The 139,375-nt window shown below is 42.5% G+C and overlaps 2 protein-coding genes across 3 annotated transcripts; one reads left to right on the forward strand and one right to left on the reverse strand.

Annotated features, from left to right (window-relative positions):
• Nucleotides 1–8,084: 8,084 nt before the first annotated feature.
• On the reverse strand, nt 8,085–29,457 carry TRA2B (transformer 2 beta homolog). 2 transcript variants are annotated; one of them, XM_054481105.2, is made up of 9 exons: nt 29,148–29,457; nt 17,873–18,006; nt 16,727–16,889; nt 15,064–15,252; nt 13,266–13,381; nt 12,359–12,442; nt 10,716–10,775; nt 9,646–9,719; nt 8,085–9,068 (listed from the first exon to the last, which is right to left on the reverse strand). In XM_054481105.2, exons 1-9 carry the CDS (start codon nt 29,181–29,183, stop codon nt 9,058–9,060), a joined length of 867 nt encoding a protein of 288 aa, XP_054337080.1. In that variant the 5' UTR covers nt 29,184–29,457; the 3' UTR covers nt 8,085–9,057. The 2 variants fall into 2 exon arrangements, with proteins under 2 accessions (XP_054337080.1, XP_054337081.1); XM_054481106.2 differs by lacking the exon at nt 29,148–29,457 and adding an exon at nt 22,872–23,052.
• A 19,359-nt stretch (nt 29,458–48,816) lies between these two features.
• Nucleotides 48,817–70,253, forward strand: LOC129033854 (nmrA-like family domain-containing protein 1). The gene is made up of 5 exons (XM_054482957.2): nt 48,817–49,190; nt 57,168–57,406; nt 60,340–60,589; nt 64,559–64,749; nt 69,044–70,253. Exons 1-5 carry the CDS (start codon nt 49,151–49,153, stop codon nt 69,221–69,223), a joined length of 900 nt encoding a protein of 299 aa, XP_054338932.1. The 5' UTR covers nt 48,817–49,150; the 3' UTR covers nt 69,224–70,253.
• The last annotated feature ends 69,122 nt before the right edge of the window (nt 70,254–139,375 follow it).

A 139,375-nucleotide genomic window follows, 5' to 3' on the forward strand; every position in this document is an offset into this window, starting at 1 on the left:
TGTTGCCAGGATGGAGTGCAGTGATGTGATCTCAGCTCACTGCAAACTCCACTTGCTGGGTTCAAGTTATTCTCCTGCCTCAGCCTCCTGAGTAGCTGGGACTACAGGTGTATACCACCACGCCCGGCTAATTTTTGTATTTTTAGTAGAGACGGGGTTTCACCATGTTGGCCAGGGTGGTCTTGAACTCCTAATCTCAAGTGATCCGCCCACCTCGGCTTCCCAAAGTGCTGGGATTACAGGCATGAGCCACCACGCCCAGCCTATTTCTTTCTTTTAAAAGACAGAGTTTCCTTATATTGCCCAGGCTGGTCTCGAACTACTGGGCTCAAGGGATCCTCCTGCCTCAGCCTTCCAAAGTGCTAGGATTACAGGTGTCAGCCACCACTCCTGGCCCCACTCTCTTAATAGTGTTTTTAGGTGACTGGAAGTGCTTAACAGCTTTATTAAGATGAAATCCGTCTCCTTAAAGTGCAAAATTCCATCGCTTTTAGTATATTTACAAAGTTAAGTGACTATCACTACAATCAGTTTTAGAATATTTTTCCTCAGGCCCAAAGTGACTGCCATACCTATTAGCAGTCACTTCCCTTTCCTCCTGCAAACTGCCATCCCTAGGAAACTACTAATCTACTTTCTCTGCATAGAACTCTCTGTTCTGCATATTTCATATATATTAAATCATGTAACATATGGTCTTTTGTGACTGGTTTCTTTCACTTAAAATGTTTTGAAGGTTCATTCATGTCAGCATGTATCATTACTTTATTCCTTTTTATTGCCAAATAATATTCCATTGTATGGATATATCACATTTTATTTATTTATTTATTTATTTTTTGAGACAGAGTCTCGCTCTGTCGCCCAGGCTGGAGTGCAGTGGCAAGATCTCAGCTCACTGCAAGCTCTGCCTCCCGGGTTCACGCCATTCTCCTGCCTCAGCCTCCCAAGTAGCTGGGACTACAGGAGCCTGCCACCACGCCCGGCTAATTTTTTGTATTTTTAGTAGAGACGGTGTTAGCCAAGATAGTCTCGATCTCCTGGCCTCGTGATCTGCCTGTCTCATCCTCCTAAAGTGCTACGATTACAGGCGTGAGCCACCGCGCCCGGCCCGGATATATCACATTTTATTAATCAATTCATCAGCTGAAGGAACATTTGGGGTGTTTCTGTTTTTTGGCTATCACTAATAATGCTGCTATGAACATCCACGTACAAACTTTTTGTGTGAACCTATGTTTACAATTTTTTGGGTATAAACCCAGGAGTAGAATTGCTGAGTTGTATGGTAATTCTATGTTTAACTTTTTTTTTTTTTTTTTTTTTGAGACAGACTCTTGCTCTGTCTCCCAGGCTGGGGTGCAGTGGCATGATCTAGCTCACTGCAAACCCCGCCTCCCGGGTTCAAGTGATTCTCCTGCCTCAGCTTCCCGAGTAGCTGGGACTACAGGCACACACCACCACGCCCTGCTAGGTTTCTTTTTTGTACTTTAGTAGAGATGGGGTTTCGCCATGTTGGCCAGGCTGGTCTCGAACTCCTGGCCTCAAGTGATCTGCCTGCCTCTGCCTTCCAAAGTACTGGGATTAGAGGCTTGGGCTGTCACCAGTAACTTCTATAAAGCTCAACAAAGGTAAAGTCAAGGGCAAATCTTCTCCCTCAAACCAACTTCTTTCTTCTCATTTTTAACAGGGCCACTGCCAGCGTCCAGGAGCCCAGGCTCGCAGTCAACAACTCTTCCTTTCTCATTAACTCTCATAGTCTTTCACAAATTTCTATTTGTCCTTTTTCCCAAATGCCTCTTGCATTTTTTTTTGAAATGTAACAATTTATTGATCAATATAAGTGAAATAAAATTTAGAATTTATTTCCAACTTTGCTATATTGCATAGTAACGAGACTCCATCTCAATAATTATGAATTTCCATATCTAAATCCAAAGATTCTTAGATTTGTAAGAATTTGGAAGTTATTTTCTATCCTCCCATTTTATAGAAAAGCAAACCAATGCCTGGAAAATTAGGCATATTTTAAATGGTCTTACATTAATTAATTGTAAAGAGAGGAATATAATGATCTCTTCTGTCTTCTAGACAAGTTTTTTTTTTTTTTAAGTTCTAGGGTACATGTGCACAACGTGCAGGTTTGTTACATATGTATATAGGTGCCATGTTGGTGTACCACACCCATTAACTCATTTACATTAGGTATATCTCCTAATGCTACCCCTCCACCCTCCCCCCACCCCATGACAGGCCCCCATGTATGATGTTCCCCTTCCTGTGTCCAGGTGTTCTCATTGTTCAATTCCCACCTATGAGTGAGAACATGTGATGTTTGGTTTTTTGTCCTTGCGATAGTTTGCTGAGAATGATGGTTTCCAGCTTCATGCATCTCCCTACAGAGAACATGAACTCATCCTTTCTTATGGCTGCATAGTATTCCATGGTGTATATGTGCCACATTTTCTTAATCCAGTCTATCATCATTGATGGACATTTGGGTTGGTTCCAAGTCTTTGCTATTGTGAATAGTGCCGCAATAAACATACATGTACATGTGTCTTTATAGCAGCATGATTTATAATCCTTTGGGTATATACCCAGTAATGGGATGGCTGGGTCAAATGGTATTTCTAGTTGTAGATCCTTGAGGAATCACCACACTCTTCCACAATGGTTGAACTAGTTTACAGTCCCACCAACAGTGTAAAAGTGTTTCTATTTCTCCACATCCTCTCCAGCACCTTTGTTTCCTGACTTTTTAAAGATCGCCATTCTAACTGGTGTGAGATGGTATCTCATTGTGGTTTTGATTTTCATTTCTCTGATGGCCAGTGCATTTCTTACTTTTCTCTCACTCCCTCTGCCTTCATCCTAGCCCAGAGCCTGCCCCTGGGCTGGGCTCCCTGTAGACTCTTCCTGCCTCTATCATTCTACTCCATTCATCTATTCCTTCATTCATCAGAAGAGCATCTGTGGAGCACTTGGTGCCAGACACTGCACTATACACTAGATGCACCCGTAACACAGACATGGTCCAGCTGGGGAGGCAGGTAATTGACAGGCAACTACAGTCTTGGGGTGAGTGTGATAATGGAGGAAACCCTTAGCTGGGACCGTAATCCAGATGGGGAGACGTGTTAGGGGAGGCCTACACACTCCTACTGGTTTCATTGTCCTAAACACTTTTATCCTGTTTCAACTAAAATTGGCCTTCTCTTACTTTTGTTCCTTTGGGTTCAAACTTTGTAACCTGAGATTCTAAGGCCTTTCTTGTCAACCCAGGCCCACTCCTAGGACTCTCTAGCATTAGAGGTAGTAGTAACAATGATAGTAATGATAGCACATCTTCATTAAGCTTATTTATCTTAAATAACAGGCCCTCTTCTAAGTACTTTTCTTCATGTTAACTAACTCTTCACAACATTCTCTATGAAGGAGGTACAGGTACTATGATTAGCACCACTGACAGAAGGGGAAACCGAGGCATGAGTGCTAAAAGGCAGAATCTGGGTTCAAATCCAGGTGGTATGGCTCCCAGGCTGGCATGTGACGATGACACCATTGCGTGTCAGTGTAACCTGGCCGTGTGGACCTCAGACTCTCAATCATACACCCTAAGTTCTCCCCAAAGACCTTTTTTTCCCTGGTCCCCTCTCCCCTGAGAATGCCCTTCTCTTTCTTATCAAACACTATAGAAGGCTTTATTTTCACTTTCTTGATGTTATCGTTTGCAGCACAAAGCTTTTTAAATCTTAATTAAGTATAATTTAGCAATAATTTTTATGATTAGTGTTTTCTGGTTATTATTTAACCTAATTCCCTTTTCCAATTGTTTAAGTTCCCATCTTTGTTCTTGAAGATTTTAAAACCTAGTGATCCTTGATTATCTGTTCATATTTAAGAAACAGATTGTGGCTGGGCACAGTGGCTCACGCCTGTAATCCCAGCACTTTGGGAGGCCGAGACAGGTGGATCGCGAGGTCAGATCAAGACCATCCTGGCTAACACGGTGAAAACCCGTCTCTACTAAAAATACAAAAAATTAGCCAGGCGTGGTGGTGGGCACCTGTAGTCCCAGCTTCTCGGGAGGCTGAGGCAGGATAATCGCTGGAACCCGGGAGACAGGTCGCAGTGAGCTGAGATCATGTCACTGCACTCCAGCCAGGGTAACAGAGCAAGATTCCGTCTCCAAAAAAAAAAAAAAAATAGCTGGACCTGTAGTTCCCTACTTTGGAGACCGAAATGGGAGGATCACTTGAGCCCACAAGTTTAAGCCTACAGTTTAGCTGTGATCACACCACCGTACTCCAGCCTGGGGGACAGAGTGAGACCCTGTCTCAAAACAAAATAAAAACAGTATGTATAGTTGCTATCAACTATATAGAAATGGTTTTCTCCAGTGAACTCTGGTACAGAAGCCAAGTCACATGGTACAATACAAGTATGGATATAAGGTCCCATAAAGGAATGACAAGAAACCAAATCCACAGAACGGTATTTTCAGTGAGAACAAATTAGTGTCCCCCTTCACAAGGAAACTTAACATTGCAGTTATTTCCATCAAAGTATATTCCACATTGGAGCTCAGTTGTGGTAATGTTTAAACTTGAGTGGGTATTCATGTTGAGGATATGTTCATTGCCTTTGCTTTGTTACCAATCTGACTATCCTGCTGCTCCAACCCTTTAACCACGAAGATGATTAGATATTGATCTGTCCAGAAGATACCTGTAAATTCATGCCTATTTCTCCAGACGAAGACAATGAGCAAGTTTTTTTTTCTCGAGGTCTTACAGTCCTTGTTCTCATGTAATCCTCTGTACCCAGCTGAGCACATCTTTTGACTGGGAGCCGCCTAAACAGCCCATTGAGTCAGAAGCCTTCCCAATAACATAGGTAACACAAAACTTGTATATATATTATGTGTATCTGTCCTTATTTACTACATCAAAGTGGCTCACAAGCTTCATCTCCATCATCTTCATGTTGAGTAGGCTGAGGGGGTGGGGGTGCTTGTCTTGCTGCCTCAGGGGTGGCAGAGGCAGAAAATTCCTGTAAGGAGACCCACACAGTTCAAACCCATGATGTTGGTCAACTGGTATTTCTGGTAAGTTTGGGTATTTCTCTTCCTGCAATAGTTCAATAGTTACAGGTGTCTTTGGCAAAAAGACTTTATTGCGTTATTTCTGTGAACCTAGTATCTAGTTAACTATAGCTTGAAATTCCTGCCAGATCCCTTCACACACAAATTTTATCTTGCTCCTTTGTTAACCCTGCCAACTTCACCTTCTAAGGGTTGACAGTGATTACCTGGTCCTGGCCGGGCGTGGGTGACTCACGCCTGTAGCCTCAGCACTTTGGGTGGCCGAGGTGGGTGAATCACCCAACGTCAGGAGTGCGAGACCAGCCTGACCAACGGTCAAACCCCATCTCTACTAAAAGTACAAAAATTAGCCAGGTGTGGTGGTGCGTGTCTGTAATCTCAGCTACTTGGGAGGCTGAGGCAGGAGAACTGCTTGAACCTGGGAAGTGGAGGATGCAGTGAGCTGAGATTGCGCCACTGTACTCCAACTTGGGCAACAAGAGTGAAACTATGTCTCAAACACAAACACACACACACACACAACCTGGGAAGTGGAGGATGCAGTGAGCTGAGATCGCACCATTGTACTCCAACCAGGGCAACAAGAGTGAAACTATGTCACGCACGCACCAACGAAACCCTCCACACACCAAAAAACAGTGATTAACTGGTCTCTACTAACGTGGGATCCCATTTCAATTCATCTCCTCTTGCCAGGCCAGTAAAGCTCCTGAAATAGTTTTAACTTCATCAACTGATTACTCATGGGGAGAAGGGATTATTTTGGGTCTTGTCTTGCTAGTAAGGGGCAGAGTGAGTGGAATAGAACCAATCCAGTATTCTTGTCACTTTTGAGTTTTTACATTATATATTATATATAAAAGATTACATATAATAATCCTTTACACTATATATAATAATCCTTTACATTACTGCAGTAGCATTCTGGCTTTTTGATGACATTTGGCATAAGCTAGCATTAAGTCCAATCCTACAAGAGCCAATCAAATAAAATCCACTGAGATGGCATTCTGAAGGAACATTGGAGGCGTGTCCACTGCTAATAAATCCAGCCTAATCCATCCTCAAAATTTCCATAGAATTTACAGAAATTTTGATAATGCAAACCAAATCTTTTTATTTCTTCTGGGTGAAACTTCTAATGCTCAATTTCTCCTCTTGGGCCTTGCAGAATTGGAATCCTAGTCAATGGGGTAAGAGGGCTAAGAACTATTAGTTTTATCTTAAGGCATATATTCCTTATGTAGGGGCAACAATGTAAACATTGCAGAGCTTGAGCATTCTCTTAACATGTAGATTTCCATAAGGAAATGTGCAACCTAGATCCCTCTCAAGCGCACTTCACAATAGGATTCCTGCTATGTAAATCTGCTGTTGCTGATCTAACAGGAGGCGGAGCTCAGGCAATCTATGGCCAGGATGTCGGAAACCCCCGCTCCCAGGTCTACAAATCTTTTGACACAGCCTTATTTTCACTTGCTGGGACCCTGTTGATTTCGAGAAGTTTCGCAAAAGCCTAGTATAAAACTATTTAATTTAGCAGTCTTCCAAATGAACTTTACATTTGGTTTTAGTAGTCTCAGCCCTACGGCTATAAGCAAGGGATTGTTTGTACTGGCATATAAAAGCCTCCAAGTGTCCCTTTGCCTTGAGGCAGTAAATTTAAGACTCAAATTTATCCTCTTCCATGGTTTTTGTCTGATTCTGCTGCCTCCCTTTCATGAAACTGGTGACTAGCATTACAGCACATCAAAAGATTACCACTTTGTCTCACTACTTCTCAGTCTGTCACAACTTGGTAAAATTCCAAATTTTCCTCAAGGTCTTTTGCCTGTTAACACTCTTTGTAGTCATGTCAAATAGCTAAAATTCTTTCAAATCTAAAAGCCAGAAAAATAACTCAAACTAGCCTAAAAAAGGAAACTTTCAATCAGCAGGATAAAGGATGGCTACACAACGAAAGGGCTAAAACTCAGGCTTTAGGATAGAAACCGAGGGTTATGTTCGAGATTATCAGGAGCGTGAACTCACAGGCCATCAGTTAACTGATGGGGAGAGGTTTGGTTAGGGAGAAAATGGTGGAGAATGTAGTTACTTCAGGAAAGGATGCCTTCAAAAAGTATATACTACCATGATAAAACCAGGTTTCTCAGCCTTTAATTTATCCATCTATAACACAACCCCCTCTGGGACCACATCCTAAAACTCAACTTTATATATAAATACTACAAATTATTGTTTCAAAACCCATTGAGAATAATTTGACATAACCCACCAGGCATATACTAAGTTGTTTCCACATGCTTATCAAAAACAAACCTAAGGGTAGTTCTCTAAGCATATTAATTTACCAAAAATTGGCAGACACTGAAAACACCCTGGACAGTAAGTTTTACAAATTAAGACCTGCCAACACTGCCTATGCTCCATTACTGGTATTTTCCATCACCCAGCTACCCAGATTTGAGACATCATGATTAAGAGAACTGTGGACTAAGATCACCTAGGTTCAGATCGTGGCATTGCCACTTAAACAGCTATTTGAACTAAGGTAATTTACTCTACATCATTTCATTGCTGAAGATTGGATGTGAAGTGCTTCCCAAGGTACCTGAAACATACTAATACCTAGATGTGATACAGGTTAGCAAGGCAACAAAATAACCCACCTGTAGCAACATCCCTACAATTGGTCATGAAAATTACTTAAATGCAAAATAATACTAAGAACATGTATTACAAGTACCTGCAGTCTAGTTATGTACTGTAACTCCATCTCCAAATGGAGATCACTCTAATACCTAGTTATGCACTCTGAATTTTCCAGGAATACAGAAATTCATCCCCCCCTCACCCCACCCCAAAATAGCAGATACCCCTCAGCCCAAGGAACACACTGCCCTAACGATTAAACTACAGAAGAACTCTTAAATTATAATAGAACAAGAACACTTCTTTGTGAACAGCTGCACCAACATTTTTCTTTTCATTTGCGTTTATTTAAACACAGTTCTCAAAACATTTGAGTGAAATTGGGCCTCCTTTGGTAAGCAAAGGACCTGAAAATAATATTTAAAAAATGAACAGGCAAAGTCTTCAGTTCATCCATGACACAGGTATAGTGTTCCCTTATCATGTACTTTGAAGCACCCAGTTTTTTCATATAGTCTAAAAGCTAGAAGAACAAGAGTATATTTGTGGTGGAATGTATTGTCACTTGCTGATAACTAGTTGAAATACCATTATCCCCTTGTAACAGCTTTAAGAAACAGCCTTTTAAGGAATACACTGTGTAACTCTTCGTATTTCCTGCTATACATATCACAGATTACATAAAAGCCGACAAATCCACATTGATATAAGCATTAAGCATTGGCTGTATTTTAAGATTTTTAGTTCTAATACTAGCAGTACAGAGTTACAGAGCATAATTTTAAACACTTAGTTGCAGGTATATAAGTATGGTATGTTTCATGGACTGGAGGAAAACGGGCATTTGTCTTTAAATTTACTACCGACAATCTGAATAGTTCTGCTAAGCATTGATATGTTAGAAAGAAAAGTAAAAATCAAACTGTTTATTGTTGCTTTTTGCCATTTGGTAGCATTTTACACAGGCTTCGATCTTCAGAATACCCTGGATTCAGTAGAAAAACCTTTTAAATGAAGTTTTGTAGAATAGAAACTTCTCAGCAGTCAAAATTTAGACTGTAAAAAAATACATGCAAAACATACTTTTCTGAAAACACTTAACTTTGAACAAAGCACCAAACTACACAAATGCAGAATGAAAACAGCATTTCAACTCCACCAAAAGTAGTCATCATAAAAGGTGTAAAAGTCACCTAACTTCACTAGGCACTGTTCACTTTTTAAACAAGAGACAATAAAAAATATTGTCCACAAACAATATCCCAGCTCTAGGGCAGGTTTCAGAAAGTCTTCATGCTTTAATAGCGACCTGGGAAGAAAAGAATGAACATGCTTTAATATTAAGTGAACTAATTATCAAGTATACCTTAATGCTGAGAATTTCAGAATATTCTGCCATTAAGAAATTCCTATGTACCAGACCCCCACCACCCCCAAATAGAGAAAGACTTCCATGTAAGTATTACACCAGAAATGAGATAGCAATGTTAAATAACAGAAATTGCTGGGAAGTATATTAACTCAACCTGAGAACTAAAGGGCTAAGTAATCCATGTTTCTGCGCTGTCCAAGATTTTTTAAGGACTCTTGAAAAGCTACTAAATGGTGGAAATATATTATTTACTATTTCAATTAGAAACAACAGGAGTCTCTGAGCCTACTCTGGCTCAGGGGGCTGTCCAATTTTTCCTTCTTAAAAAATAATAGGATTGATTCTAAGGGTTGTTTTCCACAAACTTTCTTGAACCAAAAAACATTCAGGGTGTGTGGGGAATCATAGGTATAAGATAAAACTACCTGAAACCAATCCATTATCTGCAAAAGGGAATACATTGTCATCAAAGCAACCATACAATATAAACAATCATATTAAGATAAAAACTTACGAGGTGAGTATGATCGAGATCTGGAACGTGATCTGTATCCTCCACGACTATAGTAAGGAGAAGGTGACCGCCTTCTATAAACAAATGTCAACATTGTCTAAGTCTCAATAAATCACAATTAGACCAAACATATAAATTTATGACTATATACACTGCCCTTTCATCAGTTCCCAAAAAAAGGAAAGCTGCATGAACCTCCAAGGTCTGTTTAAATTTTGAGAATGAAGCACATTATCAGGCCCAAGTGTCAAATAAGCACTCTTAATAAGTTTCAGGTCAAATAATCCTTGCTATATTTTAATCTGCTTACCTTTTAAGTTTTGTGAAGTATGTTAAGAGAGTTTTATAAAAGAAAATTCCTGGCTGGGTGCGGTGGCTCAATGCCTATAATCCCAGCACTTTGGGAGGCCAAGGCAGGATGATCACTTGAGGCCAGGAGTTTGACCAGCCTGACCAACATGGTGAAAACCTGTCTCTACTAAAAAAAAAAAATTAGCTCTGTGCGGTGGTGCATGCTTGTAATCCCAGCTACTCGGGAGGCAGAGACTGCAGTGAGCTCAAATTGCTCCACTGTACTCCAGCCTAGGCAACAGAGCAACACTCTGTCTCCAAAATTAAAAATGAGAAAATTCCCATACCATTAAATAATTCCAACAGCACCCTCTTGAACACCCAAAACTAATTTCACAAGTGCTTCAGGATTTAGCTTTGTGTAAAAAAGGCTGGCTTGAAATGTTCTTGTGGTATTTGAGATGCTTACAAAAAGCAAGGAAAATGTAATACAAGAACATAATGACAAAAAAATGAGTTCTTATCAGTGACTAACTTTAACATCACTGTACCTCATCACGGTATAAAATGGTACCACTAAATAACCTATTGTAAACCCAATTAATTTTTATAAATATACAAAGATTTTACACATTTAGTTTCCGTTAGAATATTTTCATGAGCTTCAAACAGTCTGATTTTGGGTATTCCACTTATAATTTACCAAAACATTAGTAGACAAACATCTTTATGTGAAGCTTTATACTGTTGTACAGATGCTAAGTCCTCTCCTGGCATACCTATAAATCTGATCCCTGTCTTGAGCAGCTCTCCATCCTCCTCCTCCTCCACCTCCTCCTCTGTGAAGACAGAAAGGCAACATGTATTCAGTTTATAAGTTTTAAAAAATTATGTCATTCATTTAGTAAAATAAAAACTTTCATAGAGCATGAATGAGATGTTTCCTGCAGGTCAAGTGATTTGCCACCCTTTTCAGAACTGGCATAGGGTTCTCTCTGGTGGCTGAAATGAGTAGTATTAGAACACAGAACATTCCTAAGTAAATGCTCTTAAAAAAAAAAATCAAACTAACAGCTTAATCTTCTCAGCCCCAACAAATTTGTGCCTTTAGTACCATTCAACAGTGATGCTTTAAATAAAAAAAGGGTTTTCACAGGTGATAAAATACTGAACAATACACTTACAGACTCACTTTCAGACAATGACTGACAACTGTTAACTTCTTAAACATTACCAAATAAATAATGTGCAAAAAAGACATCAAAATACCTCAATACCATTATCAATGACAACTGTGGTCAATACTTACTTACATTATTTGACTTGTCAAATTACACATTTTGACAAGGGAGGACCAAAATGTCACAATTTTACTTCATTTTTCTTTGGAAGTATTCTCAAAGATATCTTTATTTTTAAACTATGATTGACATTTCCCTACCCAAACCCCGAAATACCAAATTTTTGGCAATAATAAAAAGCCACATACCCTTGTTATACTAAATTAGCGCCTTTAAAATTATTCCCCGGACTCTTTCAAGGCATCAGTTTTACCTGCCCTTAGTGTACGATGCATGCATTAAGAGATTCCAAGAAACTGCCTGAGAAGTGTTGGCTTTCCAAAATGGTTTATGAAATTTGCTTTTAAAAGGCTAAGACAGAGGCTGTAATTTTTTCTTCTAAGGTGGGGTCTTGCTCTGGGGGGGAGGAGACTCAGGTGGGAGCATACTTGGCTCACTGTAGCTTCAACCCTCCCAGCTTCCTGCCTCATTTTTTGTAGAGGTCTCCCTATGCTGCTCAGGCTGGTCTCAAATTCCTGGGCTGAAGCAATCCCCCGGCCTCAGCCTATAATTTTGCTTTCATTATCTATTCATTTTTTTATTTTTTGAGAGTCTCGCTCTGTTGCCCAGAGTGGAGTGCAGTGGTGCAATCTAAATTCACTGCAACCTCTGCCTGCCGGGTTCAAGCGATTCACCTGCCTCAGCCTTCCGAGTAGCTGGGACTACAGGCATGCACCACCACGCCTGGCTAAATTTTTATTTCTGGTAGAGATGGGGTTCACCATGTTGGCCAGGCTGGACCTCAGGTGATCTGCCTGCCTTGGCCTCCTAAAGTGTTGGGATTACCGGCGTGAGCCACTGTGCCCAGCCTCATTCAATGTTTAAAAATAAAACACATTTTATTAATATTCCAAGTTATCATTTAAATCCCATTTATATTCTAGAATATTTTAACAGAAATCCAATTACACATTAAATTGATTAAGACACAACAGTAAAATCTGATTTAAGCTTCTACTCTGCATTTCTCAAAAGTAAAAGTACTAAAGCAAAGCTTTTAACAAAGGCTAAAACTTAAGCATAGTGCTGCTCTGTACACTGTACTGAGATTCAGACGTTTACCTTTCTACCTCATAACTTACCTGTATGATCTGCTATAGTAGTCCCGATCATCATAGCCCCGATCATATCCTCTGTCATAGTAATCCCGACGGCGAGAACTGCCACTATGAAGAAAAAAATATCAGGTGACCTCCCTTATCTTTCTGAACATGAGTTTTTATATCTACTAGTAGGTCTTTTCTGACACATTAACTAGAAAATGAAAATTATTCCTGTTAAAATTCTCACCTATAGAGCAAACACTGCCCTTTCCCTTGTTTCAATATATATAAACCTATTTTTAAAAATCTTTGGTTAAGGAGGCTCACAGATCCTGTCAGAGGTCAATCAATTTGCATATCCCACATATTTCTAAGAGGAAACAAAAATAGTATCACTTTGCTCTATTTAAGAAAATTTAGGCCAGGTGCAGTGACTCACGCCTGTAATCCCAGCACTTTGGGAGGCCGAGGCAGGCAGATCATGAGGTCAGGAGATCGAGAACATCCTGGCTAACGTGGTGAAAACCCTAAAAAATGCAAAAAATTAGCCGGGCGTGGCGACACGCACCTGTAGGCCCAGCTACTCGGGAGGCTGAGGCAGGAGAACTGCTCGAACCCGGGAGGCGAAGGTTGCAGTGAACTGAGATTGCACCACTGCACTCCAGCCTGGGCGACAGAGCGAGACTCCATCTCAAAATGAAACAAAAACAAAACCAAACAACAACAACAAACAAAAAAGAATTTAGAAATGCACGTGACTAAGATTTAGTTTTACCTGTAATGGTTGAACTTCTACAATGAGAAAAATGCCCTAATGAGGAGCATTTAATCAATCAACAGTCAAGTTTATGGCAGAAACCTAAGTGCTGAAGACTTTCCACAAATACAAGTGTTTCTTTGACAAGTGAACAATCGCCAATTATATTTATTTTGAAAATAAACTTACTAAGTAGGTCTCCCCATGTAAATTCCTGGTGTTGGCGTATGTGGTCTTTTTGTTATAGAGAAATCAACTCTGATCCTACGCCCATCAAGCTCCATTCCATTGGCACGTTCTTTAGCCTTCAAAAGATAAATAAATTGTTATATACATCCTGAACAAAGCCACTAATTATCCTGTGGCTAGGAGTAAGGTCCCACTGGACATTTCAGTTAGGTGCATTAAGTTATCTTAATGTTAGCCAGAACATAAGGTCTACAACTTAGAAATGTGTTGTTCCCTCCATCCACTAAATGTTCATTTGTAAAAGCTACTCATAAAAACTTGAAACAATTATTTTACCTAACTATAATCCTGACAGTATTTCTAGCTCCAAAGCAGCACACAATTTGCAAACTATAGCCTGTAGGTCAAATCTGGCCAGCTGGCTGTCTCTGTATAACCCATAAGCTAAGAATTTAAATAACTAGGGGGAAAAATCGTATTTCATGACAAGTGAAGAAACACACAAAATCCAAATTCCAATGCCCCAAAATAATCTTTTATTGGAATAGGGCCCCAACTCATTCATCTGGCTGCTGTTGGGTTAAAACAACACAGTTAAATAGTTGTGACTGAGATCCTATGACTGAAACCTGAACATATTATTTAACCCTTGGAAGTTTTCTTAGCCCTTCTCTGGAAGCCAAAAGCTAAGACTGAAGCAAAGCCTTAAGTACATATTGTTCCTTCTCCCAGAGTACATATTAACAGCATACATTTAAAAAATAAAAATACCCCATTTCAAACACATTAAAGTTCATAATTTGAGGAAACATCCTTTCACCTAAATAGAATTTAAGGTTCTAATTCCAATACTATGCTATCTTCTAGTTCAGATGTTCAAGCTAGTGTTTACGCCCAGGCAGTTTCTGGCATTAAAGATTAAGATAAAATTTATGCTATTTTCCGAGAGCTATGATCCTACTGCAAAAATTTAATTGGGAAATGGGCGACCGCGCACGGTGGCTCACACCTGTAATCTCCCAGCACTTTGGGAGGCCGAGGGGGGCGGATCACCTCAGGTTGGGAGTTCGAGACCATCCTGACTCAACATGGAGAAACCCCGTCTCTACTAAAAATACAAAATTAGCTGAGTGTGGTGGCCTGTAATGTAATCCCAGCTGCTCAGGAGGCTGAGGCAGGAGAATTGCTTGAACCCAGGAGGCGGAGGTTGTGGTGAGCCGGAGATCTCGCCATTGCACTCCAGCCCGGGCAACAAGAGTGAAACTCCAACTGTCATTAAGTGTTTCTCAGTTCTTCCTCTTCTCTATACTTGGAGATGACTTTAGCTACCATCCTTAATGTACCTAAAATCTGAATTTCTTAAATGGGGTCTAGCCCCACATATCAAATCTTGACTCTTTCTATATTCTGCCTCAAGACAAATCAAAATCCAAATATGACATCATTCACTAGCCAAAAAAGGAACAATGTTTTCCTTCTGCATCACAGCTTTGCTTTTGGTTATTTTTGACTCTAGAATGTGAACCCAATGTAAACACTGACTACATATCCTGGCGGAACTGGGGTATAGTTGACCCCAACAGGTGGCAACTAATAAAGCAGGTGGTAGGACCAACTTCCCCAAGTTATACAAAATTTTCTGTTATTCTGCATGTATCTTGAGTCTCCACAAGAGGTTGGAGAAAAAGTTCAAAGTATTACTGATTGTCCTTGTCCTTATCCTAGCAATTGGTCACTGGTACTTGGCGTTAACAATAGAACTGATGGTTTATAAAGGAACAGGTTGACTTTTACTTACTTCCTTGGCATCATCGACATTTTCAAAATATACAAAGGCAAATCCTCTTGAACGCCTAGACTGCTGGTCATATACAATAGACACATCGGCAATGGGACCATATTTAGAGAACACTTCCCTTAGATCTCTTTCTGTGGTGTACAAGCTCAGCCCAAATACTCCAAGACAACAGTTAGGATCAGGATTTGCCTAGGGAAAAAAAAAAGTTTTAAGCTTTGGAAAAGTTGTCATAAAATCAAAGGTGTTTAAAAAGGGAGCTGTATACTAGCCAAAATGTCACTAACAAGAAAAGTACATAATAATTAGACCAAACACCACTTAGAAATTACAAAATTACAGCAAGTACTACAAATATTTTTGGGAATGCGTAGGAAAGAATGCAAAAGAAAAAATTTCAACCTTAGAATTAAGTAGGGAAACAAGCACTCATGCTGGCGAAAAGCAACCTGGCATCTTTCCTTCTATGAATTTATTCTCAGAAAAATTCACATATTCATAACATGACATACAAGGATAACTGGAACCACACTGTGTCTATCAGCTAGAAAAAATTGTAATGTTGACACACCTTCCATTCAATAGAATGCTCTGAATTGCCAAAAAGATGAACATGTATGGTTTGATTTTTTTAGAAACACAATACACAAGTGTATGTACATAAACAAAGCCTGAGTGGATGCGTACCAAACCATTTTACAGGTCATAAACAGCTTGCAATCATAAGAAACAAGAGTTGGCCATGTGCAGTGACTCATGCTTGTAATCCAAACACTTTGGGAGGCCAAGGCTGGTGGACTGCTTGAAGCTCAGGAGAGTTTTGAGACTAGCCTGGGCAACACAGTGAGACCCCATGTCTCTACAAAAATGTAAGAAATAACTGGGTGTGGTGGGGCATGCCTCTAGTACTAGTTAATCAGGAGGCTTAGGTGGGTGGATCACTTAAGCCTGGAAAGTAGAAGGTGCAGTAAGCTGAGATTGCACCACTGCACTCCAGACTGGGTGACAGAGTGAGGCCCTGTCTCAAAAAAAGATGACAAGAGGAAAGAATAAAGAGTGAACCATATGTTGCTAACATTCCAGATGCTGTGACGAATTTACCTAAAGATTCCATTTATTTCATAAACTAACAATTTACTAAGGAAAAATTCTACTCTACTTTAACAACATTAAGTCCCCCCCGCACCCTCCTCCTAAACCACTTGGATTATACAATGAAATCACAATAAATATCATCTCATTTGAAGCCTTTCATGAAATGTAAAAAATGCCTTAACAACACCCAAAAGAAATCAGCTTCAAATTAAATGGGAAAGTCAGGAGAGCATCTAACTAGGTTTATGCAGCCTGGAAAGAGTTAACATTAGCACAGAACTGTATTTTGAACTAATGTACTAATACTATAGTACAGTATAGTAATGCACAGTCGGAAGTTTTTGATGGGCTAAGGAGTCACACCATTGTGTCAGTATTCTGCTTAAATGACAGGTAGCCCAAATGCAGACCCCGTCATGGAAGATTAACTTAAAAGACTCTCTCAAAACACTAAAAAAGCCTCTGAAGATTTCACTCACGCACCCACTGCTAAAGCTCTATTGTCAAAATCAGCTCTAACTTTAAGTAAATTTAGGCAGTTCACTGCTTCAAAACCAGTTTTTCATCTTACCCGATTCCCAACATGACGCCTGCGAGTAGACATGGGAGAATGGCTGTGGCTGTGCCGTCTACGATAATCTCGACTGTAAGACCTGCTACGTGATCGTCTATGGGAGCGGGAGCGAGACCGTGACCGGGTATAATGCCTTCGGGAGCTTCTTCTGGATCTAGACCTGCAAGACAAAGACCTCCTAAGGTTACGACTGAAAACAAATATTGTCTTAAGTTTATTACTCTGTTCTAAAGTTAAACTCCAAAAGAGGGAACAATCCAGGAATATGCTAACATGGTTACCAATTTAATAGGATCAATACTTTTCTTCTCTAATTATTTAGTCATTTCAACTTTGCTAGGAAGCGTTCTAAAAACCACAAGCTCTCCTCCAGTATTTCTTCCAATTAAAGACATATTACTTATCTTTTACAAATCAAGGCATGCAGCATTTTACTAGCTTGGCTAGTGCCCATCTTTCCCCCTCAGAAGACCATTCTCTACTTTTCTGTCTCCCATTATGCCCACCATTAATTTAATACAGTAACAAAATCACAAGGAGTATTCCCCAGCAGTTAAAAAAACAAAAAAATTGAGTGGCTCTTGACTAACTAGAGTGACTCTAAACTGTCATCGAAACCAGGACACATTTAAGAAAAGGGGTGCTGTTAATTATGCCTGACCACAGGCATAAATGGTATCGCCCCAGGCAAACCAGGATGTATATATAGCCTACTCTTGACCAACATTAAAAAAAAAAAAAAAAAAAAGCGCACCATGTATATACTTATCAAGAATTCTAATTACTGAAAGCCAATGTTCTGCAGTATATTTGCCATACTAGTAAGCAATTTACTTACATTCAGTAAATCCTCACAACAACCCTGAAAAACTGGTACTGTATTACTAATTTGCCTTTTATAAAGAAGCTAAAGCTGAAAGGTTATATAATCTGCCCAAACCAGCAAAAATAGAGAACCCTGACTCCAAAAGCCCAGGCTCTTAACCACTTTTAGTCTTGCCTCCCAGAACTTAAGTTCACTTCTAGTACCAATATTTAATAGGCCAACAAATAATCTAACCCTCTCTACCTTCCTGGTTTACAAAACACGCACCAATTTCAGAGCTAAGAGTAACGAGGAAATCTCAAGACAGTCTTTCTTACCTAGATTCAGATCGGGACCTGGACTTTGATCTGGAACGCCTGGAATCTTCCTTGGAGCGAGACCTTGCAGGGGTATGCCTTGCAGATTTCCCCGATCCGTGAGCACTTCCACTTCTGGAAGCAGAACGGGATTCCTACACGTAGATGTTAAAAGTTTAATTTGCACACTTTCTGGGCAACTTTAAAAACAAATAAGCTGCTGTGAGATAAATGGTGAGGGACAGCAATCCCCTTCCAAGATAAGAAAATATAGGTAAGGGCAGGAACTGAGTATACCTGGTGTTAATAGTTTCATTGCTCCAAATGACATAAGTCAATTAACTTGTCCTTTCTTCCACCTTTTTGGAGCAGGGATAAGAGTTATTTGACCCCACTTCCTTCAGAAAGGGGTGCCAAAGTCAAGCAGTTAAGGGAACTGTCCAAGGACTGTGTTTCAGAATGTTACTCCATAAAGACTAGGGTGAGACGGAACCTTATTAACTATGACACCTATACTTTATACCTATTTCAATCAAGTTGCAATTAATAAAACAAAATCCTATAAAATTTATATAATTTACTTTAAAAAAATGCTTGATTTTTAAAAAGACCTTGACCTTTCAAGTTATTACTATAATTCAGTGATGAGAGAGATAAAGATGATGATCTCAGTTTCAAATCCTAGAGAAAAGCAGAAACCTAGCGGAAAGCAAAGGCTAGCCTGAAGGACACTAAACCCTGTAAAACCCTATTGCATCTAACCATGGTGGGAGGCCCCCTAAAAAACTGAAAGCAACCAGATGGAGCTACAACAGAACAGCGAACTACACACAAATAAGAGTAGAGAGGGTGTCAGAGATCCTCCACAGCTTCTCCAGCTAAATGGAGATGAGCCAGGACAAACTTATGGGAAACCAGGAATTAACCTAACTTACCTAGTTACTTAAGTACACATTAAAACCAGGGTAGCTAAATCAGGAGCTCCTAACCTAGGGCCCAGGAAGCAGAAGAGTACAGAAACTACATACAAAAGCCAAAGTTTAGGTAAATATTGTGTACTCATAGCTTTTCCAACCAAAACTGGGATTGGCTGGCAGGTTAGGGGGGGGATTTGTAATGAAAAATTGCAAAGGAATGGTAACCAGGATAACTAGGTCACCAATGAGCTAAAGACACCTGGTCAATCAACAAAAGGGTATACTAAGTAATGAAACCAAGGAAAAGTTCTGCCAAGGCACCAAAACAGTAGATGAGGAAGGACAGAACCTACTCCTAGTCAGTCTGATAGCTAGGTAAAATTATCAAGGCAACCTTTATTTTAGGTTATCAAACTTAGACAAAGTAAAGCCTGGTGAGCCTTTCTACTCCAGAGGGCAGAAATGGTAAGACTCAAAAGGAAGCAGTATTACAGTAAGTCACTATATGACATGAATCAAAGGTGAAGCTTTCAGATAAAATTTAATCACAGGAGATTTCCTTGTGTGATACATCTTCAGAGTATTCTGGACATTCTTGAAAAGATAGTAGAGGATTATTCTAAATTACAGCTCAAAACACTTTAGAAGATAGTTTTGTGGTTTACAACATAGTAGAGAAAATTTGGATGATCCTTTGATGCTCAAGGAAAACATTTATAATGTAACACAGAAGAGACAAATTAAGGTTTGAGGGTTAACACAGAAGGAAAGGCTAACTCATCCAGTAAAATGAGTTCAGGTCTCTAGGCCCCAGACGACTCTAGAAACGTTCAAATGACTTCAAAGCCATTATAAAACATGGTGGGGTGACATGAAATGTGACAGCCTTTCCCCTCTACCTCCCTCCATGAGTGACTGTAAAGAGATTAAAAGAAAAAATATGATACCCTTCTTTATTAATGAGGACAGCTGCCTTTAACATTAAGAAATGGTTAAAGGATGTAGTGATGCTCTGGGGATTCCAATTAACAACAATCCCTTGGAATTCCCTATCAAGTATTCTGAATGGACACCTCCCTTCTCTCCATGGACAAAGGAGGAAGTCTCAAAAATGAGGGTGTAGTTTTGCTATTTTTACCACAGGCAAAAATTAATATAGGTGAGAATATAGAAATGGGGAATCCAAAAGTTGCTAAAAGCCTGTTACTCCAACACTAGAAAGATTACCTCAATGGAAATGAAAATTTTCTTAGGAAGTGAAAGCAGAATATGGGTGTTTCACAGTAACAGTTAAGACTACCAATAAAGTAACTGTAGTTAACAGAAATCAGTTGGCCCAGGAATCTGAGTATAAAGGAAGAATGGGTCAAGTCAAGATCCTCTTTAAGCTCCTGGCTTTAACAGAAAACCCTTTATTCTAAGCTAAGATGCTTCGGCAGCCTGTCCACTGAGGGAAGAGACAGTACCCCTAACCTAGAAAATAAGACTTAATGAAGTTTTCTCCTTAAAATCTAGTGGATCAGAGATACAATATTTCTGAAATCACAGGAGTTTTCACTCAGCCTCCAAAACTAACGGACTATGCAGATATATTTTGTAAGCAATCATTTCTTGGGCCAGGAATAAGGGAAATACCAGAATGCAAAGGCTTCCTTTTCTATACTGACACTTGTTTGGGTAACACCTAAACGTCTCCACCTTTATCAGGAATATTTTCTTAAAGCTAAAGCTTTCTGAAGTTATTTTGGCCATTTAACTGGCTGGGAAATACATATGAAAGGGAATAAAACTTGCCTACAAGAAATAAGACCTAAAATTAGCACCCAAATCGAAAGCATAATTAACTTTAAGTCTTAATGCAGACAGACAAAGCTATAAAACCAGTTGGGGAAGTCCCTAAATCTATGGATTCTTCAAATTCCACTCTCAGGGCTGACATGGTCAACACATTAAAACCACACCAACAGAGAGAACTGGACACCACTGCCTCAAAAAAACGGACCATGAAACGAAAATCAGCATGAATAAAGACAAAATTTCCCTGAAAAAATGCTCAGGGAATCAATCAAGCTCTCAGAGACTGGATCTCAGCCACATCCTAATACAAAACCTGCAGGGAATACATCAAGTAAAAATACAACATACTTAGCCTTCCAACAAAATAATCCACATCTCCCTATTCTGAGAACAGCAACCACCTTACAAAAACGTATTTGAAAGAAGGACTAACCATCCAATCCCTGTATTATTTTAAAAACTGAATGTAGTTTGTTAGATTTAAAACAGTGGCTCATAAACACTCTGCATCTCTTAAAACACTGTGTTTATCATACTAGTTAAGTCTGACTTACTTGACTTAGTCAACTTCAGAAGTTACATGCTTCCTACTCATTTTTTTCCCCTGGCAAAGGTATCTTCTTCCTGAAACATTCGCATCCCCTTCCTTGTTTTGACTCCCCCTAGCATTAATCAGACGTCTGATTAAGGCAGTCTTTCACACACTGCCTGTTCTCAGGAACAGAAGCCAGCCTCCTCATCTTCCCTACGGCCCGAGGAAGACACACATTAGGACCCACAGATGCTTTGGTCAAGGGGGAAAACAAAAACAAATGGACACAATGGTCCACTAGCAATGTTTTCTCACCTTAAGTCTGTCCAGCTTGGGTCATAACCAGATTCCAAATTGCTTTCTTTCCTTTAGTGGGCTGGGGGTTAAGAGGTCTTTTCCTCTTTTGCACCCCAAGGACCTGTCAGGTTTCTTGATAAAAGAATCCATGGGCTTGGAATTAAAACTTAATATTCATTCACACATTTACCTCAGTTTCCTGCCTGCTCTTTGAGTAATTTGGAACATAAAATAACATTTGTTATCATTAGTTTATCTATGGCAAAACATTTGACAAAAGAATGCAAAACTTCTTAAGAGAAAATTTTCTTCTGCTTGCAAGATATAGAAATAAACAGTCCTGAAAGCATCAGAAAATGGATTCTCCAAGGATGCCATTTAAGTCACTTTCTCCAAGAGCATGAAGACCTGACAACTCTCAGAGAAAGTTTATTTCAGGAAGAAATGTGTGAGATGATACCCTTGGCATTCTCAATTTGGTAGAAAACTGTTGGCTGGCTACTACTGGGTATTATTTTTGATATGTGTACTTGTCTCATTCAACTGAAAGTAACATTACACCAATCATTTGGCCCTTCTACTCAGCTAAAACAAAACACACAGAAAAGAAGGGACAGCTTTTGGGTTGAATTTCTCAATAAGTGGTAGGGATGGGTAACCAGAATAAAGCTAATTTGTAACCTGTACCTCTAACATTACAATAGCTAAATGATGATAGCAGAAAAGGAGAAACAGGAATGAAAGCATCTGCCACTACTGCAATTTGTATTAGCTATCCTGTTCACTTGTGTGACCCACCTCTTCTAAGGGGAAGCTACAGTATTTTATCAGTAATCCTAGTCAATCAGCTGAAATAGGCATTAAACAGAAACAGAATTTGAAAAACCATCCCTGTGTATTTAGCAAATATGCATCTTAAATTTAGGGCCCAAATGCTCACAGATTTCCACTAGTGCCATATGGAAAAAACTAACACACTAAATGCCAAAGGGAACTATTTTATTCAATGCTTTGTTTGGATTTTGGGGGTTTGGTTCCATATCCATCCTGGTGACATCCTTTTGAAAATCGTTTAACAGAAAATATTCTACTATACATTGCTCAGTACTGAAAGGGGTCAGTGCAATCTAAGAGTCCAGGGAGGTGGCAAAGACCACCAGTTCCAACCCTGGAGGTATTCGCTCATGCCCCAGGACCAGCAACATTAGATAGGTAAAGTTTATCTAGAGAGAACAACATGAAGCCCACTGTTACCCATGCTGGAGAGCTCATTGCTGCCTGGTGCTTGACTACTAAATATTATTTTTTAAAAATTGCATTTCAATCATTTGACTAAGCAGTTAAATCAGAATTACCTAATTTAAACGTTTCCCCTGGAAGGCACTTCTTTACCCTGTATATATTTTCCTCTATTAAACAAATAATGCATGCATGTTTAGCAAAATATACAGGGACACATAAACAGACTAGTAATTACTTAGCGTAGTGCTTTCTGATTCCAGATTACTTCTTATCTTAACTTCATTTTTATTTCTTTTCTTCATTCTTCCGTTTCAAATTCTGACTTCTTTCATCTTCCCCACTTCACACAAATTGCTCAATATTCTACAAGTGGGACTTCTGGTCTGATAATTAGCATGCATTCTTTCTTTTATTTTTTCAAATTTCAGCTTCACTTATTCCTGAGCTTCAAATACTCATTTATAAAACTTGTCAAATGACGACTTCCGCATTTTCCTTCTTCAACATTAACCTTAATAGAAAAAGAACAGGATGAAGAATATTTTAAAACTCCAGGATAAAATCCAGTGCCAAAACTGAAACTAGAAAAAAAAAAATCCCTTTGTTGATTTGGATTAAAAAAAAAAAAACGAAACTAGAATATGCAGCTCAAAAAACTGAAAACTACATAGTTTTCTGCTGTTTCTAAAATATATGGTTATCAATCTCATTTCTCTACTTCAAATAGATTTATCATGCTTAAGTTGAATGTGAAGTGCGCCACTGAACATTTACTGTTCACTTAACATTTTAAGAACTATTAGTTACATTTCACACTTCTTATTATATTCAATAGAAAATAGATTAAGTGTCAAAAGCACACCTCTAGTCAAAAAGTGACACATTAATACATAAGTGCATGAAAGGAAAGCACGGACAATTCATTTGTACAATGACAAACGCTCAGGGTTGAAGAGGTTTACAGTATTGTGACTTGTCTAAATAGGATAAAGAAACGTATTTAACGTCACACATTTTTGTACTGTATTTAAAGAGCTCTGTAGAAAGACAGTGTCAGGGAACCTGACAATTTGGAAATTAAGTGTAACCCACCCCCTGAAAAAGCTGCTTTAGTGAGATTTTATAGTATGAATCATAAAAAGACAATCAAGTCAACCACCTACAATATGCCAGTAGCTATGAAGGAAAGCAGAACAAACTTGAATCCAACACTGGTATTTTCAAAGAGTTTTGTTGTACATTTTCCCCCTCAATGAAGAAAATATTAAGTCTTCTGGATGTCCAAAGGAGAAATACTACTTTAAAAGGTGGCACTATTTAAATTATAGCTCACCTCCTCAAATAATTAAAAAAATTGAATTTAGTTGATCTGTAAATGTCTGTTGAACATACTAAACAAAATACTGCCTCCATAAAACATGCTAGTTTTTCTTGTTATCCTACATTTCACCTTGATGATCTTTCATTTTATTGTCAATTATTTCCTCTCCTGGTTTTTCCTCCTGAAAAAAATTTAAGGCTTTGTTTAAAAAAAATTCCAAGTCTTTATACCTATCTGGGCATAAAGACAACCATCGTTAACCTGGCAAGTGCTGTGATGTCTTTCCTAACAAAAGGATAATTTCCAGTCTAGTTTTAAAGTCAATTATTGTTTATTTAATCCAAAAATTTTTAAATATGTTTTTATTTAAGGGAGTTACAGTAATTGGTTTTCTTTAAATATCCATCACTAAAATGCAATGGGAAATGTTTTCTGGCAGCACAAATGTAATCATGGAATCAGAATGCCCAAGCAGGTTTCCTTAGGGCCTCCTAAAACTTCGATACAGACAGGGCACTTAGATGCAGAAGATACAAGAATAGAGGCCATACCTCTAGCTATCACAACTGTTTCCAATGTGGATACCTTCCTGCTGTTATTTCATTACCCCTTCCTAACCTGGTTCCTTCTCTTATAGCCTAAGAACAAAACCATTACTAAATTATTATAAATATTAGATTTATTTCAACTCATCTAAGTTCAAGTTGCTACTTTATAAAACCAGAAGACCAACTCTTGGGCTAATGTTATGTACATTTAGTTAAGAGACCCTAGTTAGAAATAAACAGAAACTTGTCCTACCAACACAATTTTTGTTAAAATGTTTCTAGGGGATACAACTGGAATCCATTTAACATTAAACATGCACAAACTCATTAAGTTGACTGACAAGGCAATATTTTAAAAATTGGGAGGGATACGGGCAAAGAAAAACTCATTAATCCTGTTATGGAAAGGTCAATGCTCATATCAATATAATAAGGACTGTATTTTTTTCTGGCAGCCAAACTGTCTACCAGAAGGGTGAATGGATAGATAAATCCTCAAAAACTGGAGAATAGTGTCTGGAAAAAATCATCATCTGAAATTAGTTGTAGGCCCGTGCTTATAAAAACTCTTGCAAATATAGCACAGACTGTTAAATTTACATTCATAAAACATTCAGTACTCCCCAACAAAAGCAAATGTTAAGTATCTTTTGACTTTCCAGAAGACTACCTTTTAACCTAATTTCTAACCACAAAAATTAAAGAGAAAAAGGGGCCCCTTATCCAAACTGTCAGGTAACAATCTATGTTGATAACATCAATCTCAATGTAACCTCCAAAACCCAATTCAAAGCAAAGATTTTGGGGGAATTTCAAGACTGTAATTTGCTACAGTGAAGAACTTGTTTTGGTTTGCAGTTTAAAAACAATACTAAGTGATTTCAATATCTAATTCTACATATCCCACACCCCCAATACTAACCTGGGTCAAAACACTTAAAATTCCTAAACATCAGTCACCATGCCTTGTTAAGAAAACAGTCGCATATGTAAAAACACTGATCAACATAAAATGCCAAGGCTCAAGAAATATACACAGCTGTAGCTCTGCCCTTGTCCTGGGCAAAATAACTATGAAAGCATTAATATTTACCACCTACGTTCGGGTTTTATTGTAGAGAAAGAAGGAAAAAAGGCTGTGTAAGGCAAATCCCATTAACACTTTCCCCACCACCTGAATTCCTCTTCAACCTTTTGGCAAAATCAGCAGTACTTACCTTATAAAATCACTTGTAATGTCAGCTTGAAAATGTCACGTTCCAGATAATATCCACAATATTAAAGCATTCTTGTTTAAAACCAAGAAAAAAAAATATTTCAACCTGGTTTCAAGAGACTGATAAACCTAACCAGACTCACAATACAAAACAATTTCCTCCTATTTGACAATTCAATCCTTTTTTAAAGGAATTTGGTGAGATGGCTACAACTAGAAAGAAGTAGATTCAGAGATGTTTCAGTTTTGAAAATCAGAATTTAGAGTTTAGGAGCTAAAACCAAGGAATATAAAGACATCCCAAGATTAAGCAGAAGATGAGAAAAACTGCAGAATTTGAAAGGCAGTTTGATGGGTTGGTGTCCAGATGCTGCTATTCATCTCTAATGATAAAATCTCTAATGATAAAGATTACATGCCTATGTTGCAAACACATCGGTTCTACAAAAATAATAGCCAGTATTCTATCAGAGTATCTGCTGTGTCAAAACATTTTCTTTAACATCTGGTCCATACATCAGTGTCTCCTTAGTTTCTGGATTCCTTTAGTAAAGACTGACTTGTAGAAACTCATTACAATGTTGAGAGGGTCAGAACATTACACCGCGTGCAAGACCAACATACAAATCTCACACACCCTATACGCTGTGACCATTATTGGGCTCTGAAGATTACCCTGCACTTCTAAACTTATCAGCTTTTTATTCAAGTTCTTGTAATTGTGACTTAAAGGCCAGGAGTGCCTCTTTTTGCAAAGAAATGGTGCTAGTCAACCCCTTTACAAAATGCAAGCAATTTGGGGGGAAGAGGCTTGAATCTGGAGATGAAAATGAGATCTTACTTTTGAAAGTGGTTTGGCCAGATCAGGTTAAGTCTGCTAATCAGACCCCTATAGACAGATTTTAGTGTTAATCTATTATTACCTTTGAGATGGGGGAAAAATAAATCCCACAGAACAACAAAGGATAAGGGACACGTCAGTTCTTTAAATGTCATTATATTCACCCAAATGTATTCTATTGAGTGATCAAAGTGAGAATAATTTATCCCCTACACCCAACCTTAAAGGGGAGGGACACAACAACAAACTCCTACAGTCACTGGAAAAGGTGGGGCACAGAGGGGTGGGTTTGTCTGGATTAGAGACAGATAAATAAGGGAGAATTCCACTGATTTGAAGAGATTAATGATTTACATTAAGACCCAGTCCAGAAGCCTCGAGTCGAGTAACACTCATTTTTCTGGCTCCAGAGAAGCATCATTTACACCACAGGCATGTCTAAGATCAAACTGTTCCATTGAGCTTTATGGTTTCCCAAGCTTGCTTTGGAAGCCTAGACACGTGTTTGATTCAGGTGTATTCCAACCCTTAAAGGTTCCAATTGGAACACAAACACGCAAACACCAAACACAACAATATGGAAGTATTTCACAACATAAAAGTTTAGAGATCTCCGCCAGAAAGCGAAGACTCTTATGTAAGAAAAAAAAAAATCTCAATTTTTAACATATTAAGTTAACCTCCCTCTACAAGTCAAAGATTGCGAAAAACACAGTGTACTTTTACTAGTAAAAAGATAACAACCAATCAGAAAATTTCAAATTTCTCTTGAGCCGAGTCTCAAACTGGAACCTAATTTCAATTATTTCCCTTCTCACGTAAAATATACTAATGAACTCTTTGGGCAATTTTCCATTCTCAAGCATTCTTCACGTGTATTCAACCGAGAGCTCCTCTAGTCAGAAGCCAGTCATTTAGTATTTTTGAAGAGTACAAAGGTACCCAATAATTGAATTTTTCTGTTTAGTAACAAAAGACTTTAAAATCGCTTTGCAGTCCAAACACCAATGACTAGTTTTAACAGATTCAACTGCCAATGATCAGAAGTCACGACTTTTTAACAACTTTTGAGCTCAATCCCAACTTTCTTACCCAAGAAAGCAAGAACTTAAAAAAAGAAAAAAATCTAAAACACTCGTGACATTGGAGTCAATCAGCTTCGGGAAAAATCAAAAACTAAAAACTCTATGCTCATCAGAATATGTAAACGCAAGGCTTGATTAGTTCAAACCAAATTAAGCAGTTTGGGCTCCAAAATTACGCAGGAAACTCACGCTTCATCACTGAAAGTTTCTTCCTAAAATACTCTAACGAATCATCTAAAATCTTAATCGAAAGTTTGCTAACACATTTAATAGTCTTATTTACCTGATAAATCATATTCAGATCTTAAGGTAGCTTTACCAACAAGGAGAAACTTAGGTAACAAATTCTTTAAAAAAAAAAAACAAAACACAAATTATTCCCATAACAGCCTCAAAAATCAATTTCTATGGTGCTTTTCTATTACCCTTCTAACAGATTCCTCTTAATTCTAGCAAGCCTCGTATGTTCGCATCGTTCAATGCTTTCCGAATCTAATACCCAGAGCCCCACAGACCAGCTACGTATGCTGTTTAAACCCTAGAACTGTCTAGTTCCCGCAATTCAATCAACCCTCACTGAACACCTTTAAGAGGTGGAAACTTAAGGGAAAGAAAACTGTAGCCAACACACGCTGTGGTTCTAAGTATTAGAACGCCTCAAAACAAAGGAAATAACGGCGCCGTAAATGGTTGCCCGCCAATTTCTCCTTCACAATCCCTTGGAAATGCGATGTCCACAAAATCATCTTAGCGACTTTGTGGTCTGTCCTAATAGAATACTGATACAGATTTTTGCCTGGGAAGCCCTTTCAGCATCAGAGAAAAGCGCTTCATTTAGGCCAAACACAAAGCCCTCACGCAATCCCCTCCACCTAACGGGCCCAGAACTTAGTCGGCCTCGGATTAGTTTCCATCTTAAGAGGCCCCAAGGACATCCCAGACTCCGTCCTTTCCGTGGAGGCAAAGACAGTCCTTCGTTAACCTAAACACCGGCCCAAAGACTCAAAAGAACGTCGTCTGTCCCCTTGCACCCCACCACGCGGCCTTACGAAGCGCGGCCCGCGGCGGGTCGGGCCCGCGTTGCCGCGCGGCTTCTCCGCCATTTTGTGCCTCTGGCAGCGCGCCCAGCCCGCCAGCCCAAGATGGCTGCTGCGGACCTTCGCAGGAGAGCAACGCCGAAATAAGATATCGCTCCCCTCCCCCAACACCGCGGGGACGCAGCGGCCATTTTCATCTTCCCCCGCTTATAACGGGAAAAACCGCCGTCTCGGGCAGAAGCCACATAAACCCGCCGGTGGCCTCCCTCCTTCACGACCAAAAGCACTAAGGCACTACCCACAAGGGCTTTTTTTGGTTAAATGCTGTCTCCCTTGCCTGCCCTCCCGGCTTCAGACTTCGGAGCCTAAAACGCCCCTGCCTCCTGGCACGAGGCCGATGGGCCTAGAAAAAGATGCAAGGAGCTAGGACCACACAGCCGCCCCCTACAGCAGCTCTACGTACCCGCTCGCCGTAGTTCTGCTCGCCGCTGTCGCTCATGACTCCTGGCTGCTGTCGCCGGTCGATGTGCTTCAATCGAAGCTGCCAACCTCTTGCACCTTCCTTAAGGAGGCTCCGCCGCAGCGCCGCACGACGCGCCGGTCGCCCAGCCGCTCAGAGCCGAACCGCTCCGCACCGCCTCCGCACGGGCTCTAACTCTACCGGATGTGACGCGGCACTCCTTAGCCAGGCTCCTCCCCTCCCAGAAACGCGCGCTTTCTTGGCCTCGCCCCTCCTCACTCTGCCTTTCCTCTCCAGCCGCAGCGCGTCCCGCACAGGAAGTGACGTGACCCCGCCCCTCGCAGGGCCCCACCCCCGTTCACGAGCCTCTATGAGGCGGGAAAGCTAGCGTGTCGTTTGGCCGCTGTGGTGGGCGCCACGGAGCCACAGTGATGTCACCAGCCACTTCTGAATCCCTTCTAGAACTTTCCAGGGAAACTGCCGAGAGTGCGGGGAGGGAGGAGATGCTGTTTCCCCCAATCTCAATTCCTTTCTCCGCCTTATTTCTCGTTTTGTGTCTTTCCTTTGTTAGAGAAGTGAATGTTCGCACAGTGGGTTCTTACTTCATTTTGCCTTACTTGTAGATATTTCCTTCCTGAATACGTCTTCATTTAAGAAAGGTCAGATCGGCCAGGCGCGGTGGCTCACGCCTGTAATCCCAGCACTTTGAGAGGCCGAGGCGGGCGGATCACATGGTCAGGAGTTCGAGACCAGCCTGGCCAACATGGTGAAACCCCGTCTCTACTAAAAATACAAAAAAAGTAGCCGGGAGTGGTGATGCATGCCTGTAATCCCAGCCACTCGGGAGGCTGAGGCAGGAGAATCTTTTGAACCCGGGAGGCGGAGGTTGCAGTGAGCCGAGATCGCGCCGCTGCACTCCAGCCTGGGCGACAGAGCGAGACTCTGTTTAAAAATAAATAAATAAAAAAGGTCGGATCTTCATACACAGGAATCAGACACAATCTATTCTGAAGTTACAAAATAATGTGCTAGAACCGTTAAACACAATTAGAAAAAATGATTGTAAGTGCCAGAGGCATGTATAACTACAGGGGTGTCACAAGGAGGGAAGATTAATTCTGCCATTTGTAAGAGAATATAGTTGGATTATAGTGAGAAGAGCTCAAGCCCAAGTCGGATACTTTCTTTCTTTTTTTTTTTTTTTGAGACGGAATCTCGCTTTGTCGCTCAGACTGGAGTGTAACAGCGCGATCTTGGCTCACTGCAACGTCTGCCTCCCGGGTTCAAGTGATTCTCCTGCCTCAGCCTCCGGAGCGGCTGGAATTACAGGCACCCGCCACCACGCCAGGCTAATTTTTTGTGTTTTTTATAGAGACGGAGTTTCGCCATATTGGCAAGGCTGGTCTCCTGGGCTCAAGCGATCCTCCCACCTCGGCCTCCCAAAGTGTTGGGATTACAGGCGTGAGCCACTGCCCCCAACCCCCAAGTCGGATACTTAATTCCTCTACACTTCAGTCTCCCCATCCATTGACAAGGTGGTACCTGGCTGATGAGGCACTTTGATACTGGTAAAGGGCCATTTGATTTTTTTTTTTTTTGAGACAGGGTCTCTCTGGCTCTATCGCCCAGGCTGGAGTGTGGTGGCTCATTGCAACCTCCGCCTCCCAGTCTCAAGTGATCCTCCTGCCTCAGCCCCATATCCCCAACTCCTGATTTTTTTTTTAACAGCTTTATTGAGATACAACTCACCTACTATGCAATTCCCTTATTTAAAGTGTACAATTCAAATGGCTTTTATTCACAGAATTGTGCAACCATCACCACAATTTTAGAACAGTCTCATCACATTAAGAAAAGAAACACTCATTAATAGTCTTTTTGCATCCCTCCTCCTCTCCACTCCTCACAACCCTCCCAGTCCTAGGCAATCACAAATCTTTCTTTCTCAATAGATTAACCTATTCAGGACATTTTATATAAATGGAATCATATAATATGTATCTTTTGTAACTGGCTTCCTTAGCGTACGTTTTCACGGTTCATCCATGTTGTAGAATGTACTACTATTTCATTCTTTTTCATTGTCAAGTTACATTCAATTGTATGGATATATCACATTTTATTTATCCATTCATCATTTAATAGACATTTGGATAGTTTCCGTTTTTTAACTTATGAATAATCCTGCTGTGAACATTCATGTACAAATTTTTGTACTAGCACATGTTTTTATTTCTCTTAGGTATACACCTAGGAATGGAATTGCTGGATTGTATAGTAACCCTACGGTTAATTTGGGGGGAAACTGCCAAACGGTTTTCCACAGTGGCTGCATTCATTTTACATTTCACACTGCCACCAGCAGTGTATGTGGCTTCCGATTTCTCCACATCCTCACCAATACTTGTTATACTGTATTAAAAAAAAAATTGACCAGGCGCGGTGGCTTATGCCTGTAATCCCAGCACTTTGGGAGGCCGAGGTGGGCAGATCACCTGAGGTCAGGAGTTTGAGACCAGCCTCAACATGGCGAAACCCCGTCTCTACTAAAAATACAAAGTTAGCCGGGCGTGGTGGTGCATGCCTGTAATCCCAGCTATTCAGGAGGCTGAAGCAGGAGAATTGCTTGAACCTGGGAGGCGGAGGTTGCGGCGAGCCGAGATCGCGCCATTGTACTCCAGCCTGGGCAACAAGAGCGAAACTCTGTCTCAAAAAAAAAAAACAAAAACAAAAACAAAAAAGGCCGGGCGCGGTGGCTCACGCCTATAATCCCAGCACTTTGGGAGGCCAAGGCGGGCGGATCCCGAGGTCAGGAGATCGAGACCATCCTGCCTAACACTGTGAAACCCCGTCTCTACTAAAAATACACAAAATTAGCCGGGCGTGGTGGCGGGCGCCTGTAGTCCCAGCTACTCAGGAGGCTGAGGCAGGAGAATGGCGTGAACCCGGGAGGCGGAGCTTGCAGTGAGCCAAGATGGCCCCACCGCACTCCAGCCTGGGCGACAGAGCGAGACTCCGTCTCAAAAGAAAAAAAAAAAAAAAATTATAACCACTCCAGTGGGTGTAAAGTGGTATCTCGATGTGGTTTTGGTTTGCATTTCCCTAGCGATAATGATAATGCTTTCATGTGTTTATTGCTGATTTGTAGATCTTTGGAGAAACGAATATTCTGATACTTTGCCCATTTTTAATTGGGTTATTTATCGTTTTATTATTGAGTTATAAGAGCTTGCCATTTGGCTCTTGGTTGGTAAAATAGTCATCCAGAACAGAATCAATATTTGAGGTACCTCAGACCCAAAGATTTGGTGATGACTCAAGTGTTAAGTGACTAAATAACTTTTGAATGAGCTGTGCCCTTTTCCTGAGAACACCTGTACTCCCAACACACACCTAAACCTGGACTCCTACTCAGATCTCTGGCCTTATCTTACTTTTTGGCTTAGATTAGATTAGATCTCTTGTTTATACATTCTTATGGCACCCCTTGACATTCACATTACTCACAACTATAATTAAAGAATAATAATAATATAATTATTTTATTTTCATTATTATTTCTTTGTGGGTTTTTTTTTTTTTTTTTTTTTGAGACGGAGCCTCACTCTGGCGCCCAGGCTGGAGTGCAGTGGTGCGATCTTGGCTCACTGCAAACTCTGCCTCCTGGGTTCAAGCAATTCTCCTGCCTCAGCCTCTGGAGTAGCTGGGGCTACAGGTGCCCACCACACACCCGGCTAATTTTTGTATTTTTAGTAGAGACAGGGTTTCACTGTGTTAGCCAGGATGGTCTCGATCTCCTGACCTCAGGATCCGCCCGCCTTGGCCTCCCAAAGTTCTGGGATTACAGGCGTTAGCCACTGCGCTTAGCCCTATTTGCATTATTATTTCTGTGAATATAGCTTTTATGTCTGTCTTCCACACTAGATAGTAAGTTCCTTAAGGGCAGGGCCAGTGCCTGTTTTGACCACTGCCTTATATGTAGTGCCTGGCACACGGTAAGCCTTTAGTAGTACTTGTTGAGTGATTAAAAGAAAGCAACATATGAATTTAGAATTGATTGGGTAGGCATCAGGGTGCCTTTAGAGGTCCATGAGCAGGAGACTAACTTGCTAAAAGTAGGCGAGATTGTCCTGGCAAAGATAGGGAGGTCAGGCTGCAGGTCTTGTGTCATTCATGTCTGTGTCTCCAGCATCTAGCACAGGGCCATGCTGTTGAATGAGTGGCCATGTGGGATATGGATCCAGTACTGTAAATATGAGGCAGTGAGGATTAGATTCCCAAGGCAGCAAGAATGAGGACTAAGCAGGGAGTAGGGAGACTATGAAAGGGTGGGCTTGACTGGCCAATGTGATAGGAATATGGGGAAAGGGATAGTCAGAAATGATTGTAAAAATTTTGAGCCCTAGGCTGAATGAGGTGGCTCACATCTATAACCCCGGCACTTTGGGAGGCTGAGGCAGGTGGATCACTTGAGGTCAGAAATTCGAGACCAGCCTGGCCAACATGGTGAAACCCCGTCTCTACTAAAAATACAAAAATTAGCCGGGCGTGGTGGCAGCCACCTGTAATCCCAGCTACTCAGAAGGCTGAGGCAGGAAAATCGCTTGAACCTGGGCAGTGGAGGTTTCAGTGAGCCGAGATTGCACCACTGCCCTCCAGCCTGGGTGACAGAGTGAGACTCCATCTCAAAAAACAAAAACAACAATGACAAAAATGTCTAGTCCTGGTAGGGGAGATATATACAGAGAAAATAATGTACCCAATTGGGAATGCTGTCTAACAGGCTTACTCCTGTAGCTTAGAGCCAAGCCAGAGGCTGCACTCAAATTTGTTTGTTGTTGTCTCCTTCCAGAGTCATAGACTCTCTCCTCCAGCATTTCTTGTTTAATTTTCAACTTCTGCCCTGGGATTCACTAGTGCATTCTGTCTTTAGTGGGTTTTTTGTTGTTGTTGTTGTTTTGTTTTGCCTTCTCTCATTTAGTCATTCAACATACTGGATAACAGGCAAGGAGCAGATCACAGATGGCCATGTATGCCTAGCTAAGGAGTTCAGATTTTATTTAATGGGCAGTAGAGAAGTATTGAGGGGTGCTGAAAAGGTCAATTGTACTTTCAATTTTAAGTTTGAGAAAAGTAGTGGCAGTGTGGTGCATGGGTTTGAGGAGTGATATGAGCAGGCAAGACTGGAGACCGGGAGCAGGTGAGGAGCCAGGCTTCTGTTCTGAGCTGTGCCCGGTGTACCTAGCTAGGGTCAGTAAGAGCTGAGAGCCGGGCATTGTGCTTTGTACACTGGAAGGAAGGGCCTCCTTTTTCACATTCACATGTCATCCTTTGGGCCAGTGGCAGCCAGGCCGGGAGCCCAGTTCCTAGACTCTTTCAACAGTCCAGACAAGGAATAAAAAGAGCAAGCAAGTGAGTGAACCTGACCTAAGGCAGTGGCCAGTGAGGTTAGAGAGGATGGAGATGACTTGCTGTGCTAGTTGCTCCCAATTCATACTTTTTGCCTGCTCTGTGAAAACAGATCTGGAACCTTTCAATATTTTTCTTTGCCAGATGGCACAGAAGCTTTGTCAGAATTGGACAGGCATTACAGGAGGAAAGGTTTTACTTCCTGATTCCTGTGTGTGTGCCACAGGCTCCTGCAGCACATGAGGCTTCCCCAGGGACCAGCTCCTGCAGAGCATAGCTCTCTCCAACACTGAGCTTCTGTAGTACGCTGACAGTGTCTCTAGTTTCCTGGCTCCTGCAGTGCCTGGCAGCCAGCAGCACCTAGTAGCCAGCAGCTGCCTCTAGAGCACCCGTTCCCACCCCTGGCCAGGTTTCTTAACATTTGCAGCTTCTTCAGTGTCTGGCTCCTGCAGTGTGTAGCTCCCAGCAGCAACCAGCAGAGGGCAGCCTCTCCTGGAGCCACATCAGGTAGTTTTGTAGGTGAGATGCCCTCCATAAACAACTGTCCCTGGCACCTTAAAGGTTTCTGGAAAATCCCAGGGGTAGGTTTTCATGAAGTTCTGCCAGTGTGGCATCACGGCAACTTTTCTGTGTTCCAGAGATCCATGGCTGTGCCCTCTCCAAAGTCTGAATCTGAGCTCTTGAGGGAAAAGGAGGTTCTTCCTGGGCACTCTGTCTCAGACCTAGAGCTAGGGCTCCTCCTTATATCTGCTATTCCCATATTATTAACAGTTCTCTTTACTTCTTACTAGTTAATCCGTCATTACCCCTATCCTCACTCACCTCAGTACCCCTATTACTAACTTATAGTTAGTAATTACATATATGTAACTTCCCCTATTCAAATTACTGTGTATTTGATCTCTCCTGATTGGAGATGTCAGAATTCAGAATGGACAGACTGATTCATAATTTTTGCCAGGAGTGGTCTCTCAAAATACTACTGAGATGTGGAGGTGAAGGAGAAAGGGAAGCTAGAGTAACTGCTCATCATTTTATCCCTCTTGACCTCATTTTTCTTCCTAGCTAATGGTATCAGTGGTACCATCTCCAAATGGAGACATCAAGTGAGTACTGGTTATAGCAGTCTGGGGCTTAGGGGATAGCTGGGTGGGATATACAGAAATGAAATTACTAGTATAGAGATAGTCAAGGAAACCTTACTCTGAGTAAGTGAGATCTTCAAGGGAGCGGTGTAGGAGTGCTCTCAGAGAACTAATGGCACTGCATCTCTGTATAAAAAGTGGCTGAACGCCCACTCACTACTTGGAGTATGAATGTGGAAGTCAAAAACTTTGAGAGTTAATTAAGGCAGGTCTTCATGAACCAGCTTAGGACTGAGTGGAAATTAAGAACAGCATTGAGTTACTATGCTGACTATGGCTACATATTGTAGATAATTGAGTTGAAACAACCAATCACTTTCAATGTTCTGAACCCTAAAAAAGGTGGATCACCTAAGGTCAGGAGTTCGAGACCAGTCTGGCTAACATTGTGAAACCCTGTCTTTACTAAAAAATACAAAAATTAGCTGGACATGGTGGTGGATGCCTGTAATCCCAGCTACTCGGGAGGCCGAGGCATGACAATCGCTTGAACCTGGGAGGCAGAGGTTGCAGTGAGCAGAGATTGCACCATTACACTCCAGCCTGGGCGACAAGAGCGAAACTCTGTCTCAAAAAAAAAAAAAAAAAAAGAGAGAGAGAGAGAAGAATTAAATAAAAGACTTTCTCTAGATACTTAAGAGAAATCTGGGAAAGAGAGGAAGAGAATAAAAATTAGAATACCCAAATAACAAAATTTAGAGCTCAAACATTAAACATATGAAGAAACTGTTTTGTCTCAGAATTATTATTATGTTACTAATATAGGGTGGGGATAAAAATTCAAACAATAAGAAATGTGCAAAGTGAAAAATGCAAACCCTATTTTCTATCCTCTCTTTCTCAGTCTCGCTCCTCAGAGGTCACCCTAGTTAAAAAATGTAGTGCGTAACCTTCTAGACCTTAGATAGATAAATTTTAAAATTTTCTTTTTTTTTATTATTTATTTGTTCATTTATTTTGAGACGGAGTCTCGCTGTCTCCCAGGCTGGAGTGCAGTGGCAAGATCTCAGCTCACTGCAAGCTCCGCCTCCCAGGTTCACGCCATTCTCCTGCCTCAGCCTCCCAAGTAGCTGGGACTACAGATGCCTGCCACCACACCCGGCTAATTTTTTGTATTTTTAGTAGAGATGGGGTTTCACTGTGCTAGCCAGGATGGTCTCGACCTCCTGACCTCGTGATCTGCCCGCCCTGGCCTCCCAAAGTGTTGGGATTACAGGCATGAGCCACGGAGCCCGGCCTTAAAATTTTCTTTTCATAAACAAATGGAATCATGCTATACATATTTTTTATTTTTATTTATTATTTTTTTGAGACAGGGTCTCACTCTGTTGCTCAGGCTATTGTCTCGAACTCCTGACTTCAGGTGACCCACCCGCCTCAGCCGCCCAAAGTGCTGGGATTGCAGGCATGAGGCACCATGCCCCGCTCATATTTTTAAATTTTAACATGGTATTCTGTAACTTGCTTTTTTCACTTAGCAATCTAAAATATGCTAAATATTGTTCCATGTCAGTACACATAGATTTATCTCATATTTTAAAACAGTTGTATGGTATTCCGTTGCAAATATGTGCCATAACCTATTATACTATTCCCTATTTATGGAGACCTGGAGGGTGAGAAGCCAGCCATTTAAAGAGCAGAGAAAACTGTGTTCCTGGGAAGGGATTAGCAAGGTCACAAAGGCACTGGGGTGAGGATGTTTGTCAGATTCCAGGAACAGAGAGACCCAACCATGGGATCCCAGTGGGTCCATCTGAGGACCAGAGAGAGACTGTGGTGCAGAGAGCAGGGCTTGGACTTCCTGGGGTTGTTTCCTGCCTCCACAGTAGCTCTCTGAGAGACCCTGGGCAAGTGTAACATCTGTGCCTCTGTGGCTTCATCTGTAAAATAGGAATGATAATAATACCTACTTCCTAGGCTTGTTGTCAGGATCCAAAGAATTACTACACATAAAGCCCTTAGAACAATGTCTAACCCATAATAAGTCAGCAGTGATTATGCAGGTCATGGAAAGGATGTCAGATGTTATTTAAGTGCAGTGGGGGCTGGGCATGGTGGTTCACGCCTGTAATTCCAGCACTTTGGGAGGCCAAGGCAGGTGGATGGATCACTTGAGGTCAGGAGTTCGAGACCAGCCTGGCCAACATGGTGAAACCCCGTCTCTACTAAAAAAATACAAAAATTAGCCAGGCGTGGTGGCAGGCACCTGTAACCCCAGCTACTCGGAAAGCTGAGGCAGGAGAATCTCTTGAATCCGGGAGGCAGAGGTTGCAGTTAGCCAAGATCGTGCTACTGCACTCCAGCCTGGGCAATAGAGTGAGACTTTGCCTCAAAAATAAATAAATAATTAAATAATTAAATAAATGCAATGGGAAGCTATCGAAATGTTTTGATCAGGGGAATGTCTTGACTCAGTTTTTTATTTTTATAAGATTACATTCCCCATTGGATGGAGAATGGGTTGGAAGGAGGTAAAAGCTAGGAGACCAGTTAGGAAGCTATTGCATTTGTCCAGGTAAGAGACCATTGCAACACAGTAATAGCACAGGAGATAGAGAAAAAGGGGCAGTGGTAGATCTATTTTGGGGCCAGAATTGAGTGGACTTGTAATAGGGTAAGGGGATGGAGATGTCAAGAACTCAAGAGGGTCTATGGTGCCCCAGACTGAGATGGGGAAACTTGAGGAAGAAGGAGTTTGGGCAGGGCTAAAGGGACAAGAGTTTGATTTTGAATTAAGTTTGAGATGCTTTGAAACATCAAAGTGGAAGTTGTCAAGTAGGCAGTTGAATATACAAATATGAAACTGGATATTCTTTAAAACCTTATTATACATTTGGAAGTTATAAATCATATTTGCTTTCATCCATGAATTTTTATTTAACATGGACTAATTAAGTGACTAATTATACACTGAGCACTGAATTTTTTTGTTGGCAATGGAATGTTGTAATTGGCTTTTTTGTCCTGATTATGAAAGTGATGTTATATCTTGCATGTATAATACTGGCTGCATAATATTCTACCATATGGCTGTACATAATTTATTTAATTATTTTCTTTGTTTTTTTCTAGTTTTTCAACATTTTAAATAACAAAATTGAGTATTTTTGTATATAAATTTATATCCGAGTTTTAAACTTTTTTGCTTAAGATAGATTCCTAAAAGAAGAATACTTAGAGAAAATACTTTGTCAACAAGTATGATCTTTTTTAGGGCTTTTGAAACATATTGTCAACTTACTTTCCAGAAAAGTTGCATGAATTTACACTCCTGGTAGCAATGACTGTTCACTACACCATTGCCATCATAACTAAAAAGTTTTTTAATAGGTGAAAAATGGCATTTTGTAGTTTTAATTTGCATTTCTTTTACAAGTGCCATGGATTATCCCTGCTAATCTCTTACTGCTTTTACCATGAAATGATGGCTGTGGTTCTCCCTGCCTGCTGTGCTCTCTCCATCCACACTATCTCCTTCACCTGGTTAATTCCTACCCATTCTTCATCTTTCATCTCCAGTGACACCCCTCAGTATTGACTGCCCTCCTCTTGCCTCCAATAATATGTCTGATTTTTTTGATAGATGTTCTCATAGACTTGTGATCTTCTCCTGAGCCACTTATTTCTACTTGAAATTATATATTTACTAATGGAATTGTTCAATTAATGCTTATTCCCCCAAAACTCTAAGCTTCAGGAAGGCAGGAATCTTTTGCTCATCGTTGAATTTCCATTCAATAAATGGTTGTGGAATGAATGAATGCATGAAAAAAATGAATAGGAAGTAGGAAGGGAAAGGTACTATGATTGACTAACCTGGGTCATGTGTCTACCCGTCTTCCTTGGAGGCAGGTCTATTACTGGAATAAACAGTGACACAAATATAGTTAGTAAGAAATCATTGTGAGCTGAGCAGCTATTCCGATTTGTGTCAGCCACAAGAAGTTTAAAATTTTTCTGTACTCAGACCTACAAATATTCTTTGTTAAAATGTTCTTACATTTAGGCTTAGAATGTCTTTTCTCACTGAGATGACATGTATCCTTACATTTTCCTCTAGGTTTTAAAAGGTGATTTCTTTTAAACATTTGACAGCAGTTGGGAAGTTCTCACTTGAAAACACTGGAGAAACCACAGAAAACAAGGTTCAGTGCAGGAACGAATTTTCTGAACTGAACAGAAGAGAAAGAGGATGACAAATTTGATATGAGAGATTGTCTTTTACTGATTTTCTATGGGCAGATGGAATGTCTTAATGTTAATATTGTCCTCGCCAGAACTTTTTTGCTTAAGATAGATTCCTTAAGCAATTTTTTTGCTTAAGATAGAATATTTATGGGGCCAACACCATCAAAAGAAAACCCAAAGAGTGGACTGAGTTTTAAAAAAAATGTAACACAGGCTGGGCACAGTGGTTCATGCCTGTAATCCCAGCACTTTGAGCAATCAGGGATGGAGGATCACTTGAGCCCAGGAGTTCAAGACCAGCCTGGACAACAGTGGGAAACCCCATCTCTGCAATGACAAAAAAAAAAAAAAGGCCAGGTGCAGTGGCTCATGTTTGTAATCCCAGCACTTTGGGAGGGCAAGGGGGGCGGATTACCTGAGGTCAGGAGTTCGAGCCCAGCCTGACCAACATCATAGTGAAACCCCATCTCGACTAAAAATACAAAAATTAGCCGGGTGTGGTGGCCCACGCCTGTAATCCCAGCTACTTAGGAGACTGAGGCAGGAGAATTGCTTGAGCCGAGGAGACAGAGGTTGCAGTGAGCTGAGATCGTGCCACTGCACTCCAGCCTGGCTGACACAGCGAGACTCTGTCTCAAAAAAAAAAAAAAAAAAAGTGACACAAATATTCACAGACAACAGCAGTATGACAAGGTGAAAGGCCACATGACCAGTTATAAAAGAGTTTTCAATGCTGAACTAGTTAAAACCCTGCCTCCCATCCCCAGTCAGCCCCAACCCTTCCTGATTAGTCTACGGAGTCCTCAGGCAGATGCTTGCTTTCTCCTTTTGGCACTTCTCTACCACTGCCTGCCACGACCCTGGGAAGTGGGGGCTCTAATTCAGACTGCGTGGCTTACTTCTAAGTGTCTTAACGGAGACTCTGCTGATATTGTTCTTCTATTTGATACCTGTCAGGCCTCTGAGCCCAAGCCAAGCCATCGCATCCCCTGTGACTTGCACATATATGCCCAGATGGCCTGAAGTAACTGAAGAATCACAAAAGAAGTGAATGTGCCCTGCCCCGCCTTAACTGATGACATTCCACCACAAAAGAAGTGAAAATGGCCGGTCCTTGCCTTAAGTGATGACATTACCTTGTGAAAGTCCTTTTCCTGGCTCATCCTGGCTCAAAAAGCTCCCCCACTGAGCACATTGTGACCCCCACTCCTGCCCGCCGGAGAACAAACCCCCCTTTGACTGTAATTTTCCTTTACCTGCCCAAATCTTATAAAACGGCCCCACCCCATCTCCCTTTGCTGACTCTCTTTTCGGACTCAGCCCGCCTGCACCCAGGTGAAATGAACAGCCATGTTGCCCACACAAAGCCTGTTTGGTGGTCTCTTCACATGGACGCACATGAAAATACCCTCTCTATTAAGGCTTTCTTTTTTTAGGTACTTTTGTTGTAGCACCTCTCTATTAAGTCTTAAACTGGCTACCCGTGTACTAGGAAATTTTGTTTGGTATAAGATATAGATCGTATTATTTTTCTCCATATAGATATCATCAGTTTTCCCAACATTGGATATGAAATAACTTGTCCTTGACTCCTCTGTGGTGCTACTTTTATTGTATATTTCCATATATGCACATGTCTATTTCTAAGCTATCTACTCTGTTCCATTTGTCTGCTTGACTGTGCCTGCAACAATACTGCTTAAAACATTTTATTACTAAGGCTTTATGGGCATGTCATTAAAACTGGTAAGACGAGACTCCCTTTGCAATTATCTTTTTGATGCGTCAGCTTGGTTAGTTGTGCAATGAAAATGAATCTAGGTGTTGCCAGGAAGGTATTTTGTAGATGTGATTAAAATCCATTACTCTGTTAACTTTAAGTGAGGGAATTTATCCTAGATAAACTGGGTGTGCATAATTCAATGAGTTTAAAGGTCTAAAGAGCAGAGGTGGGGCTTCCCTAAGGAAGAAAAAATTAGTCCTGTGGACTGCAGAGTCCTGTCCCTGAGAATCCCAGCCTGCCTGTCCTGATACCCTGCTGTGTGGATTTCAGACTTGTTGGGGGAAACCCACACAAATTCTGTGAGCCAATTTCTTGGAATAATTCTCTTAATAATAATATCTCCAATATAGGGAGGGTTCTGTTTTTCTGTCTTAACCCCGATACACTTTCTTTATAATATATTTTTTTAAAGATTGACTTAGTTATTTATGAAACTTTATTCTTTTAAATAAATTGTAGAGATGTTTATTGAGTTCCTCAAAAAACGTAAAATTTTGATTTTCTTTCTTTTTCTTTTTTTATTGATATATAATAGTTGTACATATTTTTGGGATCATATGATATTTTGATAATTGCATACAATATGTAATGATCAAATTAGGGCAATTGGGATAGCCATCACCTCAAGCATTTATCTTTCCTTTGTGCTGGGAACATTTCACATCTCTTCTAGCTGTTTTGAAATATACAATAAATTATTATTAACTATAATTTTCCTACTGTACTGTATCGAATACTAGAACTTACTCCTTTTATCTAACTATCTTTTTTTATCCCTTAACCAACTTGTCTTCAGCCCCCTCATCTCTTCCTCACCTCTGATAACCACTACTCTCTACCTTCATGAGAATGAGAATAACTTTTTTTTTTTAAACGTGGTCTCACTCTTTCACCTAGACTGGAGTATAGTGGCGTGATCTCAGCTCACTCCAACCTCCGCCTCCCAGGCATGTCTTTCTGTGCCTGCTTATTTCACTTAATATAAGGAACTGGATCTCCAGTTCCATTCATGTTGCTGCAAATGACATGATTTTATTATTTTTTATGGTTGACTAGTATTCCGTTGTGTATATACACTACATTAAAAAAAATCTATTCATCCACTGATGGATGCATAGGTTGTGGCCCTCTTGGATTGTCTTTATTTAGAATTGTGATTTTTTTTTTTGAGACAAGGTCTTGCACTGTTGCCCAGGCTGAGTGCAGTGCATGATCACGGCTCACTGCAACCTCAGCCTCCCAGGCACAAGCATTCCTCCCACCTAGCCTCCCAAGTAGCTGGTGATATGGGCAGGAGACAAGGAAATACTGGGTAGAAAAGGGCGGCTCCCTGGCAAAGGCCCTAACCTCAAGCCTGGATACCTGCAGCCCTAAATGAGAACAGGCATTTCTGTTTTTGTGTCCCAAAATTTGCCTTTTAGCCTGCCAGGTCCCCTATCCTGCCCCAATAGAAACTCCAAACCTCAGGCTCCAGAGGAGACCAGCAGACCAGCAGACCAGCAACAGCAGAACAACAAGGCAGAGAAAAGGAGAAGAGGAGGGACATCTGGATGCCCAGGGGAGTTTGGCCAGGGGCCATTGGAGAAGAAGCCAGCTGCTGGAAGAGGCCAGCTGCTGGGAGGATCACTTTCCCACTCCATCCCCCCTTTCAGCTCCCCACTCATCTTGCTGACAGCCACCTCCACCACTCAATTAAACCTTGCACTCAGCTGGACGCAGTGACACATGCCAGTAATCCCAGGACTTTGGGAGGCCGAGGTGGGCAGATCACCTGAGATCAGGAGTTTGAGACCAGCTTGGCCAATATGGTGAAACCCCGTCTCTACTAAAAATACAAAAATTAGCCAGGCTTGGTGGCAGGCACCTGTAATCTCAGCTACTTGGGAGGCTGAGGCAGGAGAATCACTTGAACCCAGGTGGCGGAGGTTGCGGTGGGCCGAGATCACGCCACTGCACTCCAGCCTGGGTGACAGAGTGAGATCCCACCTTAAACACACAAACAAACAAAACCTTGCACTCATCCTTGGAGCCTGTGTGTGATTCGATTTTTCTGGAGCACGGGGCAAGAGCTCGGGATATGGAACTTTTTACTGAAGTTGAAGATACATATAGAAAATTACATACATCTTAACTGTAAAGCTGGTTAAATTTTTACAAAATGAATGCACTCATGAAGTCAATACCCAGATTAAGAAATAGAACATTACTAGTCCTTCTGAAGTTCCCATTAAGCGTCTTTCAGTAAGTTTCCATCAAAGTATCCATTATTCTGATGTCTACACTGTGGATTAGTTTTTCCTGTGGTTGAGTTTTATAGCAATTGAATCATGTGCTAGACACTCCTTTACTTTTTTTTGCTCAACATTATATTTGTGAGATTCTTCCAGGTTGTTGCGTGTTGCTAAAGTTAATTTATTCTTTTTGCTGTATGGTATGTCATTGTTTGACTATGCCACACTTTACCCTTCTACTCCTTAGAATTGGACGTTTGGGTTGCTTCCAACTTTTGGCTACCATATGTAGTGTGGTTATGTCCTCGCAGACTTTTGATTTTTTTTTTTTCAGTCAGCCTTTAAGATGTGCAGCTCATCATATCATGCTGTAATCAAGGTGTGACAACAATCATGTCATGTCATGTCATGCCACCCTTTGGCTCTACCACCAATGTATTGCATAAAACCATTCGATTACTCTTAGGTAATATGTATGTGTGTACATGTGCATGTGTGTGTGTGTGTGCATGTACAGATTTTTTTTCCTTTACATTCTTGAATCACATTATATATGAAGTCCTCTATACTGCTGATGTAGCAGCTTCATTGTCCAGGGTAAATACCTGCGGTTTGTTGTCTTGCACCAAGAAGATTAAAGACATGGACACCGCAAGGAGTGAGTTTAGGAGCAGAGGTTTAATAGGCATAAGAAAGAGAAAGGAGAGCAGTTTCCTCTCTCTTACCAGACAGAGGGGCGTCTGAAAGGGAAAAGCTGGCCTGCGGTGGACCACAGCAGATTTTACAGGTAGGCTTGAGGAGGCAATGTTTGATTTATGTAGGGCCCACGGATTGGTTTGACCAGGTGTGACATTTACATAGCTTGTGGGGAAGGGTGGTCATCCCACCCTAATCTTATTATGCAAATGAGCTTTCCACTTGGCCAGTGCCATCTTGTCTGCTCCTTGCTGTATGCATGGCTGGCAAAGAGAAGGGAAGATGGATCCGCCATTTTGATCATGCCTAGTCCCAGGTAGCCTTTTCCTATTGGCACGACTGGCGACATTCACCCTTGCAAGTTTCCAGCTTGCTTGTCTATGTCTGCAGCTTGATTTTACGGACTGCTCTTTGTTAGAGAAGAAAATGATGTTGGGGTTGCTTTTCATTAAAGGGAAAACACTACTAAGGACTTCCTTACCCTCACTATCTGCCTAAATAATTTCTTTTTAACTCGTATGTCATGGATTCTGTGTGACTTTGCATTGTGAGCATTTCTCACATTATAAAAATTCCTGCAAAATGTAATTTTTAATGGAGATCTCTATCATTCTGTCTTATGGCTCTACCACACTTTATTTAACTAATCCCCTAATGGTTGATATTTAGCTTATCTGCAGTTCTTGTCAATACAAATAATGCTGTGGATAAACTACCTTGGATGTAAATCTTTGTCTCTTTTGTGCCTCTGCTTTGAATGGGACTGAAAATTCCCTGTATGGTTAGTGTAGGACTGTGTGTAGTTTAGGGTAGCAGAGGCACTATATATCTTTCTTGTGACATATCTCGCTTTATTCCATTAGTATCTTCATCTTGGAAATGAGAGCATACAGTTTCCCACTTACCTGGGCCCTCTGGATGTAGCTTGTCCAGGCCAGCCACTGCATCTTTGCCCTCAAGAAATGAACACTTGCGTACAACCAACTCTTTTAATCTTTACAACTCCAGAATTTACCTCTCAGTTTCATTGTGGTTTACAATTGTGGAGGAGGGAAGTTAGAATTGCTTCCTCTTGGGAGAATAATCAGGCAGGAGCAGGAGATGGAAATGAAAGAGTAGAGGGACAGGTAAAGGGCAGAGGGGCTGCAGATCCATGATTTGCCCCTGTTTTGGGTCTGTATTCATTTCTGTTTGGCAACAAGGCCGAGGTATCATTTAGGTAACCGCTATTTTCAGCTTCCATCCATATGCTACTATAGTCCATTCATATGCCATTCTATTTCAACTGCTATTTTCTTTTTTTTTTTTTTTTTTTTTGAGACAGAGTCTCGCTCTGTCACCCAGGCTGGAGTGCAGTGGCCGCGATCTGGGCTCACTGCAAGCTCCACTTCCCGGGTTCACGTCATTCTCCTGCCTCAGCCTCCTGAGTAGCTGGGACTACAGGTGCCCGGCCACCACGCCCGGCTAATTTCTTTTTGTATTTTTGGTAGAGACAGGGTTTCACCATGTTACCCAGGATGGTCTCAATCTCCTGACCTTGTGATGCGCCCGCCTCGGCCTCCCAAAGTGCTGGGATTACAGGCGTGAGCCACCGTGCCCAGCCTCAACTGCTGTTTTCAGTTCCATTCATATGCTATTATGAATGTATCATTGGTGGAGTTAGGTTCCTGAGAAAGCTGAAGGGCATGGAGGCAGAATTCAAAAACATGTTCATATCTTTCCTATTAAAATAATTACAGGGCCAGGCCTGGTGGCTCACATTTGTAATCCCAGCACTTTAGGAGGCTGAGGCAGGAGGATCACTTGAGCTCAGAAGTTCGAGACCAGCCTGGGCAACATGGCAAAACCCTGTCTCTACAAAAAATACAAAAATTAGCTGGGCATGGTGGTGCATGCCTGTAGTCCTAGCTATTCGGGGGTTGAGGTGGGAGAATCACTTGAACCCAGGGGGCAGGGTTGCAGTGAGCTGAGATCACGCCACTGCACTCCAGCCCAGGCAACAGAGCAAGACTCTGTCTCAAAAAAAAAAAAAAAAATTCCACTTCATCTTGTAACGACAGTTCACTTGTCCTTGCTTCATGGCAGGCTCTTCAAAGGAGGCATCTGCACTTGTATTCTTCACTTCCTCACCTCCCAAGCTGTAGTTTCAATTCCAACCAGTCCAACTCTGAAGTCATTCCCCGTGACCCCTGCTCCTGCTCACCATTCCCCATCCAGTTGGCAGAGTCATTTTTTTAGCCCTTCGTCTTCCTTACTTTCCCTTTCTTCACATCCAATCAATCATGGAGACCTTCTCAGTTTACCTCTTAAATTTCTTTCACTTTACTCCCATTGTCACCACCTGTAATAGTTTGCTGTGGCTGCCATAACAAAGTACCGCCAAGTGAGTGGCCTAAATAACAGAAACGTCCCATTGTCTCTTCTTGGCTGGAAGTCAAGGTGTTGGCGGGGTTGGTTCCTTCTGGGGGCTATGAAGGAAGGCGCTGCTCCAGCCCTCTCTCCTTGGCTGGTAGACAGCCAGCTTCATGATCATAGGTGTTCTCCCTGTATCTTCACGTTGCCTTTCCCCTGTACCTATCTGTGTCTCAATTTCCCCTTTTACCAAGGATACCAGTCATATTGGATTGGGACCCACCCTAATTATCTCATTTTACCTTGATTAGCTTTGTAAAGATCCTATCTTCAGGCTGGGCGCGGTGGCTCACGCCTGTAATCCCAGCACTTTGGGAGGCCGAGGCGGGCGGATAACTTGAGGTCATAAGTTCAAGACCAGCCTGGCCAACATGGTGAAACCCTGTCTCTATCAAAAATACAAAAATTATCCAGGTGTGGTGGCGCGCATCTGTATGCCCAGCTGCTTGGGAGGCTGAAGCAGGAGAATCACTTGAACCTGGGAGGCAGAGGTTGCAGTGAGCCAAAATCGCGCCACTGCACTCCAGCCTGGGCAACAGAGCAAGACTCTGTCTCAAAAAAAAAAAAAAAAAAAGAACCCTATCTCCAAATGAGGTCACATTCTGAGGTACTGGGGATGAGGACTTCAACATGGATTTCGTTGGTGGAGGGAGGACACAATACAACTGACACTGCCTCTGTTCAAGCCTTTAGTATTTCTCACCTATGTCATTTCTTCAGGATAAGCTTAGGACTGTCCCTGCTTCCAGCATTGTCCTATTTCAACCCAGCCACTACTCTGCTGCCAGAAGATCTCATAATACTGCTGTGGCTGTTGGGATAAGCCAAGCTCCTCACCATGCCCTTTATGTTCTGGGCCTTTGCTCTCCTTCCGTCTTATTTCCTGCTGCTCTCATAGCATTGCTGCAGCCATCATGACCCTGTGGGATCGTTGCCCTGCCTTTGGGCTTGGCTGTGTGAAGTTTTTCCTGCCTGAGATGGTTTCTCTCCCTACACTCCCTGATTAAATGACTCATGTTGGGTCTTCAGGCCAACTGCAGCATTATCTCCTCTGAGAAAACCTTCCCTAATTCTGGGTTTTGTGCTTCTCCTCCATGACTTAGGTCCCTTGAGTTTCCTTTGCCATTCCCCTGTACTGCAGTTTTATTTATTTGTGAGCTTAGCCCCCTTACAAGATCCACATCCCCAGGACATCTAGTTCAATGCCTTGTATACTAAAGGCACCCAATACACATTTGCTGAACAAATAAATACGTGAGTGAATCGGTCTTCATTTAGAAAATTGCAGTGTCAGGCCGGGTGCAGTGGTTCATGCCTGTAATCCCAGCACTTTGGGAGGCCAAGGTAGGTGGATCACCTGAGGTCAGGAGTTTGAGACCAGCCTGAACAATATGGTGAAACCCCACTTCTACTAAAAATACAGAATTAGCTGGGTGTGATGGTGCATGCCTGTAATTCCAGCTACTTGGGAGGCTGAGGCAGGAGAATTGCTTGAACCTGGGAGGCAGAGGTTGCAGTGAGCTGAGATTGCGCCATTGCACTCCAGTCTGGGCAACAAGAGTGAAACTCTGTTAAAAAGAAAGAAAGAAAGAAAGAAAACAGCAGTGTTGGCTGAGTGCGGTGGTTCATGCCTGTAATCCCAGCATTTTGGGAGGCCAAGGTGGGCAGACCACCTAAGGTCAGGAGTTCGAGACCAGCCTGGCCAACATGGTGAAACCCCCTGTCTCTACTAAAAATAAAAAAAAAATAAAAAATAAAAAATTAGCCAGGCATGGTGGCACACGCCTGTAATCCCAGCCACTTGGAAGGCTGAGGCAGGAGAATCCTTTGAACCCGGGGGTGGAGATTGCAGTAAGCTGCGACTGTGACATTGCACTCAAGCCTGGGCAACAAGAACAAAACTCCATCTCAAAAAAAAAAAAAAAGAAAAGGAAAGAAAAAGAAAAAAAGAAAATTGAAAATTGCAGTGTCACAGTGAGTAAGCAGACTAGCGATAACAGGAACAAGGAGGGGCACACTAAAAGGCGTGGTAATTGGAGTGGGTTTATAATTCTCACCAGAGAAGAAACACAGCATTTCGGCTGGTGTTGCTGCTCCAGGGAAAGTTCTACTCCACCGACTCTCTCTTTTCCTGGTAACATGGCCAGCAAGAAAGTAATTACAGTGTTTGGAGCAACAGGTAAAAAGTCTTTAATTTTTAGGGCATGCTGACTTTGCTCACTCTCCTGTCTTCCTGTTTCTGACTTTAGAGCCTGCAAGTGTGGGCTGAACAAAGAGCTCTTTGGAAGAAATTTTTAAAAGTATCCTATTGCTTTAGTTCTTGATGTGGTAAAGGGGTGGCATGATTTGATTTGTAACTTGATCTCAGCAGGACAAGGACACTGACGTAATCTCCCTTTCCCAGTCATGGGGCTAACTGGTTGGTATAAGTCTCATTTCAACATAAGCTATACTCTGAAGTCTTCTCTCCACTCACTTCCTAATAAGCAAAAGGTACAAGTGTGAGAGGCCTGGGGGTTTGTAGTGAATATCCAATGCCTGACCAATCTTCCAGGGAGTCTGCAAGGATGGAGTGTGTGGGGAGTTTGCATTCCTGGCTCCCTTACAGTTTGTTCTTCAACAGTCAGAGCCATCTTTGTACAATATAAATCAAATCAGGTTATTCTCCTTCAATCTATTCTCATTTCAGCCTCCCAAGGATCCATTTGAAACTGTCAGATCTTGTCAGGCCTCTGCTCAAAACCCTGTAAAAGATCCCAGCCCCATGGTACTCCCAGTAAAGTGCGAAGTCCTGCTAATGCCCTGCAACAGGGCCTTGGAAATGGCGTGTCAGAACTCTCTTCCTGTCACCCTCCTCTCACTCCGCTTCATTACCCTGGCTTTCTTGCTGTTCCTCCAAAACAATCCCACAATACAAAGGCTCTTGCCTTTGTATTGGCTGCTGCTTCAACCTAGAATGATCTCCCTCTGTTACTGATATGGTTTGGCTGTGTCCCCATCCAAATCTCATCTTGAATTGTAGTTCCCATAATCCCCACATGTCATACGAGTGACCGGGTGGAGATAATGAGCCACCGCACTCAGCTCCCCCTCCCTTTAAGGGAGGGGGAGCATGCATACGGGTAGGTGCAGGAACTGGGGCAAGTGCTTTTGGGCTCCGGCCCTATGGCAGCATCTAGGGGTGGGTGTCTATAACCTTCAAAGCCCAAGTGTGCATGTGTTACAGTGCACTCTTTTAGCCTTGCCATCCGCAGATGGCTTAAGGGTTAACCAGCTCAGTGAACCCTCTGCCTTTTTTGCAAAAGAAGGGGGCTAGTGTGACAGCTTTCTGTATCCCCAGCTCTCATCCAGCATCCCAGAAGAATCGGGTCACACATGGACTTGACGGATGAATGCAGGGGTTTTATTGGGTGATGGAAGTGGCTCTCAGTGGGATGGATGGGAAGCTAGACAGGGGATGGAGTAGAAATATTATCTTCCCCTAGAGTTTGGCTGTCCAGTGGCTGATTCTAAGAACATCCCCAGCCAAACTCCTCGTGACATTCCTTCTTTTCTCTCCTCTGCCACGCCATTCTGCTGTCTGTTTGTCTCCTTGTCTCCTAGTCTGCTTCCGGAGCCTGGGGTTTGGGGCTTATATGGGTACAGGATAGGGGGTGTGGCAGGCCAAAAGGCAACTTTTGGGGTGCAAAAACAGGAATGCCTATTTCTCACTTAGGGCAGCAGGTATCCAGGCTTAAGGGTGGGGCGTTTGCCGGGAACCACCCTCTTCTACCCAGTATTTCCCTGTCTCCTGTTCGTGTCAATAGTGAGTTCGTTCTCATGAGATCTGGTGGTTTTGCAAGCGGCTTCCCCCTTCACTGGGCACTCATTCTCTCTGCTGCCACCCTGTGAAGTGGTGTCTCCCGCCATGATTGTAAGTTTCTGAGACCTCCCTAGCCATGTGAAACTGTGAAGTCAGTTAAACCTCTTTTCTTTATAAATTACCCAGTGTTGGGTATTTCTTCACAGCAGCGTGAGAAAGGACTAACACAGTTACCCACTGCTTTCTCCCTCATGCCATTCAGGTCTCTGCTTAGATGTTACCTTTTCCATTGGGACTTTCCAGACCTCTATATTTGAAATTGCAACTCTGCTCCCACGCTGCCCATGTCTGGCTCCCTTCCTTACTTGAATTCTTCTGTTTTTGCCTGTCTTTCCACACTAGAATATAAGCTCTATGAGAACAGGAATTTGTCTGGAGGAAGTCAAGGGCTAAAGCAGGAAGCAGAGTGAAATAAATTCTCAAAAATCAACAGTCAAGTATGATATTAAAAGGAGAAGAAGAGGCAATGGAGTGGGGGATGACTCTATTAAGCATTAGGGTGATGGTAAAGATGTTGGCTTTTCCTGAAAGAGAAAAGTGATCGAAGGGTTTGGTTTTTTCAGTGTGTTTGTGTTTAGCTACAGAGTCTCACTGTATTGCCTGGGCTGGAGTGTAGTGACTCTCACAGGAGCCATCATAGTACACAGCCTCAAACTCCTGGGCTCAAGTGATCTTCCCGCCTCAGCTTCCCAAGTAGCTGGGACTGCAGGATTGCAACAGCATACCAGACACTGAAGGATTTTGAGAAGAGGAGTGACATGACTTTGGTGTTAAAAGGATCATTTTAGCTTATGCTTTGTGAAGGGACTATAGGGGGTAAGGGCTGAAGCAGGGAGACCTGTTAGGAGGCGGTTGTCATAAAATAGGTGAGATGATAGTAGCTTAGACCAGGGTGCTAGCAATGAGATTGTGGAGAGTCGTCAGATTCTGCGGAGGTTTTAAAAATAGAGATGGCAGGATTTGTTGGTGGACCAGATATCAGGGGTAAGAAGGGAAGAGTTGAAAATGACTCTGAAGTTTTACGGCTTGAGTAACTGGAAGAATAAAGTTGAGATTCACTGAAATATGGGAGACAATGGGGAGGAGGAGGTCAGGAGCTCCTTAAACTTGAATTGGTCTCATTAAACTTGAATTGCCAACTAGGCATCCAGAGACTGGGTAAGCAGTTGGATAAGATTTTTGGGAATGGCCAGTCACTCTATTAATTCTGTCTTCTAAATTTTTCTCAGATTTTTTCCATTCTCCCTCTTAGAAGCTTTTTCCACACTTCATTTGCCTTCTCTCCATGTTCTACCTTTAAACAGAATCATCTTTCGAATCTGATTAATTTTTCAAACCTTGTAGCCAGCTAATACCACCTTGTATCACATTCCCGTTCTCCTTCATTACTGCCCAAGATGTAAGCCCCTCTGGTTTTTAGTCTCAACCCTCTATTTCTCCACGCATCCTTTACCTGACCCCACATCTCAGACTCCCTTGCCTCCAAAACCTTCTCACGGTACCCTTCTGTTCCAGCATCAACATCTTGCTAAATGCCCCCTCAACCTCTTTGAATAAATGGTCACACTTGACTTTTCCCTCTCAATCCTCCCTGTTCATCATCACTATATCCAGTTAACCACCAAAATCCTGTTGATATCATCTTGTCAAGGAAAACTGTGAAAGACGTTGAAATGGGAAAAAAAGGTTGCTGGGTGTCCTTGCCCAGGGCACCGTTCTCACTTTTGTGAGCCTTTCCTTGTTTTTAAGATATTTATAACTCTATAAATTGTAGCAAATAGATAATAACGCAATCGATTCTTATCCATAGAAATGCAAATGAAAGCCAGGTGTGGTGGCTCATGCCTGTAATCCCAGCACTTTGGGAGGCCGAGGTGGGCTGATCACGAGGTCAGGAGTTTGAGGCCAGCCTGGCCAATATGATAAGACCCCATCTCTACTGAAAATACAAAAATTAACCAGATGTGGTGGTGGGCACCTGTAGTCCCAGCTACTCGGGAGGCTGAGGCAGGAGAATCACTTGAACCCAGGAGGCAGCAGTTGCGGTGAGCTGAGATCATGCCACTGCACTCCAGCCTGGGCAACAGAGCAAGACTCTGTCTCAAAAAAAAAAAAAAAAAAAAAAGAAATACAAATGAATTGTGTCTGGTGGACCACAATTGATTATCGCCTGGTGGATATTGACTGGTTTTGTCCCTAATTGTACATTCATTTTAGCATTTTAGCATTCTTGATTGCCTACATATATGTGTGTTCTTTGAATTTTTCTTATAACATGATACTGGTTCCCTCATTAATTAATGAGTTAAATAAAATTTTGACACATTCATTTTATGTGTGTATAAATTACCATTTTACTCTTTAAAAATGTATCCTTTAATATTCTGAGTATCTCTTAAATTTGCATTATTCCCTCCACCTGAATAACCCCTTCTAGCACAGGTCATTATCAACCTTTACCTAGATTATTTTAAAGCCCACTAATTGTACCCTTGTCTGTGGTCTCTCTATCCTATTCCACACTCTCCATTAACCAGAGCACTTTCCCAGCATGTAATTCTGAACATACTGCTCAATTTCATAAAATCTCCTGCTCCCAGAACAAAGTGCAGCCCTCTAGGCCTATTTTGCTTCTCCAGCCTCATATGTGACATTGACCTGCCGTTCTCAGTCAGATTCATTTCAGTTCTCTGAATTCACTGCCTTCTCTCTCACCTCTGGAATAAAGCACTTGCAATCTGCTTTGCATGCAACACACTCCACATGCCTCTCTTCTCCCAATTCTTGCCTGTTCTTTAGGGCTCATCTCTGTTACCACTTCCTACAGGAAGCCTCCCTCTAGTCTGGGTTAGATACTCCGCTTATGTCCTCCTCTGGAGCCTGTATTCCCTTAGCCCTTTACCTCCCCCACAATGGCACATATCACGCTGTATTATAATTGCTTTTTTTTTTTTTTTTTTTAAGATGGAGTCTTTCTTGCTCTGTCCCTCAGGCTGGAGTGCACTGGCACAATCTCCACTCATTGCAAGGTCTGCCTTCTGGGTTCAGGCCATTCTCCTGCGTCAGCCTCCCGAGTAGCTGGGACTAAAGGTGCCTGCCACCACGCCCGGCTAATTTTTTGTATATTTTAGTAGAGATGGGGTTTCACTGTGTTAGCCAGGATGGTTTATAATTGCTCTTTAATGATCTCCTCTGCTAGTCTGTAAGCTCTGTGCAGGCTGGTGCCATATTCAGGTTTGAATCCTGAAATCCTTACTTAAGCAGCTGTATAATCTGGGGTAAATCCTTGACTCTTTAGGCCATAATCCAATATATTAATAATGTCTTTCATAAATTATATCTTATATCCAACATGTTCAAAACTGCTATTGTTTACCACTACATCCCCAGGGCATAGCACAGCATGTAAAAGTCATTCAAAAACATGGTCCCAGGACAATAATAGAAACTTCCCTATAAAAATCCTTTTTAAGGACCATGACCCACCCTACCTACTGCAGCAGCCCCCAATCCCCTGCAAAAAGCACAAATTATACTCAAATAGAAGGTACTTCAGTTCGTTTAGGTTTTTATTTTATAAAGTCAGAGTAAAATATTCAACCCACTTCCTTTTTAATTGTGAATGGTTCCATATAATGGCCATCCTAGGAGGGATGAAAAAGGGTTTTGTTTTACTTTCTCTAATTTGTAAAGAAAAAAAGATTTATTTGATTAATGATTCTTGTGGCTGGGAAGTTCAAGATTGTGCATCTGCATCTGATGAGGGTCTCGAGCTGCTTCCACTCATGGTAGAAGGTAACGAGGAGCTGGCATGTGCAGAGATCACGTGGAGAGAGAGGAAGCAAGAGGGAGGGTGGAGGTGCCAGGCTCATTTTAACAACCAGCTCTCACAGGAACTAATAGATGAGAACTCACCTCTGAAGGAGGGCATTAATCTATTCATGAGGGATCTGCTCCCATGACCCAAACACCTCCAATTAGGCTCCAATATTGGGAATCACATTTCAACATGAGGTTTGGAGGGGACAAATATCCAAACCACCACCCAGTGTTCTGCAATTTCACAGTGATGTGCATAAAGTGGGAGTTCATTTATCATTGTATTGGGCACTCAGTGACCTCTCAATCTGGAAGCTCAGTTGTAATATCCTTGGACTCTGAGAAATTACTATTTTCTTAGATAATTTCAATACCTCCATCTATTTCTCATTCTGTAATTCCCCTGGCTTGATCTTCTAATCATTTTTCTCTCTCTTATTTTACTTGCTTTTTTTCCCCCCTTCTAATTCTGGGAGATTTCTCCAACTTTTTCTACTGACATTTTATTTCTGCTATAATAAATTTTTGAGAGCAGCTGCTTATCTTTTGAATGCTTGCTCTCTTTCTCCTGTCTCTTCTCCTCTTTTTGGGCCGATATAGTGTTTGGAATGCAAAACCTTTTTCTAATCTCAGAGGATATTAATTTGGAGTCTTGCTCTGTCACCCAAGCTGGAGCGCAGTGGTGAGATCTTGGCTCACTGCAACTTCTGCCTCCTGAGTTCAAATGCTTCTCCTGCTTCAGCCTCCCAAGTAGCTGGGATTATAGGCACCTGCCACCACACCTGGCTAATTTTTGTATTTTTAGTAGAGAAGGGATTTTATCATGTTGGCAAGACTGGTCTTGAACTCTGACCTCAAGTGATCTGCCTGCCTCCACCTCCCAAAGTGCTGGGATTACAGGATTGAGCCACCGTGCCCGGCCCCAGAGGATATTAATTCTTTTTAATTTTTTTCTTCAGTTCTCTGGACTGTTTCTGTTTCCATCAGTTTGTTTATTTTGGTTTTGCCTTTCATGTCGGAGGCTTACCTCAAACATCTGGTGAACTTTGGCTGTGTGTTCATATTTACTAGTAGACAATTTACTATGAAATTTACTATGAAACTCTGTGTGCAAAGACAGAGCTCACTGAATAACCCCTGACCCTCCTATAGGGTTATCAATGGTGTATTAGTTGGAGTCCCAGAAGAAACAGGTGCCACACTCCTTCAGAGAAGCTGAGAAAAATTTAATAATGGTGGACAAGGAAGAGAGCAATAAGGAATAAGTAAGCAACAAGAGGAAGAAGAAAAAGGCAAGAGAGATGACCAGAGCTTGGGGACAGTAGTGATGTTAAGGGGGTCATCTCTCTTGCCCTTGGGTCTCTGGCTGATGTCTCTCATTGTCCAGACCCAACCTGAGGGCACGAGAGCCCACTGATGGAATCCATAAGGATCAGCTGTTGAGTACACTAAGTAGAAGAGAGAAAGTGAATATGGAGCTGGAAGCACAAAAAAGTATCCAGGACAGGTATCTAGCCAATTTGATGGAGCAACCCAAATGTTAGTAACCCAGCATAGCACCTGGCCTGTATCACAGGATATTCCATAAATATTTGCAGGGTGAATAAATTAGGCAAGCAATGATCATATCGTAATTGGCCTTGAATGTGGTAAAAAATTTTTACAAGTTTTTAAATTTCTAAAAAAATATAGACCAGGGCCAGGTGCAGTGGCTCATGCCTGTAATCCCAGCACTTTGGGATGCCGAGGCAGGTGGATCACCTGAGGTCAGGAGTTCGAGACCAGCCTGACCAACATGGTGAAACTCTGTATCTACTAAAAATACAAAATTAGCTGGGCGCACGCCTGTAATCCCAGCTACTCGCAGACTGAGGTGGAGAATCGCTTGAACCCAGGAGGCAGAGGTTGTAGTGAGCTGAGATTGCACCATTGCACTCCAGCCTAGGCCACAAGAGCAAAACTCCATCTCAAATACATACACGCACACACACACACACACACACACACACACAAACACACGCACTATATATAAATATATATAATATATAGATAAATATATAAAAAAGTAAATATAAATATATATGTATATATATACATAGAGAGCGCAGGAACCTCTTTTGAAGAATTGTCTTAATAACCCCAATATAAGCTCTATAACCAGGTAAAAGTAGAATAATCGCCCTTATCGAATCTGGAGAACCTGTGGGCATCCCTCATTTTGACACCGTGCTCACTTGCCCTTCTTGTTGCCTCAAGCCTCTCCCACTCCTCTCTCCCCATGTCCTCTGCAAAAATGCCTCTGAAGAGGCCACAAAGAACTTAGTTTGAAAGCCATGGGGATATGTGAAGGGCCGTGTAGCACCCCCTGCAGTAGGTACTGCAGCAGCTCTACTCTGACTCATGAGATTTCTGACCTTCTTTCAGTGAACATTCTTCCTGATGCTTCCTGTGTTTCTTCTTCTCTTGACCCTGCAGGAGCTCAAGGTGGCTCTGTGGCCAGGGCAATTTTGGAGAGCAAAAAATTTGCAGTGAGAGCAGTGACCAGGGATGTGACTCGACCAAATGCCCTGGAGCTCCAGCGCCTTGGAGCTGAGGTGGTAAAAGGCGACCTGAATGATAAAGTATCAGTGGACAGTGCCTTAAAAGGTGCCTATGGGGCCTTCTTGGTGACCAACTTCTGGGATGCTCTCAACAAAGATAAGGAAGTGTGTCAGGTAGAAACCAAATTGTTTCTTTTTTCCTCTTGAGCCCTTTCCTCTTACCCTCCCTAACAGCTTCTTTCCTTCCTAGAAGGGGACAGGCCTTCAATCTGGGCAAATGTATGTCTTACATCCCTTTTGGCACTTATAAAAAATATGTACTTTAAGTACTAATTAAAGGTATCTTTGTAAAATTAATGTTATGTAGCATCTGTCTAGGTCTCAAGACCTTGAGTATTCGAGAGTGAGTGTTTAATGAAGCTAGTCATTGGATTCTCCACTTCTCACCTTTTGTTTGTACATGGCATGGGGGGGTGGTAGCAAGCGTACCCCCAAATTTGAGGCTAGTTTGAGAGTGAAATGGAGAGAATAAAGATGTAATTTACACTTCATTTATACTTCAGATAGATAATTTGGGGATGGGTACATAGAAAAAGAAATAAAAGAGCAAATAAACCCACAATGAATTAAATTCAGGAAAAATGAAAGTTTGTAGAAAAAGTAAATGTAGGCTGGGTGCAGTGGCTCATGCCTGTAATCCCAGCACTTTTGGAGGCCGAGGCAGGTGGATCACCTGAGGTCGGGAGTTCGAGACCAGCCTGAACAATATGGTGAAACCCCGTCTCTACTAAAAATACAAAATTGGCCGGGCGTGGTGGTGCATGCCTGTAATCCCAGCTACTTGGGAGGCTGAGGCAGGAGAATTGGTTGAACCTGGGAGGTGGAGGTTGCAGTGAGCCACGATCGTACCATTGCACTCCAGCCTGGGCAACAAGAGTGAAACTCCGTCTCAAAAAAATAAAATAAAATAAAATAAAATAAAATAAAAAAGAAAAAGAAAAAGAAAAAGTAAATGTAACCGTTGAATATCACATGACTCAGCTTCAGCTCTGTGTAAGCACTGAATATTGATCTAGCCAAAAACAATGATTGGGAGAATGAAAAAAGGGAATTGTGTATATGTGTGGTGGTGGTGGTAGACAATGTGAGTGAGTAAGAGAGAGAGAGCGAGTGAGTGAGAGACAATCATTAAATCCTCATCTTTCATAGTAGGAATTTAGTAGATGATATTTCAAATTGAAAAAATTAAGAATTAGTGGTATAAACGTTTACAAAAATAAATAGCTAAATGAAATTAAAGTTACTTCTGGAGAACAGTAATCAGCATAGGGGCACAGGGAACTTATTTTATTTTATTTGTTTTATTTTTTTTTTAGAGACAGGGTCTCACTATGTTGCCCATGCTGGTCCTGATCCCCTAGGCTCAAGTAATCCTCCCACCTCAGCCTCTTGGGAATTTCTTTTTCTTTTTTTTCTTTCTTTCTTTTTTTTTTTTTTTTTTTTGAGACGGAGTCTCGCTCTGTCGCCTAGGCTGGAGTGCAGTGGCGCGATCTCGGCTCACTGCAAGCTCCGCTTCCCCGGCTCACGCCATTCTCCTGCCTCAGCTTCCGGAGTAGCTGGGACTACAGGCACCCTCCACCATGCTCGGAGAATTTTTTGTATTTTTAGTGGAGACGGGGTTTCACCGTGTTAGCCAGGATGGTCTCGATCTCCTGACCTCGTGATCCGCCCGCCTCGGCCTTCCAAAGTGCTGGGATTACAGGCGTGAGCCACCGCGCCCAGCCGGGAATTTCTTTTTCATTATGAGATCCACTCCCTCCCAACCCATGACAGCACTATTTGAAAATTTAAACTATGTATATGTATACATTTGAGAAAAAATGAAGATTAGATTTCAAAAAATATAATGGATGGTATTAGGCACTTGAAGAAATGGCACAATTCAAAAAATTGAGAGCAGGATCAAACTGTTCCAGGAATGTCTCTTGAATTAATTATACCGTTCACAGCCTCTGTTTTAGTGATAAACTCTGGAAGGGCTTATTTTAGGAGACTTGAATTCTACTTCTGATATTTACTTACTAGGAAATGTAGGGATACAAGTCACCTCTCTGCTTCACTTCCTGCCTCTGCTAACCCAGGTTAATTATGTCTTCTGTGCCTGCTGCATGAGGTTTTTAAAGGAAAAGTAAGAAACAGCAAAAAGAAAGGAAAAAAGAAGAGAGAGATGAAAGTGGTTTGGAAAATTTGGATCTAAAAACACACAAAAAAGAGAATATATATACTTGTGTGTCTGTGTGTGTGTATATATGCCTCCATTATGCCCTCAATATCCAAATGGTGTATAGATATATTCCATTACTAGACACAATTATAGAAAATAAATAAATGCGATTGCAGTTGATCACAAAGACACCGAGAGCCCAGAGAAAAAGGCCATCTCTTCCTGGCCAGTTCCCACCAGGTTGCTTCTTGGCTTCAAACAGGTACCTGGGGTTCCTTTCTCCTCTGCCCCCTCCCTGATTTCTTATTCTAGTACTCCCCCACCTCCGGTGTTCTGCCGACAGCCCCTTTGGGAGCAGGCTGAGGAGTTGGGGGTTTTGGAGTGGAGCCTCTGCTCACCAACGCTGCTGTGGTGGCTTCTCATAAGGTAAATTGAATATATTTTGAGGCTGGTAAAGCTTCCTCTCCATAGGGATGAGGGTAATAAGAAAAGGAGAGGGTGGGCCCGGCGCCGTGGCTCAGGCCTGTAATCCTAACACTTTTGGAGTCCGAGGTAGGCAGATGACTTGAGATCAGGAGTTTCAGACGAGGCTGGCCGTATGGTGAAACCCCATCTCTACTAAAAAATACAAAAAACTAGCTGGGCGTGGTGGTGCGCACTTGTAACCCCAGCTACTCGGGAGGCTGAGCCAGGAGAATCACTTGAATCCGGGAGGCAGAAGTTGCAGTGAGCGGAAATCACCAGACTCTGTCTAAAAAAAAAAAGCGGTGGGGAGAGGGGGGAGGGGGGAGGTGGGGAGGTGGAAGAGATCCTGCTCTTAATATCTGTCCAAATGCAAATACAAATACAGCGGCCTATATGAGGATTTACTTTTGACTCTCAGGGGAAGCTGGTGGCAGACTCCGCCAAGCACCTAGGTCTGAAGCACGTGGTGTACAGCGGCCTGGAGAACGTCAAGCGGCTGACGGATGGCAAGCTGGAGGTGCCGCACTTTGACAGCAAGGGCGAGGTGGAGGAGTACTTCTGGTCCATTGGCATCCCCATGACCAGTGTCCGCGTGGCGGCCTACTTTGAAAACTTTCTCGCGGCGTGGCAGCCCGTGAAAGCCTCTGATGGAGATTACTACACCCTGGGTAAAACGCAGTGAAAGCTCACTAGGCACCTGGTTGCCCTCCTCTCCACTCACTTTCCTCCCTCTCGCCCTTCTTGCCCCTCTGCAGTGGACACCTATCATTTGAGTGTCTTCTATGTGTTTAGCCCTGTGTGAAGTGCTGAGAGGGATGCCAAATTGTCCTCAGCTCCTCTAGGGCACTACACTAAGTTGCTCTTCCAGGGCAGAGAACTAGATCTGGGATCAGAAGCACGAAAGGTTACATTTCCAATCTTAACATACTGACCTTCCTTAATGTAAGTACTGGAGTTAGCTATGTGACCTCCGGCCTCAGTTTCCTCAGGTTATTTTTATTTTATTTTTTGAGATGGAGGCTTGCTCTGTCGCCCAGGCTGTAGTGCAGCAGTGCGATGTTGGCCCACTGCAACCTCCACAGCCTGGGTTCAAGTGATTCTTGTGCCTCAGCTTCCCGAGTGGCTGGGATTACACGCACCCACCACCACGCCCGGCTAATTTTTGCATTTTTTAATAGATATGGGGTTTCACCATGTTGGCCAGGCTAGTCTCAAACTCCTGAACTCAAGGGATCCAGCCAACTCAGCCTCCCAAAATGCTGGGATTACAGGTGTGAGCCACCACGCCTGGCAGATTCCTCAAGGTTTAACGGGAAAATTGGACAAGATGACTTTTTTTTTTTGAGTCTGAGTCTCTGTTGCCCAGGCTGGAATGCAGTGGGTCTTTTGCCCATACTGGGTTTCATTGCTCACTGTGCAGCCTCGAACTTTTGGGCTCAAGCATCCTCCTACCTCAGCCTCTTGAGTAGCTAGGACTATAGGTCTATACCATCACATCTGGCCAATTATTATTTTATTTTATTTTTGAAGAAATGGGGTCTCTGTTTGTTGCCCAGGCTGGTCTTGAACTCCTGGGCTCAAGTGATTCTCCTGCCTCTGCTTCCCAAAGTGCTGTGATTACAGGTGTAAGCCACCATGCCCAGCCTCAGGATGACTTCTAAGAGCCTTTCTAGCTCATCCATCTGAACTTCTGTGGCAACAATGGAGGAAAAGTGTTCTTCTGATCTGGGTGCCATGGTCAGAATTAGAGCTGAGAGGGACTGTGGCCTGCCTGGGAGACAGGTTCCCAGGCCCTACCTGCAGAGAGTCCAATTCCATAGGTCTGGGTTGAAGCCTGGGAGAATGTAGTTTTAACAAGGACTCCAGGTAATTCCAACACTGCTGGTCCACTGGCCGGCATTCCCCTGCCCTTTGGGGACACTTCCTGTGGCCATGGTCAGAGTTGGCCTTTGTGCGGTGGAAGGAATGTGGGAATACCAATGACAATTCAGGCTTTCTTCCTTGATTCAGAATTAACACTCATCAGAAGCCAGGAGGGGTGGCCTGTGGTCCCAGCTACATTCAGGCTTTCTTCCTAGATTCGGAATTAACACTCCTCAGAAGCCGGGAGGGGTGGCCTGTGGTCCCAGCTACATTCAGGCTTTCTTCCTAGATTCGGAATTAACACTCATCAGAAGCCGGGAGGGGTGGCCTGTGGTCCCAGCTACATTCAGGCTTTCTTCCTAGATTCGGAATTAACACTCATCAGAAGCCGGGAGGGGTGGCCTGTGGTCCCAGCTACATTCAGGCTTTCTTCCTAGATTCAGAATTAACACTCCTCAGAAGCCAGGAGGGGTGGCCTGTGGTCCCAGCCACTCAAGAGGCTTAGGTGACAGAATTGTTTGAAATAGAATGAGGGAGGGGAGGGTAGCAGGAGGTGAGGTCAGAACTAACAGAGGGTCTGGTTGTGTAAGCTTTGTAAACAACCGGCTTTTCCTCTGAGGGACACAGAGAACTATCAGAAGGTTCTGAGCAGACAGGGCCGGGTGCGGTAGCTCATGCTTGTAATCCCAGCACTTTGGGAGGCCATGGCAGGCGGATCGTTTGAGACCGGCCTGGCCAAGATGATGAAACCCCGTCTCTACTAAAAGTACAAAAATTAGCTGGGCGTGGTGGCGGGTGCCTGTAATCCCAGCTACTGGGGAGGCTGAGGTGGGAGAATTACTTGAACTTGGGAGGCAGAGGTTGCAGTGAGCTGGGATTGCACTACTGCACTCCAGCCTGGGTGACACAGCGAGACTCCATCTCCAAAAAAAGAAGGTTCTGAGCAGACATAACATTCACTTGAGCTGAGTTTTTTACAGGGTCACTCTGATTTTTATGTTGAAAAGAGACTATGAAAGGGCAAGAGTTTGGCTGGGCGTGGTGGTTCATACCTGTAATCTCAGCACTTTGGGAGGCTGAGGCCGGTGGATCATGAGGTCAGGAGTTTGAGATCAGCCTGGTCAAGACAGTGAAACCCCATCTCTACTAAAAATACAAAAATTCTCTGAGCATGCGTGCCTGTAATCCCAGCTACTCGGGAGGCTGAGGCAGGAGAATTGCTTGAACCCAGGAGGCGGAGGTTGCAGTGAGCTGAGATCGCGCCACAGCACACTCTAGCCTGGGTGACAAAGCAAGACTCCGTCTCAAAAAAATTTTTTTTTGGTATTTTTAGTAGAGACGGGGTTTCACCGTGTTAGCCAGGATGGTCTCGATATCCTGACCTCATGATTCGCCTGCCTCGGCCTCCCAAAGTGCTGGGATTACAGACGTGAGCCACCGTGCCTCCGCTGCTATAGCATTTCTGATGGGCTGCCTGGCCAACATGGTGAAACACTGTCTCTACTAAAAATACAAAAATCATCCTGGTGTGGTAGTGGGTGCCTGTAATTCCAGCACTTTGGGAGGCCAAGGCAGGCGGATCACGAGGTCAGGAGATTGAGACCATCTTGGCTAACATGGTGAAACCCCGTCTCTACGAAAAACACAAAAAATTAGCTGGGCATGGTGGCGGGCGCCTGTAGTCCCAGCTACTCAGGGGGCTGAGGCAGGAGAATGGCGTGAACCCAGGAGGCGGAGCTTGCAGTGAGCAGAGTTCGCGCCACTGCACTCCAGCCTGGGTGAAAGTGCAAGACTCCATCTGAAACAAAACAAAAAAAAAAAAAAAAAAAAGGAAGGGCAAGAGTGGAAACAAGGAGACAAATTTTACAATAACTCAAGTCACGGATGATGGTGGCTTGGACCAGGGTGGTAGCCTTGAAAATGATGAGAAGTGGCCAGATTTTGTACATATCGTGCATATGATTTCCAAAATAATAAAAGGATGTGGGATGTGAGAGAAGCGTCAAGGCTGACTGCAAGATTTGTGACCTGAGAAATCAGAATGACAGGGTTGCCATTAGCTGAGGTGGGAGGCTGTAGGGAAGCAGGTTGGGGGGTGTAGGAGTTCAGTTTGGGGCCTGTTGAGTTTAAGATGTCTATTGAACAGTCAGGTAAGGATTTGAGTACGTAGTGGGACACATGAGTCTGGAATTCAGCAGAAGTTTTGGCTGGAGATACATTTAATCATACTTTACATAGAGGAGATATTTAGTAAATAGTTGCTCTTTTAAATCAATATCCAGGCACTGTAGTATTCTCTCTCTTTTTTTTTTTTTTTTTTTGAGATGAAGTCTTGTTCTGTTACCCAGGCTGGAGTGCAGTGGCACCATCTCGGATCACTGCAACCTCTGCCTTCTGGGTTCGAGTGATTCTCCTGCCTCAGCCTCCGAAGTAGCTGGGATTACAGGCACGCACCATCACACCTGGCTAATTTTTGTATTTTTAGTAGAGACAGAGTTTCGCCATGTTGGCCAGGCTGGTCTTGAACTCCTGACCTCAGGTGATCCACCTGCCTCGGCCTCCCAAAGTGTTGGGATTACAGGCGTGAGCCACTGCGCTCGACCTGTAATTTCTCAAACAAAACCTTGTAACTGTGTATAGATTGTGGTCACTGGGTTTTACCTTGCCTTCCCACACCTTTTCTTTAAATGATTGATTAGTTTGGGTTGGTGGGACCTACCAAGGATGTGATATAATTAACTATTTATATTTTTCTATTTTTTTTTTTAAACTAGCTGTACCGATGGGAGATGTACCAATGGATGGTATCTCTGTTGCTGATATTGGAGCAGCCGTCTCTAGCATTTTTAATTCTCCAGAGGAATTTGTAGGCAAGGCCGTGGGGCTCAGTGCAGAAGCACTAACAATACAGCAATATGCTGATGTTTTGTCCAAGGTTTTGGGGAAAGAAGTCCGAGATGCAAAGGTGAGTTCTTAGGGGACATCCATGTGATCACAAGAGGCCACCTTGGTTAACATTCCACTGACTTACAAATTTTGGTAGACTCTCTGTGGATTTAGGCAGGATTGAACTTAAACTTTCAGAAGAAATTGAGAAGGACTGTGGTTCCATAAATCTATCTTCATCAATTGGTGCAGTGGAATCTCTCCCATACAGCTTTATTTCTTTGGCTTAGGGTTAATTGACTTGTAAAAGTAAAATTACTTTTGAGTGGAAAGAACTTAGAATGTGAAGATTGAGATACAGCCTTTTCACACACACGATCTCAACTCCTCTCATAAGCCCTTGCTGCTGACCACTTCGGTCGGCCAGAGCTAGCTGATGTGGAACAAGGCACTTAGCTTCATTGAGCCTCAGCTTCCTCAGTTGCAAAGTGGGGAATGATAGTATCTACTTTGGATGTTCTTGTGAAAGTTACAGAGAATATATTTAAAGGGCTTATATCATAGTGTTTGGCACATGGAAGAGATGTATAGAGTCTGTATTATGAAACCAGTGCTACTTTAAGGAATTTGCGGCAAGGTTGGACTAAAAATATTGATGCCCATCAAGTCGCCATGATCATTATAAGACATAACACTATAGGTGCTTAATTGTGTTGTTCAGACTATCTGTGCTATAGGTGACCAGAAAACAGTGGAAGAAGGTTTCATGGAAGACGTGGGCTTGAGTTGGTCCTTGAGGGAACATGACTGTGTATAGACAGAGGAGACACCAAGAAGGCTGGCCTGGCTAATTCTAGAATAAACGTGACAAACCAGAGGCAGTATGGGAAGGAGGCAAATTCTGGCTGTGCCTCTATCCTTGGTAATTTACTTAACCCCTCTCCATCTCAGTGTCTTCATATGTTCCAAAAAAAGTTGTTATACCTCCTCATGGGATCATTGTGAGGATGAAATAAGATCTGTACAGCAGGTGCTTGGCACTGGGTCTGGCACTTAGTAAGCCCTCAGCAACTGATCATGCTATAAATCATGCAGGAATGGTCTCCTTGTGTGGGTGGCTGCCTTCTTGGGCTTGGGGATAAGTTATTTTCTCCAAAGAATTGTGCCTGGCCAGGACAGACTTTTTACAGAAGAGTGAGAATTGGTGATATTGAGCATCACCAGCCATTTCCCCAAGCAGGTATTGACAAAAGGAAGGGAAAAGAAAACAGGTTGTTTTCAGGGTACAATGATAGAGTTGAGTAGTTCCAACAGAGACCTTATGGCCCACAAAGCCTACAATATTTATCTCTAGGCCTTTAAAAAAAGTTTGTTTCCCGGCACTTGGGAGGCCAAGGAGGGTGGATCACGAGGTCAGGAGTTTGAGACCAGCCTGGCCAACATGGTGAAACCCCGTCTCTACTAAAAATACAAAAATTAGCTGGGCATGGTTGTGGGCACCTGTAATCCCAGCTACTGGGGAGGCTGAGGCAGGAAAATCATTTGAACCCAGGAGGTGGAGGTTGCAGTGAGCTAAGATCACGCCATTGCACTCCAGCCTGGGCGACACGGCGAGACTCCGTCTCAAAAAAAAAAAATAGTTTGTTGACATATGTTCTAGAATATATCCTAGAATTAGGGATAGAAGGTCGGTTCTTGTTTGGATCAACAGCTCTTGGTCCAATGATTCTAGAGGGCATATCTAGATTCCCAATTCAGCCTCGGGTACTGAAGTTGTGAGGAGGCAAAGAGATATATATTTTTTTTCTGGAAAACCGGTGTGGGAGTCAATCCAGCCACAAAACCACATCTGGTTATCTCTTTGAAGCCACACACACATTTCTCGGAGAGATTGTTACTCCTGAACCCAAGAAGGCAGCCACCCACTCAAAGATGGGCTCACAAGAGGATCTGCAAGGTTCCTTGCACCTGGGTGCACATTGACTTCTCAGCGACCCTTCTCCCAGGCCATTTGCATTTGGGTCATATATTCATTTTGTCTTGTGGGTTTGAACTCTGTAAGGAAGGAGAGAAAGAGAGACCGTGAGTGTAGGGGATGAGTGTGTGTATTGTTTCTCAGAGGATGCAGTAGACATTGTTCTGAATTGCTCAGAACCTTCCAAGCATCTATTAGTCACATACTTGGTCCCTGACACTTCTTGGTATACAAATTGTTTTATAATGCAGCTGAAGCTCCTCTGGCACCACAGACTGTAGGGCATCAGAGGCTGAAACTTCTATAGAATGGTCTGACAATTCCGGGGAAGGGTGCATCTGGCCACAAGGTGGCGCTCCAGCCCTCATGGTCTGACTTCCTCCTACCTCCTCAAGGGGGTGTGAAATGTCTGGTCGAAACTGTCTAACCCCCAAAGGAAGATGGTTTTCTCAGAAAGTGAGACACAGCAGAACAGACCTCTTTCCTTCGAAAATCTGCAGTAAAAGAATCCCTTATTTTACTGAAGTACATTTGGTATCAAAGTTATGGATGAAAGAGTGACTCAAGGAGACAGACATGGAAGAATCTTCCATGCTTCTCACATAGACTTCTATTTCCAAACTCACTTCAAATTTTCAGTGTTTTTCTGATTTCAAAAATAGCAACTGCTTATTGAAGAAAACTCAGAAAATTATGAAAAAGAAAATACAAATCACACGTAGTTCGATCTCTCAGAGATAGCTACTGTTAAGATTTGACAGATTGTCTTTTCTTTTTCCAGTATATATAAGTATGTATACATACTTATATATACTGTATATACTTATATATATTTATTGTATTAAATATATACATATGTATATGTATATATGTATGTATGTATGTGTATATATGTATATATTTAATACAATTATTAAATTATATTATTGTATTAAATATATACATATATACACACACATATATATATACATATGTATATATTTAACACAATTAAAATAGCACTAAATGTACTATTTTGTTTCTGGCCTTTTCAGTTAATGTTATGGGAATTTTTCTATTTTGTTAAACTTCTCCAAAAACATTAAACTGCATTATGTTCTGAGAGTAGATTTACCACAATTAATTATACCATTTCTTTATTGTTGGCCATGCAGGTTGTTCTTAATTTTCTCATTATTATGAATGCATGTGACAATCATCGTTTTACCTAAGTTGTTTGTGTCTGCCACGTTTTTTAAAGGCCAAGTAAAATTGCAAAGTCAGAGTTTATCTCTGAGGGCTAAAGACATTATACTGGATCCAATAGAAATGATTTTAGCTAATTCAGTAGGGGAAATTATGGATCTAGTTAGTGTTAGAAAGGATTCAAGGAGTGGATTTTATGGACGGTGACAGAAGGCAGCTCAGTTGGTGTGGGATGGACTCCATTTCTGCTTGGGCCTGGCCTTGGCAAAGGCTGGGGCCATTGGAGGTAAAATACAGACCTCTAACCAAGAAAGGGAGCGAGGATGGATGGGCCATCAGCCAGGTGAGAAGGAGAGCCTGGTGCCAGAGAGGGGGGATCTTGATGCCGCATGGAGGCCCAGGTGGGTGGACGGTTTCAGAGGGCTGGTGGGGGAATACGAAGAGGAAGTGTAGGCAAAAGCACCGTGAGGTGCTATTCACGTGAAGGCTGGTACAGATCTACAGTACCTTACCGAAAAGGCTTGGGGCCAGAAACAATTCAGCTTTAGGAATCTTTCAGCTTTTAGATAGGTTATTGTCTACATATATTATATAACATCACCAGCAGGGGTTGGAGCAGGAACCTGTAATCAAACACATCTGTATCTCTGCAGGCAAATATTTGAATATTTCCACTAAATGGTATAATTAAAGACCATAAATAGCTTCACATAGTTAGATCAGGTTTGCCACTAATTTAGTTCAAAAAGGTCAGTTTGCTGCCAAATGGCTTATGGGGGAAAAAAAACTTTAGAGTCTCTTGGATTTTGGAATTAGGCTAAAGAATTGTGGCTCACACCTGTAACCCCAGCACTTTGGGAGGCAGAGGTGGGCGGATCACCTGAGGTCAGGAGTTTGAGACCAGGCTGGCCAACATGGCGAAACCCCATCTCTACCAAAAATACACAAAATTAGTCAGGCGCAGTGGCGGGTGCCTGTAATCCCAGCTACTCAGGAGGCTGAGGAAGGAGAATTACTTGAACTCGGAGGGCAGAGGTTGCAGTGAGCTGAGATCACGCCACTGCACTCCAGTCTGAGTGACAGAGTGAGACACCGTCTTAAAAAAAAAAAAAAGAATTATGGACCTGTATCATCATTAAGGTGAACAATGTTATTTCAAACTATTTTAAGTATGGGCTATAACATTTTCTGTCTTCTTATTTGTTCTTAAAAGATTACCCCGGAAGCTTTCGAGAAGCTGGGATTCCCTGCAGCGAAGGAAATAGCCAATATGTGTCGTTTCTATGAAATGAAGCCAGACCGAGATGTCAAGCTCACCCACCAACTAAATCCCAAAGTCAAAAGCTTCAGCCAGTTTATCTCAGAAAACCAGGGAGCCTTCAAGGGCATGTAGAAAATCAGCTGTTCAGATAGGCCTCTGAACCACACAGCCTCATTTCTCTCTGATCCTTTTCCTCTTTACAGCACAACATTCATGTTGACAGAACATGCTGGAATGCAGTTGTTTGCAACACCGAAGGATTTCCTGCAGTCGCCTCTTCAGTAGGAAGCACTGCATTGGTGATAGGACACAGTAATTTGATTCACATTTAACTTGCTAGTTAGTGATAAGGGTGGTACACCTGTTTGGTAAAATGAGAAGCCTCGGAACTTGGAGCTTCTCTCCTAACACTAATGGGGGGGCAGATTATACTGGGATTTCTCCTGGGTGAGTAATTTCAAGCCCTAACGCTGAAATTCCCCTAGGCAGCTCCAGTTTTCTCAACTGCATTGCAAAATTCCCAGTGAACTTTTAAGTAATTTTAACTTAAAAAAATGAACATCTTTGTAGAGAATTTTCTGGGGAACATGGTGTTCAATGAACAAGCACAAGCATTGGAAATGCTAAAATTCAGTTTTGCCTCAAGATTGGAAGTTTATTTTCTGACTCATTCATGAAGTCATCTATTGAGCCACCATTCAATTATTCATCTATTAATTCCTTGATCCTTCATTTATCCATTCTGCAACTTTTCTTGAGCACCAGCACGGGTGGCCATTTGTGGACTTCTCTTCATTCCTATGTGTTTTCTTATCAAAGTGATCCACTCTCGAAAGGCTCCTTTCCAGTTTGCGGCTGGGTTCAAGTCATGCCAGGGCCAGGGGGCCCATCTCCTCATTTAGCTCTAGGCAAAACCCAGGGGATCTGCAGTGGGGAGCGGGGGCAGGAAGCTGGAGGGAAGGCTGTGAAGGGTAGGGATGTGGAAAGATGAGGTGACAGAAGGACCCCATAGGACCTTTCTGTATATCTGGCTTAGCATTTTCTACATCATATTGTAATCGTCTTATTTGCTAGTTTTCTTCCTTACTGTGAGTGACTTACACTCATCTTTATCCCAATGCCTGGTACATAATAAGTGATCAATAAATGTTGATTGACTAAACGAGTAAATAGTTTATCAATTCTATCATTACAAGAAAAGAGTGGCCAGGCACAGTGGCTCATACCTGTCATCCCAGGACTTTGGGGGAGGTTGAGGTGGGTGGATCGCCTGAGCCCAGGAGTTTAAGACTAGCCTAGGCAACACGGTGAGACCCTCTCTCTGGAAAAAAAAATTAGCCAGGCCATGGTGTTGTGCTCCTTTGGTCCCAGCTACTTGGAGGCCGAGGTTGCAGGATCACCTGAGCCTGCAGGTTGAGGCTGCAGTGAGCTGTGATCATGCCACTGCACTCCAGCCTGGGTGACAGACTAAGAACCTGTCTCTAAATAAGTAAATAAATAAACAGGTGCATTGGTTGTGTGTATTGGGGGGTGTGGTTTTTATCCCCCCAAAAGAACTAGCAACTGATACTTTTTAAGGGCGAGCGATTGTCCACTTCCGGGAAGGGAGGATCCCCCACTATCCAACGTGTGATGATAGAAGTCCCTGAGCAAGGACAGAGATGGTAGTGCCTGTGTGAGAGCCCTTGGCCTGGAATCTCACTCAGGAGAGAGAGACTTGGTGGTGGCAAAAGCCAGCCTTTTTTCTTTTAGAGCTCCCAGGGATAAGTGTTGAATAAATGATGCTGAAGTTGTTGCAAGCAAATTTTTATCTCGGGGGGAAATCACAATTGAAGTGCATTTGAGGACCACTCTCCTTTTCAAAGTACCAAGTCCCCAGCAATAAATTCAGTGCAACTTAAGTGCTCAGCCCTGGGAAAAGGGCCTGGATAAATTTCTAAAAAGGGAAAAGAAAAAGAAAACAAAACCCTAAACTAAAAATAGATGACTTATTACTCATCTGGGTGGGCCAGACAGGAAGAATGACTGCTGTTCCTAAATAATCTCAGGGTCCCCCATGTGGAGAGTGACTATAGGCCCAAGGGTCCCCTGGACTTTTTGTGTGTTTGCTGGGATGGCAGGTTGGTTCTTTAAGACTGGGATGGCTGGGCATGGTGACTCACACCTGCAATCCCAGTGCTTTGGGAGGCCAAGGTGGAAGGATTGCTTGAGGCCAGGAATTTGAGACCAGACTGGGCAACATAGCATGACCCAGTTTCTAAAAAAAATAACAAAACTTATCCAGGCATAGTGGTGTGTGCCTGTAGTCCCAGCTACTTGGGAAGTTGAGGCAGGAGGATCTCTTGAGCCCAGAAATTTGAGGCTTCAGTGACCTGTGATCATGCCACTGCATTCTAGACAGAGTGAGACCTTCCTTGTCTCTCTCTTTTTTTTTTGAGACAGGGTCTCACACTGTCACCCAGGCTGGAGTGCAGTAGTGCAATCACAGCTCACTGCAGCCTAAAACTTCTGAGCTCAAGCGATCCTCCTGCCTCCACCTCCTGAGTAGCTGGGACTACAGGCACATAGTACCATGCCCGGCTAATTCTTTTTGTATTTTTGTAGAGACAGGGCCTAGCTGTCTGGTCTCAAACTTCTGACCTCAAGTGATGGTCTCAAACTTCTGGCCTCAAGCTATCTGCCTGCCTCAGCCTCCCAAAGTGTTGGGATTACAGGCATGAACCACGATGCCCGGACTTCCTCATCTCTAAAAAAAAAAAAAAAAAAAAAAAAGGAAGAAAGAAAAGAAAAAAGAAGACTGAGACAGGCCAGGGCTGCATAGCCATGGATCAGTTCCAACAATTGTTCCTGGAAAGCATGAGAAGTCCTTCCAGGATTTAGAACCAAACTTTACAGTGGCTGATCTGAAATGAGACTGTGCACTTTAGGGACCTCAATCTCACATAACAAAGAAGGGAAAATGACTTCCAACTAGTCTGAGACATTTTAATATTTGTTGACAGTGGACAAAAGATTCCACCACTATCCTCTCCCACTCCTGCCCAACAGTCTCCAGGCCAAAGGAGGGAAAGGGTTCCCTTTGCAGTTGTTCAGGGTAGAGAGTTGGGGACCCAAGAGAGGCACAGAAGGTGGAAATAGGGCCGTGCATCTCAGGGAACAAGAGCACCCTCTGTTGTCCAGGAGTAGATTAGGGTTGGGGGTGTGGGCGATGGAATAGAAAGGATGCAGAAGATCTCTCTCCGTGATTCCAGAAATGACCCTAGAAATCCAAGCTACAAAGTCAGATAATCCTGGATTTGATTGCCTCTGCCACTGACAAGTTGTGTGAACTTGGTCAAGTTGCTTGATTTCTGGGCTTGGTCTCCCCATCCTCACTGGGGACTGCTGGGAGGACTGAAAGATTGAAAGCAGGAGAGGCACTTTGTATAGTCTTTGCCAGGTAGTAAGTGCTCAAGAAACAGCTGTAATTATTCTCTCTCTCTCTCTTCTTTTTTTTTTTTTTTTTTTTTGAGACAGAGGCTCTTGTTGCCCAGGCTGGAGTGCAATGGCGCGATCTCGGCTCACTGCAACCTCCGCCTCCCGGGTTCAAGCGATTCTCTCTTGTCTCAGCCTCCCGAGTAGCTGGGATTGCAGGCGCGCGCTGCCACGCCCAGCTAATTTTGTATTTTTAGTGGACGGGGTTTCTCCATGTTGGTCAGACTGGTCTCGAACTACCGACCTTAGGTGATCTGCCCACCTTGGCCTCCCAAAGTGTTGGGATTACAGGCATGAGCCAAGAAACAGCTATAATTATTCTTGAGCATAATTCCGCCCCTTGCCTCCTTCATATGCCTCCCAAAGTTCTGAGGTGCCCCCTGGGCGGTTGCCGGTGTCGCCTGACCTTGGCCTCCTGGACTGCAGGTTCATCATCTTGCTCTAACCGCCCGCTGCCTGGTGTCCCGTCCCTTCCCATCTCCCTTCTCCCACCACTAGATGGCAGTATGAGTCCAGAATAAGAAAGGATCGCTCCAGCCTCATCCCAGGTGATTTTTCCCAGGGCTTTTTTGGAGAATAAAGCCAAAGGAGATAGTTATACGGCGCATCTTAAAGCCTTGTCGGTTACCCTCCGTGGCCATTTCGACAGACATGCGCTGGTCACCTTCTCTGAGGTGAAGTGGCTTCTCCGTGCCGGATTTGAGATTAAGGGAAGGAAAGGGAGGACCAAGGGATTATCCAAAGGATCCCGCACTGGCTCGCCCCATGCAGAGGAAGGCCCTCAGGCTAAAGGTGAGCCTTCTGCATAGAGGGGTCTCAGACCCTGCTCCAGGAGTGCAGAGCACAGGGCCTGCCCTTTCTCCGCCTGGCAGCCAGGGCCGAGCCTTGCTGGATGCTGGTGCTCCTGCTGCTGGCTTCTCCGCTGGCCACACTGCTTGTCATCCTCCCCACGACCCAAGGGACCTTTGCAACTCTGAAATCCCATCAAGACTACACAAGGGGCAGAGACAATTCACTAAAAGGAAACTGGGGCACTGTTACGAAGTGCGTGTTGAACGGCCCTCAAGCACTGTCCATTCTCCCAAGTAACAGAGCAGAACACTCTGGCAACGTAGTCCTGACTTGGACTCCTCATGGGAGTGAGCAGGAAGGCAATAACATGAATTTTAAACCATTTCGAGTAGAAGTTGCTATAGCATTTCTTTCTCCTTCCTTCCTTGTTCCTTCCTTCCTTCCTTCCTTCCTTCCTTCCTTCCTTCCTTCCTCCCTCCCTCCCTCCCTCTCTTTCTTTGTTTCTTCTCTTTCTCTCTCTCTCTCTTTCTTTCTTCTCTTTCTCTCTCTCGCTCTTTCTTTTCTTTTTCTTTTTCTTTTTTTTTTGAGATGGTGTCTTGCTCTGTCACCCAGGCTGGAGTGCAGTGGTGTGATCCCGGCTCACTGCAACCTCTGCCTCCCGGTTCAAGTGATTCTCCTGCCTCAGCTTCCTGAGTAGCTGGGATTACAGGTGCCCCACCACCACGCCTGGCTAATTTTTGTATTTTTAGTAGAGACGGGGTTTCACCATGGTGGCCAGGCTGGTCTCGAACTCCTGACTTCGTGATCCGCCTGCCTCAGCCTCCCAAAGTGCTGGGATTACAGACGTGAGCCACTGCACCTTGGCTGCTATAGCATTTCTGATGGGCTGCCCGGCTGAGTGTTGCAAGAGGATTAAAAATGTGCACACCCTTTATTTGGCAAAACTCCTAAGAAACCATCTTAAGTAAATAAACACAAATATAGATAAAAATATAATTTTGAGGATTTTATGTGAAATTATTTTTTCATGAGAGTAAAAAATATAGAAGTAAGCAAAATGTTCAGCATTTAAGAAATGGATAATTAAATTATTGAAGTTCAAAAATTCCTTTAAACTGTAAATTCTTTAGAACTAGCATTTGTAACAATTTTCTACTGAGAAAAATTATGTTTTAAGTGAAAAATATTGGATTATATCTAGCATTATATCTAGCCTAATCCCAATTGTGTAAACTACATATACATAGTAAAATATTGGAAGGAAAAATATGCCAAAATGTTAATAAATGTTTTCATTGAAGTAAAATTTTGGTTGATTTCTATTTTCCTTATTTTAAGTTTCTTCTTTCCCCTACTTTTCCATAATAAAAATTGTTACTTTTGGCCAGGTGCAGTGGCTCATGCCTGTAATCACAGCACTTTGGGATGTGAGGAGCCCCTCTGCCTGGCCGCCCCGTCTGGGAAGTGAGGAGCACCTCTGCCCGGCCGCCCCGTCTGGGAGGTGAGGAGCACCTCTGCCTGGCTGCCACCCCGTCTGGGAGGAAGTGAGGAGCGCCTCTGCCCGGCCGCTCCGTCCGAGAAGTGAGGAGCACCTCTGCCCGGCCGCCACCCCGTCTGGGAGGAAGTGAGGAGCACCTCTGCCCGGCCGCCCCGTCTGGGATGTGAGGAGCGCCTCTGCCCGGCCGCCCCGTCTGGGATGTGAGGAGCGCCTCTGCCCGGCCACCCCGTCTGGGAGGTGAGGAGCACCTCTGCCCGGCCGCCCATCGTCTGGGAAGTGAGGAGCGCCTCTGCCCGGCCGCCCATCGTCTGGGAGGTGAGGAGCGCCTCTGTCCGGCCGCCCCGTCTGGGAGGTGAGGAGCGCCTCTGCCCGGCCGCCCTGTCTGGGATGTGAGGAGCACCTCTGCCCGGCCGCCCATCGTCTGGGATGTGAGGAGCACCTCTGCCCGGCCGCCCATCGTCTGGGAGGTGAGGAGCGCCTCTGTCCGGCCGCCCCGTCTGGGAGGTGAGGAGCGCCTCTGCCCGGCCGCCCTGTCTGGGAGGTGAGGAGCGCCTCTGCCCGGCCGCCCATCGTCTGGGATGTGAGGAGCACCTCTGCCCGGCCGCCCATCGTCTGGGATGTGAGGAGCACCTCTGCCCGGCCGCCCATCGTCTGGGAGGTGAGGAGCGCCTCTGTCCGGCCGCCCCGTCTGGGAGGTGAGGAGCGCCTCTGCCCGGCCGCCCTGTCTGGGAGGTGAGGAGCGCCTCTGCCCGGCCGCCCATCGTCTGGGATGTGAGGAGCACCTCTGCCCGGCCGCCCATCGTCTGGGAGGTGAGGAGCGCCTCTGTCCGGCCGCCCCGTCTGGGAGGTGAGGAGCGCCTCTGCCCGGCAGCCCCGTCTGGGAGGTGAGGAGCGCCTCTGCCCGGCAGCCCCGTCTGGGAGGTGAGGAGCGCCTCTGCCCGGCAGCCCCGTCTGGGAAGTGAGGAGCGCCTCTGCCCGGCCGCCCTGTCTGGGAGATGAGGAGCGCCTCTGCCTGGCTGCCACCCCGTCTGGGAGGAAGTGCGGAGCGCCTCTGCCCGGCTGCCCCGTCTGGGAAGTGAGGAGCGCCTCTGCCCGGCCGCCCCGTCTGGGAAGTGAGGAGTGCCTCTACCTGGCCGCCCCGTCTGGGAGGTGAGGAGCAGCTCTACCCGGCCACCCTTCGTCTGGGATATGAGGAGCGCCTCTGCCCGGCCGCCCTGTCTGGGAGGTGTACCCAACAGCTCCGAAGAGACAGCGACCATCGGGAGCGGGCCATGAGGACGATGGCGGTTTTGTTGAAAAGAAGAGGGGGGGAAGTGTGGGGAAAGGAAGGAGAGATCAGATTGTTGCTGTGTCTGTGTAGAAAGAGGTGGGCATAGGAGACTCCATTTTGTTCTGACTAGGAGAAATTCTTCTGCCTTGGGATGCTGTTGATCTATGGCCTTTCCCCCAGCCCCGCGCTCTCTGAAACATGTGCTCTGTCAACTCAGGGTTAAATGGATTAAGGGCGGTGCAAGATGTGCTTTGTTAAACAGATGCTTGAAGGCAGCATGCTCTTTAAGAGTCATCACCACTCCCTAATCTCAAGTACCCAGGGACACAAACACTGCAGAAGGCCGCAGGGACCTCTGCCTAGGAAAACCAGAGACCTTTGTTCATGTGTTTATCTGCTGACCTTCTCTCCACTATTATCCTATGACCCTGCCACATCCCCCTCTCCGAGAAACACCCAAGAATGATCAATAAATACTTCATAAAAAAAATTAACAAATATTATTTATCGATTGTCCTGTCTTCCTTATACCAAATATAATAATTATTCATGAGTGTTTACTATGTCCTAGCTACTCTAAGAGCTGAAGGTATACACTTTCATTGAATCTTATATCAACACGCTAAGAAAGATTATCTTCTCATTTTACAGATAAAGAAACATACTTCACAGAGTTTAGATAACTTGCTCAAAGTCACACAGTTATTAGGAGTCAGGATTTAAATCTCAGTCTGTATGTCTCCAAAGTCCATGAGCTTTTCACCACACACTAGAACTTCGATCCTCCCTCCCAACCAAGGGACGCTTGCAGCTCTGAAGTCCCATCAAGACCACAAAAGGGCAGAGTTCTCAAGTTATAAAAGGATTGGGTCATCAGATTCATTCAGAATTCAGTTGTTTGGAATTTGGACATATTCTCCTTAGAAACAATGTATAAATGCTAATGTGCAACACTGTATAAAGATCAACTCTAAAAGTTGGTGAAACCCATCTACCCATATGCTGTGAAACCACAACTTTCCATAGGATATTGCTTGTTAACCCTGTCTCCCAGATGCATACACAAGAGAATAACGAAACTAACACTGGGGTGAGGACAAGGCAGTGCTTGGCGGAAGGCGGGCTCAACATTCGCGCATGTGCAGAAAGAGAATGCAGAGCCACGGTGTGCTCAGGCTACCGGCAAAGCCGTGGATCTGCGTGGCTAACGGGGGGCAAGACAGAGGTCACGGGGTTGAGTGTGGAAGCCCTGCGTGGAAATCGAGAGAGCCCTCAGGAGGTCTTGGGGGATCAAACCCAAAGGTTTCCAAGAGCCGGGCTGGTAGATGAAGGAAACAAGCCAGATGTAGCACAGAAGGGAATGGTGGCGACTGTACAAACAGGAGACCGTGCGACCCACCTAAAGGCAATACAAATAAATTTAAATAGAAACACATTGACAGTCAAATGTAACTTGTGGCCGGGCGCAGTGGCTTACGCCTGTAATCTCCACACTTTGGGAGGCCGAGGCGGGCGGATCACTTGAGATCAGGAGTTCCAAACCAGCCTGGCCGTCATGGTGAAACCCCGTCTCTGTTAAAAATACAAAAATTAGCCAGGCGTGGTGGCGGATGCCTGTAATCCCAGCTACGTGGAAGGCTGAGGCAGGAGAATCGCTTGAACCTGGGAGGCGGAGGTTGCAGTGAGCAGAGATCGCATTACTGTACTCCAGCCTGGGCGACAGAGCGAGACTGTGTCACAAAAATACAAACAAAAAAAACCAAAAAAAAAAAAAACCCCAGATGTAACTTGTGTCAATTATTACTAAATGGTGGTTTTCTGACTTTAGGATTAATTCCTGAACCCTCTGATTTTGTGGAAGGGCTGGGACTCGGTGAGGCTGTAGGTGTTGTGAGTGACTGGCCTGATCACGAGGGGAAGGAGTACCCACAGAATGTCAGGGTCCCCCTCTTTGGCAGTGGGGAACTATTGGGTGTTATTATAGCAGCTATCATCACCTTAATCAGTACAGTATTTTTATGCCCATTTTATAGAGAAGTAGTGGGTGATGGCTGTGGGGTGAAGGGGTTGAGGAGCTTGTCAGCAGGCCTCACTCCTATCTGTGTTATTACAGATAAAGCATTCCCTCATTGCTTCTGGCAAATGTTTGGCCATGGGGAAAAGAAAGAAGCAAGTAACCAACATTTGTTGAAAACTGTACTGTTTCATAGTCATCATTTTATTTTTATTTATTTATTTACTTATTTTGGAGACACGGTCTTCCTTTGTCATCCACACTAGAGTGCAGTGGCATGATCACAGCTCACTGCAGTCTTGACCTCCCAGACTCAAGTGATCCTCTTGCCTCAGCCTCCCGAGTAGCTGGGACTATAGGCGTGTACCACCATGCCCGGCTAATTTTTTTAATTATTTTTTTAGCAGTGGCAGGGTTTTACCATGTTTCCCAGGCTGGTCTCGAACTCCTGGGCTCAAGGGATCCTCTCATGTCAGCCTCCCAAAGTGCTGGGATTACAGGCATGAGCCACGGCGCCTGGCCTCATAGTCACTGTTTTATTTAAGCCTAGTATCTCCCTGAAAAGTTGGTGTATGTGGCAAAGACTAGCTAGATGTTTACCCATCTTGTTTCCTTGTCTTCTTTGGTACACAGCTGGACCTAATTTCTCAGTGTTTTTTGCAATTAATTACAGCTGTAGGACTGTTCTGGACACCAGCATTGTGAGTGAAATGGTGTGTGACACTTCTAGACCTGGCATAAATCTCTTCCACTTGCCACAGTCCTCCATCATCTTCCCCTCACCTTTGGACTGATGTCCACGCTGATGACTTTGGTGGAGCCCAGCCACCTAAATTCCCTCTTAGAGGAGAGCGGCTCACAGATTAGGAACACCCGTTTTCAACTTTGTGTGAACACGAAAATAAACTTCCATAATATTAGAGGCAATTGACATTTTTGAGGGTGTGCGTTTATTATAGCAGCTATCACCACCTTAATCAGTACAGTATTTTTATGCTCATTTTATGGAGAAATAAACTGAGGCCCAGAGAGTCGAGTGACTTGCCCAAGGTCACACAGCTGAAAAGTAATGAATTTGCACCCAGATTTATCTAGCTGTTAAACCCAGGATCTTTCTACAATGACACACTGCCTCTAAATTCAACAACACATTCTGTAGTGCCTAGTTTGTACTTTCTTATCCTATTGGAAACCCCACCCCACCCACATCTGATGTAGCCTCCAAAATACAAGCAGACAGGAGAGAAGAGTTGGGGTAATGGGGGGCTGAATCATCAAGATTTCAATTTAATATCAAGTTGCTTAGGGGGAAATCCACATGCAGCTCCCAAGTCCTTCTGAAAGCCAGGTGGGGGCTGCTGGCAGAGAAAAATGGGGCCTGTAGTTCCCCTGCCTGCCATCAGGGACCTGAAAATCCTAGGGGAGATTTTAATTCCCAGTGGCACTCTTGCTGGTCCTCTTGTTCATTAACATCTGTGTCCCTCCAATTTGGGCTCTGGCTTGAACTCTATGAACTGCTCAAAGAGGCTCTTGCTACCTCTTTGTTCAAACAGACAATGGCTGCAATAACAAAGAGGAAAATCAGATGCAGGTGAAAGTTTATTTTTAACATTTCCGAGGCCAAATGAGGATTTAACATGAAAATCAGAGCCCTCACTTCCGCCTGCTCTCTCCAAAAGTGGCTGGGGTGCTTTTGGCTGGCCCAGACTCCAACACGCTTGGATCCCTTCCAAATGAGTACACCACTGATGAGGTAGACAGTTTAGTCTTTCTGAGCCTTCTTTTGGCAAGAAATAGACGTTTTGTTTGGAGATGAGGTTAAACTTGAACCCGTACATTGTGATTAGCTTAGGAAGCCGGGCTACCCTGGCCACCCCAAATATGTGAGGTTGTCTTTACATGTTATTTTATTTTATTTTTTTGGGACAGAGTCTCGCTCTGTTGCTCAGGCAACAGAGTGCAATGGCACAATCTGAGCTCACTGCAACCTCGCCTCCCAGGTTCAAGCAATTCTCTTCCCTCAGCCTCCTGAGTAGCTGGGATTACAGGCATGTGCCACTACACCTGTTAATTTTTGTACTTTCAGTAGAGACAGGGTTTTGCCATGTTGGCCAGGCTGGTCTCGAACTCCTGGACTCAAGTGATCTGCCCGCCTTGGCCTCCCAAAGTGTTGGGATTACAGGCATGAGCCACTGTGCCCGGCCCTGTCTTTACATTTTAGTCAAATCAGACTGAAGCCTGAACAAATGTGTAATAAAGTGAAAATTCTTTGAAACCGTGAGTCTAAAGCTCCCTTGGGGATGAGCTCCTAGCTTGCCTGTCTTCTGTGGCTCCTCTGAAGCTTGCAGATAGCAGAGGCCTGTGAGGTTCCTGTGAGAAACAGCAAGAATTACCAGGAGCTGGTGTGCCTGGAGCATCTGCATTGTGCAAAGTACATAACCCCTTTATCCAGTCATCATAACCATCTCCTGAGGTCAGAATCATTATCAGCAGTGTTTGAGGGAACCAGCCCAGAAAGGTGCGGAGTCAGCCCATTCCTTGCAGAGCATACCTAAGATTATTCAACTCCAAGGCCAATTTTCTTTCCATTGTACCATAGTGTGAATGAGCATTAGTTTTCTTTCCCCTGATTTCCTACCTACCAGCAGGAAGCAGAAAAGTGCAGAAATGGTCCTGTGCTTTCTTCCTCCTGAGAACCCAGCAGTGGTAGCTTTCCTGTAGAAACTCAGAAAGGAGAAGTTATGGGTTCATGATACCCATGATTATAATAAAATGGTTCCAGAAAACTAAACAACAACAACAACAGCAACAAAAACTGAAATGGCTTACTCTTCTTCTTATGCTTCACTTTAAGCTAAATCGGCTTTCTGATATAAAATGGCCTTCCTTTCTGTTTCAATTCTTCCATTGGCAAGTCTTGGGCAAAGGTTAGATTGACTAAGAAAGGAGAAGGGGAGCAAGTGGTCCTAAGAGCTAAGAGCTGCCCTTTTTCTTTTAAGACACCTGGTGAATATTCCCTCCTCTTGCTTGTGTTTTATTTCAGCCTGTCTGCCCTAGGGCTCCTCCATGGTTCTGACTGGTCAGCCCCACCACTACCTTGGTACTTATCCTTTTTCCAGAAAAAGAGGTATTCCTTGAGGTTACCAAATCGGTTCTCCTCAACTCTCCATCTCTAGCCAACACCTCTCACCCAGCGCTGCCCTGTGTTACCCCATTTACCCCCACTACTTTTTTTTTTTTTTTTTTTTGAGACAGAGTCTCACTCTGTTGACTAGGCTGGAGTGCAATGGCGTGATCTCAGCTCACTGCAACCTCTGCCTCCGGGGTTCAAGCGATTCTCCTGTCTCAGCCTCCCAAGTAGCTGGGATTATAGGCGCCCATCACCACAGCTGGCTAATTTTTGTATTTTCAGTAGAGACAGGATTTCACCATGTTGGTCAGGATGATCTTGAACTCCTGACCTCAAGTGACCACCCACCTCGGCCTCCCAAAGTGCTGGGATTACAGACGTGAGCTACCACCAGTAACTTCTATAAAGCTCAACAAGGGTAAAGTCAAGGGCAAATCTCCCTCAAACCAACTTCTTTCTTTCTTCTCATCTTTAACAGGGCCACTGCCAGCATCCAGGAGCCCAGGCTCGCAGTCAACGACTCTTCCTTTCCCATTAATTCCCATAGTCTGTCACTCACAAATTCCCATTTGTCCTTTTTTCCAAATGCCTCTTGCATTTCTTACTTTTCTTTCACTCCCTCTACCTTCATCCTAGCCCAGAGCCTTCCCCTGGGCTGGGCTCCCTATAGACTCTTCCTGCCTCTATCATTCTACTCCATTCATCTATTCCTTCATTCATCAGAAGAGCATCTGTGGAGCACTTAGTGCCAGACACTGCGCTAGACACTAGATGCACCCGTAACACAGACATGGTCCAGCTGGGGAGGCAGGTAATTGACAGGCAACTACAGTGTCTTGGGGTGAGTGTGATGATTCAGGAAGCCCTTAGCTGGGACCGTAATCCAGATGAGGAGACGTGTTGGGGGGTGGCCTACACACTCCTACTGGTTTCATTGTCCTAAACACTTTTATCCTATTTCAACTAAAATTGGCCTTCTCTTATTTTTGTTCCTTTGGGTTCAAACTTTGTAACCTGAGATTCTAAGGCCTTTCTTGTCAACCCAGCCCCATTCTCAGGACCCTCTAGCAGAAGAGGTAGTAGTAACTATGATAGTAATAATAGCACACCTTCATTAAGCTTATTTATCTTAAATAACAGGCCCTCTTCTAAGTACTTTTCTTAATGTTAACTCTTTACAACTTTCTCTATGAAGGAGGTACAGGTGCTATGATTAGCACTACTGACAGAAGGGGAAACTGAGGCATGAGTGCTAAAAGGCAGAATCTGGGTTCAAATCCAGGTGGTATGGCTCCCAGGCTGGCATGTGACAATGACACCATTGTGTGCCAGTGTAACCTGGCCGTGTGGACCTCAGACTCTACCATACACCCTAAGTTCTCCCCAAAGACCTTTTTTTTCCTGGTCCCCTCTCCCCTGAGAATGCCCTTCTCTTTCTTATCAAACGCTGTAGAAGGCTTTGTTTACATATAAAAACAGAGCCTTCTTCTATGGAAAAGGAACTGGGTCTGGACTCAGTTCGATGTTCAAATTTTGTTTCTGGCTGCCAAATCCCTTCTTCTCCCTGACTCTCAATTCTTCTATCTCTGCAATGGGAATATTGCTATTCTCCTCACACAGCCATTCTGAGTATGATGTGAAAGTAATGCATGTGAGTGTGCTTGGAAAACTGCAGTCCCATACAAATGTACAGGAATCAACATCATTTTTTTCCTCTGGCTTCTCAAAATAAGAATGTTGTTATACAGTCTGAACTTCACTACAGCAAAGTTTGCTTACACATTCCACTGGGCATAGGACTATCTTTCTATACCTCAGCTTCATCATCTGGGAAATGGGCATAATACCAGCTGCTTTATAGAAAAATTTTGGGAATTCAATGAATTTTTTTTTTTTTTTTTTTTTGAGACAGAGTCTCACTCTGTTGCCCAGACTGGAGTGCAATGGTATGATCTTGGCTCACTGCAGCCTCTGCCTCCTGGGTTCAAGTGATTCCCTTGCCTCAGCCTCCTGAGTAGCTGGGATTACAGATAGGAGCCACCATGCCTGACTAATTTTTGTATTTTTAGTAGACATGAGGCTTCACCATGTTGGCCAGGCTGGTCTCAAACTCCTGGCCTCAAGAGATCCGCCTGCCTCAGCCTCCCAAGTGCTGGGATTACAGGCTTAAGCCACTGCGCCCCGCCAACAGTAGTGTTTTAAAAGAATTAGATGCATAACAGACATTGAAGAATGTGTGTTGCCTGTCTCCCCCAAACCTTGGTTTTTCTCTAGCTGCTGGGGATGAATCAGTTTTGATTCTCATTAGAAGGGGCCAGTCCAGAATTATGCCTTCTCTCTTCTTCCATTCTTTTAATAAATGAATGACACCTGTATTCTTGGAGCTTCTGATTTAATTCAGCATCAACACTGAAATATTTGTTTACCAAAGAAAAATACTTTCCATGCTCCTCTGACTGTGTCATTCACACGCGCCACCACCAGCAGCCCAAAGCCAGTTCTGAAGCAGCAGAACATTTTTCGAGCATAACAGCACTCTGTGACCCTCGGAGTGCTTGTTCAGCTGAAATTACTTGTGTCTGGCACAGACCTTCTCTTTTGATTTTGGCAGGACTTCAGGGAGTGAAAAAGCTGGGTTAGTGTTAGGGCTGGGATTAGAATTTGGTACTCAACAGATCATACTGTTAACACTTCTCCTCTTTGCTAACTTTATGAAGTTCAAGAAAAGCTTTCTGGGGAATGGCACCAATTTATTTGCCAAAAGCTGAGATGGGCCAAGGAAGATGTAGTCAGCATTTGGAATCTCCTTGCCTTAGGGTTTAACAGCCAAGGAGGGAAGAAGGATGTGCTGGGGAGCGGGGGAATAGGGGCCATGTGGGTAGTGCTGGAAGGATTTGGGATGCCGAACAGGCTTGGCTCCTTGCGGTTCCACCCCCACAACATCTCTCAAGCCATGCGCCGTCCTGTCCTTTAGCACAGCACCCTGTCCTAATCCTTATCATCCTCACCAACTATAGCAATACTCTCTGATATGCCTCCTTGCCCCTCTTGTCTGTCCTAAGCACTGCTGCCAGTTTTTATTCTTATGCTTAGAAACATTCAAGGCTCCCCAGTGCTTGTCAGATAAGAGCCTCATCTTTTAGCACAGTGCTCAAGGCTCCCCACAAGCAGGTCCCAAGCTCCACTTCTGCCCTTGTTTCTTCCTTCACCTTCCACGAAGACTCTGGCACCTACGAGCTAGATATGTGCCATCCTCCAGATGTGCCATGTCCATGCCAGCCTGTGAGCTTTTGCACGGACTGGTCCCTTAGCCTAGATTGTCCTCCGCTAGTTCCCATCTTTGCCTAGTAGATTCCTCCTCATCCTCGAGGACCCAGGTCAAATTTCACTTCTTCTGTGAGGCCTCTCTTAACTGTTCCAAGCAAAGCTGATGCCTCAAGCTCATCCATGTACTGCACTCTTTTGTGTCTGCCACGAGGGGACCTTGGGGACAGAACAATGCCTTATTTATAATTATGTGTCTTCTACACCACATCGAGTGCCTTGTTCAGTGTCTGTTACTTTATTTGAATTTTTGAAAGCAGATGGCACAATCTCTCTTGATACCAGGGAGAAACCAAAGCAGTAAACTCAGTTTTTGGCTGTGTCAGGCTGACTGGTTCTGCTTTCTTTATTTTTATTTTTTATTTTTTTGAGACAGGGTCTCTCTCTGTTGCCCAGGCTGGAGTACACTGGTGCAATCTCAGCTTACTGCAACCTCCACATCCCAGGCTCAAGTGATCCTCCCACCTCAGCCTCTGGAGTAGCTGGGACCGCAGGCGTGCACCACCACACTTGGCTGGCTGATTTTATTTACTTTTAGTAAAGAAGGGGTTTCACCATGTTGCCCAGGCTTTCTTTCTTTTCTTTTCTTTTCTTTTTTTTTTTTTTTTGAGACAAAGTATGGGTCTGTAGCCCAGGCTGGAGTGCAGTGGTGCAATCTCGGCTCACTGTAACCTCCGCCTCCTGGGTTCAAGCAATTCTTCTGCCTCAGCCTCCTGAGTAGCTGGGATTACAGACGGGCACCACCATGCCTGGCTAATTTTTGTATTTTTAGTAGAGATGGGGTTTCACCATATTGGTCAGGCTAGTCTTGAACTCCTGACCTGAGGTGATCCACCTGCCTCGGCCTCCCAAAGTGCTGGGATTACAAGGGTGAGCCACCATGTCCGGCCTCAGGCTTGCTTTCTTTAACCTCCAGAATAATGCAGTGCACTGGGTAATGGGTACTGGGTAAACATCTCCTTGTTGGCCACAGGTAACTGCTGCCTGCAAATATGTCATCTCTGAGAAGATGTCCCAACTGGCAAGGATTTTTGGCTCAATTAAGCTCCCAAGAGTTATCCGCATTATGTTAGGTTCTGGAGAGATATGTATAATTGTGACTCTGTCCCTGCCATGGATGTCCTCACAGCTTAGTGAGGAAGACACACACACACACGGCATGAAGCTTGATGGGGTTCTCCGCTAAGCCTGGGAGCAACATGGTAAGTTTCTTGGAGGAGGTGATAACTGAACTGAATATTAAAAGTTGTATAGGATGGACAAACGCAGTGAGTATAACCAATATAGCCTCAAGCTACCATTAGCATTCAGAACTGACAGATTATGGTGGTGTAGGGAAGGGGATCAGTTGAAGAAAGAGAGATATTGATAGAGAAGATGATATATGAGCTGCGCTTTGAAAGATGACAGGGTTTTGGATACATAGAGATAGGAATAGGATACAGGTTGAAAGACAATCTGGGAAAGGAACAGTGTAAACAAAGGCATAGAGGAGGGATGTAGCTTGCTTTAAATGATCAGCTCCAAGAAGGTTATCACTGGAATATTATTTGAGAGATGAATCATGATGAGAGATGGGGCTGGAGAGAGGAAGGGTCTAGGTTATGAAGGGTCTAAATGTCTCCAGAGTAACTTAGGGTGATGTGATGAGCATACTTTTTAGCTAGCTTCTGATGATCTCCTATTAACAGTGGCATCTGCAGAACTGGGAGACAGAGGGCCTGAGGAATTGGTCAGCTCTAATATTAACCAGCAAGACTGCTGCAGGTAAATCACTTCTTCTTTCATCATCTCTGTTCTTACATTGATATCATTAAGCTGACTCACTTGTTTGTAGCGGAGTCAAAATTAAAGCAACCCAGGGCTCTGCAATGCTGCAATGCTGTTCAAGGACAAAGCATGAACCTCTCTCTAAAAAACAATCAGTTAAATATCTCTCCCCTGAAAGAACAGCCCCAGCATTCCCTTCCAGGCTAGTTTGTTCTTAGAAAGTAAAATTCCCTATGTCAAGCATTTCTGATGGGTCAGAGACATGTTGGGAATCGAGAGGGCCCCTAGCCTCCTAAAATTGGGCTACAGGAGTCTTAGGCCAGAGCCCAAAGGAGAGGGATATGATATTGTCCATTGGTTTTGGAGGGAACTCAAGTTGTTCCAGGAATTCTCTCTCTGCTCTAAGCCCCAGGCTCTGCCAGAAATGAAGATCTATCGGAATGTGGGAATCCTGACAGAGTCTGGCAAACAAGGTGCATGGCAGTCGTGGGGTCCTTGACTTTGGGTTTAATATTGAGCTCCTATGCAAAACATACAAGAAAGTCCTTCTGCTTAGCTGCAAAATAAATAGCTCTTGTGAAAACTGCTGCATTTCAAGGCCTATTTTCGGTGAGTGTGAGAATTTAGATGGGTGAACCTGGCCTCTATAGGTCCAACTGGAATTTTCAAGTGTAACAGTCATTGATAACCCACACTGAGCTTCCCTCATTACCAAAACCTGAGCATCTCTGATGATGACCCAGAGCAAGGGTCCTGGCCTTGCATCGGTAACTGCCCAGGGAAGGGACAAAGGTTCTCCTAGCTACCCCAGCTCTGGGGCCTGATTAGAAATGCCTTCTGGAGGCCGCCTCAAGCTCATCCAAGAAATTCTGCTTCAGTACTTACTGTATGCTGAACACCAATATGACTGTGGAGAAATGCAACTGCAGACAAGATCTAGTCTCTGCTTTCAAAAAGCATACTATCTAATTGCCACAAGAGAGATGGGGAAAAGGACTTCTCAGTTGTAACTCTTGTCTTTGTACATGCTGAAAATTCTGCCTCATATGACTTAAGCAAAGAAAGAGGCATCAATAGGCACAACAGGGGCCAGTGGCCAGGGGCTAGGGGCTCAGGACCGAGGTCTTCTCTTTCTAGGTTGATGCTGTTCTCAGAAAGGCTTTACCCTTGTAGTTGCAAGATGATTCCTAGCAGCTACTGCGCTACCTCTCTGGCTCACATCTAACGGGAAATAGAGAATTTCTGACTGGCTCTGATTGGTCTGGCAGAATAGCTTTCCCAGTTTCTTTCCTGGGATTATTGGCAAAAACTTAATAATGCATCACTAGCTGTAACCAGGCCATATGCCCATTTCTCAACCAAACATTGCAGTGGTTGGGGAGAGAAGATGATGTGCTGATGAGCTTAGGTCTAGGTTACATGCTCCATCTTTGAACCAAGGATAGGATCCCAGCTGAAGCCATGGGCTGAAGATTGGGAAGGAGAATAGGATTGTGGTTAACTAAAGGGTGAATGGAAACTGGTGGCAAAAAATGAGATACTCCAAGGTATACTATGATATTGGGACTCTGATGACAATGAACAGCAACCCAAAGCAAGCAGAGAGACAGACAGAATAAAAGGAAAGATACTAGAGGAGTCATAGGATCAAGTGAAGAGGTGAACGACAGATTTTCCAGGACAGTCCCTGGATTCCATGGAGATCTTTGTGAATGATTCTGTAACACAGCTTGGGGCTGTGTTGGTTATACTCACTGTCTTTACCTGTTTAACTCTTGCATGTCTATTAATGTTCTACCCCACTGATTAGACTAAACCAATCATAATGTCCAAATATAAGGGCAGAGTGATGGGAAAAATCCCAGGTCTTTTGTGACGTCCTTCAGTGGCTGTATTAGACAGCCCTGGAGCCCAGCTTATCTCAGGTTGTGTGAGGCATTTAATTTTCTTAGAATTTTATTTTCATTTTATTCATGGTTTGAGTTCAATATCTGCTACTTTCATCTCAAAGATTCCAAATTGGTACAGGCTCAAACAAACACCTTTGGGCTCTGTATTTTATCTGAGTTTCTTTCTACCTGCTGGCTTCATTCCACTACAGAAAGGCTCATAAGTGGCCAGCTCCATGCATATATCTTTTTTTTTTTTGAGACAGAGTCTTGCACTGTCACCCAGGCTGGAGGGCAGTGGCCCGATCTTGGTTCACTGCAACCTCTGCTTCCCGGGTTCAAGTGATTCTTGTGTCTCAGCCTCCCAGGTAGCTGGGATTACAGGGCAATTTTTGTATTTTTAGTAGAGATGGGGTTTCGCCACGTTGGCCAGGCTGGTCTCGAACTCCTGGCCTCAAGTGATCCACCTACCTCGGCCTCCCAAAGTGCTGGGATTATAGGCGTGAGTAACTGTGCCCAGCCCCATGCATATATCTTAATGGCTCTGAAAGATCATGGGAAAGGGCTCTGTTTGGTCTGGGAGCGTTGGACCTTTGGACCAACTGTGTGCCCAGCGGCATGATACATTTGGAATGGTACATTTTAGGTTAATTATCTCTACTCTTGGACTAATTGACCATGGACAAGGGTTAAAGGAGGAAGATAATAGACATTAGTCCTGGGGTGAGTATCCTACTGCATAGTATGCTCCCCAGACTAGCAATGTCTGCATCACTAGGGAAATTGTTAGAAATGCAAATTATTGGACCCTACCCTGGATCTCCTGAATCACAGACTCTGGAGGTGAGGCCCAGCAAACACCTCCACGTGTTTCAATGCACACTAAAGTTTGAGAACCATTGCATCATCATCATACGACAACTAAAACCAGATACCACGGTGGTTCAAAGAAGCAATAATGTCTGGTCAGAAGATGAGGAAAGTCTTAAAAAAAGAGGAATTCTTTGAGACAGCTTTTCAAGATTGGGTAGATGACCTGAAATGAATATTATTTCACGAACAATATTGTAATTGCAATGAAGAATTTTCAAAAATCCTTCACACAGACAAATCAACTGTTTCCTTTTACCTAGGTCTTTTTCATTCTTGGTCAAATATATATATTTATTTGTAACTAACACAGATAACATTTTCTATTTTACTTTTTTTACCTAATATTTTTCTGCATAATACTCCATGGTTTCCATTACATATGCATTTTAACTATTTATAATAAATTTGAGGAAACTAATTAATGAAGATTTTAGAAGTTATCTGTGGACCCACCACCCTAGCCCAATAATTATTATCATTTCCTTCTTGTCTTTTTCTTATGGAGATTATTTATATAATTAGGATAATAGCAGACATGTATTATGCATATATACTTAACGTTATAGTACAAGCAATCCTCTTCATTACTGAACAGTTTTCATGGCCATAAATTTCATTGTGTATAAGAAATCAGCAAATAAACATCATGATTTATTTCACCAATCTCTTATTATTAATCATTTTGGTTGTTTCTAGTTTCTGCTGTGATAAACATCTTTGTGTACGAAGTGTTTTCTCCCACATTTTGAGTGATTTCTGTAGAATAGATTTCCAGAAGAGGAATTACAGGGTCACAGGATACACACTTTTTTATAATTCTTGATACATTTTGCCAGATTTCTTCCAAAAGGTTTGTACCAATTTACATCGCCACCAGCAATGTGTGAGAGTGCCAGCTTTCCCACACCCTTGGCAGTTTTGGGTCTTTTAATAAAAAAAATTTTTTTTTGGCCAATTTAACAGGAGAAGAACTTTCTTATAATTTGCATTTTTATTACTTTACCTAATATTACTTAATAAATTTTTTCCCCGCATTTCTTCAAAGTTCTTAATAAACCCTTTTATGATTGCCAAGCCTTTTTATGGTTGAGATTTGATGAGTGAACATTAAAGCAAGGGCAGTCCAGTAAGAGATCACCAGGCCGGGCACGGTGGCTCACGCATGTAATCCTAGCACTTTGGGAGGCTGAGGCGGGCGGATCACGAGGTCAGGAGGAGCTCAAGACCATCCCGGCTAACATGGTGAAACCCTGTCTCTACTAAAAATATAAAAAATTAGCCGAGCGTGGCCGGAGGCAGTGGTTCACGCCTGTAATCCCAGCACTTTGGGAGGCCGAGGCGGGAGGATTACCTGATGTCAGGAGTTCGACATCAGCCTAGGCAACACGGTGAAACCCCGTCTCTACTAAAAATACAAAATTAGCCGGGCGTGGTGACACATGCCTGTAATCCCAGCTACTCGGGAGGCTAAGGCGGGAGAATCGCTTGAACCTGGGAGGCGGAGGATGCGGTGAGCCGAGATGGCGCCATTGCACTCCAGCCTGGGCAACAAGAGTAAATCTCCGTCTCCCTCCACCTAAAAAAAAAAGAAAAAGAAAAAGAAAAATTAGCCGAGGGTGGTGGCACCTGCCTGTAGTCCCAGATACTCAGGAGGCTGAGGCAGGAGAATCGCTTGAACCCAGGAGAAGGAGGTTGCAGTGAGCCGAGATCGCGCCACTGCACTCCAGCCTGGGAGACAGAGCAAGACTCCGTCTCAAAAAAAAAAAAAAAAAAAAAAAAAAAGAGACCACCATGAGCAGCAGCACACGGTCAGGAAAGTCCAAACACAGCCTGTGAGGAGCTGAACTCATTGTTTCCAGCAGCCTCCTCTTCCTGGGCCTCCCACCCTAGGAAATAGCACCACTAGCCATCTAATAGTTCACCCCCAAACCTGGGTGTCACTGTGGACCCCTCCCTGCTCTTCATCACCTATAGCCAATCCATAACCAAGCCTCCTAAGCTGCTCTTGAAGCTATATCTCCATCTTTACTGCTACTACCTTAGTTCAGGCCGTATCAGCTTTTCCCTAAACAATTGCACGTGCCTCTTGCTGGGTCTTGTTTTCCTCCAAATCATGCTCCACATTGCAGGCAGACCTATCTTTAAAAAACCCAAATATGACTCAATTTTTTTTTTTTAAACAACTTTCAACAGCTTTTAAGATGAAGTCCCCAAATTCCTTAATCCATTTTGCAAGCCCTCTATGATCTGAACTCTTCCCTACTCTTTTCTGAGTAGTGCAATCGGAAGGTTGTGTATTTCTGTTTTCCCATGAACCATACGGTGACCGTGCCCCACACCTTTGGGGACTACAACCGCCTTTTCAAAATGGCCGTCTAGGGCTGGGGTTAAATGATGGGAAACACTACCCAGTTATATGAATGGCGGTACTAAACTTCCCTGTATCCAGACCAACCATCTGGGTGGTGCTTTGGTAGCTGGTTAGTCTGTGAAATGCTTGTTACTGGTACAAGATGGGGTGAATACAGGAATAGGAAGCAGGCATTTAGAAATGGTTATAGCAACTTGATAAAGTAATTTGGTGATTAATATCTAATAAAATGAATTTGTATTTTCTATCTTTTAAAATTTCATTTGTTGGCTGGGTGCGGTGGCTCATGCCTGTAATCCCAGCACTTTGGGAGGCCAAGGCAGGCAGATAACCTGAGGTCAGGAGTTTGAGACCAGCCTGGCCAACGTGGTGAAACCTCATCTCTACTAAAAATACAAAAATTAGCCAGGTGTGGTGGCGGGCACCTGTAATTCCAGCTACTCGGGAGACTGAGGCAGGAGAATAGCTTGAACCTGGGAGGTGGAGGTTGCAGTGAGTTGAGATTGTGCCACTACACTCCAGCTTGGCTGACAGAGTGAGACTCCATCTCAAAACAAAATTAATTAATTAAAAAATAAAAATAAAAATAAAATTTTATTTGTCAAATAATTAAAAAAATTTTCTAATATTTAATTTTGTGGGTACATAAAATATTTAATTTTGTGGGTATATATATTTATGGGGTACATGAGATATTTTGATATAAGTGTACAATACATAATCACATCATGGAAAATGGGGTATTAATCCCCTCAAATATTTATCCTTGTATTACAAACAATCCAATTATGCTCTTCTAGTTATTTAAAAATGTATAATTAAATGGGTATTGATTATAGTCACCCTGATGTGCTATGAAATACTAGGTCTTATTCATTCTTTCTATTATTTGGTGCCCATTAACCATCCACCCCAACCCCCACTACCATTGCCAGCCTCTGGCAACCTTTGTTCTATTCTCTATCTCCATGAGTTCAATTGTTTTGATTTTTAGATCCCACACATTTGTGAGAACAAGCCATGTTTTTCTTTTTGTACCTGTGTCTAATAATTTGATTCTATTGTATTTTATCAAAGTATTGGTATACAATGCAATGAATTGGAAATTTTAACATAAAAGCTCTTTGACCACAGAAGTTTGACTTGAGTTCTCTTGAAAAAGTTCAGTCTGGAATATCTTCCCATAAGTTTATAAATGCACTTTCTGGAGTAAAAAGATGTTTAAAAGTTCAGTCTGGAATATCTTCCCATAAGTTTATAAATGCACTTTCTGGAGTAAAAAGATGTTTGAATCCCCAGCTGAGAATGTGTGCTTCAAAAATGGAAGAGAATCATAAAAAGAAATCACAACTTTAATTTATATCTTAACGGTTCATGATTTTCATGGAGTAACTGGTTAAAATAGAAATTTCTGGCTTCTGACCACCAAGTCCAGATGTAACAGTATGTACTTGATATACTGAACAGGACGGTAACTTGGAACATTTAAGAAGGGGAATTGGTTTCAAGCACTTCCTCATTTTCTTGGTCTGTAAAATGAAGAGGTGAGACAAAAAAAAACTTTCAATGTTCCTTTCAGATCAGTATAAAACTGCGTACTTTTATAATTTTATAATTGACTATTAAGTTTAAACTTTTCTAATAAAGATATCTACTGGTATATGACAAGGAAAAACAACAGGTCTTCGAGAAGTAGATGGATAGTCATTATTATTAGTCATTGTTATTATTTTTTACTTTCTACAAATGCAACAAATTTTTAGTGGATGGAATTGCCAAATACTGTTATTTATCAGAGACTACGTTTCTTTACCGTTAACTAGCGTGTGACTGAGGATAGATGGCTTCACTTGTTTGTGCCCTCTACTTTGGACGAGGGGATTAAATTCCGTTGCCAGCATCCCTGAAATGTCAAGCAGTGCTGGGGAGAAGGATGGAGGGCCAAGCAGGTTGGGTACTTCTTGGGAGTTACCCCATCCTCAGCCAAAAGAGCTTCTTTTTTGTGTTTAGAGATGGGCGATATGGTTTGCCTCTGTGTCCCCACCCAAATCTCATCTCAAATTGTAATCTCCATGTGTTGAGGGAGGAACCTGTAATCCCCATGTGTTGAGGGAGGAAGGCAATTGGATCATGGGGGTGGTTTCCCCCATGCTGTTCTCGTGATAGTGAGTGAGTTCTCACGAGATCTGGTGGTTTAATAAGTGTGCAAGTTCCTCCTTCATTCTCTCTCCTGCTGCCATGTGAAAAAGGTCTTTGCTTTCCCTTCACTTTCTGCCATGATTGTAAGTTTCCTGAGGTCTCCCCAGCTATGTGGAACTGTGAGTCAATTAAACCTCTTTCCTTTATAAATTACCCTGTCTTAGGTATTTCTTTACAGCAGTGTGAAAGTGGACTAATACAATGGACTTTTGAGTAACATTTTATTAGAAGGAATACTCGACTCCCATAAAAAGTCTGGGAAAACTGTTAGGCCATATGATTGCCAATGTCCCTACTAGCCTTATGCCTGCCTATTGGCATTGTACCATTTAGTGGCAGATGCCTGAATTGCAGGTATATTGTCTAGGTTTGGGGGTTGAAAACTCAAACATATAGAAGATAGGCAAACTATGTAAGTGAGTGAAGAGGGCTGGATATAAGCCCGACAGGGAGCAGTGGGGATGTGGTGAATTAGGAAGCACATGCCCTGTCTAAAGGGAACCTCAAAATTCAGCTCCTGCCTATTGTTGCCATGAGGGGGCATGAGCACTGCCTTAGGGGCCATGCATCCAATATGTATTCTGGGAGCTAAATGTGACTCATCTGCCTCCAAACTGTGGTTGACCTGAAATTCTTAGATTTTTTTCTATTTTTTTTTTATGCTAAGTAACTAACACACATGATAGCAGGCTGCTAGACCTAATCTTCTTCCCAACTGCTTAGCATGGTATTTGGTGCATGGTAAACAGACTATGGATGTTAGCTGTCATTATTATCATCATCATCATTATTACCTAATAATGATGTAGCAGACTTGGATCTGCTAATAATTGCAATGGAATTGTAAGATAATTATACAATTTTGTGCTATTCAAATTTAATTCCCTTAAAAGCCATATCATAAAACTGGAACATTTTGGAGAATTACTGACAACAGAATAAAAGAAATAAATGAAGCCTCAGTGTGAACTTGAGTCCTAGCCAAGGTAGGTCCTCTGCTACCCTGCCAAGTGTGACCCTTCAGACTCACTGTAGCTCACAATGAAAAATGTGTGGGTGTCCAGCACTACCGCACACTTCGGCATGCTTGCTCTGTGTCTGACAGTCAGACCTACTCCAGTGATAATAAAACAACAGTCACACTGAGTGTGAAGGTGTCTGAATGTTTGGCTTCTTTCTCACTCACAAGATTATTGCAACTTCAAAAGTTAGAATATCTACAGAATAAGGTCTCTTTTCTTACTTTTTTCTAAAAATGTTTTATCTTGTCTTAATGCCAGGTAAACTTGCTTACTTATATGCAATGTAAATGCCCAGAGACTGATTTCAGATACCACCGTGAAATCCTGTCTGAGAATTGACTCTACCTTAAAAAAAGCCTGTAAAACAAAACATAAAAGGAAATTTTAAAAATGCTCTCTCAGTTCCACCAGCCTAACAAAAGCATGATCATTTCTCTGCATTCTCTCTCATACATGCTTTTACATTAAATAAACTAAATAAATCCTTACTTTATTGAACTTGTTAGAGGCTGGTTAAGGGGTGGGTGGTTACAAAAATGAGTTTTCTTATTTTCTCATAGTTTCATAGTTCTCATAGTTTCTACTCTCTGGGGGGTAGGGAGACACTGAGAGGTAAAGGAGAATCTTAAAATGGAATAAAGAGAGCACAGGATGACAAGTGGGGGTGTCTAGGAAGAAGGAAGCATGAAGGGGAAGGCCTGATTAATACCGACTGTGGAATTCTCCAGCCTCGAGGTTCCAAAACCCCTTTGAAACCTGTTCTCACTGTGGGTTTCTTTTTTAAAGCATATTTTCTTTCCTTCTTTTCTTTTAACTTTTATTTTAGGTTCAGGGGTACATGTGCAGGCGTGTTATGTAGGTAAATTTATGTCACGGGGGTTTGTTGTACAGATTATTTCACCACCCAGGAACTAAGTTTAGCACCCAATAGTTATTTTTTTCTGTTCCTCTCCCTCCTCCCAACCTTCACCCTCAAGGATGCCCTAGTGTCTGTTGTTCCCCTCTGTGTGTCCATGTGTTCTCATTATTTATAATATATTTATCTCCCACTTATAAGTGATAACATGTGGTATTTGGTTTTCTGTTCCTGCGTTAGTTTGCTAAGGATAATGGCCTCCAGCTCCATACATGTTCCTGCAAAGGGCATGATCTCGTGCTTTTTATGGCTGCATAGTATTCCATGGTGTATATGTACCACATTTCCTTTGCCTAATCTGTCATTGATGGGCATTTAGGCTGATTCCATGTCTTTGCTATTGTGAATAGTGCTGCGAATATTCACGTGCGTGTGTTTATGGCCGAATGATTTATATTCCTTTGGGTATATACCCAATAATGAGATTGCTGGGTGGAATAGTAGTTCTGTTTTTAGCTCTTTGAAGAATTGTCACACTGCTTTCTACAATGGTTGAACTAATTTACACTCCTACCAACAGTATATAAGTGTTCCCTTTTCTTCACAATCTTGCCAGCATCTGTTATTTTCTGACTTTTAAATAATTTGCTAAGGGCTTCTAATGCTGGAGACCCTACTAGATCTGAGGGCTTGAGTTATATGTATATACATTTCTGTTTTCCTTTGATGAAATTTTATATTAAGAAGTAGACCATTTATTGTGTTGCTACAGAGAGCCCTCATAATTATTTTTCGTAATCTACTGAAATGTTTTCCTTGTATTAGGTATGTATGTTAGATCCAGTTTATCACAAATATAAATAACACTGTGACCAATATCTTTATACATACAATTTGTTTTCTTCACTACAATTATTTCTTTAGGATAAATTCTTTGAATTTGGGAATGTTGAGTTTAAAGAGATTATTATTGTGACTCCTGTCATATTGACCAATTGTCTTCCTACAGGTTGTACAAATTTATATTGCTACCAGATTAAGTGGAGTTTTAGTTTTCCTGCAGACTTCTGAGAACTGGATTTTATAGATTTTTGTTTTCATTGTTTTAATTTTTGTTTTAACGTTGGAAGGTTAATAGAGTAGAAGATCTTTAAAAACTGCTTGTGGATTATTATTATTATTACTACTTTTTTTTTTTTTTTTTTTTTTTTGAGACAGAGTCTTGCTCTGTCACCTAGGCTGGAGTTCAGTGGCGTGATCTTGGCCCACCGCAACCTCTGTCTCCTGGGTTCAAGTAATTCTCCTGCCTCAGCCCTCCAAGTAGCTGGGATTACAGGTGCCCACCGCCATGCCTGGCTAATTTTTGTATTTTTAGTAGAGACAGGGTTTCACCATGTTGTCCAGGCTGGTCTTGAACTCCTGACCTCAGGTGATCCACCTGCCTCGGCCTCCCAAAGTGCTGGGATTATAGGCATGAGCCACCGTGCCCGGCCTGATTATGATTATTTTTTAGTAACGACAGAGTCTCGCTTGCCCAGCTTGCAGTGCACTTGTGCCATCATTGACTCACTTGCAGTCTCAACCTCCCAGGCTCAAGCAATCCTCCTGACTCAGCCTCCCGAGTAGCTGTGACCACAAGCGAATGCCGCCACAAATAAAAGATAAATTTGATGTATGTATAGAAATATATCAAACTAATTTTTTTATTATTATTTTTTATTTTTGTAGAGACAGGATCTTGTCATTTTGCCCAGGCTGGTTGGTCTCAAACTCCTAGGTTCAAGCAGTCCTCCTGCCTTGGTCTCCCAAAATGTTGGGATTACAGATGTGAGCCATCGCACCCAGCTTAGTTTATTATTTTCATTTTTTCTTGTGTTAATTGCCTACTTATGTCTTTCACCATTTTGTTCCATGGGACTGAGGTAATGCTCTCATATATATATTTACCTACTTTTATATGGTATGAGTAGTAACTTTTTGACAATGAAAAAAATAGTCTTACTGGTCAGGTGTTTCTCCTTTTAAATCTTGGTTTAGTTAGGTTTGTGCTAATCTGAATCGGGCTGTCATGTACTTTGTTCATATCTCACTATGCTACTCACAAGCTTGTGCTGTAATTACTGGTTTACTTGTCCTCTCCTATTGAGCTATGAGCTCCTTTCTACATACCCAGCATCTTCCATAGGGTCTGCTACATAATATTTGCTCAAAATTGCTTGTTGAGGTTTTAGAGAAAAAAAGAAAAACACATTTGAGCGAAAGAATGAAATGAAGGAGTGTGCTGCAGTGATACCACCATTTTCGATTTCAAGAACTGGAGGGAGACCTGAATTTTCTTCCTTCAACCAGGAAGCCATAGGAAAAACCTCTGGCTGACCCTGTAGGGAAGTTGGAGAGCAGGACTTCCTCTCTCCCCTAGGGCCTCACCTAGGACTCCGAGGCCCTACTTAGAGAGCCCCTGGGGGTCTGGGTGGGTAGCTGCTTTCCTTTGGCGCCACTTTCTGGGCAAAAGGTTCCAGTGTTTGGATTTTATTAGCCAATAAAATTAGGGGAAAATGCTGGAAAAAAAATCACAGCACACTGTTGTTACTCTTGTGAATGAATAACATAACTGGCAACTACACTATTAATGTCTAAATGGATTTTCTGTGCTCCAAGCCAAAACACATTTCATAAAGTTACACAGAGATGGATAGTATCCCAGTTAATAAAAACAGTTGTGGGTGAAGGATGCATGGTCCAACAGAAGGGGCACTGATTGATACTAGGTTGCTGGAATTTTTGCATTTAGCTGTGATTTTATTTTATTTTATTTTATTTATTTATTTTTTGAGGTGGAGTCTCACTCTGTCACCAGACTGGAACGCAAATGGCACAATCTTGGCTCACTGCAACCTCTGCCTCCCGGGTTCAAGCGATTCTCCTGCCTCAGCCTCCCCAGTAGCTGGGACTACAGGCGCGAGCCACAATGCCCAGCTCATTTTTGTATTTTTAGTAGAGACAGGGTTTCACCATGTTGGCCAGGATGGTCTTGATCTCTCGACCTCATGATCCGCCCGCCTCAGCCTCCCAAAGTGCTGGGATTACAGGCGTGAGCCATCATGCCCAGCCAATTTTATTTTTAAAAAGTAAACATTCTATTAAATAGTTGAACTTAAACATTATTACCAAATCCTAACTTTAAAAAGTATATTTATTGAGCAAGTGTTTGGAGATACAAACATGTAGATGGAACTTTATGAGTTATCTTGGATAATTTTCAACATTGTATTACCAACCAGTTTAACCCAATCCTGGCTTGCCCCAAGTCATAAATAGGGATGTTTCATTTTAAATCACATTTAATTTATTTGTTGGAATAATATCCCTCCCAGATTAATGTACAGTTTTAGAATTTTAAATCAATACTTAAAGCAAAACAATTCTACAGATTCTGATAGCTGAGGATACTACCTTAGCTAAAAGAATTAATTCTGTGATCACAATCTATTGTGATAATACATTCCAGAGTTTGCCTTCTTTTTTTTTTGAAACGGAGTCTTGCTCTGTTGCCAGGCCGGAGTGCAGTGGTGCAATCTCGGCTCACTGCAACCTCTACAGCGATTCTCCTTTCGGACTCCCCAGTAGCTGGGATTACAGGCGCGTCCTACCAAGCCCAGCTAATTTTTGTATTTTTAGTGGAGATGGGGGTTTCACCATGTTGGCCAGAATGGTCTTGATCTCTTGACCTCATGATCCGCCTGCCTTGGCCTCCCAAAGTGCTGGGATTACAAGCATGAGCCACCAGGCCCGGCCAGAATTTACCTTCTTTAGGGCTGCCATTATATTCATCCAAAGAAGAAAAGAAAGAATGCAAATCACTGTCTTGAAAGCCTGACAGACCCAGGACTTTCATCCGAAAAAGGTAACTTTTCATTTCATTCTTAGAAATCTTCCCAATCCCAATAGATCTGTTTAGTGGGGATCAGTGGCTGGTGGCTGGATATCGCTTGAAATTGCAGCCACCTCTTCCAACAGGGCTATTTGTAACAATGGCTAGGAAATATGTGGCGCAGGACACAACCTGCTTGAACAAAGTAGGTAGCATCCTACATATATTTAATATATATGGGCCGGTCGCAGCGGCTCACACCTGTAATCCCAGCACTTTGGGAGGCCAAGGCAGGTGGATCTTGAGGTCAGGAGTTTGAGACCAGCCTGACCAACATAGTGAAACCCCGTCTCTACTAAAAATACAAAAAATTAGCTGGGTATGGTGGCGCGTGCCTGTAATCCCAGCTACTCGGGAGACTGAGGCAAGAGAATCGCTTGAACCTGGGAGGCAGAGGTTGCAGTGAGTTGAGATCATGCCACTGCACTCCAGCCTGGGTGACAGAGCCAGACTTGGTCTCAAAAAAAAAAAAAAAGTATATATATTTAATATATATTTATATATAAATAAATAAATATATATATATGTAAATAGTAGTCCCTTTTATCACACATTAGTACAGACTTGTGTACTGGGTTTCAGATTTGCTTGGGACCCATGACCACTTTGTTTCCTTCTTCTTTCTTTCTTTTGGAATGGAAGTATCTATTATATGCCTGTCCATCATTGTATTTTGGAAGCAGATAATTTGTTTTTGATTTCACAGGTCCACAGATAGAATTTTTCCCAGGATGTACCATACCCCAACTCTCACTCATAACTGATTTAGATGATGAAATTTGGGACTTTTAAAGTTGATTTTTTTTTTTTTTTTTTTGAGGCTGAATCTCACTCTCTATTGCCCAGGCTGGAGTGCAGTGGCACGATCTTGGCTCACTGCAACCTCCGCCTCCCGAGTTCAAGCAATTCTCATGCCTCAGCCTCCTGAGTACCTGGGGTTACAGACGTCTGCCACCACGACCGGATAATTTTTGTATTTTTTAGTAGAGACAGGGTTTCACCATGTTGGCCAGGTTGGTCTCGAACTCCTGACCTCAAGTGATCCTCTTGCCTTGGCTTCCCCAAAGTGCTGGGATTACAGGCGTGAGCCACCTCGCCTGGCCTAAAAGTGGATATTTAGATGAGATTTTGAACTGGGAGTTGACAGTGGAATGGCTTAAAATTTTGGGATCAGGCAGATGTATTTTTGCATGAGATAAACATGAATTTTGTGGTGCCCTGGGGCCAACTATACAGGGTTAGTGAGTGTTCCCGCCCCCAAATTTGTGTCCTTTCTGGAACCTTAGAATGTGATTTACTTGGAAATAGGGTAGTTGTAGATACAGCTAAGATATAAGTTAAGATGAGGTCATATTGGAGTAGTGTGAGCCTTAATCCAATATGATCAGTGTCCTTATAAGAAGAGGAGAATGACTGGGTGCAGTGGCTCATCCCTGTAATCCCAGCAATTTCGGAGGCTGAGGTGGGTGGATCATCTGAGGTCAGGAGTTTGAGACCAGCCTGGCCAACATGGCAAAACCACATCTCTACTAAAAATACAAAAAAATTAGCCAGGCACGGTGATGCATGCCTGTAATTCCAGCTACTCAGGAGGCCGAGGCAGGAGAATTGCTTGAACCTGGGAGGTGGAGGTTGCAGCGAGCCGAGATCAAGCCACCGCACTCCAGCCTGGGCAACAGAGTGAGACTCCATCTCAAAAAAAAAAAAAAAAAAAAAAAAAAAAAAAAAAAAAAAAAAGAAGAGGAGAAGGCAAACAGAGAGGGATACCCAGGAGAAGGCTATGTGACAACAAAGCAGAGACTGGAGTGATGTGTCTACAAGCCAAGGAACACCAAGAATTGCTGGCAACACCAGGAGCCAGGAGAAAAGCATGAAACAGATCCTCTCCTAGAGGCTTCAAAGAGAGCATGGCCCTGCTGACACCTTGACTTCGGATTTCAAACTGTGAGACAATAAATTTCTGTTGTTTCAAGCCATGCAGTCTGTGGGGCTTTGTTTTGCAGACTTAAGAGATGAATACAACTTGTATTTGTGCTTTTATATTGATATGTATATTATAAAGCATACACCGAAACTGATATTGAAAAATGCATAAAGATAAATAAACCAATATTTGAAAAATTTTAATCTTGTTTATCCATAGTATATGAAAGAGTTTTGAGTGCAATAATCTTGAATATGTGCTATTTTAAAATAAACTTTTAATTTTGGAATAATTTTCTATTTCTAGAAAAGCTGTAAAGATAGTGCAGAGAGTTCTCCTGAGCCTTTCCTTGTAGCGTGTGCAGGGCGGGGGTGCGGGAAGCAGATGGTGCTTCCCAGATCGATAGCATCTGTGATACCCAGGAGAAAGTATTGACCTACTCTCAACATCAAAGCCTAGCTTTGCTTCCACCATCTTCCTGCCTCAGTTTCCTCATCTGGAAACAGGGATGAAATTGTGACGATGAGTAGATCCTGCTCTGTCCTATGTTAAGTAAATGACCCTGAAGAAGACATTTGACTGTTTAAGGTGCAGTTTCCTCCTCTGTAAGGTGGAGAAAGTCATACCTTCCTCACAAGGGTGTAAGAAGAGGGATAGTTGTTCAGCTCTAGTCCATTGGTCATCTAATCTTCCCTTTCTTTATCCTTCACTCATGTTTTCCAGGTTTCTCCTTAGCTCTGTTCTTGTTTGTGGCTGTAAAAATGCCAAAAGACAGATCAAATATCCACATGGTATATTCAGATGCACCATGAAAACTTGCTCTAAATACACAGCTCACAACGTGTGCATTTGTGTGACCTTGTCTCTGTGTGTGTGTGTGAGAGAGAGAGAGAGAGAGAAAGAGAGAGAGAGAGAGAAAGAGAGAGAGAGAGATTGGTGACCCCTTACAGACCTTCCAGTCTTGAGATTATTTGTATCAAGATAGGCAGAATCTAGGCTGGATGCTTTTTATGCTGGAAGTTGTCTTCAGCTCCGTAGTCCTCTGGAAAATTCCAGGAGGAGGCTTCTTCAGTACATATGTCTGAGAAGCGCTGATTTGTTCTAAAACGAGCAAGTGTGTGGGTTGCTACGCACTGCTCCTCAGCACACTCCCCTCGCCCCCACTTCTGCCAGCACCAGCCTTGCCTTCAGCTCAGGAACCTCTGCTACCACGGCTCCTTTCTCTCCAGACTCCCTGGGGGGGAGGGGACACGCCCCAGGGTCTGGTCCTCAGCCCTTTTCTCCTCTGGTTGCAAAGATCACAGAACACCCGTTTTACAGTCAGCTATTCTTAGATCATTTTGTTAATGTGTCTCAGTCCTGGCTACATTCTGGAATCTCTTGGGGGAGCTTTTAACACATACAGATTTCTGGGTTCCACCCTCGGAGATTTTCACGTAATTGGCCTGGGAAGAGGCCCAGGCATTGGTATGTTTTTAAAGCTCGCCTGAAGAGATCCTAAAGTTCCGCCACGATTGAGAACCATTGGCTCGGTCTAGGATTTTGCAGACCACCTCTTACAGAAAGCAGGGATATCTCTCTTGTTCACCACTGTTTCCCCTAGCAATGCAAATATTTGTTGAATGAATGATCAGACTCACTCCTCAAAGCCCTGGGGAGTCCCAGGCAGGGGCCTCTCGTGCAGGGCTGGGGAGAAGAGGGCCAATTTTCTGGTCTCTGGGCCCTCATTCCTACTTTTACAGGAGCACCTCGGTTTTATCTGTTAATTTTCAAGAATGCTTCCAGGTAAGATAGAGAAACTCCTCACTACTGATAGAGTGTGGTGGTTCTACACAGGAGAACAGGGGCCATGTCTCCTGATGGAGCAGAATGGCCTGAAGAACAAGCATTCCTGTGATAAAATTTCAACACATGATCATTTGTGAGTAAAGTTATGTAGTTTAAGAATAATTTCATTATACAATTATAGAGTTCAATATGTTACAGCCATTTTTCATAATAGCCTTTATTTTTTAGAAAGGTTTTAGATTTATAGAATAGTTGAGATGACAGTACAGAGTTTCCGTATACCCTGCACCCTGTTTTTCCCTACTACTAACACCTTATTTAGTAAGGTACATTTGTTAGAGTTAACGAACCAAGGTGGATACATTATCATTAACTAAAGTTCATACTCTGTTCAGATTTCCTTACTTTTTGCCTAATGTTCTTTTTCTGTTTCAGGCTCTCATCCAAAATATCACATTATATTTGTAGTTGCCATGTATCCTTAAGCTCTGCTTGGTTATGGCAATCTCTCAGACTGTCATTTTTTTTTATGATGACCAGTTTTAAGGAGTACTGATCAAGTTTTGAAGAATTCCCCTGTATTGGAATTTGTTTTTCTCATGGTTTAACTGGGGTTATGGGTTTTTGGGAGGAAGTCTGCAGAGGTAAAGTGCCATTTTCTTAACATCATGTCAGTCTATTAATATAGTTTGTCACCGTTAATGTTGACCTTGATCTGCTGGTTGAAGTAACGTTTGTCAGGTTTCTCCACTGTAAAGCTACTTTTCCCATCTCCCCTTGACCTAACTGTGCTCTTTGGAATGAAGTTACTGTGCACAGCCCACACTTAAGGAGTGAGGAGTTACATAACCCTCCTCGAGTGGGCAGCATCTATGTACATTATTTGAAATTCTTCTCCGTGGAAGATCCTTTCTTCCTTCCTTCCTTACTCCCTCTCTCCCTCTTTCCTTCCTTCCTTCCTTCCTTCCTTCCTTCCTTCCTTCCTTCCTTCCATCATTTATGTCAATGTGAACTCTGCATATTTATTTTATGTTTTGGTTTACAATCCAATACAGGAATACCTCAAAGATATTGTGAGTTCAGTTCCAGACCACTGCAATAAAATAAATATCACAATAAAGCAAGTCACATAATTTTTTTTGGTTTCCTGGAGTGTATAAAGTTATGTTTACACTATACAAGTTTATAGTCTATTAGGTGTGCAATACCATTAGGCCTAAAAAATGTACATACTTTAATTAAAATGACTTTGTTGCTAAAAATGTCAATGATCACCCAAGTCTTCAGTAAGTCATAATATTTGTGCTGGTGAGAGTCTTACCTTGATATTGATGGCTGTGATTAGTCAAGGTGGTGGTTGCTGCAGGTTGAGGAAGTTGTGGCGATCTTGGGTCACTGCAGCTTCAACCTTCTGGGCTCAGGTGATCCTCCCACCTCAGCCTCCCAAGTAGCTGAGACTACAGGCATGCACCACCATGCCTGGTTAATTTTTTGTATTTTTAATAGAGATAGGGTTTCATCATGTTGCCCAGGCTGGTCTTGAATTCCGGGAATTAAGCAATCCACCCACTTCAGCCTCTCAAAGTGCTCGGATTACAGGCATGAACCACTGCTCCCGGCTGACAATTTCTTAAAATAAAACAACAGTGAAGTTTGCTGCATCGATGGACTCTTCCTTCCATGGAAGATTTCTCTACAGCACCCAATGCTGTTTGATAACATTTTACCCAGAGTAAAATGTTAAATGCCTTCAAAACTGGAGACAAATCCTCTCAAACCCTGCTGCTGCTTCACCAACTACGTTTATGTAATATTCTAAGGCCTTTGTTGTCATTTCAACAATGTTCATAACATCTTCATCGGGAGTAGTTTCCGTCTCAAGAAACCACTTTCTTTGCTCATCCATAAAAAGCAACTCCTCATCTGTTCAAGTTTGATCATGAGATTGCAGCAACTCAGTCACATCTTCAGGCTCCTCTTCTAATTCTAGTTCTCTTGCTATTTCTACCAGTAACCATAGATTACTTTCTCCACTGAAGTCTTGAACTCCTCAAAGTCATCCATGAGAGTTGGAATCAACTTCTTCCAAATACCTGTTAATGTAGATATTCTGAAATCCTTCCATGAATCATGAATGTTATTAATGGCATCTAAAATGGTGAATCCTTTCCAGAAGGTTTTCAATTGACTTTGCCCAGATCCATCAGAGGAATCATTATCTATGGCAGCTATAGCCTTCACAAGATTTATTTTTTTAGATAATAAGACTTAAAAGTTGAAATTTCTCTTTGATCCATGGATGCAGAATGGATATTGTGTCAGCAGGCATGGATACAACATTAACCTCCTTGTACATCTCCATCAGAGCTCTTGGGTTACCAGGTGCATTGTCAATGAGCAGTAATATTTTGAAAAGAAATCTTTTTTTATGAGCAGTAGGTCTCAACAGTGGGCTTAAAATATTCCATAAACCCTGCTGTAAACAGATGTGCTGTCATCCAGCTTTTGTTGTTCCATTTCTAGAGCACAGGTAGAGTAGATTTAGCATCATTCTAAAGGGCTCTAGGATTTTTGGAATTGTAAATGAGTGTTGGCTTCAATTTAAAGTCATCAGCTGCATTAACCCCTAACAAGAGAATCTGTCTTTCCTTTGAAGCTTTGAAGACAGGCATTGACTTCTCTCAGTTGTTAAAGTTCTAGGCCAGGCTTGGCGGCTCATGCCTGTAATCCCAGCACTTGGGGTGTCTGAGGCAGGAGGACTGCTTGAGCCCAGAAGTCAGAGACCAGCCTGAGCAACATAGTGAGGCTTCATCTCTTAAAAAAAAACATTAGCCAGGTGGTGGCTTGCGCCAGGAGTCCCTGCTGCTAGGGAGGCTCCTAGGTGACAGGATCGCTTGTGCCAGTAGACCCAGCTACTAGGGAGCTACTAGGTGAGAGGTTGACTTGAGCCTGGGAGGTGGAAGTTGCTGAGAGCCAAAATCGCACCACTGCACTACAGCCTAGGTGACAGAGCAAGACTCTGTTAAAAAAAAAAAAGAAAAGAAAAGAAAAGAAAAGAAGAGATGGCATCTTCTTCCAATAGGAGGCTTGGGAGGCCGAGGCAGGTGAATCATCTGACGTCAGGAGTTCGAGACCAGTCTAGCCAACATGGTGAAACCCCTGTCTCTACTAAAAATACAAAAATTAGCCGAGCATGGTGGCAGGTGCCTGTAGTCCCAGCTACTTGGGAGGCTAAGGCAGGAGAATCTCTTGAGCCCGGGATGGGGAGGTTGTAGTGAGCAGAGATCATGCCACTGCACTCCAGCCTGGGCGATAGAGTGAGACTCCATTTCGGAAAAAAAAAGAAATTCTGTTGTTTAGTGTAGCCACCTTCACCAACAATCTTAGCTAGATCTTCTGGATAACTTGCTGTAGCTTCTCCATCAGCACTTACTTCTTTGTCTTGCGCTTGTATGTTATAGAGATGGCTTCTTTCCTTAAACCTCATGAACCAACCTCTGCCAGCGTCCAAATTTTCTTTTGCAGCTTCCTCACCTCTCCTAGCCTTCATAGAACTGAAGAGAGTTAATCCAGTTGCTCTGGATTAGACTTTGGCTTAAGGAAATGTTGTGACTGGTTTTGATCTTCTAACCAGACCATCCAAACTTTGTCCATATCAGCAAAAAGGCTGTTTTGCTTTCTTACCATTCATGTGTTCTCTGGAGGAGCACTTTTAATTTCCTTCAAGAACTTTTCCTTTGCGTTTATGACTTGGCTAACTCTTTGGTGCAAGAGCTTTTGGCCTATCTTGCCTTTCAATATGCCTTCCTCACTAAATTTACTTATTTCTAGCTTTCGATTTAAAGTGAGAGATATGCGATTCTTCCTTTCACTTCAACACTCAGAGGCCATCGTAGGGTTTTTAATCGGCTTAATTTCAATGTTGTTGTGTCTTAGGGAATAAGGAGGAGAGAGAGAGAGACAGGGAACAACAAGCTGGTGGAGCAGTAAGAACACACACAACATTTATTGATTAAGTTTGCCCTATGATGCCCCAAAACAATTACAATAGTAGCATCAAAAATCACTGATCACATGGCCGGGCATGGTGGCTTACGCCTATAATCCCGGCACTTTGGGAGGCTGAGGCGGGTGGATCATCTGAGGCCAGGAGCTCGAGACCAGCCTGATCAACATGGTGAAACCCCGTCTCTACTAAAAATACAAAAATAGCCAGGCATAGTGGTGGGCACCTGTAGTCTCAGCTATTAGGGAGGCTGAGGCAGGAGAATCGCTTGTACCTAGGAGGCAGATGTTGCAGTGAGCCGAGATTGCACCATTGCACTCCAGCCTGGGCAACAGAGTGAGACTCCATCTAAAAAAATATCACTGATCACAGAACACTGTAATAGATATAAAAATAATGAAAAAGAATTGAGTATTAAAATATTCTGAGAATCACCAAAATGCAACACAGAGACACAAAGTGAGCAAATGCTATTAGAAAAATGGCACCAATAGACTTGTTTGATGCAGGTTTGTCACAACTCTTGAATTTGTAAAAAACAAAACAAAACAAAAAACAAAACACACACACACATACACAATGTCTGTGAAGCACCATAAAGTGAAGCGCATGGGATAACTAGCTACCCATATGCATAAGATTGAAACTGGATCCATTCCTCACAACTTATACAAAAATCAATTCAAGATGATTTAAAGACTTAAATGTAAAACACAAAACTATAAAACCCTAGAAGAAAACCTAGGCAACACCATACCATTTAGGAGCTAGGCACGGGCAAAGATTTCATGAGAAAGGTGCCAAAAGCAACTGCAACAAAAGCAAAAATTGACAAATGGGATCTAATTAAACTAAAGAGCTTCTGCACAGCGTAAGAAACTAGCAACGGAGTAAACAGACAACCTACAGAATGGAAGAAAATTTTTGCAAGCTATGCATCTGACAAAGGTCTAAAATCCACCATCTATAAGGAAGTTAAACAAATTTGTAAGAAAAAAACAACCCCATTAAAAAGTGGGCAGAGAACAAGAACAGACGCTTCTCAGAAGAAGACATACGTGTGCCCAACAAACATCTGAGAAAAAACTCAACATCACTGATCATTAGAGAAATGCAAATTAAAACCACAATGAGATACTGTCTCACACCAGCCAGAATGGCTATTATTAAAAAGTTTAAAAAAAAAAAAGATTCTGGTGAGGTTGTGGAGAGAAAGAAACACTTTTACACTGTTGGTAGGAGTGTAAATTAAACCATTGTGGAAGACAGTGTGGCAGTTCCTCAAAGACTAGAGACAGAAGTACTTTCCACCCAGCAATTTCATTACTGGGTAAATACCCAAAGGAATATAAATTGTTCTACCATAAAGACACATGCACACATATTTTCATTGCAGCACTATTCACAATAGCAAAGACACAGAATCAATCAAAATGCCCATCAATGATAGACTGGATAAAGAAAATGTGGTACATATACACCATGGAATACTATGCATCCATAAAAAAATGAGATCATGTCCTTTGTGGGCACATGGATGGAGCTGGAGGCCATTATCCTTAGCAAACTAATGTGGCACAGAAAAGCAAATACTGCATGTTCTCATTTATAGGTGGGAGCTAAATGATAAAACACATGGACACATAGAGGGGAACAACACAGACTGGGCCCACTGAAGTGCGAAAGGTGGGAGGAGGGAAAGGATCAGGAAAAATAACTAATGGGTACTAGGCTTATTGCCTGGATGATGAAATAATAGGTACTACAACCCCCTGTGACACACATTTACCTATGTAACAAACCTGCACATCCTGCACATGTACCCATGAACTTAAAAGTTAAAAAAAATTAAGTGAGGCACAATACGATGAGATATTCCTGTACTTGTTAATTTTGTTGCTTAAGTTGTTCCAGCTTCGGCCATTGGGAGTTCTTTCACCTAGTTCTTGTTCCTTTGAAATATGACCACCAATTTTTAAAAATTTATTTATTTTTTAGCGTTTCCTTACTTTCTGGCACTACAAGATGCTACAGTCTCGTGTTTATTTCCTACCCCAGATTGTAGCCATTTATTTGTGTTGTTCTTTTGTACTCCTTAATTTCAGATTAATGTTGTATTTTTTCCCTCAGAATAGCTGAAAAATTAAAAAAATATTAGAATGGTGTGTCAGATAGGGTCTTGTGATATGGGCCAGCTTTAAAGATTTGTAAGTTGTTTTGATTTCTTGGTTGAAGTAAACTTTTTTTTTTTTGAGATGGAGTCTCTCTCTGTTGCCAGGATGGAGTGCAGTGGCATGATCTCGGCTCACTGCAACCTCCACCTCCTGGTTCAAGCGATTCTCCTGCCTCAGCCTCCTGAGTAGCTAGGATTACAGGCACGTGCCACCATGCCCAGCTAATTTCTGTATTTTTAGTAGATATTGGATTTCACCATGCTGGGCAGACTGGTCTCGAACTCCTAACCTCGTGATCTGCCTGCCTCAGCCTCCCAAAGTGTTGGGATTACAGGCGTGAGCCACTGCACCCAGCCGAAATAAACATTTTAACACAAATTTGGTATTTATGATTTTATATATATTTTCATTTGTTTATTTTTGAGACAGAGTCTTGCTCTTGTTGCCCAGGCTGGAGTGCAGTGGCGTAATCTCTGCTTACCGCAACCTCCGTCTCCCAGGTTCAAGTGATTCTCCTGCCTCAGCCTCTCGAGTAGCTGGGATTACAGTTGCCCGCCGCCACGCCTGGCTAATTTTTTTTATTTTTAGTAGAGACGGGGTTTCACCATGTTGGCCAGGCTGGTCTCAAACTCCTGACCTCAGGTGATCTGCTTGCCTTGGCCTCTCAAAGTGCTGGGATTACAGGCATGAGACACCGCACCCGGCCATATATATGTTCCTTTAAAAGAGACCTTTCTGGCCAGGCTCGGTGGCTCATGCCTGTAATCCCAGCACTTTGGGAGGTCAAGGCAGGTGGATCACCTGAGGTCAGGAGTTCGAGACCAGCCTGGCCAATATGGTGAAACCCCGTCTCTACTAAAAATATAAAAAATTAGTCAGACATTGTGGTGAGCACCTGTAATCCCAGCTACTCGGGAGGCTGAGGCAGGAGAATTGCTTGAACTCGGGAGGTGGAGGTTGCGGTGAGCTGAGATCACACCACTGCACTCCAGCCTGGGCAATAGAGTGACTCCGTCACATACACACACAAAAATAATAAATAACTAAATAAATAAATAAATAAATAAATAAATAAAAGAGACCTTTCCTTTGTACTTATGACTTGGATGTTTGTTGCAAGAGGCCTAAAACTTTTATACAGTTATAACTGTATAACTGTATAAACTGTATAACTCTTATAACTGTATAAAAGTTTTAGGCCATAGATATTTCCCTGCTGAGCCTCTGCTGCCCCTTGGCTGCCTAAAGTGAGCCAAGTCATCAAGGAATGAAGTCTAGGCCTTCAACAATCATGGTCAAGAAACAGAGTGACAAAATTGGGACACGGAAAAAAAGCTGATCCAGCCCATAGGCCAGGACAGCTGAGCCATCCCTTAAGCTGGCTGCTGACCACGGGCCTTTGTTAACAGCCCTTCTTTGCCAATAATGTAACTTCAGTTGTTGTATTTATTATTTTACTAACCATGTGGTACTGGTGATTCACTCAATAAGTGTTCAGCGAGAACATCTGCTATGTGTTAGGCATGTCGCTGGGCACGGCTGGAGATAATAAGCAAGACAGGAAACTAGGAAGCTAGGAACCAACTCCTAGAAACTTAAAGTGCAGAGGAAGAGATAAGATAGGAAAGTGTATGGATAATTACAAATGGAATGTAACAGGTACTCTGGGGCCATATAATTCTCTAGGAGAGTCTTATTCTCTTTTGGGGTATCAGGGAAAGCGCCATAGAGCAGGAGATATTTGCATTGGGTCTTGACAAATGAGTAGAAGTTTGCCAGGCAGAGAAAGGGTCACTTCAAGTTGGGAAATGAAGTCAGGCTCTATGAATACAGCTTAGGGTTGTGAAAAGTCCCGCCAGGCACATTAGGAACCCTAGAGAGGTCAGCGAACCCAAAATGTAATAACGATTTAGTATTCTTTCCTAGATTAACAGTTCCTGTGCCAGATTCTTCTTCGTAACTCTAGCACCCAGACAGCTCATGGAGAATAGCAGGTGCTCCACAGCATTTGTCGAGTGAATAAAAGAAAACATGCAACACACATTCTAAATTGACTTCTTCAATGTATGCGAATATTTGACCATGAAGACGTGCAGCATAACGTTAAATACAACAATAAAAACCTCAAAAGAACTTACATTTTCAGGTTGGTTAGAAAAAGCGTGGTATGTTCACGAATACGACAGAATTTGATGTAGCCAATAACAATAAATATTATATTTATGAATATGGAAGAGTATTTAAATATATTGTTGAGTGGGAGTAAAAGGTTACAAAACCAAAAGGTACAATATGAACAAGTTTTGTAAATTATATATTGTGTATGTAGACACATACACACACATAGAAGTATATATATATGTACACAGACACGTATATGTATATATATGAACTACCTGAAAGGATTTTTTGCAAATTTATGGATTATTTTGGTTTTCTATTTTTGGTTTATTACTTTTCCTAATTTTTCTATAATGCATATACATTAAATGTGTAATAAGAAAAATGCTTTTAGAAAACTAAAAATTTTGAGAAAAAGTGTTTACTGAAAGTGTTTGGTTCCTAAATGATGGTTTCCTAACCATTGTCTCATTTAATTCTCACTACAGCCCTGGGTTAGAGGTGAAGCTGGCTTTACTATGAGTGAGAAGTGTTAGTATTGGGAACTGAGGCTCAGAGCCTAAATTCGGCCTTGCCTAAATTCTCACATCTGGTAACTGGCTGAGCTGGAAGTCATCCACAGACCTCTCAACTCCAAGGGCCAGCACATTCTTCTTTTCTATTTCGGAGATTATCCTGGGGGAGGCAGAAAACAGCCACAGCGATATTCCAGGGCTTTTTCCAGACATTGCAGCTTTTGAAGATGATACTGTGGAAGAATATTTGAAAATACGCAAAGAGGTCCACAAACAATTTTTAAGTAAAAAAAAAAAGCAAGTTACAGAAGTATGATCCCATTTCAGTAAAAACTAATGTTTGCATAAACATGGAAAATAAAAAGCGATAGAATATATTGTCAAGTCAAAAAGCTGAATGCAATGTATGCGATATGCTACCTTTTGTAGTAAGACAGGGGTAAAATAAGAATTTATGTTTGTTCTTGTATTTACATTAGACAACATTAGAAGGATGTAAAAACAATCAGAGTTTACCTGAGAAGGTGGGAGTGGGTGGGAAACATGATGGAGGGGGAAGGGGAGGGGCAATACTTCCCAAGGAATATCTCTTTAATGCCACTTTGATTTTGAACCATGCCAAAACCAAAAATTAAAACAATTTTAAACGTGGTAGACATAGCAAAATGCTTATTTTTGGCTAGTAGAGAAACAGAGAATATGTATTCCCTTCTCTTGGTGCATCTATATTTTCTCAATGTTTTACATGTGTAAGAAAGGAGTTATTTTGAAACCTTTTTTTCGAAACTTATTAAAGTCTTTGTACCCATGGTTGAAAAGAAGAGTTAAAGGAGATTTCAAAACGATTTCAGGAAAAAAAAGGCATCCCGTAGGATACTGTAAAAAGGAATCCTTTTTTTTTTCACCTGAATCTGTTTATCCCTTCAGCCTGCCAGGCTGCAAAGATGCATTCTAGACCTGGTTTCCATTTTAGGAATAGTCCCTAGAGTTCCCTCTGGAATTGCATTCAGGATACTGCTTGGCTAAAAGGTGATTTCTCACTACAAGGCTAGTCCTCCCCAACCCCAATGTTGATTCAGATAATGCTCAAAAAAGAATCCCACACCACCTACTTTCAGGGAAATGGAAGACATCCAGTCCAAATATATTCTCCGGGCCTTTAGCATTTTTGATTGATTGTGAATTTAAAGTATTTTTAACTCAATTCAAGTGCTTCTCTCTCCAGAGACTGCTCCTCCTCTGCTCCTCGGCTGTGTTGCCGGAGTTGTATTCGGTGAAGTTTGGCTGGGTGTTTGTTGACACGTTTTCTGGGCAAGGCTATTTGAGAAACATTGACATTTCCCCTAACTTCCTCTCCAGGCATCAACCCAGTTTGTCTCCTCATCCCTGTTGGTGCTCCAAGTCTCTTTCTTGGAAGCAAAGAATCTGCTTTCGTCTTCACAATCACTTTCAGATTTTTTCTTCTCTCTTTCTTTATTTCCTTCTCCAGACTTGTCTCTATTCCCTCAGCTTGGGCCTCTGCCCAGTCAGCTTCCGAAACATGCTGTCTCCCTAAGCACACAGTCCTCTGCTCTCAAATTTGGAAAGGTCCTCGGAAACCTTTTTACTTTTGCAAAATAATCAGGAATCTCCTCTACCACATCTTGGCCAGATGGTCATCCAATGTCTTCTTGAACGCCCCTGATAACAGAGAGCTCACTCTCTTTCAAACCGTTGTTGGTGTTTCCTAAGGAAGCCGAGAGAAAGCTGGAGGTCCCCTTGCTTGCTCTTTAGTTAGTTTTCATCCGAGTGAAAAGAATGGCCCGAGGGAAGGAGGATGGAAAAGAGAAGAGATCATTGCCCAGTCTGGACTAAAGGGGGCAGGTCTGAGACTGGCATTTCCCCCAAAGGCAATGAGGTAGCCTAGAAAGAGCTCTGCATTTGGCCTCAGAAGACAGGACCTCATCCCGGCTCCGTCTTTCACTTACTGACCCAGTAATCTGGGTCATTTGTACTGAGTCTAGCTTCTCTTATTTATAAAATTGGAGGTGTAATTACTTCTTAGGACTAATGGGAGTGTTGAATGAAATAATGCAGGTGGAAATGCTTTGTAACTAGAAAGAGTCTTACAAACAAGAGCATAGTTATCTAAGATGCTAGATGCTTAGCTTGGTAAATCTGTGAACTAGCTTAGCCCAAGGAGGTTACAAAGTGGAGAGTTTGTGGATTTACTCTGCCTGTACCTATGTGTCATTGGCAGAGTCAGCTTCTGGCCACCGTGGCCTCCTCTGAGGGGAAAACTGCAATGTGATGACAGAATCTGGGCAAGTCGGAGGCTGAGGATGTGAGTTCTCATCTGGAATAAAATGCTCATTTTCAAGATGAATAAGATGGGTTGGCGACTTGCCCAGTCCCGTGGCTCACTACGGTGGGCTGGACTGTGACCCTAGAAGCCTGATTTCTAGGCACAGCTGCTGTGAGGTTTCTGACACAGGCGCAGTTGTTATGTCGGATAGTATAATCTTCATTGTGCAGGACTTCCTGGATCACTGTTGCAAGTTTAACATCTCTGGTCCTCATCCACTAAATGGCAGTTCCTGCCCCTTGTCTTAAGGCTATTAAAAAGGCCCCCACACATCTGCCATTTCTTTTGGGGGCAGTACTTCCCCTGGTTGACAACCACTGGGAACTTCAGTGATACATCCTGTAAAGTGGAAAGAATATTGGATCAGGAGTTAGAAAATAATGTCTGTCCTTAGCCAGCTATGTGATCTAAAGAAAATGATTTCATGTCTCTAAGCATTAGCTTCCCCATCTATGGAAGGAGGGAGCACATCCAGAGGCTCTCTGAGGTCTCCTCCACACCTGTATGCCCCAGGCCTCCCTCTCTGGCCTGCCTGCACCCAAAATGCCTCTATCAGTGAGCTTTCATGTTAGGTCTTGATATGATAGGTGATTTGGGTTCTTTTATATACACCTTTCTATATTATCTAAATGTTATACATTGAACATATGTTGTTTTTCATAGTCACAAATTGATATGGTTTGACCGTGTCCCCACCCAAATTTAATCTTGAACTGTAGTTCCCATAATTCCCATGTGTTGTAGGAGGGACCTGGTGGGAGGTAATTGAATCATGGGGGCAGGTTTTTATTGTGCTGTTCTCATGATGGTGAATCAGTCTCACGAGATCTGATGGTTTTATAAAGGGCAGTTCCCCTGCACATGCTCTCTTTGCCCGCTGCCATGTAAGACATGCCTTTGCTCCTCCTTTGCCTCTTGCCATGATTATGAGGCCTCTCCAGCCATGTGGAACTGTGAGTCCATTAAACCTCTTTCCTTTATGAATTACCCAGTCTCTGGTACGTCTTATTAGCAGTGTGAAAACTGACTGATACACAAATACTTCCTCATCTGTATATTCTCTCACTCTAGTTCTCATTCTCTTGTGGACTAGCCTCTCCCCAGCCCCTGTCATTCCTCACCCTCTCCCTTCTACCAGTGGGGATTGTTCCATTGGTATTCAAGCTTCTTTCGCTAAAGAAACAAAACCAAAAACCTTTGACCAATATATCTCTCTTTTCCTCATTACAATTGCAGCTGTTTTAAAAATTATGTGCTATTTTTTCTTTTTAATTTTAATTTTTCCATAATTTCATACTTACAGAAATTTGAAAGACTAGTACAAAGAATTCCCACATAACTTTCACCCAGATTTCCCCAACATTTACATTCTACCATATTTGCTTTAACTATCTCCCTATCTCTCTCCCCATTTTTTTTTTTTTTTTGGAGACAGAGTCTTGCTCTGTCACCCAGGCTGGAGTGCAGTGGCACAATGTTGGCTCACTGCAACCTCCACCTCCTGGATTCAAGCAATTCTCCTGCCTCAGCCTCCTGAGTAGCTGGGATTACAGGCACCTGCCACCATTGCCCACCTAATTTTTATATTTTTAGTAGAGACGGGGTTTCACCATGTTGGCCAGGCTGGTCTTGAACTCCTGACCTCAGGTGATCTGCCCACCTTGGCCTCCCAAAGTGCTGGGATTACAGGCGTGAGCCACTGTGCCTGGCCCCTATCTATCTATATCTATATAGTTTAATATAAATATATTAAATATATTAAATATAATTAATTAATTATAATATAAATTATAATATAAATTATATAATATAAATATAATTAAATTATATTTAATATAAATATATAAAAAATATATATTTTCCTGGACTGTTGCAAAAAGGTTTCACCTTTATCCCTAAGTACTTCAGTATGTGTTTCCTATAAACATAAGTACAATGATTAAAATCAGGAAGCTAACATTAATATAATATTATCCGGTCTACAGACCTTTCTGACTTGTCATTTGTTCCAATAATGTTCTTTATAGCAAAGAAGCATTCGGGATCATGCTTTACTTTCAGTTGTCACATTTCCTTAGCTGTTTTTGATCTGGAACCGTTCCTCAGTTTTTTTCTTTGTGTTTCATGACATTGACTTTTTTTTTTTTTTTTTTTTTGAGACAGAGTCTCGCTCTGTCACCCAGGCTGGAGTGCAGTGGCGCAATCTCGGCTCACTGCAAGCTCCGCCTCCCGGGTTCACACCATTCTCCTGCCTCAGCCTCCCGAGTAGCTGAGACTACAGGCGCCCGCCACCGCGCCCGGCTAATTTTTTGTACTTTTAATAGAGATGGGTTTCACCGTGTTAACCAGGATGGTCTCAATCTCCTGACCTTGTGATCCACCTGCCTCGGCCTCCCAAAGTGCTGGGATTACAGGCGTGAGCCACTGCGCCCGGCCGACATTGACACTTTTTAAAGAGTAGAGGCTAGATGGCCGAATAGGAACAGCTCCGGTCTACAGCTCCCAGCGCGAGCGACGCAGAAGACGGGTGATTTCTGCATTTCCATCTGAGGTACCGTGTTCATCTCACTAGGGAGTGCCAGACAGTGGGCGCAGGTCAGTGGGTGAGCGCACCGTGCGCCAGCCGAAGCAGGGGCGAGGCATTGCCTCACTCGGGAAGCGCAAGGGGTCAGGGAGTTCCCCTTCCAGAGGTGACAGACGGCACCTGGAAAATCGGGCCACTCCCACCCGAATACTGTGCTTTTCCGACGGGCTTAGGAAACGGTGCCCCAGGAGACTATAGCCTGCACCTGGCTCAGAGGGTCCTACGCCCACGGAGTCTCGCTGATTGCTAGCACAGCAGTCTGAGATCAAGCAGCAAGTCGGCAGCGAGGCTGGGGGAGGGGCGCCCGCCATTGCCCAGGCTCGCTTAGGTAAACAAAGCAGCCTGGAAGCTTGAACTGGGTGGAGCCCACCACAGCTCAAGGAGGCCTGCCTGCCTCTGTAGGCTCCACCTCTGGGGGCAGGGCACAGACAAACAAAAAGACAGCAGTAACCTCTGCAGACTTAAATGTCCCTGTCTGACAGCTGTGAGGAGAGCAGTGGTTCTCCCAGCACGCAGCTGGAGATCTGAGAACGGGCTGACTGCCTCCTCAAGTGGGTCCCTGACCCCTGACCCCCGAGCAGCCTAACTGGGAGGCACCCCCCAGCAGGGGCAGACTGACACCTCACAGGGCCGGCCAGGTACTCCAACAGACCTGCAGCTGAGGGTTCTGTCTGTTAGAAGGAAAACTAACAGAAAGGACATCCACACTAAAAACCCATCTGTACATCACCATCCTCAAAGACCAAAAGTAGATAAAACCACAAAGATGGGGAAAAAACAGAGCAGAAAAACTGGAAACTCTAAAAACCAGAGTACCTCTCCTCCTCCAAAGGAACGCAGTTCCTCACCAGCAACGGAACAAAGCTGGACGGAGAATGACTTTGACGAGCTGAGAGAAGAAGGCTTCAGACGATCAAATTACTCCGAGCTACGGGAGGATATTCAATCCAAAGGCAAAGAAGTTGAAAACTTTGAAAAAAATTTAGAAGAATGTATAACTAGAATAACCAATACAGAGAAGTGCTTAAAGGAGCTGATGGAGCTGAAAACCAAGGCTCGAGAACTACGTGAAGAATGCAGAAGCCTCAGGAGCCGATGCGATCAAATGGAAGAAAGGGTATCAGCCCTGGAAGATGAAATGAATGAAATGAAGCGAGAAGGGAAGTTTAGAGAAAAAAGAATAAAAAGAAACGAGCAAAGCCTCCAAGAAATGTGGGACTATGTGAAAAGACCAAATCTACGTCTGATTGGTGTACCTGAAAGTGATGGGGAGAATGGAAACAAGTTGGAAAACACTCTGCAGGATATTATCCAGGAGAACTTCCCCAATCTAGCAAGGCAGGCCAACATTCAGATTCAGGAAATACAGAGAACGCCACAAAGATACTCTTCGAGAAGAGCAACTCCAAGACACATAATTGTCAGATTCACCAAAGTTGAAATGAAGGAAAAAATGTTAAGGGCAGCCAGAGAGAAAGGACGGGTTACCATCAAAGGGAAGCCCATCAGACTAACAGCAGATCTCTCGGCAGAAACCCTACAAGCCAGAAGAGAGTGGGGGCCAATATTCAACATTCTTAAAGAAAAGAATTTTCAACCCAGAATTTCATATCCTGCTAAACTAAGCTTCATAAGTGAAGGAGAAATAAAATACTTTACAGACAAGCAAATGCTGAGAGATTTTGTCACCACCAGGCCTGCCCTAAAAGAGCTCTTGAAGGAAGCGCTAAACATGGAAAGGCACAACCGGTACCAGCCACTGCAAAATCATACCGAAATGTAAAGACCATTGAGACTAGGAAGAGACTGCATCAACTAATGAGCAAAACATCGAGCTAACATCATAATGACAGGATCAAATTCACACATAACAATATTAACTTTAAATGTAAATGGACTAAATGGTCCAATTAAAAGACACAGACTGGCAAACTGGATAAAGACTCAAGACCCATCAGTGTGCTGTATTCAGGAAACCCATCTCACGTGCAGAGACACACATAGGTTCAAAATAAAAGGATGGAGGAAGATCTACCAAGCAAATGGAAAACAAAAAAAGGCAGGGGTTGCAATCCTAGTCTCTGATAAAACAGACTTTAAACCAACAAAGATCAAAAGAGACAAAGAAGGCCATTACATAATGGTAAAGGGATTAATTCAACAAGAAGAGCTAACTATCCTAAATATATATGCACCCAATACAGGAGCACCCAGATTCATAAAGCAAGTCCTGAGTGACCTACAAAGAGACTTAGACTCCCACACATTAATAATGGGAGACTTTAACACCCCACTGTCAACATTAGACAGATCAACGAGACAGAAAGTCAACAAGGATACCCAGGAATTGAACTCAGCTCTGCACCAAGCAGACCTAATAGACATCTACAGAACTCTCCACCCCAAATCAACAGAATATACATTTTTTTCAGCACCACACCACACCTATTCCAAAATTGACCATATCCTTGGAAGTAAAGCTCTCCTCAATAAATGTAAAAGAACAGAAATTGTAACAAACTGTCTCTCAGATCACAGTGCAATCAAGCTAGAACTCAGGATTAAGAATCTCACTCAAAACCGCTCAACTACGTGGAAACTGAACAACCTGCTCCTGAATGACTACTGGGTACATAACGAAATGAAGGCAGAAATAAAGATGTTCTTTGAAACCAATGAGAACCAAGACACAACATACCAGAATCTCTGGGATGCATTCAAAGCAGTGTGTAGAGGGAAATTTATAGCACTAAATGCCCACAAGAGAAAGCAGGAAAGATCCAAAATTGACACCCTAACATCACAATTAAAAGAACTAGAAAAGCAAGAGCAAACACATTCAAAAGCTAGCAGAAGGCAAGAAATAACTAAAATCAGAGCAGAACTGAAGGAAATAGAGACACAAAAAACCCTTCAAAAAATAAATGAATCCAGGAGCTGGTTTTTTGAAAGGATCAACAAAATTGATAGACCGCTAGCAAGATTAATAAAGAAAAAAAGAGAGAAGAATCAAATAGATGCAATAAAAAATGATAAAGGGGATATCACCACCGATCCCACAGAAATACAAACTACCATCAGAGAATATTACAAACACCTCTATGCAAATAAACTAGAAAATCTAGAAGAAATGGATAAATTCCTCAACACATACACCCTCCCAAGACTAAACCAAGAAGAAGTTCAATCTCTGAATAGACCAATAACAGGAGCTGAAATTATGGCAATAATCAATAGCTTACCAACCAAAAAAAGTCCAGGACCAGATGGGTTCACAGCCGAATTCTACCAGAGGTACAAGGAGGAGCTGGTACCATTCCTTCTGAAACTATTCCAATCAATAGAAAAAGAGGGAATCCTCCCGAACTCATTTTATGAGGCCAGCATCATCCTGATACCAAAGCCTGGCAGAGACACAACAAAAAAAGAGAATTTTAGACCAATATCCTTGATGAACATTGATGCAAAAATCCTCAATAAAATACTGGCAAACAGAATCCAGCAGCACATCAAAAAGCTTATCCACCATGATCAAGTGGGCTTCATCCCTGGGATGCAAGGCTGGTTCAATATACGCAAATCAATAAATGTAATCCAGCATATAAACAGAACCAAAGACAAAAACCACATGATTATCTCAATAGATGCAGAAAAGGCCTTTGACAAAATTCAACAATCCTTCATGCTAAAAACTCTCAATAAATTAGGAATTGATGGGACGTATCTCAAAATAATAAGAGCTATTTATGACAAACCCACAGCCAATATCATACTGAATGGGCAAAAACTGAAAGCATTCCCTTTGAAAACTGGCACAAGACAGGGATGCCCTCTCTCGCCACTTCTATTCAACATAGTGTTGGAAGTTCTGGCCAGGGCAATTAGGCAGGAGAAGGAAATCAAGGGTATTCAATTAGGAAAAGAGGAAGTCAAATTGTCCCTGTTTGCAGATGACATGATAGTATATCTAGAAAACCCCATTGTCTCAGCCCAAAATCTCCTTAAGCTGATAAGCAACTTCAGCAAAGTCTCAGGATACAAAATCAATGTGCAAAAATCACAAGCATTCTTATACATCAATAACAGACAAACAGAGAGCCAAATCATGAGTGAACTCCCATTCACAATTGCTTCAAAGAGAATAAAATACCTAGGAATCCAACTTACAAGGGATGTGAAAGACCTCTTCAAGGAGAACTACAAACCACTGCTCAAGGAAATAAAAGAGGATACAAACAAATGGAAGAACATTCCATGCTCATGGGTAGGAAGAATCAATATCATGAAAATGGCCATCCTTCCCAAGGTAATTTACAGATTCAATGCCATCCCCATCAAGCTACCAATGACTTTCTTCACAGAATTGGAAAAAACTACTTTAAAGTTCATATGGAACCAAAAAAGAGCCCGCATCGCCAAGTCAATCCTAAGCCAAAAGAACAAAGCTGGAGGCATCACGCTACCTGACTTCAAACTATACTACAAGGCTACAGTAACCAAAACAGCATGGTACTGGTACCAAAACAGAGATATAGATCAATGGAACAGAACAGAGCCGTCAGAAATAATGCCACATATCTACAACCATCTGATCTTTGACAAACCTGAGAAAAACAAGAAATGGGGAAAGGATTCCCTATTTAATAAATGGTGCTGGGAAAACTGGCTAGCCATATGTAGAAAGCTGAAACTGGATCCCTTCCTTACACCTTATACAAAAATCAATTCAAGATGGATTAAAGACTTAAATGTTAGACCTAAAACCATAAAAACCCTAGAAGAAAACCTAGGCAATACCATTCAGGACATAGGCATGGGCAAGGACTTCATGTCTAAAACACCAAAAGCAATGGCAACAAAAGCCAAAATTGACAAATGGGATCTAATTAAACTAAAGAGCTTCTGCACAGCAAAGGAAACTACCATCAGAGTGAACAGGCAACCTACAAAATGGGAGAAAATTTTTGCAACCTACTCATCTGACAAAGGGCTAATATCCAGAATCTACAATGAACTCCAACAAATTTACAAGAAAAAAACAAACAACCCCATCAAAAAGTGGGCGAAGGACATGAACAGACACTTCTCAAAAGAAGACATTTATGCAGCCAAAAGACACATGAAAAAATGCTCACCATCACTGGCCATCAGAGAAATGCAAATCAAAACCACAATGAGATACCATCTCACACCAGTTAGAATGGCGATCATTAAAAAGTCAGGAAACAACAGGTGCTGGAGAGGATGTGGAGAAATAGGAACACTTTTACACTGTTGGTGGGACTGTAAACTAGTTCAACCCTTGTGGAAGTCAGTGTGGCGATTCCTCAGGGATCTAGAAGTAGAAATTCCATTCGACCCAGCCATCCCATTACTGGGTATATACCCAAAGGACTATAAATCATGCTGCTATAAAGACACATGCACGCGTATGTTTATTGCCGCATTATTCACAATAGCAAAGACTTGGAACCAACCCAAATGTCCAACAATGATAGACTGGATTAAGAAAATGTGGCACATCTACACCATGGAATACTATGCAGCCATAAGAAATGATGAGTTCATGTCCTTTGTAGGGACATGGATGAAATTGGAAATCATCATTCTCAGTAAACTATCGCAAGAACAAAAAACCAAACACCGCATATTCTCACTCATAGGTGGGAATTGAACAATGAGAACACATGGACACAGGAAGGGGAACATCACACTTCAGGGACTGTTGTGGGTTGGGGGGAGGGGGGAGGGATAACATTGGGAGATATACCTAATGCTAGATGACGAGTTGGTGGGTGCAGTGCACCAGCATGGCACATGTATACATATGTAACTTACCTGCACATTGGGCACATGTACCATAAAACCTAAAGTATAATAATAATAATAATAATAATAATTACAATAAAAGAAAAAAAAAGAAAAAAAAAAAAAAAAAGAGTAGAGGCTGTTTTTTCTTTTTTCTTTTTTTGTAGAAAATTCCTCAATTTTAATTTGTCTTATGTTTCTTCATGATTAGAATAAAGTTATGCTTCTTCGGCAGGAACACCACAGAAGCGATGCTGTTTCTGTCAATGTCACATCAGCAGCACGTAATGTTGATCTGTCCTGCCACTAGTGTTATAGACTGAATGTTTTTGTCCCCCCCACAGTTCATATGTTGAAACCCTAACCCCCAGTGCGTGGGGCCTTCAGGAGGTGATTAGGTCATGAGAGCAGAGCCCTCATGCATGGGATTAATGCCCTTATTAAAGAGACCCCAGGGAGCTCTCTCATCTTCTTTCCATCACATGAGAATACAAGGAGAAGATGGCAATCTCAACCCAGCAGATAGTCCTGGCCAGAACCTGATCATGCTGGCATTCTGATCTCAGACTTCCTGCCTCCAGAACTGTAAGACATCAATTTCTGTTGTTTGTAAGCTACCCAGTCAATGGCATTTTTTTTGTAGCAGCCTGAACTAAGACAACCAGTCATGTTAATTGTGATCACTCTGTGGTGTTAGCCAGGTTCTTCCACTGTGAAGTTACTATTGCTTCCATTGCAATTAATAAGTATCTGTAAGGAGGTACTCTGAGATTATGCAAATATCCTGTTAGTCCTCAAATTTTTCACCTACTAATTTCCATTAATAATGCTTAGCTTGAATGAATTATATTATTGTGATGGTTGAATTATAAATGAATTCTATTATATTATAAATGAATTATATTATTATTTTATTATGACTTACTAATTCCTTCTACATTTATTGATGACTTACATACATGTCCTTTTTATTTTGTCAACTGCCTTTTCAGTATCATAAAAATGGTCATTTTTTCTTTTAGATCTATTAATATGGATTCTACTGATAGAATTGCTAATATTGGACCATCCCTGCATTCTTAAACTTCAAAGTCATTACTTTTTTTTTCTTGTTTCTTTTTTTGAAATTTTTACTTTTTGTAGGGATGGGGTCTGGCTATGTTGTCCAGGTTGGTCTTGAACTCCTGGGCTCAAGCAATCCTCCTGCCTCAGCCTCCCAAAGTGCTAGGATTACAGGTGTGAACCACCATGCCTGGCCTCTTTTTTTTTTTAAGTTGAAGTCTCTCTATGTTGGAGTACAGTGGCTATTCACAGGCAGAATTATAGTGCGCTGCAGCCTTGAACTCCTGGTCTCAAGCAATATTTCAGCCTTAGTCTCCTGAGTAGCTGAGACTACAGTCATGTGCTGCCATGCCTGGTTTATTATTATTATTAACATCTTTTAATGCAGCTGAGGTCTATTTTTGTTAGGATTAAAAAATAGGATTTATTAGAATTTTTTGCATCCATGTTTATAAATTAGATTGATTTATAGTTTTTGTATGTGAAATCTTTGTTATTTATCAGTATCAATGCTATATTCTCTTTATAAAAAGATATTTGCGGGGTTACCTTTTTTCTTTTTCTTTTTTTTTTTTTTATTGAGAAGGAGGCTCACTCTGTCGCCCAGGCTGGAGTGCAGTGGCGCGGTCTTGGCTCACTACAAGTTCCACAACCCGGGTTCACATCATCCTCCTGCCTCAGCCTCCCGAATAGCTGGGACTACAGGCGCCTGCCACCACGCCTGGCTAATTTTTTGTATTTTTAGTAGAGACGGGGTTTCACTGTGTTAGCCAGGATGGTCTCAATCTCCTGACCTCAGGTGATCCGCCCGCCTTGGCCACCCAAAGTGCTGGGATTACAGGCATGAGCCACCGCGTCCGGCCGGGGTTACCTTTTTTTCTAAGCTGTGGAACAATTTAAATGGCATTGGCATTATCACATCTCGAAATTATGATTAAAAAAAATCCCTGTGACATTGTCTGAGCCTGCTGCTTTTGGGGTGCCTCTGATAAATTTTTTAACTTTCTTTTTTAAATAGAAACTGGTCTGTTTTTATTTTCTACCTATTTTGGGATTGGTTTGGGGGAATTATATTTTCCTAGAAACTCACCCATTTCATTCAGGTTTTCTTTTTTGTTTGTTTGTATTCTGGTAACTGGTATGCAGCTAGCATTCAGGTTTTCAAAGTTGCTTGCATATAATTAGTAAAGTAACATAATGATTTTTTATTTTCTCTAATTCTAGGTTTGCTTCTTCCTTGTCATTTCTTATTCTGTAAGGTTAATCCTTGTATTAATTTTCTATTGCCGTGGCTTATTCTTAGTAGCTTAAACAATACGCATTTATTATCTCACATTTCCTTAGGTCAGAAGTCTAACCAGGTGTCCCCAGGGTAAAGTCAAAGCGTTGGCGGTGCTGTGTTCCTTTCTGGAGGCTCTAGGACAGTATCTTTCCTTGCCTTTTCTAGTTTCTGAAGGCCGTCTGTGTTCCCTGGCTTATGGCCTTCTGTTTTTCATCTTCAAGCCAGCCATGGCAAGTCAGATTCTCACATCACATCTCTCTAACCTCAGCCAGGAAAGATCCCCTAATTTTAAGGGCTCACGTGATTAGATTGAGCCCACATGGATAATCCAGGATACTCTCCCCATCTCAAGATCTTGCATCTTAATCACATCTGCAGAGTCCTTTGGCCACATAAGGTAGTGTACTCACAGATTCCAGGGATGAGAGTGTGGACATCTTTGCAGGTGCCACTATTCTGCCCTTTTTTTCTTGATAAAGTTAGCAGTTAGCTAATTTTTTTTTTTTTGAGATGGAATTTCACTCTTCCTTCCCAGGCTGGAGTGCAATGGTTCAGTCTCAGCTCACTGCAGTCTCTGCCTCCCGGGTTCAAGCAATTCTCCTGTCTCAGCCTCCTAAGTAGCTTAGATTACAGGCGCGCGCCACCATGCCTGGCTAATTTTTGTATTTTTGGTAGAGACGGGGTTTCACCACGTTGGCCAGGCTGGTCTCGAACTCCTGACCTCAAGTGATCCACCTGCCTCAGCCTCCCAAAGTGCTGGGATTACAGGCATGAACCACTGTGCCCAGCCTTAAGGTTAGCTAAAATCGTATTTCTACTATTTTTCTGCTTTCTAATGCATTAATTTATGCTTTTCTTTCTACTTCAGTTAATTTTGTTGTTCTTTTTCTGAGTTTGGAGTTAGACAATTTGTTTTTCTTCCTTCTTCTGTATTAGTATAAAGATAAAATTTTCTCTGTACACTGCTTTAGTTCCTTGTTGTTGTTGTCTTTATTATGATTGTTTTGAGATAGACTACAATTTGTTTTATTTTCTAAACCCAAGAAGAGTTTAAGACAGAATTTTAATATTCTTTTTATTTTCTGAAGGTAGAAGCGTCTCTTTATTTTCTAATTTTCTTATTATTACTGGTTTAATTGTATGTTGGTCTGAGAATGCTTTTCTGTGACCTAATATTTGGTTAAGTTTCATGAATGTTTTATGAGCCCTTGGGGTGTGGGGAATGTAGTCTATATTTTCACAGTACAGGATTGAAATTTCATCTATCAGAACTTCCTTGCTAATAATTTACCTAGCCTTGCTTATTTGTTTGTCCACTTCACCTGTCATGGACTGAAGGAGGTGAATTAATCTCTTACTAACGTGTTTCTATTTCTTGTTGTATTTTGTATAACTTATAGTATATAATGGTTATTGTTATATTACTTGGTGTATAGATTTCCATAATTATTATATGTTTATTGTAGATCTTTCTTATCTCATTTGGTGTGGTTTTTTTTTTTTTTAGAATGGAGTCTTGCTCTGTCGCCCAGGCTGGAGTGCAGTGGCATGATCTCGGCTCACTGCAAGCTCTGCCTCCCGGGTTCATGCCATTCTCCTGCCTCAGCCTCCGGAGTAGCCTGGATGACAGGCACCCGCCACCACGCCCGGCTAATTTTTTGTATTTTTTTTTTTAGTAGAGATGGGGTTTCACCTTGGTCTCAATCTCCTGACCTTGTGATCCACCCACCTCGGCCTCCCAAAGTTGGTATGGTATTTTCTAATGTACAAAAGCTTTTAGGCCAGGAGTGGTGGCTCATGCCTGTAATCCTAGCACTCTGAGGTGGGCAGGTCACCTGAGGTCAGGAGTTCAAGACCAGACTGACCAACATGGCAAAACCCCATCTCTACTAAGGCTACAAAAACTAGCTGAGCGTGGTGGCAGGCACCTGTAATCCTAGCTACTCAGGAGGCTGAGGCAGGAGAATCGTTTGAACCTGGGTGGCAGAGGTTGCAGTGAGCCAAGATGCGCCATTGCACTCCAGCCTGGGCGACAGTGCTAGACTCTGTATCAAAAAAAAAAAAAACTTTTAAAGTTTTATGTGGCCAAATTTTATCAATATTATCCTTTACGGTTTCTGCGTTTTGTTTAAAGAGGCTTTCTCTACTCTCAGCTTTTTAAAATTATTCAGTCATGCTTCCTTCCAGTACTTTCGTGGTTTTGTTTTTTACATTAAAAACTTTTAAATCATCTGGAATTAATTTTGATGTAAAGAATGAGTAGGTGCTCACCTTCATTACCCATTCCCCAACCTCAGTAGTTTCAAATAGCTTATCAGGTGTCTAAACATCTTTACCGAGTAATTAGTCACAGGAGACATCTGTTGTTTTTGCCTCCTGCCCAGCATCCCTTGTCTCTTCTTTTAATAGTAGGTCCTCTATTTCCCTTGGGGAACCACCTCTCATTATATGTGGTTTGTTTGGAACTAACAATAGTTCCTGCTCCAGGCTTGGGTATGTAAATCAACCTTGGTATTATCTCCCTGGCCACAGGGATAGGGCATGACCCAAGCTAAACCAATCAGAGTCAAGGAGACTAAGTTCTAAGACCTTTATTGGGATTATTTCAGAAGAGATAGTCTTTTCCTGTTGGACTTGAAGCTGTAAAAGTATAAGTGTGGGCTTCCAGAGGCCACTACCATGTGTTCCCAAGAATAAAGCCAACACAGCGAAAAGCAGAGCCTTGTATGATAAAACGAGACTAGGTGCCGGTAAAAGATTACTTGAGCCCCTGGATCCAACTATGTCCTGCCCCTGGATATATTGGTAATGTGTGCCAATTTATCTATCAATCATCTATCTACATAATGTCAGGGGTCCCCAACCCTCGGGCTGCAGACTGGTACTGGTTCACTGGCCTGTTAGGAACTGGGCCGCACAGCAGGAGGTGAGCTTCAGGCAAGCGAGCTAATTCCTGCCTGAGCTCCGCCTCCTGTCAGATCAGCGGTGGCATTCGATTCTCACAGAAGCTCTAACCCTAATGTGAACAGTGCATGTGAGGGATCTAGGTTGCACACTCCTTATGAGAATCTAATGCCTGATGATCTGAGGTGGAACAGTTTCATCCTGAAACCATCTGTGCCGCCACAATTTCACATGTCTGTGGAAAGATTGTCTTCCACAATACCAGCCCCTGATGCCAAAAAGGTTGGGAACTGTTGATAGAGTTTTTTACTTGCAAGCAAAACACCCTTGACTTAAAATAATCCATTGATTTGAAATAATGCTTTTATCATATATAAAATTCTGATATGAATTTGTCCCTCTAATCTGTTCCATTGATCCATTTATCTATTACAAGGGTCATAAACTAGAGGAATTTGTTTTTCAGATGTCTTTTGTTTGGTTAGCTCACTTAAAAACATTCTGAATTTGAATGTTGCTGTGAGTAATGGTGGGTAACGGTTCCCAGTTATCCCCCTTCTTCAGGGAATTGCTCTTGGTGAAACAGGAGCCCTCCCACTGGGGAGGCTGTGCCCTCCAGCCACCCCCAAACTCTGCTAGCAACTGAATTCCATGGGGTCCAAAAAGGCCAATCCTCTTGTCTTCAAGGGAGACTAACTGTGTTCCAGAGCATTCTCGCTTTGCTTTTCCCCCTTGCTGGAGTACCGCTTTTACTCCCTGTCTCCTAAGAGCACTTCCCAATAAGCCATTTGAGGAAGAATCCCAGCCTCAGGTTCTTCTTCTAAGGAATCTAAAGGAATCTAAAGAAAGGAATTCTTTTCAGGTTGTCATAAAACTCATGCCTAAGAACTGTCACTAACTGGAAGACGTAGCCCCCCTAACAACAGAAGCAATGTAGATTAAGGATGTTGATTCTTTTAAATGTATCCACTTAGTTTCCTGGATCCAAGATATATCAGATAATCAACACTGGGCAACCATCAATGTGTAGCTTTCTTTGGGTAAGAAGATCATCAGTGGGTGCTAAGACCATTGGGTGAAATTTAGTTGGGAAATTGGTTATTATTAATCACATAGGGAAAAATATGCTTTTATAATTAAAAGAATTGGCATTACCACCTTAATAAAGTGATCAAACTCAGCATCAGTGATATTGGAGCAAGCCAACATTACGTGCCTCTCAGAGGGATGATAGGAAATACACAATAACACTTAAGTAGCATTCCTGCCAGAAATATTTAACCTGAATCCAATCATTAGAAAATATCAAACAAATTCAGCTTGTGAGACATTCTACTAGGCAACGGGCCTAGAGAATGTCCTTGTGTTTGGGAGCTGAAGTTCATTAAAAAGTATATAAATAGGGCCGGGTGCGGCGGCTCACGCCTGTAATCCCAGCACTTTGGGAGGCCAAGGCGGGTGGATCACAAGGTCAGGGGCTCAAGACCAGTCTAGCCAAGATGGTGAAACACTGTCTCTACTAAAAATACAACAACAACAAAAAATTAGCCGGGCATGGTGGCGGTTGCCTATAATCCCAGCTACTCAAGAGGCTGAGGCAGAGAATTGCTTGAACCTGGGAGGTGGAGGTTGCAGTGAGCCAAGATGGCGCCACTGCACTCCAACCCGGGTGACAGAGCGAGACTGTCTCAAAAGAAAAAAAAAAAAGTGCATAAATAGACAGGATAGATGAGTTTAAGTATTTACATGTGTTCATCATACTATTCTTTCTACTTTTCATAATTTTGAAATTTTTCAAAAACAAATTTGCAAACAAAATATTCTTTATAAAGGTACACAAAATATATGCTATATAAAACTCTCATGTGCTTTCAGATTTGGTGTGTGTCATTCAGTTAAAACCTATTTTATCAAACCATATTATGAAATGTGCATTACAATTACAGTCAATACTCCTCTTATTTCAGCTTATAATAAGGTTTCATACCTCCTATTAACAAAAAATAAAATTATATGCTAGCTGCCGGACCAATTGATTTCTTTTTCATTAAATACATGGAAAATTTAATTTTAAGGTCTAATGAAATTAATGGAGCTGTTTTGGCTTTTTTAATGCATTACTTAATTACATTATCCCCAAAAGCTGTCTACCAGAATTCAATACCTACATGAATACACATTTACTAAAGGAGTACCTTGTCTTCTGTAATACTCATCACATTAATAATAATTAATAATTTTAGCCACACATCACACTAGATAATTATAAAATAATCAGAACTTACGTTGTCTTCTTGTTTAGGTAACTTGGATATGACTACTTACATGAGATCTGCATTAATTTAATCTTGACCTGGCTGCTTTAGTAATATTTCTTACAATATATGCTCCAAAATGCATCTTTTCAAGTTTTAAAAACATTATTCCTTAAAATTTGTGTTTAACACATTTTTTTTTTTTGAGACACATCTTACTCTGTCACCCAGGCTGGAGTGCAGTGGCGCAATCATGACTCACTAGCAGCCTACACCTCCTAGGCTTAAGCGATCCTCCCACCTCAGCCTTCAAAGTAGCTGGGACTATGGGCGCATGCCACCACACCCAGATAATTTGTATTTTTTGTGGGAGAGGGTTTTGCCATGTTGCCCAGGCTGGTCTTGAACTCCTGGGCTCAAGCAATCCCTCTGCCTTGGCCTCCCAAAGTGTTAGAATTACAGGCATGAGCCCCCGCACCCAGCCAACACATTTATTTGAATTGAAAAATGACATCAGACTCTTTCTGACAGAAATTAAGTCAGAGTCCGATTTGGCTGATTGGTTTGATAATGAGGCCCAGCTTTGCCAAAAATGTTCTAGTAAACATTTTTCAGAATGCTTATTACTGAACGATCTAAATGGAATCTCTGAAGTTTTGATAAAATAAAGGATGCAATAAAACAAAAGCGTTTAAATAAAAAATATTGGGTGATATGGCAAAAGGATTCTAAACTGGCTCCCATAATCCTTGCTTCCTGGTATTCTTGCCTTTGTGTAATCCCCTCCCTTTGAGTGTGGATGGGACCTTGGACTTGCTTCTAACCAAGGGAACACAGCAAGAATGATGGAATGAATGTGATAATGTGATATGAGATTGTAATGCCAGTTTTGTTAGGAGAGACTCCCTTGCTGTCTTCGAAAAAGCATGGCCATGCTATGAAGACCCATGTGGCAAGGAGCTGAGGATGCCCTTCAGCTGACAGCCAGCAGAGAACTGAATACTGCCAACAGCCATGTGAACTTAGATGAATCCACTCCCAGCCATGCCTCAGAGGAGACTGCCGTCCCAGCCAACACCTTGACTGCAGCCTCGTGAGACCCTGAAGGAGAGGACTCAGCCAAGTCATGCCTGGACTCCTGACCTACAGAAATGTATGTTGTTTTAAGCCACTAGTAATATTAGCACTAATGGATACTAATTAGTAATATTGTGAACTAATGGATGACTAATACAAAATGGTAAAGTAGGCTGAAATTAATATTTCAATATTTGAACCTCTTTGGAACCTAGCCCTGTTAAACAGGAGTCCAGGTGAAAGATTTGCAGGTGTAACATACAGCAGTGGTTCACAGACGAGCAGGCACCAGAATCACATACAAGGCATGTTGGCAAAACACCGATTGCTGGGTCCCACCCCCAGAGTTTCTCATTCAGTAGGTCTGGGGTGGGTTCTGAGAATCTGCATTATTTTTTCTTTTCTTGTTTTTTGAGACGGAGTCTCGCTCTGTTGCCCAGGCTGGAGTGCAATGGCGCAATCTTGGCTTACTACAACCTCCTCTTTCCGGGCTCAAGAGATTTTCCTGCGTCAGCCTTCTGAGTAGCTGGGATTATAGGCACACGCCACCACGCCCAGCTAATTTTTGTATTTTTAGTAGAGACAGGTGAAACCCCGTCTCCACTAAAAGAGATCACAGGGTCTCGATCTCCTGACCTCGTGATCCACCTGCCTTGGCCTCCCAAAGTGCTGGGATTACATGCATGAGCCACCACGCCAAGCCAAGAATTTGCATTTCTAACAATCTGACAGGGGATGCCGATGCTGCTTGTCTGGAATTCACACTTTGAGAGCCACTGTGTGGAGTCATCTGGTAGCTAAGTTTTAGTAAAGGCTTTCTGGTGTACTAAGTCATTGAGAAAATGATTAGATTGTAATAACTGGTAACAAATCCTTTTACAAGTTAAATTGTTTTCAATCTTTTATTTTCAATAAAATTAAAGGGGGACCTAATAGAGTTGTCAATTGATAAATCATTACAAATAATTTTTGATGAAAGAATATGTGAATTTTAACAAGTAAACTTGTTGAAAGTTGGAAAGACTTTCAAGAATGGAGTGGCATTTCCATTCAAAACTCTCACACGCAACTCCTTCTATTCCTAAGTGCTTATTTAAGTGAACAAGATATATTAGAGTAGGTTAAACTGCTGTTACAAATAGACCCAAACATGGTTCAAACATAAAGTTTATTTCCTAATGGCAAGTGTTCTCCTGCATGTGGTGAATCAGACACCCAGGTTTCTTCCATCTGTGGCTCCACCATCCGCCAAGGGTCTTGCCATCATCTACATCCAACTAGAAGAATGCACAGAAGAGCACCTGCTCTCTTAATAGTCCTAGCCCAGAAAGAGCATGTTTTATTTCTGCTTACCTTTAATTAGATTGTATCTATCTGGGTCCAATCAGCAGAGAGAAACCATAGAGTAATTTGAATAGGGGAAGTTTAATAGGGAGAATTATTAACTGTAAGAGGGGATTGGAGTCACAAGGGATTGGCAGTTCAGAAGTAAAGGGATAACATTTATAAAAAGCAGATACTATCCCTAAAGCTGAGAAAGAGCACTCCCACCTCCTTCTCTTTCATCAGGGCTGAGATTCATATTTCATTGAAGAGGTGTATTTGAGGGCCTCAATATTATCCTTAGGTTCAGTGATATGTGAGGACTCAGAATTCAAAAAAAGCTTTTATACTCAGGGTTATGGTTTGTCATAATGAAAAGAGAGTTAAAATCAGCAAAAAGAAAAGGCACATAGGGCAGAGGCTGGGACAGACCAGGTGCAAGCTTCCAGTTGTCTTTTCTCAGTGGAGTCATATGGACAGTACTTAATTCTTTCAGCAATGATGTGTGAAAACACTCATAAAGTATTGCCAGCTAGGGAAGCTCACCCAAGCCTTGGCGTCCAGGGTTTGTACTGGGGGTTGATCGCATAGGCATGGCTGATTGTGCTCACAGCTGACCTTAGTTATTCAAGTCTTCAGCTCCTCCAGAGGCCAGTTGATACCAAGACCCCCACCATAAATCACACCATTAGCATAGACTACCTGGCGTGGCCTAAGGTCCTAGATAAACAAAGACACTCTTATCAGGCAGGATATTCCAATACTTTTCTTTTTTCCTTTTTTTTGAAGGTATGGGGCTTGGACAATGTGAACTGAGTTAATCCTTAACTGCACAGCAGGGCATGCTGTTGTTCACTGAAGGGTAGAGAAGTGCCTTGCTGGTTGCACTTGCTGGAAATCTACCCTATTGGGTGCCAGGGAAAGTTGCTCAACCCACTCTGCTACAAAACTGACTGGAAGGGTGGGGGCCAACGGAAGCTGCCGGCTGCTAGGCGCTGCTGACTACTGTGCACTGCAGTAGCTGGGTACTGGAGAAGCTGTGATCCTTGGAGGAGGCTGCACACGGGAACTAGGAAGTAAAATGCTTTTCTCTTTCAGTATCACTCTAGCACCCCAAAGCTTCAGTGCCAGCCACCAAAGGAAAAATGTTTAAAGGGCCCAGATCAAGTTTACAGAGGAAACAGACAAGGGTGAATTTGAGCTGAGAGGCAATGTATAGATAATGGGCACAGCCACACTGCAAGGAACGCTGGGAAATATAGCCCACCCACATATTTACCTAACAATCTTATTACTGAAAGAGAAGAAAAATGATTTTGGTGGACAGGTACCACTCTCTGCCACATGATATTTCTTAGACTTAATTTAAAATGGAAAAATACGAATAGAATTGATGCTCAACCCATCTCATTCTTGCAGTGAACTAGTGGAAAAAAACAATAACACTCCCGTCTAGCTCATTCAGAGATTCAATTCAGACAGATTTTTACTTTTTATGTTTAATAAGTATATATCAGATTTGGTGATATATTTATGTTTTTTGATCAATTGTGAACTAATACGTGTAATCACTAAATACAGAATAATTTTTAACATATATAGCTTTATTGTCAAAGGAAATTATCTAAAATAATTTGTTGTATACAAGTATGATACAGTAAAAAAAAATTTTTTTTTTTGGGATGGAGTTTCTCTGTCGTCGCCCAGGCTGGAATGCAATGGCACAATCTCAGCTCACTGCAACCTCCACATTCCGGGTTCAAGCAGTTCTCCAGCCTTGCCTCCTGAGTAGCTGGGATTACAGGCGCCTGCCACCACGCCCAGCTAATTTTGCATTTTTAATAACTAAATTGTGATAATATTTTTAAATGTCAGAATTTATAATAAATGGGAAATTATTTTTACAATATGGTGGAAATTATTAAGGGTCAATTTAAAATAGTGCTAAAGGATACCTAGATTTTCAAAATTCTTTTAGAGAGAATGGAAGGAAAAAATGCGAAAACTACTGATCTAATTCATCATTTCATCCTCAACATCTGGCTCAGAACGCAGTACATAATAAGTGCTCAATAAATATTATTTGAATAAAGATAAGAAAGAATGAATGGTAAACAGAGGGGTACATACAAATAATGCCCAGTGTAGACAAAGGTTGTACGATCCTAGGCAAAAGAAGTTGCAGGATACTAGTAAAGGTACAAATCCTCACAATCTTTCTTTTTGCAGTCTATATAAATAGCTTTAAAATTTGCCTCCCTTTTGACCAAATCATATATCTTCTAGGAATTTATCCTGGAAGTCATAAGTGAACAGAGATGCTCATAACTGCATTCAGTCAGTCAATACATATTTCTTAATCACCTACTCTTTATCGTAGATAAAGCAGTTAGGTATGGTCCTGCCTTCATAAAATGTACCGTCTATTGGGGGAGGCCAAGTAACTAATCTTGCAAATGAAAGATTAAAAATTGTGAGAAGTTCTATAAAAAATAGGCAGCAAGCACTGAAAGAGTATTAAAATGGTGTTGGAGGGAAATGACAGCAAATCTAGGAAGGCTTGGAAAATGAAATTATTCATTTATTTGAAAGATAAACTGATTGTTTTCCCTGGGGTGCTCTTAGAAATGAGAGTAAAGAATGGGTGGAGGGTAAGCTGCTTGGAGGCCAGGGATGGATTCAGGGGCGGTATAACATTTCACCTCCAGGGAATAGCTCATGTCAAGGCTGGAACAGGAGGGATCAAGATATGGTTGAGACACTGGAAGAAGGCGAGGGGCCGTGGAACATATAGGGGAGAGGATGGTGCATGGTGAGGCTGAAGAGGTATTGGCTTGGTAAGGCCAAGTTCAGGAGTTTGGTTTTATCTCAAACAAATGACTATAAATATTTTCAGAGGAATAATTAACATAAAATAAAATGCACAGGCCGGGCTTGGTGGCTCACGCCTGTAATCCCAGCACTTTGGGAGGCTGAGGTGAGCAGATCACGAGGTCAAGAGATCGAGACCATCCTGGCTAACACGGTGAAACCCCGTCTCTACTAAAAATACAAAAAATTAGCCGGCCGTGGTGGCGGGCGCCTTAGTCCCAGCTACTCAGGAGGCTGAGGCAGGAGAATGGCGTGAACCCAGGAGGTGGAGCTTGCAGTGAGCCGAGATAGCGCCACTGCACTTCAGCCTGGGCGAAAGAGCGAGACTCCATCTCAAAAAAAAAAAAAAAAGCACAGGCTTCAGGTGTTCAGTTCAATGAATGTTAACAAACATACATATAACAACCACCCAAACCAAGATATAGACAATTTCTATCAATCACCCCAGCATGTTCCCTCTACCCCTTTCTCGCCAATACCTGTCCACCCATCCCTTGCTACCGCTTTCTATCACCATAGGTTAGTTTTGGCTATTCTAGAATTTCATACATTATAGAATCACACAGTATGTATTCTTTTGTGTTATTATTTAGTTTAACATAATGTTTTTGAGATTCATCCATACTGCTGTGTGTATCTGTAGTTCATTTTCTTTTATTGCTGAGTAGTATTCTGTTGTATGGATACCATGACTTGTTTATTTGTTTTCCGGTTGATGGGCATTTGGGTTGTTTTGAGTGGCTGTTGTAAATAAAGCTTCTATAAATGTTCTTGCATACGTCTTTTTGTAATACATGCTTATATCTCTTTTTGGCAAATACTTAGAATTGGAATTGCTGGATCATAGAGTAGATGTATGTTTACCTTTGTAATAAACTGCCAAATAGTTTTCCAGAGTTGGTTGTACCATTTAACACTCCTGCCTGCATTGTATACTTGCGAACATTTGGTGTTGCTGGTCTTTTTTATTTTAGCCACTCCAGTGGGTATCACTGGAAAGTCTCAAGTAGGGGAATAACTTGTGCTTAAAAACAAATCACTCTGACTACATCATGCAGAAAGGGCGGGGATGGGGCAAGAGTAGGTGTGGTGAGACCTGTTAGGTGGTGACTGCAACAGTCCAGGTGAGAGATATTGGGAGATTTATGGTACTGATGATGGAGATGGATTTTAGAGATATTTAGAAGGTAAAATTAATAGGAGTTGGTTACTAATTAAAACAATAGAAAAGACCCAAATTATTATTTGTCATTTGTTTGATTTTGGGCTGCAGGGAGTGTAGACTACTTGGTTTGGTAGGCATGGACATATCATATTTGTGGTCCCTTTATCTCCAGCAAAGGGGACTGCTTAAATATATGATGTTACATATGTACTATGGAATGGCATGCTGTCATTAAAAATGGTGTAAAAGAATTTTTCTTGAAATGGAAAGATGTTCAAAATACAATGCTTAAAACAAGTTTAAAGACTTTGTAAAGTGTATAGCATGACCATTTTTAATATTTAAAATACAGTATAGAGAAAAGCCATCTGGGAAGATGTAAAGTGTTAACTGTGATCTCTAGGTTGAGTTTTCAGAATAGTTTTTAATTTGGGCTATGATTTTTTTCTGGTTTTCTACAAAGAACATATGCTAATTGTGTAATATGAAAAAAAGTTATTTAAAAACACTTAACATTTCAAAAATAGAAATTTATTTTAAGAGCACAAAATGAGAATAAATAGAGCCCCAAGGGGATGGGAAAGGTAGTGATAACAGGATCTTGATCCTTCTTCGTTTATCCTCAGATACTCTTTCCCACCGTGTATCTTCCAGTCTGGCTACCTGGCAGGGTTCCTAGGCCTTTTTCAGCCTTTGAAGGTCTGAGAGTAGAAGGGCTAGTGAGAGAGGCTGAGCTGAACTCAAATCCAGGATTTTGAAATCCATGGAAACTTCTCTGATCCCTGTCCCCAACTGAGGGTACATTCAAACCTCCTTTGGATTCTAGTAGTACTAATCAGTTCCATTGCTTCTGCCACTCTGGAAATGGCATCACAAGTCATACATGGCTTCCACATTGCTAATCCAGCCACAGTCCTCACCGTACTGGTCACATCAGAAGCGCTGGCCATTGTCGCTCTCTCCTTCCTCCTGGAGACACCCTCCCGGTTTTCCCCTATTTCACTGGCCACTCTTTTTCAGCCTCCTTTGCAGGTTCTTCTTTGTCTCTCCAGCCTCTTAATCTTGGAGTGTCCAAGGGCTCAGTCCTTGGAACTTTTCTTCTATTTATACTTACTCCCTTAGTGATTTCATCCAGTTTTAGCTTTAGATACTCTCTTGCACACTGACAACTCCTAATTGCTATCTCCAGCCTGGATCTCTCCCCTGAACTCCGGACTCGTATAACCCAATGTGTTCCCATCTGGATTTCTCAAAGGCATCTGAAAGTTAATATGCCCCCTAAAGAATGCCTGTTCTTCTCCCACCTGTCCCCAAATTGTTCCTTCTCAGTCTTCTCCCTCTTGGTAAATGGCAACATCAACCTTCCTTGGGCTCAGGCCACACACCTTGGAGCCATAATTGACTTCTCTTTCGTTTCTCATCTTACAAGTCCAAAGCCTATTGGCTCTATCTTACAAATATATTCATATATGCTTTCCTTATGCCCTGGCCCATGCCACCATCTCACCCCACCTGGATTACTGCAGCCTCCTACAACTTGGTCTTCTTCCTTCCTTCCTTGTTCCCCACAGTCTATATTCAACTTAGCAGTCAGAGTGATCTTTCAAAATACACATCAGATGATGTCACTTCTTAGCTCAAAAAACTCTAACAGCTAAACATAAACAGAGTAAACGCCAGAGTCCTTAAAAAGCCTACACGGCCCCAGATGATACAACCTGTTACTTTTCTTTTAACCATGTTCCGTCTGACTCCTGGATCCAGTTTCACAGTCCTTGTTATTCCATAAATATTCCAAGCATGTTCAAAGCTTCAGGGTCTTGCACTTGCTCTTCCCCCTGCAGGGAAGGCTTTTCCTTCCGATATCCATCTGGCAGCTACTTTTTTGGGTCTTGGCTCAACTGAGACCTTCCCTGACCTCCCTACTTAAAATTGCAACCCTCCACTCCCACTACTCACCATTTCCCTTCCCTGACCCATAGTACTTAATACCCAACAAATTCTATCATTTGTTTTTTTTTTTCCTCCCTTGCCCAGATGTAAGATCCTTGAGAGCAGAGATTTATTTCCCTCCACTAATCCTAGAGCTGTACCTGGCATAGACTATGCACTATTTATCGGATGAGTAATACTCAGTATGTTACACCTTGCATTCTAGTTTCACCTGGAGAAATGTTTCCCCCACTGGATTGTTGGGTGCTGAAGGAGAGGGTGGGCTTCATTGTGACTACCTTATCTCCACCTGCAAAGCGTCTATTACAGTGTCTTACACATCATCGATGATTGGTACATGATAACTCAATGATGAAAGCACAGACTCACCCTTGTTTCACTCCAGGAAACAGGTCATCCAGGAGAGTCTGGCTAATTGTTAAAGGTAGGTGTTACAGACATCACTGATGCCAGCTCCATGTGCCCTCAACCCCCTGAGCTAACTGCATCTGAAAACAGTTCCTAGCACACTGATTATCTGCGTCTACTCTCTTCTCTTCCTGATAGGATATATATTGAAGAGTTAACATCTCTGGGGATAACCTTCAACCAATAGGGGCAGGAGTTGGAGGATAAATGCCTCAGCCTCCCCAGCTTCTGGTCAACATAGTCTGGATAAGATGGTGTCGGTAGTGTTTAAGCATGACCTGGAAAGTGTAGCATTTAAACATGTAAG

Source organism: Pongo pygmaeus, chromosome 2 (assembly GCF_028885625.2).
Source record: "Pongo pygmaeus isolate AG05252 chromosome 2, NHGRI_mPonPyg2-v2.0_pri, whole genome shotgun sequence".
NCBI lineage: Eukaryota > Metazoa > Chordata > Mammalia > Primates > Hominidae > Pongo > Pongo pygmaeus.

Excerpts from the sequence above, each read along its gene's own strand:
- TRA2B (XM_054481105.2), bottom strand. The coding sequence starts at position 29,183 with ATGAGCGACAGCGGCGAGCAGAACTACGGCGAGCGG. Across the intron at positions 16,890-17,872 it reads AGGTCCCGATCTGAATCTAG|GTCTAGATCCAGAAGAAGCT; the intron begins GTAAGAAAGACT and ends TTTGTCTTGCAG. Across the intron at positions 12,443-13,265 it reads TACATGGGGAGACCTACTTA|TGGCAGTTCTCGCCGTCGGG; the intron begins GTAAGTTTATTT and ends TTTTCTTCATAG.
- LOC129033854 (XM_054482957.2), top strand. The coding sequence starts at position 49,151 with ATGGCCAGCAAGAAAGTAATTACAGTGTTTGGAGCAACAG. Across the intron at positions 57,407-60,339 it reads AAGATAAGGAAGTGTGTCAG|GGGAAGCTGGTGGCAGACTC; the intron begins GTAGAAACCAAA and ends TTTGACTCTCAG. Across the intron at positions 64,750-69,043 it reads AAGAAGTCCGAGATGCAAAG|ATTACCCCGGAAGCTTTCGA; the intron begins GTGAGTTCTTAG and ends TGTTCTTAAAAG.